The 144,179-nt window shown below is 44.1% G+C and overlaps 2 long non-coding RNA genes across 2 annotated transcripts; one reads left to right on the top strand and one right to left on the bottom strand.

Moving 5' to 3' along the window:
- The first annotated feature begins 76,202 nt into the window (after positions 1-76,202).
- Positions 76,203-114,029, top strand: LOC309630644. The gene is made up of 3 exons (XR_014245860.1): positions 76,203-98,737; positions 102,592-111,989; positions 112,213-114,029. It is a non-coding gene; the product is annotated as an uncharacterized lncRNA (long non-coding RNA).
- Positions 114,030-136,590: 22,561 nt separating this feature from the next.
- On the bottom strand, positions 136,591-138,222 carry LOC309630521. Its single transcript, XR_014245732.1, has 2 exons — positions 137,992-138,222; positions 136,591-137,086 (listed from the first exon to the last, which is right to left on the bottom strand). It is a non-coding gene; the product is annotated as an uncharacterized lncRNA (long non-coding RNA).
- Between the last annotated feature and the right edge of the window lie 5,957 nt (positions 138,223-144,179).

Genomic DNA, 144,179 nt, shown 5'->3' with positions numbered 1-144,179 from the left:
TCCAGTTTCATTTGGGAAGGTTATTGGTTTTAAAACATAGCATTTTCCATTCCAACACATAGCTGCTCTGTCTAAAAACAAAATTCTTTTTCAGCTTAATGTTTAGTTTTATTTATTTGTCTCCTCATATTTATTATTAAAGATATTCTAAGCTATTCTATTCGCAGGTGCTATTATAAATGGGATTTTTTTAAATTGTATTTTTTAGTTGTTTCTAAACAGAAAAGTGACTTTGGTGTACTTATAGTGAGTTTGATTATTTTATTAACTTCTCCTATTACTTCTTCAACTATTAGGTGGGTCTCTTGGGATTCTAGGTATACGGCTAGAAGAAACTGAGGCTGGAGAGCTGGAGTACCCCCGGTGCCGGGCACACAGCATTCCGTCTACATGAAGTTCAAATGCATGCAAAGCCAGTGGATAGTGGCAGAGGTCAGGACAGAGGCTGACTCTGGGAAGAAGGGAAGGGGCTGGTAGGGGGGAGGCATCAGGGAGGTCTCTGCAGTTCTGGTGTTGTTCTAGGTCACGTGGGGGTGCTCAGTGTGTAAAAGGTCATTGAACTGTCCACTTGCAGACTTTTATAGATGGATGTCTGTAGTGGGGTGAATGGTGTCCCCCTAAAACATTTGTCTGATTCCTAACCTCAGAGAGCTGTGAATGTGACCTTATTTGGAAAATGGGTCTTTGCTGATGTAGTTAAGTTAAAGATCTTGAGGTGAGATCATTCTGGATTAGGGTGGGCTCCAAATCCAGTAATAAGTGCCCTTATAAAAAGAGGAAAAATGCAGACACACAGAAGACAGGCTAATGTGAAGATGCAGAGGTTAGAGTGATGTGTCCACAAGCCAAGGAACTCCAGGAATTGACAACAAACACCCAGAGCTGGAAAGAGGCAAGGAGGTCCGGGGAGCAAAATGCGCCACCCCAAAAAGTGTCTCTTTGGCAAGGGGATTATTTTAGGTTGATTATTTTTAAGAAACAGAAGACTCAAGAAGTCTTTCTTTCTTACCTTCCCCTTGGCTGCCTAAAGAATTTGGATAAAGAACCTGTTCCCAGAAGAGAACTATCACCAGAGATGCCTGCAAAGAATGTGGGCCAGGTGAGGTGGGAACCCTGGCAGGGCCTGGAGATCAGAGTCAACTCTGTGTCCATTGTCCCTGCAGGCCCAGCAAACATTTATTTACCAAACATTTGCTTTTCCATCTCCACATCGATTGCTTTCCTCTCCTTTGAAGTCCCAAACCACTACCCTCACCTCCTCTTTTGTCTTTAGCTGAAGATGGCGTTTAAGGTGAGGGCTTCGACCCAGTTTTCCGGGGTCTCTCCCATGTATACATGTTATTAAACTTTTGTTTGCTTTTCTCCTGTGAATCTGTCTCATGTCAATTTAATTCTTAAACCAGCCAGAAGAACCTAGAAGGGTAGAGGAAAATGCTCCTCCCCAGCAGAAAGATCCTCCCTTAGAGCTTTTGGAGGGAGCACGGCCCTGCCAACACCTTGGTTTCAGCCTTCCAGCCTCCGGAACTGTGAGAGAACACACATCTGGTTGTAGCAAAGAACAGAAGCCCTAGGAAGCTAACACAATGCCATACTTCAATACAAATTTTACTTAAAGAAAAACAGACAAACAAAAAGTCAACCAAAACTCGTGTTGGCAGGGGTGTGGGATCTTCTGCAGGGTGATTGGGAACTCTTTTGGAAAGCTATGACGTTACTGATCTAAATCATTAAACACATGTTTTTGTTTTACTCCATTCATAGAACTGTGACCTAAGGAGTAATTACAGGTATCCACGAGGATTTTCACTCCAACATCGATTATTCCCAGGCTTTAGGGTTCTCCTCTCCAACACCATTTTCACTTGTCAACAATTAAAATAAAATAATAAAACTCATTGCTGGTGAAGATATGGTAGCTTAGGCAATTTCTCTCCCCTGTGGGAGAACAAATATGATTGCAGGAGTGGCAGGCTACTTTAATGAGATATTAATGTGGACTCTTTCCTTCTAAATTTTTCCTTTCTCCTTCAAAGAAATTAGCCAGGCTGTAAGAGTGTCCTACTGCTACATAACAAATACCACCAACTTAGTGGCTTGAGGCAAAACCCATTCATAGCTCATGGTTCTGTAGGTCAGAAATCCAGGCAGGGCTTAGCTGGTTTCTCTGCTCAGGGTCTCACAAGACTGAAATCAGGGTGGCCACCAGCTTACTTTCATTTCTGGTGGCTCTGGGGGAAAACCCACTTGCAAACTCATTCTGGTTGGTGGCAGAGTTCAGTTTCTTGGGGTTGTAGGACTGCGGTCCCTGTTTCTTGAGGACCATCAGCCAGAGACTACTCTCAACCCCTAGAGGCCCCCCACATTCCTCCTTATGGTTCTCTTTTTGCTTCTGTCCCCACCCTGCACCCATGCCCTTGGGCATTTGTGTCCTTCTGCAGGGACACACATAGACATTCACCCAGTTACAAACACACACACACAAAGTCAGACAGACACACAAACACATAGACACTTCCATAAACATACATGCACATAGGCACACACATTCATATAAAGGGAAACTCTCTCAAACACAGACACACACACACACATAAACACACACAATGATCAAATGCACACATATGCACACAACTTTTTGGCAAAAATTCCACCCAGTGTCTGAAAAGCTTCTTTGGAGTCTTTTTTCCCTCAACAAACATCTGCTGGGCACCTATGTACAGTCAATCGTTGTGTTAAACCCTAGGGGGTGGACTGCTGGAGTACTGAGGCCTGGCTCATGGGCCCTGTGCTCAAGGACCCAGAGCAGAGGCGAGATAAATAAGCAATCAGAAGGTTGCAGCTCTGCACGATAATCGCTGCCACAGAGGTGAGCAGAGGGATGGATATCTACCCCAGCCTGTGATGGTGGCCTTCCTGGAAGAGGAGACCCAGGCTGATTCTTTAAGCAGAGCGGAAACAGTACGACGTGAAGCTGCAGCATCCCATTCACCTGGGCTGCCCTGTCTCTGCTGACTCACCTTTACATTTCTGTCTCTTGGCATTTGCTCCTGGCATCTTCAGAATCATGGGGAGCCCCTCCCATCCCCAAGGCCACACAGGCAGATCAACAGTGACATAGGCATTAACCAGCACAGGACCTGACATGTTTTGTTTTGGGGTTCCGCACGCTCAGAGCCAGAAATAATGAACTGAGGATAACTGCTAAAAGGGACCAGCGTGAGAATTTAAATCTAGGAAGGCAAGAGCTAGAGAGGACTGAGAAAGGGTAGGCGTGCTGTGACGCATAAAAGGATCTGGGTCTTGATCATCTTGTCCCTCTGCTCAGTAGGACAATTCAGCCAGTCTTTCCAGCCCGCTCCCATCAAATGTAAAATCAAACAATCACAACAATAAAAACCCTCCAGATGTCATTGCATAAATCTGCTCTCCACTCTCCCCTCTCCTGACTCTGACCCCAGTACTCATAGACATGGGAAGGATGTCCTGATGAATTAAGGTCTCCTTTTCTTCACTGGCCTCATATACCACCAGAGCAGTCACACATAGGCTAGCAGTGACTTGGAAACTTCTGGATCAGTGGTTGAACATGATCAACCACTGGATGCATGATCAAACTTGAACATGCATTAGAATCACCTGGAGGGCTTGTGAAGACAGAAGGGCTGTGCCCCATTTGCAGAGTTTCTGATTCAGTAGGTGTGGGGTGGAGCCCAAGTGAGGGGGTGATGCTGATGCTCTGGGGACCACACATTGAGAACTGTTGTAGCTACTCCTGAGGGCACAGATGACCCACCATACACAATCTCCCTGATGTCCCACATAGTTAGAACAGGCGTATGGATGGAAAAGGGATAGGGATCAACAGAATCTCTAAATGCATTAACATGATTCACTCCTCTCTATGATGTCACTTCCACAATCAATAGCATTGGGGAGTTTTTTTATTAACCACTAGAGGAGTCAGGGGACAGGAATAAGAATTCTAAACTAGATATCAGAGACCTGGTTTTAATCTGGGCTCTGCTACTTGCTTGTTGGCTGGGGTGATTTGTTACATGGCAATAGCTGACTAATACAAGTGGCTGCTATGTCAGGTCTGGGAACTCTAAGGCGAATTTAGAAAAATATCTACCTGAAAGGAATTTACAATCTAGTGGAAGAGGCAGTTACAGTAAGATGAGCTAAGTAACACGAAAGGAAGTAAAGAGATGTTGTGAGCTCAGAGGCACAGGGACCTCAATCTGCCTCGGAGGTTTTGGGGAGAAAACCTTCTCAGAAGTAACACTTGAGCCAAACAGTGGGAAGGCAGGCAGCTGAGCAGTCCTGAGCACACCCTACACTGAACACAAGGCAGGTGCTTGCAGGTAGAATGGCAAATGGATGAGATCAAACCCAAGGACTGACTCACCTATGGATGAGTTGACTTCCTAGGCTCCAGGGCCACAGAATGCCATCTTAACTCCAATCGTCAACTTACAAATGGACGTCGTGGTCGTGATTCCTCTCAAGGTGCAATTGAATCGGTCCACATCCACTGCTCTCCTGCGTGTGATGCTTGCTCATAGAGAACCCAAACTTTGACCCTGTCTGGTATCTCCTTGTCCAAATACCAGGGACTAACACCACTAGATCCGCTGGATGCTGTAAGAATAAAACAGATTTTCTCCAGAGAAAATACGTAACGTTTGATCAGTTTTTCCAGTAGTCCTTAAAAAAGTCCTCTGTATGTGTTAATTGTACGTCATTCAATCTTTGTTTGCCTATAATCATATTTGACACAAGACTAGTGACAGAAGTGCTAATGTGGAAAGCAAAACAAAGTAGAAGAGCCTGCAATTGTCTAAGTAATTGACATCTTTCTGTAATTTTACTTGAGCCCTCAAAATAGAGGATTTTAGGCAAAAGCACCAGAATCAAGCCACTGCTGCCATCTTGGGAAGCAGCCAACTGTGTCATGGACAAGTTTATTGTTTCAACACCTTCCTGGGTTGAGTTACAGCTTCTGCGGGGAAGGGCTGGGTGAAGGGTGTGGGGCAGGGTGGTTTGTGCAGATAAACCAGGACTGTGGGTGGAACCATGCGGTGGGCGGCCGAGTGGGAATCACTGATGTGCTGGCCTGTCCTTACCCCCTGGTACCTCTGCAAGTTCAGCTCCCTATCTGAAGAGCATGTTGACAGATCTCCCCAGAAAGCTGATGCTGTTTTTCAAGATTTTCCAGGAGGAGAAAGGGCATATTGCTTAATTCTATACGTCATTGACTTGAACCCTGTAACCCAGGGTGTTACCACTGGTCACAAAAATATAAGTGACTCAGGGAGTAACTGCTTTCCCTTTTTTTGAAAGTGGAGAAACCACAGCACAGACGAGCAAGGCAGCTGCCCCTGGGGCTATGTGGGACCATCTACGTCAACCTCCAAGTGGCTGAGGCAGCTCAAGCTTGCTCAGCATCCTGAGGCAGAAATGGGAGTCTTTACCACAAACGCTGACGCAGTCAATACCCCCGTGGAAGCAAGAGAGCTTTGAGGCGGAAGGGCCGTGGTCTCATCAGAGAGCTGGTTTCACAGAAGTCATGGGGTTTGTGGCATCACAGAGAAGGAGGGTGTGTTGTCCGCTAAAAAGTAAAACAGTAGGTGACATGGCTTCTACAAGTGTGCCGTCTTTCCTTTCACTGGTTCACAAATTTCATTGTAAATAACTAGAATAAAGTCATGTCTTTCCTAGGGAGTCTCAAAATGCCAGGGATCATGCGGCAGCTTCTATGTTTTGCAGAGGAAGTGGAATGTGGTTGGATTCTGGATATACATTAAAGACAAAGCAGACATCGTTTGCATACAGTATAGATGCAGGGATGAGAGAGGAAGGGCAGGCAAGGATGATGCCAAGGGCTTGGCCAGAGCAACTTCTTGTCTCCAGGTACGTGTTTGCCTCCACTGTTTCCAGCTTCCTGCACAGCTAGTAACTTTTTACCCTGGAGCCCCTTGTCTATAGGGGTTTGCCCACCTCTGTCACCGTCCTCTCTTTCTTCCTCCAAAAGCAAGGGAAAAGGTCCTTGCAACCCACGATATGAATACTTTTACATCATGAGTCGGTCCACACGCTCACACACACTCACACACACACACACCTGAAACCAAACCAAAGTGTCACAGAACAGCACTGCTTTCACTACCTGTGAAGTCCCCGAGCATTTTGTATTCTCTTCTCTTCCACTTAGTTGCATTTTTTAAATAGTGCGGCTCAAAACCCACCAAATAGATCCTCTGTCCTCTAATGGTCATGACCCACAGTTTTGAAAATCACTCTTTCAGACAACAGTGGACAAGAATAATTTTCCTACCTGAAACCAAGGAAACGGTGCTCCGCTTCCCACCCCGGACGCCTTGCCTGTCCTCGGGTGCTTGGATGGAGGCCACGGGACCAGCAGCAGATGGGTTCCTTTAGGAGAGGCTCATCTCCCGACGCTGCTGAGCTTGCCCAGAGTCGTGCAAGAGGAACCCCCAGGCCATCTCCTGGACTGTTTTCCTGCTGAGCAACCAGGACCGGCCCTTGGCCTCAGGGGTCACCCCCACCCCTCTGCAGTGGCCACCCACTCAGATGGGGCCACACCGAACACTCTTTGGGGTTAGTGCTCTGGATACCAAGTAACACACCTTGTTACCTGAGTCTCATCTTGGGGTGGCCAGATGACCAGCCCAGATGTCGGTTTTCTTACCTTTTTTGAAGAGGTCACCTCCATGGAGACACAGACAGAGGGCAACACAAATAGCCAACAGAGAAAAAGGTTTCAAAATATGACACAGGTTTCAACTGTTAAAGTTCATATTGTCTTGGGCTCAAGCCCATTGTGAGGTGGCAGCTTTAAGCTGCCACCCTCCAACTGCCCATCTTGTTCATGGGGGTCCAGCAAGACCTGGTTCTAACCCCTGTTCATCAGCACCTCCTGCCAACATCCTCAAGGACCTCTATTTAGGCTGTTTTTGTATGTCAAACCGAGTATATTTTGTAATCATTGATTTGTGTTCATTACCTGAAATCCAGCCTTTTGAATGGGCTCTTCTATTAGTTCTAATAGTTTAAAATTTGTTGAGTTTTCTAAGTACACGATCATATCACAAAGATAATTTTGTCTTCTGTGCTTTGGTTAATAAAATCTATGCCTTGTATTGTCACTAGAGCTTCTCGAGCAGTGTTGGGTAGTGGAATGTGGCAGAATTCTGTTTCAGATTTTATTGGAAATGCTTTTAGCTCTTTATCCTTAAAGCACGATATTCTCTATTTGGTAGAAGATGTAGTCTTCTAATACTCAGTTACTTGAGAGGGTTTTTTTTCCCCAGTAAGAATGATTGTTGAACTTTATTAAATGCCTCTCCAGCATCTGCTGATATTTTTCTGCTTTTATCTTTTAATTTGAAGAATGTGTTAGTAGATTTCCTACCATTATATTACCTCTGACTCCCTGGAATAAGCCTTCATTGATGTATTGAAATATTGTATATATCTATGAATTATCTGCAAGTACTTTAGGATCTTTGCAACTCAATAAAATGCTATCTTTGACAAAAGTACTAATATTAGAAAATAGGTTATTTACATAAAAAGAATAGTGTCATTTTCTCTCTTGTCTTGAAAAGTTTATGAAGTATAGGGAGACTCCTTTCCTTGAAAGTTTAAATGAATTCCCCAGTGAATTTGGGAAGGAGTCAGTACTTTAAAAATTTTTTCTATTGTTCGATTTTGTTTAAAATTTTTTTCACCGTTATATCTATTTACGTTTCTCCTTGGATTAACACTTTTCATTTAATACATTAAATTTTCATTTAATAAATTTCATTTATTGGCATATAATCGAGCCCAGTCTTCTCATGCAGTTTCATATCCACAGTTTTTTTCATTTCTGGTTTTCATGTATAATTTTTATTGATGAAATTTACTAGAGTTCTCTCCAGCCAACCCTCAGAGCACCAGCTTTGGGGTTTATTTATTAATTTTCTTTTATTCTCTTTATCTTTTTTGTCTTTAAAAAATAAATGGATGGAAACTTCCTTGTTTAAAGAACTCAGGAGTATTCTGAACAGGAAGGGGCCGCCTCCCTCCACTGCTCCCACTGCCCCATCCTGATCTGCACCCCCCTCCAAGTGCGGGAGCTGGGGGTGCCTCCCTCCCACCCTCTTCTGAGGCGTTTCTATGCACATATATGCACACATGCACGCATGGTACACCGAACATAAGTGGTTGACACCCTGGAGTTTGCTCTGATTTCCTATTTTCAGTTAACATATGTTTCAGAGATCCACTCACTTAATCAACGTTTATTAAGAGATAAATATTGTGTCCGTTTCTTTTCCAGGATCCTGGGGTACCTATCCAAACAAAGATCTTCACTCTCATGGAGTTTCCACTCAGCTCTCCTCCCAGGTTAAAAGTTATACCACCTAATTCTTTTCAATGGCAGCATAATTTGTTAACATCTACCCCTATTGATGACATCTGGATTTCCCCCAAGGTTTTTATTGTTACACCAAGGCTCCAGTGACTATCCTAGGACATACATCTTGCTGAATGGGCAAATATTTCTGAAGGTTGGTCACTCAGAAACAAATTTGTTGGAATTAACACAACATTGTAAATCAACTATACTTCAATAAATAAATAAATAAATAAATAAACATTTTAAAAAAACAAATTTGTTGAGTATAGAGTCAGTATATTGTTGATTTTGATAAAGATTCACGAACTGTTATTTAGAGGACTTTTTTTTTAATTCAAATTTCCAAATGGTTAGGGTTTATTTTTATGTTATCAATTTTTAACTTTAAGGCACTGGGGTAGAGAACTCTGCCTTCCTTTGTCAATTTGTTTATTTGTAAAAGATATGTCTAAGGTCCTTGGCTGAATGAGGTAATAACAAGATATTTGTTTTCTGAGGCATCCCTCCCAAACCCTTCAGGTGGGAGGAGCTTGCTTTCTGCATCTGCTTCTAACTTTCTGGATGCTTCCATCAGCATCTTTGGGTTGCCGGGGACCTGTCCACTGCGGGGGGAGGGGAGAGCCTTCCTTTCTCCCGATCAGCGGGGAAGGGATGATGGAGACCCCTCTTCCATTTGCATCTGTCTTGGGACAAGCAGACAACTGCATTTTCCTTTGTTTTTTTATTGTTGTTTATTTGCTTGCTTGGATTCAACAAGTCTCATCCCCCAGAACCTAGTAAATAGATTTATGTTTCTCTTTAAAACCTTTACCACATGGCATTTTCTGGTAATTTTGGAAACCATTTCACAGGTTTTCACTGGGTTGTGTTTTCTTTTGGTGGGATATAAAGCTCTCATCTATAAATGCTACAAAATGACATTTTACTGCCTATCTCCTGTGTGTCTCCATGGTCTTTTGTTATCTGTCATCGTGATCTGTTCATGACTTCTAGCATGTGTGATTCTTTCCAAAATGTATTTTGTGTTTTACTTTAAGTTCGTGGATGGTATCTTGCGTGGTACACGGAAGCTCATTAATGGCAAATATTAAGATCTCTGGGGCCTGATTCTTGAATTTAAACCCTGATCCACCACTTGCTACTGAGATCTTGATTTAGTTCAACATCTGATAAATATTTGTTGAGTGCCTACCGTGTGATGTGCATCATTGTAGGTACTGAGACTAGAGCAACAAGCAGATGGTACAAGGTACCTGCTTCATGGATCTCACGCTGGGGACATGGGATGAACTGGAAGAGGGAGTCCACAGAGAACAGCAAAGCGCTCATGCCGGTCAGAATGGCCATCATCAAAAAGTCTACAGATAAATGCTGGAGAAGGTGTGGAGAAATGGGAGCCCTCCTACACTGCTGGTGGGAAAGTAAATTGGCGCAGCCACTATGGAGAACAATACGGAGGTTCCCTAGAAAACTGAAAAGAGAGTTTCCATACGATCCAGCAATCCCACTCCTGTGCATGTATCTGGAAAAGATAAAACTCTAATTTGAAAAGATACATGCACCTCAATGTTCATAGAAGCATTATTTACAATAGCCAAGACACGGACGCAACCTAAATGTCCATTGACAGATGAATGGATAAAGAAGTTGTGGTATATATATATATATATATATATATATATATATATATACACACAATGGAATATTACTCAGCCATAAAGTCATTTGCAGCAACATTGATGGACCTAGAGATTATCATACTAAGTGAAGTAAGTCAGAAAGACAAATACCATGATATCACTTACATGTGGAATCTTAAAAAATGATACAGATGAACTTATTTACAAAACAGAAATAGACTCACAGACATAGAAAACAAACTTATGGTTACCAAAGGGGAAAGGGAGGGGAGGGATAAATGAGAAGTTTGGGATTAACAGATACACACTACTATATATAAAATAGATGACAAACAAGGGCTTACTGTATAGCACAGGGGACTATATTCAATATCTTATCAATATAATAACCTATAATGGAAAAGAATCTGAAAAAGAATATACATATATATGTGTAACTGAATCACTTCATTGTATACCTGAAGCTAACATAATATTGTAAATCAACTATACTTCAATTAAAAAAAAAAAACAACAGCAGAGTTCTAGTAGGTCAGATGGTGAGAAATTCTATAGAGAAGTAGAAAGGAGAAAATGGGGATCAGAGGTATGGGGCTGCAGTTTTTTATAGGGTGATCAGAGCGATATTTGAGCAAAGATCTGAAGGAAGTGATGTTATCAAGCCACATGAATAGCTTGGGAAGAGTGTTTCAGTCCAGGGGAACCCCAAATGTAAAGTCACTCTTATCCCAAACTCAATGGAAAACACAGAAGGAAAATCCTAAGATTAACATGACCAGATTTGCATTTATTTAAAAGATCAAATTGTTTGTTAGGTTGAGATAAATGAGGAAGATCTGAAAAACCCACTGGGAGACAATCATAGAAATTTTGATGAGAGATGAACCCAGGTGGTGACTGGGGTTGGAGAAATGTGGAACAGGTTTGAGAATGTCCCAGAAGCAGACGAAGTGTTTGATTCCATGGAGGGCAGAGCCCTGAAGAAGAGGAAGCTACAAAGTCGACCTCCTGACCTCAGGTTTCTGGTTTGAGAAGCTGAGTGATGGAGGTGCCATTGTAAAAGGACACTTGGAGAACAACCCAGAATCCCAGTGATGGCCAGTGAGCTTCTGGGTCCCAGGCCTGGGGAGGCCACTTAATTCTAATCTCATCTTGATATGACCAGGGAGATGTGATCGGGGCATCTTGGCATGTGTTCTGTCTCCCACAAAATTCAGAACTGGGGCAGGACCAATTCCGCAGGTGAGGGTTATTAGCAGTCCCAGTTACACCAAGTTGGGGGCAGCAAAGGCAAAACCCAAACAGGACAGGGACAAAGGATGGGCGAGCTTCCCAGTCTATCGCTTTACAAATAGATGCCAAATTTACTTTGTCTTAAGGCTTAATGGCAGAACTGCTGGTGACAAAATGACCAAACTCTAAAAAACAGGAGAGGGGGAAGAACGTTTTGTTGTTCACAACCAGAAGGGCCTCTAGGAGAATGCTGCTGAGAAGCAGGAAACAGGTGAGCAGAGCTCCTGGACCAGTTTGGATGCACAGGTTCGAGATGGAGCAGGGCAGAGTCAGCTGCTCTGCAGGAATGAGGGAGGATTTGAAGCTTCTGTCTTCACCGGATGGAGCGGGGAGGGAGTGAGAAGGGAAGAAGGGCCAGAAAGACGGCCAAGTGTTGGGCACGACATAAGTGGGTCCTCCAGGGACCACCGCATCCTCGGGAACATCTCTGACACTCCCCAGCTTAGAGAGAGAGAGTTCTTGAAGGAAGGGGCTGAATTTCAAGACTGGGTGACACGTATATGGAGGAGACTTGGAGGTAAGGAGGGCCTCAAGACTGCAAAAATGCTTCGGTTTGAATGCCAGTTCTGTGTGATTCTTGATCTCTTCACCCAAAACTCTGCAAAAACTCCACTTGCCGTGACGTTTTAGCAGTAGCCAAGAGGGTTAGATTTGAGACAATATCTTCACCTCTTCTAGAGGCGACCCAGCTCTGAGTGGACCACTGAGTTAGATAATGATTCCAGAGTCCTTTCCCGCCACCATCATACTCCTCACTATTTCTTGCTTTCTTCCCTTTTTTTGTCTTTTTATTTTCTTCTTCTGCCTCATTGCTTTGGTAGTAATACTCCTAATCAGTCCCTGGTAGTAAAATAGTCCCTTCTGGAACCACATACCTGCCCCTGCCCAGAACTGCAGCTAGAGCCATGACTTTAGAAATGATGTAACCTCAACCGTCCCTCTACAGACGAGGAAGCCAAGCTCAGATGAGAGATTTCTTCTTCTTCTCGTTTGTTTTTTTTTTTTTCACCATGATGTAAGCCACTAAAATAGCCTCTGCTGTTTTATCAGTTGATTCTTCTACAGTTTTTCACAGAAATATTTGATCTAAGGACATCTGCTCCTGTCTGGAACATATTTCTTTCCCTCGTGCTTGGCTTTGCACTTCCCAGAGCTGGCAGATAAGCGTCGTCTGGCAGATTCTGTGACAGGGCTCGATATTCCTGAGCAAACATCAGGGATGCTTACGGCTGGAATCTTGTCAATCTGGGCGCAAAACGTGCCAGCTGTGTTCCTTACTCACAGACTTCTTCACGACGCTGGCTCAGCTATGCTGATATTGCAAGAAATACTGTTCATCGCTGCTTTAGAAATAAAAGTGATGTCATGAGGTGACTTCTAAGGCTTTTCTCTTTGGGCGCGCTATGGCAGATTCGAAGTATTACCATGCAAGAATTCTGAGCTCCTCCTCAACAGAGTGCCACTGCTTCGTCTCCCTGCAAGTCCACTGGTCTCCCTACATCTGAGCTCACCTCTGAGAGCTTCAATGGGCAGGCCCTTCCCAGCTGAGTTGCTGGCTTAATTGTTGTCAAGGTTCCTTTTGTTAAAACAGGATTATAGCGGTGTGTTTGAGAGGTTGCATTTCTAGCACTTAGGATGCAATGAAATTGTTTTCAGTGTTTCTCTCTCCAGCGTCTGTGTTCCTGCTGCTGAAAATCTCTATGGCTGGTGTTTAAATATGGCTCCATCTGAGCCTTGTATTCATGTTTGTGTCTTGGTGGTTAGTATCATTGTTTTGATAAACAACATGTCTCTCTCTCCCTCTTTTTCTGTCTTTCTCAGAAATGTTCAATTCAAGATCGAATAACTCTATCCTTAAAACTTAATCCTAGAAGAAAATATTCAACCTCCAAAATATCCAAATGCCCCAAAACATTCCTAGAAAGTCCTTTTTTGATGACAAAAAATAATATTATCTAAATATTATTGCTTACAATTGTCTCCATGAAAGACAGCCAGATGGTGCTCCTTGTTTTATGTGGAATATACCATTTGCCACAATAAATGAGGTGCTGGTGCTTTTTTCCTGCAGATCACAACGGGCAAGACCAGTCTTTGGGTACAGGGTTATTCTAAGATGACTAATTAATGATTGAGAAGATATGGCAATATTTATGTCCATCGATAGATGAATGGATAAAGAAGATGTGGTACATATATATGATGGAATACTACTCAGCCATAAAAAAGAATGAAATAATGCCATTTGCAGCAACATGGATGAACCTAGAGATTATTATACTAAGTGAAGTAAGTCAAACAGAGAAAGACAAATACCATATGATATCACTTATAAGTGGAACCTAAAATATGACACAAATGGAGCTATCTACAAAGCAGAAATAGACTCACACATGTAGAGAACATACTTGTGGTTGCCAAGGGGGAGGGGGGTGGGGGAACATTGGACTGGGAGTTTGGGGTCAGTAGATGCAAACTATTATATACAGGGTGAATAAACAACAAGGTCCTACTGTATAGCATAGGGAACTATATTCAATGTCCTGGGATAAACCATAATGGAAAAGACTATAAAAAAGAATGTATGCATATGTATAACTGAGTCACTTTGCTGTACAGCAAAAATTAGCACAACATTGTAAATCAACTATACTTCAGTTAATAAAGAAAGAAAGAAAGAAGATATCACATTATTTTTAAAATATATTTATTTATTTTATTTATTTATTTTTGGCTGGGTTGGGTCTTCGTTGCTGCGCACAGGGTTTGTCTAGTTGCGGCGAGCGGGGGTTACTCTTCGTTGAGGTGCACTGGCTTCTTACTGCGGTGGCTTCTCTTGTTGCAGAGCACGGGCTCTAGGCACGCAGGCTTTAGTAGTTGCAGCACACAGGCTCAGTAGTTGTAGCACACGGGGCTTAGTTGCTCCGCAGCATGTGGGATCTTCCCGGACCAGGGATCGAACCCGTGTCCCCTGCATTGGCAGGCGGATTCTCAACCACTGCACCACCAGGGAAGCCCAATATCACTTTATTTGACATTAAGTACTTTAACTCTCTGTAGACCCGGAACTCCACGCCCGTCACCCATTTACCCACTCTGAGAACAGTACGGGAGGTCTCCTCTGCACAGCTGGCTGTGGTCCGTATCCGCTCCTTGCTGCTTGGGGCCTGCACACTCCAGTCTTTTCATGAACACACGGAACTGGCAGATTTTGGTCTCTTCTCTAACGACAAATAGTCTCAGAGGAGGCTGAGCGCACACTTTCCCAGGGCTGGCCCTAAATGGAGAGGGTACCTCACCTCAGAGGCTAGAAGGAGAACAGACCTTTCAAATGCACCCCAGGCAAATGGCTACCTTCACTCGACTCCCCTGCCGCCTACCTGCACTCTTCTTCGCCTCCATAGACCCACAAGCAATGTCAAATGTAGGGTTAAAAGCCAGAGGGAGGCAAAAATTTCCAGCCTTGGCTAGCATCCCCCTTCCAATATACCTGATGGATTGAGCCAGTGCTCCAAAATGGCTAAAGCAATAGAATAGTGGCCAAGGAACTGAAATAATATGAGCCTATTAAAAATGATAATTATACAGATTCTAGCAACACAGAAATGGTTTTGGTATCGCATTGACTGATAAAAAGAGAATATGGAATTCACTATGTACTGTGTTTGCTATTTAAATAAAAATGGTGCGTAATTTTGGCAATATTGTAATTTTTTATTTTCTCATGATGGGGTTTAGGATGTACTACCCCTAAACATGGCACCTTGGCATATTAAATATTTTAAGCTAAAGGGGTTTAAGAAAACAGTAGGTGCAGGAAGAACTCTGGGACCTTCCCCAGAAGCAGGTCATAGATGCTCATGGGCCAAGTGCCCTCCCTGTACCTGCAGGAAAGGAGCATACTTATCTCCAAGACTGAGGGACGCCGAGAAGATTCCAAACAAACAGGCCTTGCTATTTCTCCCACTTACCTACCCTTAGCTCACATCCTTTGTTCTGGCATTTCCACAGCTGCCCACTCTTCACTGAACCCAGCGTAGAAACACTCAGGTTGAATCGTTTCTTAGGGTCTTCATTTCTTTATGAAGGCTAGCGTGTCACGTAAAACTTACACGAAATAAATTTGTATGCTTTCTCCTATTAATCTGTCTTTGTCAGTTTAATTTTCAGATCCAGTCAGGGACCCTAAGAGGGTAAGGGAAAACTTTTTCCTCCCCTACACTTGTCTAATGTAATATTTAGGATAAAAGGGAAACTGTTTTATGACGTGTTCTGCAGAGTTCTTAATGAGAACTCTTAATGAGTTCTTACATCATCAGAGAAAATGCTTTTACCTCCTTGCCCACCTCTCGTTCCAAACGATACTAAGACTATCTCCAACATAACAATCAAGTGCAGTGTGTGGACCTTATGGGGGAATCTGACTTGAACAAACCAGCTATGAAAAGAGATTTTTGAGAAAACTGGAGACATTTGATTATGGAATGTGCATAAGATATTAAAAATTATTGTTAATTTTTAAGGGTGTGATGATGGCATGGTGATTACGCTAAAGGTCATCTGTTACAGATATATGTGTGTAAAAAACATGATTTAGAGATTTCCTTTAAAATTTTTTTTTAAATTCCTAACCTTGTCTCATGTAAAACAACATGAGACAAGATTAGGAAAATGATGATGATTGGTGAACTTGAAGCTGGTAAATGGGCCCATGGAGGTTTATTACAGTTTTCAGCTTTGGGGTATGTTTAAAACTTCCGTAATAAAAGGAAAAAAATGAGAAAAACTCCAACTGGCTATAGTTATGGAAATGAAAATAAATCAGTATCAGAATAATCTTGGGGCTTAAAGTATTGAATCAGAATAGTTCAAGATTTTGTTGACACTGAAAAATAAACCTACCAGATTCTTTTTCTTTGTTAACATTACTGTTTGTGCTGTTGATTCGTGCATTCCAATGCCAGGCACATGTTTCTAGTGTCTGTACTGGGAAACATTAGCTTTTTCTTGACTTCCTTTTTACAAATCAGTATAGGAAGATAGAGAATCTAAATGCTACTTGGTTCTAAAGGGATTCTTGATGGTATAAGAAATAATCATGGGACTTCCCTGCTGGCTCAGTGGTTAAGAATCCGCCTTCCGATGCAGGGGACACGAGTTCAAGCCCTGGTCTGGGAAGATCCCACATGCCTCGGAGCAAAGAAGCCCGTGCGCCACAACTACTGAGCCCCTGCGCCACAACTACTGAGCCCCTGCGCCACAACTACTGAAGCCTGCTCGCCTAGAGCCCATGCTCTGCAACAAGAGAAGCCACCACCATGAGAAGCCTGCGCACCGCAGCAAAGAGTAGCCCCTGCTCGCCACAACTAGAGAAAGCCCGCGCACAGCAGTGAAGACCCAACACAGCCAAAAAGTAAATAAATATAAATAAATAAATAAATTTATTTTTAAAAATCATAAGGTAAAACAGGAGAACTGAGGATTTAAAAATTCAGAGGTTACAAACTCATAGAAACCTAGGGTAGCGAGGTGGCTGCCAGGGACAGTGGCAGGTGAGGGGGATGAGTGAAGGTGATCAAAGGGTACAGACTTCCAGTTATAGGATGGGTAAGTTCTGGGGGTCTAATGTACAGCACGGTGACTATAGTTAACAATACTGTATCATGTACTTGAAAGTTGCTAGGAGAGTAGACCTTAAAAGTTCCCATTACACCTAAATATAAAAATGGTTTCTACGGGAGGTGACAGATGTGCTAACCTTACTGTGGTCATCATTTCACAATATGTCAAATCATCACGTTGCACAACTTAAAGTTACACAGTATTATATGTCAGTTATATCTTAATAAAGCTGGGAAAAAACTCAGAGATTATCCCAAATGAACAGAGAAATCTGATGTTTCCAGACAACTCTGAGAAAGTAACTTGGAGGAGGGACCCTGTATTTGTTTCTGAGTTTCCTAGTAACCAAGGCTAAGAGAAAAGAACCAGATGATACTCAATAGCTGAAAAGGAAATGAGACACATCTATCTGTGTTTGTCATGAAACTCTACTTGTGATGAAATACATCCCTAAAGATTTTGCTTGTAGATTGAGTAACATCAAAGTCAGCGTTTTCAGTTGCCTTTTGAAAACATATTGTTAATTATAAATCAGTAACTTTGGTTCTGTGGAAGGTTAAGAAAACACGCTCTAGGTATCTTGGTTTCTGAGGATCTAACTAAATATGAATAATCTAGAAGAATCAACAAGCCATGTGTCCTTAACTAGGCTCTCAGGCCAGGGCTTTGGTGAAACTGGGCAGCGGCTGGAGGGACAGGGCTGCCTTCTTTTCCAGACTCTCTCACGCCCACACTGTGACCACAGATCCTTGCACGTATCCTGGAAAAACACCAGTTCTTTTTTTTTTAAGTAATTTATTTTTTAAATTGAAGTATAGTTGATTTACGATGCTGTGTTAGTTTCTGGTGTACAGCAAAGTTATTCAGTTATGTATACATACATATATATATATATATATATATATATATATATACACACATATATTCTTTTTCAGGTTCTTTTTCCTTATAGGTTATTACAAAGTATTGAGTATAGTTCCCTGTGCAATACAGTTGACCCTTGTTATATATCTATTTTATATATAGTGGTGTGTATATGATAATCCCAAACTCCTAATTTATCCCTCCCCTCCTTTCCCCTTTGGTAACCATAAGTTTGTTTTCTATGTCTGTGGGTCTGTTTCTGTTCTGCATATAAGTTCATTTGTATCTTTGTTTTTGATTTCACATGTAAGTGATATCATACGATATTTGTCTTTCTCTGTCTGACTTACTTCACTTAGTATGATAATCGCTAGGTGCATCCATGTTGCTGCAAATGGCATTATTTCATTCTTTTTTATGGCTGAGTAGTATTCCATTGTATATACATATGTCACATCTTCTTTATCCATTCGTCTGTGGATGGACATCTAGATTGCCTCTGTGTCTTGGTTACTGTAAATAGTACTGCAATAAGCATTGAGGGAAAAACACCAGTTCTGTTTAGACATTCCCAGGTGCCCTACCAAAAAGGTTTCAGAGCCAAGTATTGAGATGTGCTGGTCTAAATAAAGTTAAATCAGTTTGCTGCAGGAACTGCTAGCCTTTAAGACACTGAGCTATATCTTGAATATCCAGTGGACATAGGGTGCATTGTTTCCCCAATAAGGTTAACCATGGCATCCTTTTCCTTCCCCTGCTCTTATTTTTTCCAAATGTGGTGTGCTTTGCTATCTCACTCTCCTGAACACATGCTTTGGGAAACGCAGGCCTGCAGTATCTGCTGAAACGAGAACCATAAGCTTTTTGGAACAAACACTGAACGCATCATGGTTCACTCTGTCACTCAGAGCCAAGCCTGCAAACTCCTAGATGAATACGGCAGCTCATAACATGTGCCTGATTACCTGATTCATCCTCTCCCATCCTCCCACTAAAAGACCCATGAAGGCACATGCAAAATTGCAAAATTGCAACTGCACCGGAAGCTAACAATATCCATGAAAGCTTCGCCCCAGTCGAGGAGGGATTTCTGCCAATGATGGTGCAAATGAGAATGAGAATGTTCATTAGCTGATGCACAATGTAGCTTCTGAAACAGCGCTCTGAGTCAGACAAGCGGGAGCCAGGCCCTTCCCACACGTTGCCTCCCAAGGTGAAGATGGTCACTTCCTTCTCCCAACCGCCAACAGTCCTGCTAATCTGTATTTTTTAGAGTGCACCCACCAGTGAGGCAACCTGAAACTCCTGGTCTTCTGGAAATACTCCTCCTCTTCCAGGCAGGAAAGGCCTTGCTGAACACCTACTGACACCAGCATTGTGGCTAATGGCCTTCCCTCCCCCTAAGGCTCCAAGAAGCCTCTGTCAGCACCAGAGCAGACAGGGAGGGGTCAGGGGTGGATGCTGGAGCTTTCTACAGCTCAGTTTCCACAGCCTGGTTCTAAATGCAGACAAAGAATGTCATTTTAGTAGATAGAAGTCAGCAAAGAGATGTCAGGTTTGGGCAGATGGTGAAGTATTTTACAATTTGGAGGTAACGTTAGTAGAATTAAAAATAGGGACATGATAAAGGTGCTATCTAACGCTATTGTCATCGTATTGCAATGTATAAATGCATCACCTCAAACTTACACAGTGTTATGTGTCAATTATCTCTCAGTTTTTAAAAAAGCCTCTGGGGCTGGGGGTGTGGATAGGATATATATCTTCCAAATTATAGTAAGAAAAAAAGGTACACCAGAGAGCAAAAGACAGAAAAGAAAGGAAATCTCAAGGATGCACAAAAAAACCCAAAAAGCATAAAAACAAGATGGCAAAAGTAAGAGCAAGCATACTTTTTGAGACAGTTAACAAAATAAAGTCTCCTTTTCAGAGACTAAGAGCCTGGATCAGAAAGAAAATTTAAATGTGTATTGTTGTTATGAGACTCACCTAAAATGAAAGGACAGATTTTTTTTAAGGTGACAAAGATATATTAGGTACACACAAATACAGTAAGGCACGATTTTCAAAAATTATATCAGACAAAATGAGATGCAGGGGCAATTGTTAAACAGGAAAGATTATTTCAGGTTGGTAAAGATATAATTATGATGAAAACTAGTGATCATGAATCTTTATGTGCCAAATAAAATAGCATTGACGTATTTAAAGAAGAAACTTAAAAATCTAAGTAGAAATTCACGAGGAAAACATTTGTAGCAGGAGATTTTAGCAAACCAAGATAAGATATCCTCTGCAAGTCAAGAAATGGATAGAAAATTTTAAGAAGCATAGAAATTTTTTTTAGTGTTTTTTAAAATTAATATTTATTGGAATATAGTTGCTTTACAATGTTGTGTTAGTTTCTACTGTACAGCAAAGTGAATCAGCTATACATATACATATATCCCCTCTTTTTTGGATTTCCTTCCCATTTAGGTCACAACAGAGCATTAAGTAGAGTTCCCTGTGCTATACAGTATGTTCTCATGAGTTGTCTATTTTATACATAGTATCAATAGTGTATATGTGTCAATTCCAATCTCCCAACTCCTCCCAAGAAGCACTGAAATTTTGGATAATAAAATAATATGGCTGATTAAGGGATAATGATTAAAAGCTATACACTCAAAACAAAAATGTAGCTTCTTTCAAACATCTATGGGCTATTTACAAAAGTGACTATTAAATAGCACATAGGAAAACCATGAATTACAAAAGTGGCTATTTTGTATGAACTAAGCAATTAGCCTAGAATTAGTAACTAAAATTTAAGAAAACACAAAAAAATAATTAGAAAACTTTAAACACATTTCTGAACAACTCTGATTAGGAAGAAGTGTTTAATTCCTTGCAAGTGCCAAGATTGGCAAATTTTTCTTAGTTATTTCAATGCTCTGAGATCATTCATTAACATCTACAAGGTGGGTCGCTACGTTCATGTAAATCACATTTTCAGAGACTCTGAAATGGCACTGGGAAATGCAGAAATTATAACTTAAGTGCAAAAACAGACTACAGAGGACTTCCCTGATGGTCCAGTGGTTAAGACTCTACGTTTCCAATGCAGGGGGCTCCGGTTTGATCCCTGGTTGGGGAACTAAGATCCTGCATGCTGCATGGTGCAGCCAAAAAAACAAAACAAAAACAACAACAAAAAAAACCCCTACAGAACAACATGCAGCATATGCTCCTATTTTTTAGTTAAAAATTAAAAGAAACAAAAGACATGAACCAATTGACAGGAACCGTGAGGCGAAATTATTGGTGATTTAAATTTGCTTCTTTCTATTTTGTGTGTTTCTCAAAATTTTGGCAACAAATATATAGTTATACAGTAAATAATAAACAATTTTTCAAGAAAAAAGTTTAAAATTGCAATTAAGTCCAGGATGTGCTGCCTCTGATCTGGATTCTAGGTGCCCAGTGGTTTGGCCCGGGAAGTGACTGCCCCCATTGTTCAAATCACAGCCTGCCCAGGTGTGACCTGCTCAGGTGTGACCTGCCCAGGTGTGACCTGCTCAGGTGTGACCTGCTCAACTCTCATCTCAAGGGACCACCTTCTGCTCATTTGTTACGGTTTACTTCATCAGTCTGTGACATCGAAGACTCCTCCTAACGTAGCAAGTCAGACAGAATTAATGTTTCTCTTCTTCCAAAACTGTATCTGGACTGAGATCAAATTAACGCATGAAGGTTCACGAAAAATAGCCCTCTCATTGGAATACCCCTTGGGTGAAGTTTTGAAGCGAGGATGTGAGTGTCCTCCTGCTGGACTCGCCGCTGTCATAACTGGTCACTGACACGGTGCACCGGTGTCCCCATCCTCTCCAGACTCTAGTCTAAGAAAGCAGTTCTCTGCCTCTTCTTTGGAGAACCTGCCTTCTCTCTCTGCCCTCCCTCCACCCACAAACATGCAAAGAACAAGGGGCTTCTCTAAATGAGGTGGGAAGGGGACCTGTGCAGGTGTGGGGCACAGGTGTGGGGAATGAGCATGATGCTGGAAAAATAGCAGCATATGCTCCATTCACCACTTCGCTCGGGTACTAAGCGGGGGAGAGGGGAGCCTGGATGGAGGAGGAGGCTGAGTTCTAAGAGTATTTGAAACTCAAAGACCAATGTGTCTGAAACGAAGAGTGCAAAGCAAGATGGGGCTGGGGCCACGTGTGGACCTCACGGTATGGGGGTTTGCAGATCTTGTGGAAGATCTGGTGCTTTGTCTTAAGAGCAATGAGAACCATTGAAACATTGGAAGCAGAGGGTGATATGATCAGACTTAGAAAATATCAACGTAGCTGCAGTAGGAATAATAAAATGTAGAGCAGCTAGACTGCAAACGTAGTGACCATCAGGGAGACCAGACAGGGTGGCAAAGGTGGAAAGAAGGGAAAGTAAATGGGCAGATTTAGGAGATAAAAATAACCCAGTGGTTCTCAACCTGGGACGATTTAGACCCTCAAGGGACATTTGGCCAATTCTGGAGACCCTTTTTGTTGTCACAACTGGGAAGGGAGGCACCTAGTGGGTAGAGGCCAAGGATGTAACTCGACATCCTACCTGCACAGCATTACCACTCCACAAAGAGTGATGCGGGCCAAAATGTCAGTAGTGCTGCAGCGGAGAAACCCTGGATGAACAGAACCTAGGAGGGATATGATGCAAGACAGTCCCGTTTCCGGGCCCATGCAAAGGACGGATGGTCCCCGAGCTGGTCCCCGAGCAAGGAGACCTGGGTTGCAGGGAAGGCAGCGAGGGCGTGAGTGTCCTCCTGCTGGACCCGCCGCTGTCATAACTGGTCACTGACACGGTGCACCGGTGTCCCCATCCTCCTCCAGACTCTGGTCTAAGAAAGCAGTTCTCTGCCTCTTTGGGCCCAGGCCAGCACGAGGAAGGGTCTGATACATCCCTATGGAGTGTGTGACTGTCAGCATGTTTACCTGTGTCTGCAGGGATCCGCGGAAAACCGGCAACGTGTTCACACTGGGGAGGGAGAAGGCTCTGAAGGCCAGGACTGTCTAAAGACTTACCTTTTCTACACTGTTCAGTTTTTCCCCCCTTTCCCTCTACGCTGTTCAGTTTTGAGGGACTTTTTAGAACATGCTTTTATTCCTTTTTCAAACATATAAATCAAAATATCAAATAAACAAAGTAAAGGCATCATATTCTGGCTCCAAGCCTATCACTAAAATTTGGGGCAACTCAAATCGGTCTCTGGTGCAAGGGCTTAGGAAACTGGCAAGGATCTCCGTGTGAACCAAGGCCACGTGTGTGGAGCTGGTTACCTGATAAACTCACATTTAGGGCCTCAGTCAGACAGATCTGGGGGAATAATGGTGGAACTGGAAGATGCTGATCATTGACATTTTAATAAAAGCACTGAGGTCATCGTTGTGGAGAAAAGAGGCAGAACTCCTTACACTGGACTTTCTTGCACAGGTTTTATGGTTTGGTGCTATGTGTATCATAAAGAACATTCTGGAACAAAGGGGTTTTTGAGACCCTCAAAGGGCTAAACTGGGCTTGGGGTCCACCCCATGGCCAGGAAGACCTGGGGGCTCCAGGAGCTCCTGTGGGGAGGCCAGCCGGGCTGTTTGCACGATGCGTTAACAGCCCTCCAGAAAGATCAGGCATGTCCACTTAATCCACAGCCTGGAGGGGAAGGGTTACTTTGAACATGGTCTGCCCCATAGCCCCCTCCTAAGGAAGGATGAGTGAGGGTGCAGGGAGGTGTTGCGCCTGCATCTCTGTAGGGGGGCAGGGAAGCAGTGTGTTGAGGTCTTGATGAGCCTAGCACAGAGGTGGGTCCCCCCTGTCTGCAGCACTCCATTTCCCACCCACCTCTCACCTGGATGACTCATCCCCAATGCTCACATCTCAGGCTCTCTGCTGGGGAACCTTGAACCCCCAAAGCTGCGGTGGACACTCCTCTGCTTGATTCTATCAAAGCACTGAGGACGCCACAGTGGAAATGCCCCTGGGTCCTGTGAGGCCCTGGAAGGTGGGGTTGTGCTTAGTGATGGGCACATCCCCGGAGCTCCACACAGGCAGGGCCTGTACTACGGAGTGACCCAGTGACCTGGAAGCACAGAGCCCTGCCTGCAGCTCATCTGGTGTCCATGAGTGATGGAGGGCTTTGCCTCCCGGATCCTCGGGCAGCCCCGGGCACTTGGCGCTGGTACTGGCAGCCTCCGCCCAGGCGTGGCAAGGAGCACCGGCAGACAGCAGTCTCCACCTACAGCAGCTTCCAGACTCTGTGGCCCCGGTGACAGCTCACTGCTTAGGACCTGGCAGGGAGGCGAGCTCCCAGTACGGCTGGTCACAGCAGCTGAGAGAGCCCTGTGGTGCTCTGGAAAGAGCTGGGAGGGGAGACTTCTAGAATGTGGGAATGAAGTTCCCAGAACAGTGAGTGTCAGCAGAGCCCTAGGAAAACTGTTTATGACCGCTATCTTGACCCTGGTGCTCCCCTTGGTCATGTGGCCAGGAAAACAGGGATCACACCCAAATCACGCATTAGTCATGTGTCTAGGAAATAATCCCTCCACAAGATAAACTGCACGCTGCCTGCAACACTGGGATGTTTCCTACGTCTCAGCAAGAAGTTCAGTGTCAAGGAATAAAAGGCATGTATTCATTCACTGATGATCAGTCATCTTTCTTTGATTTCAAACCTTGGACAAGTTCTTTGTTTTGTTTTGTGTTTGTGTTTTTTTGCTTTGTCATTTTATCTCACACTGCCGGTTTGTGGCAGATTCAGAAGTCAGTATTCAAGAGGAAGCCGGAACGACGGCCTCAGACCCACTGTGGATCAGGACAGCGGTGGCCAGCGCTGTGTCCTCCCCAGCAACCTGCAGGCTTTTTGCGGGCTTCATCAATTCTCTATGCACCTGTAATTACACTAGGACCCCTATCTGGTGTGCTTGTAGCTTCAGGGTCTGTTCATCCAAACTCCACCCATCTGTTCCGGAAGCCGGAAGCCGCATGAGTGGAGACCCACGGCCAGAGATTTATGGGGGAGTCTCCTGGGGTCAGTGCCGCGGAAGGGAGGGGAGGGCAGCCGGAGGGGCAGCGGGAGAAGCTGGGCTGCGAGTCCCAGGGACGCCTCAGCGGACCCCACGGGGAGGACTGAAGAGCAGTCTTCGGTCCCCAAGTCCAGTGCACCAGCAAGTCTTGTTGGCTCTAACTTCAAAAACGACCTTTAATTTCAAAAGGTCTTTTTTAAAATTAATTTTTATTGGAGTATAGTTGTTTTACAATGTTGTGTTAGTTTCTGCTCTACAGCAAAGTGAATCAGCTATACGTATATGTATATCCCCCTCTTTTTTAGATTTCCTTCCCATTTAGGTCACCACAGAGCATTGCGTAGAGTTCCCTGGGCTACACAGTAGGTTCTCGTTAGTTATCTATTTTATACGTAGTATCAGTAGTGTATATATGTCAATTCCAATTCATCCCGCCCCCCTTCCCCCCTTGGTATCCATACATTTGTTCTCTACGTTTCTGCTTTTAAGTGCCGACTACTTTAAAACGTACACTCATTTTGTCTTTGGTCACCCACTGAAACAGGCATTATTGTCTCCACTTTCCAGGATGCAGTTTCTAGGACTCTGATGGGTCCAGGTCTGTCCCACGTTCCCAGGGGAGAGTAACCAACAGAGCCTGGACGTGGCCTGGGGTCTCTGAAGTCACAGCCGCATCCTCTTTCCATTACGCCGCTCAAGAGGCATGACATCAGAGTGGGACAGATCCTGCATTCGGCCCCCACACGACAAAGTGAGGGAGCTCGTCTTTAGATCTGGGTTCTTCTACTCCAGGGAATACCCCTCCCCATGTGACATTCACCCAAGACACTCAGGACCTCCTGCTCCCTCTCCTCTTCTTCACCACGACAGCAAGATGCACCCTCCATCCACCAAGCACTGAAAATAGGTTATTCCTTGTTGTATGGGGTGAGCATCCTGGGCTGGGAATGGCAGGTTTCCAGCCCCGGCTCTGTGTTTCTGCATCAGTGGCCTCCGTGTTCTGCTTGTTCATGTCCTGCTATGCAAGAGCAACATGGGGTTGAGGGAGGAATTTGCCCTCGGCTGCTTTGGCTAAGATAAGAAGCTCCCTGCTGGGTTCCAAGCTCATTCACTTATTCATCAGTTTAATGAAAAATTAGGGAGATCATACTGTGTGCCAGACACAGTGAGTCTATGTGATGTCTTCAAGGAACGTCAGCCTAAATGGTGAGAAGGAAGAAAATACTATTAGAGAGCAGCGTCCCCCATGAAGGTTTATGTGCCGTGAACCCTGGGGTGTTAACAGAGCCCCCGGAGGGGGAGGGTCCACAATGAGTCTTGAAGGACAAATTGGAGGCATCCAGGTAGATGGGGGAGGAACAAGGTGTTCCAGACAACAGGAGTGACCTGCTGTCCAAAGAGGTGCTCCTTGGGAAAAATATGGGCATCACGACAGTTCCTGGTTAACACCTTTTGGGGTACATTGCCTGCTTTGGACATTTCCTTCAGGGTGAAGTTGCTTCTGATGTAACACTCCTGGCCTCTCAGGACTTCCGGTGGAGGCTGAGGGATTTATCTGATTGGCGAGTTGGGAGAGGAATTGATAAGACAGCTTTAGGCAATCGCTCCCCACCTCAGCAGCCAAGCCACCGCCTGAAGCTCACCTTTTCTATGAAGCACAGAGCTCAGGTCTCCCAGGACCACCTCCCCTAAGGGCGCACGGGCTGCCCATGCCTCCTGGGATGGTGTGCCCTGTCTGTGTCTTCTGGGGGTCAGTGGCAGGAAGCCCGTTGTGGTTGCACACCCGGGCCCTGCTCTCTGTAATCAGCTGTATCACTGCCAGAGCTGTTGCTTGGTCGGTCCTCATGTGTTCCTCCTTGGTCTCTCTCAGGTGTTCCTACCTCAGCGTATGATTTGCTGGGCTCCCCACCCCCAAACACACCATCAGACATTCCCCTATCCTAAGGCTGCTCAAGATGCTGGCCCCCGTTGCCCCCCAGCACTCGTTGTGAACCCCCCTTACTGTGGGGCACCTATTGGAAAACTCTCTTTGTCCTATGCCCTCATCTTCCAGGTGAGGGGTTGAGGTATTGTGACTTGCTTAAGGACACACACCCCAAGGGCTCAAGGTCATACAGCAGGACCTGCATCTTGGGCGTGCCACCCATGCGGTTACCCAGTGTGCTTAGAAGGACCCTGTGCTTAGTTTTAATGATCTGCTGTTGCCATCTTGAAATTCTTAGTAATTTTTGAACAAGAGGCCCCGCATTTTCTCTGCCCTGGACCCTACAAATTACATAGGTGGTCCTGAAGGCAGAACCAGGGTTAGAACTCGGGCCCCCTGAGTAAGCCTGGTGCCTTTCCCATCACTCTGCCCTGAGAGCTGAGCGCTGGTGAAGCTGAACCAACACATTTCCCTGCTATGATACTGAAAGCTAAAGGCTGAGGCCTCAGCAGTTTCTTCCTCAGCCCAAAATCCCCAGTGAATGAAATCCCAGATTTCCTGGTTGCTGTAGCATTCCATCCCAAGCAAGAGAACTCTTACTTTTTCTTCCTGTAAAAATTACCTTTTGGGACACTGGATTGCTGACCTCCCTGGGGCTACAGGCAGCTTGTCTCAGAGTCACCAAAGGTCCAATTGGCATCAAGGCCAGGAGACGAAAAAGGTCAGGAGAGCTCAGAAAGGTTTAAGAAAAATGTATCAGGCAAAGAGAACCTATAAACACAAAAAGCACTGCTGAAACTGGGAGACGTTCAAGACAGAAAAGTGAGCCCAAAACCTCTCCACCAGCATTTTCTATGTCTGTCTCATGAAAACAACGGCACATGTCTCGTTTTTAAAAAAATTATTTATTTATTTATGACTGTGTTGGGTCTTCGTTTCTGTGTGAGGGCTTTCTCTAGTTGTGGCAAGCGGGGGCCACTCTTCATCGCGGTGCGCGGGCTTCTCACTGTCGCGGCCTCTCTTGTTGCGGAGCACAGGCTCCAGACACGCAGGCTCAGCAATTGTGGCTCACGGGCCCAGTTGCTCCGTGGCATGTGGGATCTTCCCAGACCAGGGCTCGAACCCGTGTCCCCTGCGTTGGCAGGCAGATTCTCAACCACTGCGCCACCAGGGAAGCCCCTCTTTTTAAGGCTACATCAATGAAGAGAAGCAGTGTGTTTCTTTCCATGCCAATGATGGTGCTTCTTATCTGCAGCAGTTCATCTGCAGCCCAGTAGAAAGAAAACGGAGTCTTAAGTAGATTAGAATTTGCCACAAAGGGCAGTTTTCTTGACAGCCTGGTCTGCACAAATTCCCGGTATCCACAAGATGCCCTTTTTCCATAATACCTTGGACTATAAGCGTATTCTTGTTGAATTATTAAACTGTGAGTGAATCGTGTGTCTTACCACAGTGGAACCCCCTCACGCCATCAGCCAGGACCCCCTAAGCTCCCAGAGTAACTCAGAGCAGGAAAAGGTAAGTTGGTTCACAGAGATCCAGACATTTTTGTGGCACTGTTCACACCATGGGGTCCAGAGTGGGATTCTGGTCCAAGAAGCAAGATTATCATCCACATTTTCGAAACCACACTTTTATAATACCTGCCTCTCCATTGACACTCAATGAGTTTAACCATTTGAGGACTAAATCATGTGAGAAAAATTAACAGTTAAAAAAACCTAGGACCACTAGTTTTGGAAGAAAACTTCCAGAAACAAATGTTAAGGTTCTTAAGTAATTCAAGTCTAGGTGGCCCTTTAAAAGATACCACTTTTACACATCAAGAGAGCTGCATTCTCAACAGGACAACACAAAGTTCTATAGGCGAAAGGGATGGGAACATCACCCAGGTCTTCTATTCGTGTGGGCATCAGAAGGAGAACGTCTGGAAAGTCAGTTACTCGGTGGCTTGGCCAATTAACTATTTCCCCTTGAGGAGGTAGTGCTAGATCCTTTGTTAAGACTCAAAAGAAAATGAAAAATGATGCCTGATGTCTACCTAGTCCTTTCCAAGTCTCTTTCAATATTAGAATATTCTATTGCAATTATGCTGGATTAATATCAGACGGCTATCTGGTCAGCTACTGAATCCTGCTATGATGTTTTATTCCCAGTGAAGTGCTCTATTTTCTGAAGACTTGGGGGTTTCCAAAGCAGCCTATTGATGTGCAATTTGCTGTCTTTCCTCCTGAATTACCAGGAAGCTGGGCCCACGTGAGGGGCTGCCAGAGCTTCCTGACTCCCCCTTAAGAAATGAGTCCCTGTCTCCTGGTCTGTCCTGCGGACCCCCCAAGCTTGTTCTCTATCTCAGGGTCTGTGTGAGTATCTCAGTGGTGTCTGTCACATACTGCACCCATGACATCTGTCTGCTGATGAGGTGGCACTTGGATAAAGAAAGGGCAGGAAGACAGAGCGATGCTTCCCACAGTCTGTCCTGGGGCACGTGTGCGGTGACAATGACTTGCTCTGCCCCTCCTCGGGTAGAATCACCAGCACTGCATCCCGTGCCTGTTGTTAAGCGCGATGTTTCCTGGGAGCCGCTTTGTGGTGGGTGAGAAGGGCAGAGCCCTGACCCTGGCTTTCAGCAGCACCGACAGCAGCTTGGAAACCCGAGAACTAAGCGGGACAGGAATCACAGTATTTGGAGGCAGGCACCGGGCTGCATCTCAGCATCTGCTGTAGAGACAAGGAAACAAGCCGAGAGGAGAAAAGCAAGCTGGGCGAGACTGCACAGCCCAGATGTGCCATCTGCAGTCTGACACCAGCGCCGGAGGCTCCCTCACTGTCCATAACTCTGGTCCCCAAGTTGTTCTCCCCTGCCGGGAGGTAGCACTTTCAGTCACGAGAATGCTTGCTTCACTGGCTTCCTGAGTCAAGGCTTCTGACGCCACAAACCCAGCGACTGAAGACCGGAGGAGCTTGCACAGCCTTCTCCAAATGGATGGCAGGTCGGTTGCCCCCATTTCTTCAAGGGGAAGAAAGGTGGGGCCCTTTGAAGGAGACACGGGGGAAAATGTCACTGATGGACAAGGGAGGAGTTGGGGGAGGGCAGATTCCCAAGATGAGAAGCTTCTTCTCCAGCAACGCTTCCGAGGCTGTGGTGAAAGCACAGTGAGCTGGAGCCTTACCAGGGGTGGTCCCTGCAGCAGGACAGCCAGAGTGACAACCTAGGCAGGGTCGCCAAAGCCCTGATCTGCTCCCCAGATGTTCAGGTCAGAACTTCAGTCACTCAGGGATTCTGAATTGGTCCTCCCTTGGGGAAATAATAGCACTGGCTAAGCTCAGAGCAGTGTGTGTGTGTGTGTGTGTGTGTGTGTGTGTGTGTGAGAAACACATATGCACGTTGAAAGCTAGTAACAAAACAAACACCTGTGCATCTACCATCATGATAAAAAGTAAAGCATTAGCTCTCCTACAGGGCTGCCTGGTGCCTCTTGCCAGTAACAGGCCCTTGCTTTTCTTTAGAGTTTTACCACCTATGTATATATTCCTGAGCAATGTATTGTTTAGTTTAGAAAAATGGGGTAATAAGCACAAATTTAGTGCTTATGATATAAAGAAAAGATGGTGCCAGGCTCACAGGAGAATAAACTGAACCATCTCTGGGGCATCGCCTGGCTTCCACTTTCCTGAGAGTTTATAGGAGCCCCTTCTGGGGGCACCAGAAGCAAGATCTTGAATGAGTTCTGGGAGCCACAGGGACTCCATAGTTAGGGCATCAGGCAGATGGGAGGGGCGGGCTATGGACCACAGCAGAAACGTGGTCAGGGAGCTGGTCAGGACTTTCTGCTTCTAAGCACGCTGGCTCACCTCCGGCTGTCAAGGAGGCCAAGTCCAAACACTTCTGTAGAGTAAAACAAGGGTTCTCACGTGGACAGGGACCAGGGTATTGAGGGAAGAGAAGAAACCTCATCACCACACAGAAGACGAGCCCAGGTGGGCCAGGCTGACCCAGGGGTTCTGTCCTCAAGTAAAAGACAGACAATCCATCAGTGACTTGAGGACACTGACCTTACCTGGTGGGTCTCCAGAGTCAGAGGCTTCCACTCTGATAGTACTGTCCTCTGTCAGCATACACGGGCTGTCCTGGGTTCACCCCCAGCTGCAGAGGTACCTGGAGCTGCCTGTTCCCATGCCTTGTGGAGTCAGATTGGATCTCAGCTTTTTCCCGAAAGTGGAGAGTTAACTTTTTAAGCTCTGCAGGAATCACTGCATCCGTCTGCTTTCAGTTCTCCCGAAGTTGTTGCTGTCATGCTGTCATCTCCTCTCCTGCTCACCTGGGGCTCTGTCTCTGCCTTCCTCCCCCCTCTAATTCCTCCCCAATCTTTAATTGATTTGGCAAAATGCAACAGGGTGTTGTTTGGAGAGAACAAAACTAGACTCTGATAGTCGATCTGCCATCCCAGCCTGGAGCCTATTTGATTATTCTTTTTGACCGTGGTTCCTTATTCAGGTGGTCAGTAGCCCTCTTGGCCAGAGGTCTTCAGCCTGGGGACCACATACACCCCGAAGTGAGAAGAGTTTCCCATGGGGACGAGGCACAAGGAATTGAAGGACTCATTTTGAGAGTCTCAGTGTCCTAAACGATGATGAAGGTCGTGGGATTCCCCTCTCCCACTCCCCTTTCTACATATTTCAGAAAGGAACTGTCTCTTACCCACCTACAGGGCTCCTCACAAAATGACATTTCAATGTTGGTGAAGGTCTTGAAAACGTGAATGTCTCTAATGACTGGATAAAAATCCTTTCACGCACCAGGTGGTAGTTTCTATGTTTGCTTTCCAGAGAATCATCAGTTGACGATCATTAAAATTACCCTTTTTCTTGATGAAAAAGCACTACATGTTTTTGGCACATAACTCAGAAAATTCAAAGAATTGAGTGACACTGATTGATAAAAAAATAAATTAAAAAAAAAACCTCTGCGTGCAAGAGCAAAATTCTCAGTGCTGATAGTTATAAAAATGAAAAAATAGAAATAGTTTCATAGTGAATTCCAACTCATTCTACAGGAGAATACTCATACTCAGACACAGGAACTAATTGAAAATTGAAGTAGCGGCATCCATCTCATGAAGAGATAAATTTCCGATAATATTTCCCCTTTATGTTTAATATTTGTCCATCAAAATGTGGAATCTATTTGTATTTTGATCAGTTCTTTGCTGCTAATAATTGTAATGATAATGTGATCCAGAGGAGCTTTTTAGCACCTAGATGCATAGGGACATGGGATATTAAAAATATATTTCAGTTCCTGCTCATGGGCACATTTGTATTTGATCCAGAGACGTATAATCAATAGAATACTTTCAAGCATAAAATATTTTACATCAGATGAAATTCTATGGGAATGGAAATATGAGTTCAAAGAGAAAGGGAGGGATGCAAACTTTTCAACTGCTGAAGAAGAGCTTTTGTTGCTGGTTGTGTTTTAATGGATGATAGTATATATTAATTCACTCTGATATTTAGATTCAATTGGATAATTTAAAAGAGTGATGTTACTATTTTATTTTAGAATGTCAGTACTTAAAATCCACTGGATATTTCCTCTGTCACAACTCTTTGACCTTATAGGAAAAAGATTAATAACGTAAAAATGTGCAAGGGGTCATCAGTTTACAAAATTCACTTGTTGCTGCTAGTAGCACTAGACTGGGAGTTTGGTCAGGGGGCAGTGGCTGAGAAGTCCATAACAGCCAAACTTGGGCCTATCCATTGATGTATTGGGCATTGAGTCCATCTAAACTCTCTATAGCTCAAATGTGTCTATAGAAGCGCTGAACCTTGGGATGCATCACTAATCACCACTATCTTGACAGGCCCGGGTGACCACTTGATTTCCAAGACAACTGAGACACAAAGTCGAGATATTTTGCAAGAATCTCAGGGCTATCACCATTGTCCTTGCATCAGGATTGCTGCTCTCTGGGTTTTGACTGTTTTTATAGCAGGTCTGATGGATATCGGGGCAGTGAGAGCCTTTATTTTCAGAAACTGTCTCATCTAGTGGGTGAGTTTTATCCTTCTTTTCCATTTCCATTTACTGTGGTCAATACCTCCCCATCTCTCCTCTTTATTCCCTCTTCCCAAGGGTACTGTATTAGTGTCCTAGGGCTGCTGCAACAAAGTATCCAAAATTGGATGGCTTAAATAAGAGACATTTATTGTCTCATAGTTCTGGAGTCTAGAAGTCTGAAATCAAGGTGTCATCAGGGGCATGTTGTCTCTGAAGTATCTGGGGAGGATCCTTCCTTGCCTCTTTCTAGCTTTTCACAGTTGCAGACAATACTTGGTATTCCTTAGTTTTCAGCTGCATAATTCGGATCACTGTCTGTTGTCACGTGGGTTTCTCCATGTGTGCATTCACATCGTCTTCCCTCTGTGTATGTCTGTCTCGGTGTCTCTTCTTATAGGAACACCAGTCATATAGGATTAGGGCCCATCTTAATGACCTCATCTCAACTTGATTACATCTACAAAGACCCTGTTTCCAAATAAAGTCACATTCACAGGTCCCGGGGGTTAGGACTTCAGCATGTATTTCCGGGGATACACAATTCAAACCATTTCAAGTACCAAGGATATGTTTTTAAAAATTCCTTCAATTATCTAAGTTTCCACCTTAGGAAATTAAAAAAAGAACAAATTAAATCCAAAGTAAGCCAACAAAAATACACACAAAAAAAGTAGAGCAGAAATCAATGAAATTGAAAACAACAAATCAATAGAGAAATTAATGAAACCAAAAGCTGGTTCTTTGAAAAAAATCAATAAAATTAATAAGCCAGTCTAAGTAAGAAAAAAAGAGAGGACCCAAATAATTAATTTCAGAAATGAAAGAGGGAACATCACTACAGATCCCATAACGGGACAATAAGGGTATATGATGAACAGCTCTATGCCCACAAATTTGATAACTGGGTGAAGTGGACGAATTCCTTGAAAGACACAGTCTGCCAAAACTCCCACAAGATATAGGCTTGATTAGGCCTGTGTCTATTAAAGAAATTGAGCCAATAATTAATAACCTTCCAAAACAGAAAGAACCAGGCCCAGAGGGGTTCACTGGTGAATTCTACCAAACATTTAAGGAAGAAATTATAGCAATTTTCTATAATCTCTTCTAGAAGATTGAATCAGAGGGAATACCTCTTAACTCATTCTGTGAGACTAGCATGACCCTAATAACAAAATCAGACAAAGACATTATAAGAAAACTACACCAATATCTCTCATGAACATACGTGCTAAAATCCTCCACAAAATGTTAGCAGATCACATCCAAAAATATATAAAAAGACTTATATACCACAACCAAGTGAGGGATTTATCCCAGGTATGAATACTGGTTCAACATTCAAAAATGAATTAGGGCTTCCCTGGTGGCGCAGTGGTTGGGAGTCTGCCTGCCAGCGCAGGGGACGCAGGTTCGAGCCCTGGTCTGGGAGGATCCCACATGCCGCGGAGCAACTGGGCCCGTGAGCCACAACTACTGAGCCTGCGCATCTGGAGCCTGTGCTCCGCAACAAGAGAGGCCGCGATAGTGAGAGGCCCGCGCACCGCGATGAAGAGTGGCCCACGCTTGCCACAACTAGAGAAAGCCCTCACACAGAAACGAAGACCCAACACAGCCATAAATAAAATAAATAAATAAAATTTAAAAAAAAATGAATTAATGTAGTCCATCACATCAACGGGCTAAAGAAGAAAAATCACATGACCGTATCAATGGATACAGAAAAAGCATTTGACAAAATCTAGCACTCATTTATGATAAGAACTCTCAGCAAGCTGGAAATAGAAGGGAACTTTCTCAACTGGATAAAGACATCTACAAAAAAATGTGCAGATAACATTGTACCTAATAGTGAGAAACTAGAAGGTTTCCCACTAAGATCCAGGAAGAAGGCAAGGATATATCCTCTCACCACTGCCTTTCAACATCATAGTGAATCACTCTGCTGTACACTAACACAACATTGTAAATCAACTATACTTCAATAAAAAAGATGTGATATCTATCTGTCTATGTATCTGTCTATCTACACACAAGGGACTACTATTCAGCCATAAAAAATAATGAAATCTTCCCATTTGGAACAACATGGATGGCGTTAGTGAGGGCATTATGCTAAGTGAAATAAGTCAGACAGAGAAGGACAAATACCAATGCCGTATGATCTCACTTATATGTGGAATTTAAAGAAACAACAACAAACCAAGCTCATAGATACAGAGAACAGATTGGTGGTTGCCAGAGGTGGGGGTGGGAGTGAGAGAGGTGGGTAAGGGGGGTCAGGGAGTACAAACTTCCAGTTATAAAATAGTTAGGTCTTAGGGATGTGGTTTACTGCATGATGACTGTAGTTGATTATACTGTGTTGCATGTTTGAGAGTCGCTAACAGAGTGGACCTTGAAAAGTCTCCATCGTAAGAAAAAAAATCTGTAACTGTGTGTGGTGATGGGTGTTAGCTGGACTTACCGTGGTGATCATTTCACAATATACATCTGTATACAGATATAGGCTCATTGCCCTGTGCACCTGAAACTAATTTAATGTTGTATGTGAATTATAGCTCAATAAAAAAATAAATACTAGCTTAAAAGAAAAAGAATAACCCAATTAAAAATGGGTAAAAGACCTGAACAGACAGCTACCACACCAAGGAAGATATATGAATAGGAAATAAGCATATAAAGAGATGTTTCACACCATATGTCACCAGGGAAGTGCAAATTAAAACAATAATGACGTACCACTACACTATAGACCTATTAGAATGGCCAAAGTCCAGAACACTGACAACATCAAATGCTGGTAAGGATGCGGAGCAACAGGAACTCTCATTCATTGCTGACAGAAATGCAAAATGGTACTGTCTCTTTGGAAGACAGTTTGGTGGTTGCCTATAAAACTAAACGTACTCTTATCATGCGATCCAGTAATTGTGTTCCCTGGTATTTACCCCAAGGAGGTGAAACTGTGTTCACACAAAAACCTGCACACAGATGTTTATAGCAGCTTATTCATAATTGCCAAAACTTGGAAGCAACCAAGCTATCCTTTAGTAGGTGAACAGATAAACTGTGGTACATCCAAGCATGGAGTACTATCTGGCACTAAAAAGAATATTATTCAGAGCTGTCAAGCCATGAAAGACAGGGAGGAAACTTAAATGCATGTTACTAAGTGAAAGAAATCAAACGTGAAAAGGCTACATACTGTGTGAGTGCAACTCTACGACATTTTGGAAAAAGCAAACTATGGAGACAGTAAGAAGATCAGTGATTGTTAGAGGTTGGGGGCAGGGAGGGATGAATAGGGAAAGCACAGAGGATTTTTATGACAGTGAACCCTATGGTAATGGTGGATACCTGTCCCTATAAGTTTGTCTAAACCCATAGAATGTGCAATACCGAGAAGAAACTCTAATGTAAACTATGGACTTTGGGTGATAACGATGTGTCAGTGTAGGTTCACCAATTGTAATAAATGTACCGCTCTGTGGGGGGATGTTGATAATGGCGGAGGCTGTACGTGTATGGGGGGCAGGGGGTGTGTGGAAACTCTCTGTACTTTCTGCTCAATATTGCTGTGAACTTAAAACTGCTCTAAAAAATAAAATCTATTTAAAAGGGGAAAAAACTTTTGCTTTTCACTTTGAAGCATATATTACCAGTATTGATTTGGCATTAGAGAAACATGGATTTTGGAGTCTCTATCTGCCCTGATCTGGGGAAGTTGATCTCTCTGAGTCAGTTTTACCTCTAAAGTAGCTTTAATATATCATACTAAATTCTAGGGTTATTCTGAGTTCTACAAGAGTTAGTGTGCATAAGTGATATCTATAGAGAGAAAATCTTCTAGGAGACAGGTGTTACCAAACTTGACTCCCTTCTTTGTCCTGGAACTCAAAATCCAATCCCCTTTTTAAATTGTTTGGTGTGTTTCTATCTTGATGTACCTTGGGTGAATAAATTGTTATCCAGCATAATCCTTGGCTCATGATACAATATCATTGATCCATGATCTCTTTCAGTTAGTTTATTTGCATGTACATCCTAAATGAACACACATGAACTCACCCCCAACCCAAAGCTAGATCCTTATTTGTAAATTACAATGAGCAGTGAGTTCCACCTATAGCCCACCTCCCCCAAAGCCCACACACCATCCAGAACTTCAAACAATAGGAGAAGTGTTACATTCCACCAGCAAAGACAAAATATACATCAACCCAAGCTAAGCCATCCTAGTGCAGCCACACCGGCCACCAGAGCCCCAGATGACATTTCTCTTCTTGTACATCTGACATGTGACCTTCTGACTACAACCAGCAAAACCAGTTGTGTAATGAAAATCCAATGGAAAGTGAAAATGCAGGGCCTCTTTTTCAAAAGTTGTTACGTGTTTCTAGATGGTGACAGCAGAACACTAAACCAAAGGCAAAGCCTGCTTGGGGACCTGTGGGACTGCACTGGTCACACACCTGTGAAGCTGGCCGTGACAGCCACAGCCAGAGGACTGCGTGCTTCTGTGCTAGTCAGGAGACACAACCATCTTCGTTCCCTGCCGGGAAAGTCTTTTAAAGTCCTATAATATAGTTTCTGCACCACTGGGAGCTGCCATTCAATGAACTGAATAAATGAATTGCCTGAGCCAATGGCTGATATGGGAATATAATGTAATTTAATTTCTTCTCCAAACACCAAATGAAGGGAAGAACGGTAAAGTCAGCCTTTACAGGCACTTGAGGCCGCATTTATAATTGGGCCAAGTCTAGGTCTTGGAAAAAGCATAAAAAAAGAATGATGCTTTAAAATGCATCAAAGACACAGGAAGAATGGTTGGCCTGAAACACCCATCATGCTTAGGGGAGCTGCCAACAATTATGATCGCGAGTCAAGAAATAATAGGAGGTATAGAGCAGCATCGCTCCAGTTGTGCTCTGAGGACTTTTTTGCACCGGAATGATCCAGGCCAAGTGTTTAAAACATCTCTGGGCTCCCTCCAAAACTGCTGGCTCAGAACCATTATGCACAGAACCTTGGAATCTGAATTTTTAAAAAGCCTTCTAGGAGATTCTTGCACGCAACAATGTTTACAACTCCCTGGCATAAAGGAACTGTGTCTCTGACCTCATATTTCCTGAAGACTATTTCTCCCCAGTCTGTTAAAAATGTTATTTAGTAAGGCAAAAATGAGGATGCATATGCCCCAGTAGGCATTTAGAAGAGGAAATGTTGGATTGTGTTTGGGGAGAGGAGCACTGAGGGAGCTGGATATATGCTGAATCAATCTTCTGGAGTATCTCTTAGCTTCCCCAAATCTTTTCCCTGTGGCCCAGGAGCTACTTGAAATCACTCTCTACTTTATTCTGAGAGTTACAGACTAATGCTTAACACCTAATGCAGTCTTAAGACTATTGTATCAGAAGAAGGTGGCTATCCTAGTCATTTTCTAACCAGCCTAAGTTACTCATCCAACCTAGGGGTTTGCGTGAACCAGATAATTTCTAAGATCCATATCTAGTATCCTAATGTGGTAGAAGCCACGTGGACCAGACCTCAGGAGACCTGCGCTCAGTCCAAGCTCCAGCTCAATTAGTTCTTGGATTTTAAGTAAGTTCCTTAACTTTCCTGAGCTTTGAAAATTTGATATAGGCATAATAAACTTACCACCAAGAGGTTTTCTGAGAATTAAATGAGAAAATGGCATTGAAAACACTTTGAAACATTTATACCAACAAAATATCAGGCATGGTTCCATATCTGTGAGTATAAACAATGCTACAATGAACACCTCTGTTGCAACTTGGGTACACTCTGATTATCCCAAGAAGAGGTATTATTTACTGGATAAAAAGCATTATTCCAAGAAGTGGAATTTGGGTGTCAATAGATATGAATATTTTTAAGGCCTTTGATGCATATTTGCCAAATCATCCTCTGCAGAAGTTATTCAAACTTACCTCCAACTTAGCATGGTGTATAAGTATTATTTCCTACCACTCCAGTCAAAACTGGGTATTATCTTTTATGTTTGTAAATTTGATCTTGTTTAATATTTCTTAAGCCTCTAGTGATGTTGACATTTAAACAATGTTTATAACACATTTGCATCTCCTCTTTTGTTGCATATATTCTCTTAGTGGGAGAACACACAGGGTCAGGAGTATATTAAGATCTCAAAAAATGCCCCACTGCTGTTATTTCCTTTGTCTACTTGTCTATTGGCATTACCAATATTTTTCCAAGTTTGTTACTTCACTCATCATTCTTTGTGGCATTTCTTGACACACAAAAAACGTTTTACATTTTATGGTGGTCAAAACATTTTAAGCGTGAGATATGAGACAGCTAATATTTATAATATTATAAATACATTCTTTATCACATTTACAGCATGAATTGTCCTTCACTTCCCTCCCGTCCCCTCACACACTTTTCAAAACTATACTTTGGAACAGTTTATATTGCATAGATATTGTAGGTTTTTCCAATTTTAAAATAATAGTCACAGGTTGAACCTCCTGGTTTTAGATTTTTTTTTTTTTTTTTTTTTAAATAATTAGGAAGTGAAGAGTTTGGGGTATTTACTACTTTTGTTTATTTTTAATACAGTTTTATAGCTACTTTATTTATTTATTTATTTATTTTTCGCTGTGTTGGGTCTTCGGTTCGTGTGAGGGCTTTCTCCAGTTACGGCAAGTGGGGGCCACTCTTCATCGCGGTGCGGGGACCGCTCCTCATCGCGGTGCGCGGGCCTCTCACTATCGCGGCCCCTCCCGTTGCGGGGCACAGGCTCCAGACGCGCAGGCTCAGTAGCTGTGGCTCACGGGCCCAGCCGCTCCGCGGCATGTGGGATCCTCCCAGACCAGGGCTCGAACCCGTGTCCCCTGCATTAGCAGGCAGACTCTCAACCACTGCGCCACCAGGGAAGCCCCTGGCTTTAGATTCTTATTTGGAGATAATTTAAACAAGTTTCCCATAGATATTACTTTAGGAATTGTTTTTTCTTGTCGACTTCATTTTAATAAACACTGTTTTCCATTTTGTAGAGATTTTCAAATTTAAGGAAATATTTTAATTTTTAACTTCCCTTTCATGTTATCGCCACATTTTTCTTAATTTTATATGATTATGTTTTCTGTCACCTTTTCATTATCTTTTCAAGCTGTATATCTATTTTCATTCCTTCAAAAGTATTTACTGTTGGCCTACTAAATTCTAGGCAACGTTTTACATGTTGAGGATCCCAGGGTCAACAAAAATGGGCAGGATTCCTACCCTCACGACACAAACATAGTCTAGTGTCATCTACTTTGTTAATTACTTCTCAAAGAAGGATTTATTTCTCAAAACTTTCCTTTAATTTAGTAATATGTGTATTCGCTTCATTATTTCCTTTTTACTATTCTCATATTAGTTTTCCTGAATTTTGTTCTAACATCCTTTCCTGAATGTTTAGTGTCTTCTTAGCTAATCATAATAGAATTTAAGGCTATAAATTTGATCCTGACTGTAACATTAGTTCTAACCTGTAGGTTTAATTTGCAACATTCTAATTTTTTAAAAAAATTATATATTTAACGTTTTCTGATTCTAGAAGTATTGACCTTTAAATTTGTAAACCCTTGCATTGCATTTGTTCCTAAAAAGTTTCTCCTACCTGCAGATTAAGAAAGTAGAAGTTTTTAATTTTAATTTTTAAAAACTCTTTAACTTGTCACTTTAATTATGTTTTAGACTACATTAGGTAAGGATTGAATTTCAGTTTTTAAATTTTTAAGTTGCTAACCGTGTTCTCAGCACTATTTATTAAATAATTCTTCTTTTACCACTAATTTGTGATGTCACTGTTTTCACGTTAGGTTCTTATATATCTTCTGTCTGTAACTAAGCAGTCTCCTTTATTTAGATGTGTTTATATTTTAATTATCCTAAGTTTATAATATGTTTTAAGGGCTTTATTATTACTCATCTTTAAAAGAAATTATTAGCTCTTCCACCTATTTATTTTTTCAGATTATCTTTAGAATCACCTTGTCAATATATTAAAAAAAAATTGGAAAGTTATTGGCCTTTCATTGAACCTACAGTCAATTTGGGGTAAAAATGTTATATTTACAACACTGAAGAGATTTTCCATCTAGGAACATGACAAGTTTCTCCAAGTCTCTTAAGTTATTTATCTTTAGATGTCTTTAATAGTTTTCTTTTTTTCCTTGAATGGGTTCTTACATTTTTTTGCTAAGTTTATTCCTGGATATATATTATACATATTTGTACACATAAACATAACATACAAGGTTGTCTATACATACAGTTCCAGGACCTCTGTGCGGATACCCAAATCTGAGGATGCTCAAGTGCCTTATGTAAAATGGCGTAGTATTTACATATTACCTGTGCACACCCTCAGGAATAATTTAAATGACCTCTAGATTACTTATAATACCTAATACAATGTGAATGCTATGTAAATAGTCATAAATACAATGTAAATACTATGTAAATCATCAGTGTATGGCAAATCGAAGTTTTGCTTTTTAGAACATTCTAGAATTTTTTTTTTTTTTTTGATCTGCAGTTGGTTGAATCCATACATACATACAGTGAATTTTTCTCCTACTAGGTATTGCCATTAATAAGGAGGTTTGCATTTATTTGGTTACATCTCTCAAGCTATTGAGTTTTTCTTTTTAATATAGGCTTTATTTTTAGAGCAGTATTAGGTTCACAGCAATATTGAGCAGAAAGTCGAGAGAGAGGTCTTATATACACCCTGCCCCGACACATGCACAGCCTCCCCTATTATCAATAACCCCCACCAGTGTGGTATATTTGTTACAAATGAACCTACACTGACCCAGTATTACCACCCAAAGTCCATAGTTTACGTTAGAGGTCATTCCTGGTGTTGTCCATTCTACAGGTTTGGACAAATTTCTAGTGACATGTATCCACCATTATAGTATCACATAGAATCATTTCCCTGCACTAAAAACCCTCTGTGCTCCTTCTATTCTTCCTTCCCTCTCCCCACCATCTCTGACAATCACTGATATTTTTACTGTCTCCATACTTTTGACTTTCCAGAATGTCACGTAGTTGTAATCATATTGTATGGAGTCTTCTCAGATTGGCTTCTTTCTCTTAGTGATGTGCATTTACAATTCCTCCATGTCTTTTCATGTCTTGCTAGCTCATATCTTTTTAGTGCTGAGGAATATTCTATTGTCTGGATGTACCACAGCTTATTTATTCATTTACCTACTGAAGAACCTCTTGGTTGCTTCCAAGTTTTGGCAATTATGAATAATGTTAATGTAAACATCCACGTGCAGGCTTTTGCATGGACATAACTTTTCGACTCCTTTGGATAAATACCAAATAGTGGGATTGCTGGATTATATGGTGAGAATATGTTTAGTTTTGTAAAAAATTGTCAGACTGTCTTCCAAAGTGGCTGTACCATTTTTCATTTCTACCAGCAGTGAATGAGAGTTCCTATTGCTCTACGTCCTCGCCAGCATTTGGTGTTATCAATGTTCTGGAGTTTGGCCATTCTAACAGGTGTGTAGTGGTATCTCATTGTTGTTTTAATTTGCATTTCCCTGTTGACATATGATGTGGACCATCTTTCTATATGCTTATTTGCTACCTGTATATCTTTTTTGGTGAGGTGTTTGTTAAGGTCTTTAGCCCATTTTTAAATCAAGTTGTTTTCTTATTGTTGAGTTTTAAGAGTTATTTGTGTATTTTGGATAACAGTCAATTATCATATATGCCTTTCTGAGTTCTATTTTTTAGTTATAATTCTAGTTTTAGTTGGTCATTTTGGGATTTCTGGGTAGACAATTATGTAGTACCTTGACAATAGGCATTTTCTCTCTTTTTAAAGCTATTTCTCTCACATGTCTTATTGCATTGGCTACAGTTTGCAGAATAATGTTAAAGAGGAGTGGTGATGATGAGCATTCTGTCCTGGTCATATCTCATATGGATCTTCCTGGAGCATTTCAGTTTAAAATATGATTCTAATTATTGCTTTGAGATTTATATTACGTGTTCTTTAAAGAAAGTAGTCTTTCTCCCTTACAGTAAAATATTATTTCTTATTTAAGGCACACCAGTTGTTGAAGTCCCACTATGTACTGACATTATAGTACAAAGGAAGGAACGGAGGTGCAGCAAAATGAAGTTACTGGCCTATTTCAAGCCAGAACTAATACTCTCGTTTCCTGGCAAAATGAGGTCTACACTTTTCTCTTCTTCTCTAAATTTAAATTAACCTTGCAGTAATTCTGCCTTCATTAAAGCTGTCTTCTCTCAATTTTATCTGGACTAAATTTGCAAAATTTAGTAATGCTCTAATGATCCCTATTTATCACATTTCATTGACCAAGATTCTGAGTTTTCCAAATCATTGCCTATAAAGAGGAAAGAAAAATGGACAAGAAGAAGAAAAAAGGAAAGTACAAGCTGGTCTTGTTTGTGCGCGTTCTCATCTCCCTTCTCTGGCCTTCCTGGAACCCCTCAGGCTCCTGCTCTTGCGGGTAAAGTGGTGCAGTTTGTGCTCTTCTGAGGAGGGACTGCCTTGCTCTCTGGGGTCCAATCGCTGCTGGTGTTACCATGTCTGTCTGATTTGCTGAAGCTCAGTACAGTAGAATTTGAACGTTACAGAAGGTCACTGTGTTTATTTTCTCTCTCAGTGAGACTTGCCATTTATTAAAAGGGGGTCTTTTTTTTCTTATGGTAGTATAACTTCTTTTTGTAATGTGTACACTACAAATACGGCTGGGTTGGTTTTCATTTTGATTCTTGAGGACACACAATAGCAATTTTATTTCTACATGATGTGCTCTCTGGAGAGGCAATTATTTTGTGAGTGGTACGTATGGATTTTTTAATGTTTAGTGTTTTATTTAGTGCACTAGCTGCTTGCAGGGCTTTGGAGAGCCATCTCTCTTCCTGCTGTACCCATGGCGGCATTTGTGTGCTTTCCCATGTTCACACTTCTATGTGGGCTGTGGGTTGTGAGAGCTAGAAGGGACCCTTGGAGCCGTGTGGTCCAGCATTTCCCAGAACCAGTCCAGGGAACACTAATTTTGAAAGATGATCTTTGCCGGAAGGGTCTAGTGGTCAAACCCACAGATCTGCAATGAACAAAGGGAAGTCTTGCAATAAAAAAAAAAAAACCATATTTCACTTATTTTAACCCAAAGTCTTCCAAACATTTTATCTTATAGCTCTTTCCTTGCCTAACAACAGTATCAGGTCTGCAAAACACTATGAAAAGCACATTGCCCCCCTCCCCACTTCTCACAGAAGAGTCTCACGGCTTCCTTGGTTAAGTGGTGAATTGAACATTATATAGAAGCCTCAGGTTGATCGTTTGAAGTTATTTATAATTGTGACTACGTTTATGGTGCCACCTCTGTGTAAATATGACCTCATAATATCTACGGAGACATATCTCTTTCCTTTGTGTGAGTTCAGCCCATCTCTGCTTTTGTTGTTTTCATGAACATTTCCAGTTATTCTTGCATCTTTGAACTCGTGTTGCCTGTGGACATCTGTACTGTGTGCATCCTACCTGACTCCTCAGGTCAGGTCCGGGGCCGGTCAGAGGCTGATCTTACCCAGGCTGCTCTGTGAGGCGTGTTTCCATCTGGGGGAGGGTTAAACAGTACCCAGCAATCCTGCGGCCAGAGTCCTGAGTAGACCGATTCCGTTCCCAAGGCCCAACACCCCAGGCCAGTCCATCTGCCAAAGTGCTTGGAGCTATTTTTCCAGGAAGGACGAAAAGGTTCAGCTCCTCTTTTATCCTCCTTGCTTCAATCTCCCTTTAACCAGGGCACGCAGGCCCCAGAGACCTCAGGGGGTTAGGAGTCCAGAGCAAAGTCATTGTCGCACATAAAAAGCTAACAGCTGCCTGTGGCCAGGTGACAGTGGTGGCCCAGAACCCTGAATGTCTCTGATTGTATCAAGTGAGCCTTATCCTCTGCCCCAGCCTCCCAGGATACTCAGGTTAAAATGCAGATTCTTACAAGTGTACAGAATGAGCAGTTCCCCTTGAGATGGGTCTTACGAATCAACTTTTTTTTAAAGAAACCCATCCAGGTGATTGCTTTGTCCTAGAAGGTGTGATATGGTTTATTTCCAGAGGTACGAATGAACCATCTTTTTCTTTACCAAGGCTTTGAATTCGAGCATCACCGTTAAGTATAACACCGATTATTTTCTTCCCTCCTCTCTCCTTTCACTGTTTCTGAAAAAGCATCACTGCCCACTCACCAACTCCACCCTCCCTTCATCTGTTTAGGACTCTGCTAACCTCCTCTTCTGTTCCCAAGAAAGACCCTCCAGCTTGAAAATGGTGGGAGCAAACAAAACAAAGAAACAATAAAGAGCCTCTTGAAGCTGCTTAAAATAAACTATAATAAAGGGACGCTTCCTTTACCCTTAATGTCTCCCCTGTAGCCTCCAGACAGCCCCAAACAGCAACTGCAAAACAAAGAAACAGCAGGCTCTTCTCCCGGGCCTCTGAAAAAGTCTGCCAACCAGAGGTATGGTCTTGCCTGCCACTGGCTGTGTTCACAGGGTAGACTGGTTCCCCAGGCTCTGCTGTGCTGATGCAGTTGGACACCAGGCAATGCACTCATCAGTTATTCAGAGGGCCGTATGAACACCAGAGCAAGTAAACATAACATCGAATTCAATGCTGGCTTCCTAAGAGAAAAAGTAGAAAGGATCATTTCATCCATTCATGAGTTAGAAATACAAAAATATCCCCCCAAAACAAAGAGAACTTCTTTCTGTGTAAACTTGTTAGTAAGATGGCTGAGAGAGGATTTGGGCTCCTGGCGTCTTTCTAAAAGAGTATAAGCATTATCTTACTTATAAACACATAGAAATAAGCACTTGTTGAGCACCTACTCTATGTCATATGCATAATGTTTGTGCAACACATGTACGGTAGTTTACGTTTATTAACACTTATTATGTGACGGGCACTGTATAAAACAGTTTACTCTTTTATCTCACTTAACCCTTACAACAACCAGAGGAGGAACGAGTGTAAAAGAATTTTTTTTTTTACAAAACAGAAATAGAGTCACAGATGTAGAAAACAAACATAGTTACTGGGGAGAACACGGGGGTGGGGGGCAGGGATAAACTGGGAAGCTGGGATGGACGGACACACACTACCATATATAAAGTAGGTGACTAATGAGGACCTGCTGTACAGCACAGGGAACTCTTCTCAGTACTCTGTAATGACCTGTATGGGAAAAGAAGCTTAAAAAGAGTGGATATATGTATATGTAGAACTGATTCCCTTTGCTGTACAGCAGAAACTAACACAACATTGTAAATCAACTAGACTCCAATAAAAAACTTTTTTTCAAAAAGCATACCCATTTTACAGTTGCGAAAGCTGAGGCTTACGGTGTTTTGAGGTCACAGATTTATAAGCTTCTGAACTGGAAATAAAAACCAAACCTAAGTCAAGGCTCCATTTTTCAAAATCCCCTTTATTATAAACTATTTATTATAACTTTCCTAACTAGTACCTGTTTTCGTAACCAAGATATTCTGTGGCCCAGGAAAGGGGAAGCAGGCCAGAAGAAACCAGATCCTGGAGGTTCCCTACCTCCAGGACAGAGCTGGGGCTTCTGTCCACCCGTCACAGCAGCTCCCGCCCACGGACCAGGACCTTAGAGAAGAACCCAGGAAGTCACTTCTAGGAGAACAAGCAGGCGCCCTGGGCCCTTGAAAGTGAAGTTGGATTGACTATTCTATATACTCCATCTCAGCTTTTTAATTTTTCCTTTTCATTGGAAGGATCCCCAGTAACAATTACTTTCCAATTTAAGTGCTACCACGTGTAGCTGAACAGTGCCAATGCAGGTCCTGTATCAGAAACATCCTAAATCTGGTTGCATGGAGATCACCCAACGCCTCTGGGAAGACAGAAGCTTTGAGGAATTTGCTATTATTCTAAAAGGGCAGAGCGATGATAAACCTTAGCATCTGAACACGAGTAGCCTGCTCTGCAGTGAGAAAAGCAAGCAGCGGACGACAGAGTTTTGATTAAGGATCCCCGTCTGTGTTTACGGAAGGAAGTGCGGATAGAAATAGACGAGTCTTGATGAGCATAGAGTTTCTTCCCCCATCCCCTTTCAAAAGCCCGCCCCCAAAACCTCTTTTCTTTCAGAGCAGCTTTAAACAAAAATAATTGCTTTAATCCTTATGCAAAGAATTGTTTTCTCATCCCAGTACACACCAGCCATCCCACCAGCGTGTCAATTTCTGCCCCTTGGCACCACCCCCCTCCCTTGGATCCACCAGGTGCAAAAGACACCAAGCTACCCAAGCCCCTGGGCTTGGTTTATTTGTTTGAGGGGGAGGTCTGCTTTACTGCTCTCCCCCCTGCTGACCATCCTAAATCACACTGCCTTTTCTAACCTGTGGGATTGGGAACTTCAAAGGGCCGGGTCAGAGCCCTGCTTAGCATATGTGAAACCCAGCAACCCAGAAACTTGAAAGGGAACGTCATCAGCTCCCTTGAGAAATTGCCATTAATGTCGTGGCCTCTGGTCCTGCCAGGAAAGCACGGGGACACGTGCGCTGTTCCTCTTCATTTCTGCTCAGGTTCTAGCAAACACTGGAAACAGCGCTAACGAGCTCTACAGTCCATAGCATCTGGAAAAGTCTGCAATGAATGTTGAATTTTGTCCTTGGAGTCAACCGATAGTTAAGGAAGGAACCTGGTCCCAAGCGGTGGGAGGCAACTCAGGAAAGACCACCACGGAAAATAATCAGTCTGAACTCTTGCAGAATTGCGGGTGAAAATTATATTTCTTTTATCGTCTAGGAAACACATCAGAAAACGTCAGCAGGTTTAAATATGCAGTCCTGGGTGAGAAGTCATTTCATGGACAAATGCTCAGGTTTTCTGAGCGATGGAAAACTTTGTTTTAAGCTCTGTCTCAACCTGGAAGGGGCTTTTCCTTTCCCAAGAAAGATGCAGCCCCCCTCCGGACCCCCTACCCACCCCACGCCCTAAGGAGGCCAAGATGAGAGCTCCAGGCTTGCAGAGCAGAAACCCAGGCAGCCTCTGAGCAGCGCTCACTGGGTGGAGGAGACCGGCTTCCCTAGCACGGTTGGTGAGACTCTGTTGCTGAAAAGCTGGTGTCTGGGCAATGGCAGATCAGGATGGAGCACGGAGAGAAAGCCCAGCCATCAGTGATAAGGCCTGTATCTTGAGAAGGTCCAGACCACTCCCTCCCGCCGGCCTCATGGGGTGCAGGTAACTGAGGAACGCTGGTGTTTATGTTTCGAGTAAATTGATGCAAATTCTTGTCTTTCTGTGAAGATGATCCATCAAGGGCTAGAAGGCGCTTTGACTGCTTTAGGGCAGTAGGACCCTGTCTCAAGGAGTGTGGCAGGACGGAGAATGCAGGGAAGGAGAGAACAAGCATGGAACCTTCCAGGCTCCAGCTCACCTCCCCAGCCCTGGAAGGGGCCAGGGCCCCTACTGGAGAGAGGAGTGAAACTAGGATTCACAGCGTTCCCAGAGCTGAACCCAAGGAGCATTTACACAACAGTTTAGGACATCCACTCAGGACTTCGTTAACTTCTCGCGTTAACCCTCACTTCTAGGTGCAATTTTTTTCTTTCAGTTTTATCGAGGTGTAATTGACTGTACAGCACTGTATAAGGTATACAGCCTAATGCTTTTTAAAATTTTGTATTGGAGTATAGCTGATTTACAATGTTGTGTTAGTCCCTGCTATACAACAAAGTGAATCAGTTATGCACATACATATATCCACTCTTTTTTAGATTCTTTTCCCATATAGGTCATTATAGAGTACTGAGGAGAGTTCCCTGTGCTATACAGCAGGCCTTATTAGTTATCTCTTTTATATATAGTACTGTGTATATGTCAGTCCCAATCTCCCAATTTATCCCTGCCCCCACCCCCTGCTTTACCCCCAGTAGCCATAAGTTTGTTTTCTACATCTGTGACTCCATTTCTGTTTTGTAAATAAGCTCATTTGTACCACTTTATGACTTACATTATGAAGTGATCACCGTAATAGTTTCAGTGAACATCCATCATCTGATATAGATCTAACATGAAAGAAATAGAGGGCTTCGCTGATGGCGCAGTGGTTAAGAATCCGCCTGCCAATGCAGGGGACACGGGTTCGAGCCTTCGTCCGGGAAGATCCCACATGTGTGGAGCAACTAAGCCTGTGTGCCACAACTACTGAGCCTGCGCTCCAGAGCCCGTGCTCCACAGCAAGAGAAGCCACCTCAATGAGAAGCCCGCGCACCGCAACGAAGAGTAGCCTGCACTCACCAAAAGCCCGCACGCCGCAATGAAGACCCAACGCAGCCACAAATAAATAAACAAAAAATAAGTAAATTTATTAAAAAAAAGAAATAAAGAGATATTTTTCCTTTGTGATGAGAACTCTTAGGACCTACTCTCAAGACAACTTTCCTATGTAACACATAGCAGTGTTAATTATCTTTACCATGTTGTACGTTACATCCCTGGTACTTATTTATCTTATAACTGGGAGTCTGTACCTTTTGACCACCTCATCCAGTTCCCCCTCCCCCCAAATCCTGCCTCTGGTGGCCACAGATCTCATCTCTTTTTCTATGACTTTGTTTTGAAATATAATTGACCTACAACACTATGTACACAACATAGGAATTTGGTATTTCTATACATTTTAAGATGATCGCCATAATAAGTCTAGTTGTCATGTGTCACCATACAAAGATATTACATAACTACTGACTATATTCCCCACACTGTACATTTTATCCCCGTGACTCACTTATTTTGTTGCTAAAAGTTTGTACCTCTTAATCTCCCTCACTTATTTCTCTCCTCCTCCAACTCCCCTTCTTTCTGGCAACCACCTATTTGTTCTCTGTATCTATGACTCTGTTTCTGTTTGGTTATGTTTGTTCATTTGCTTAGTTTTTTAGATTCCACACATAAGAGAAATCATACAGTATTTGTCTTTCTCTAACTTATTTCACTATGTCGCTCTAGGCCCATACATGCTGTTGCAAATGTCAGGATTCCATTCTTTTTTACAGCTGAAAAATATTCCATTGTATATATTGTATACACCACATCTTCTTTAACCATTCATCTATTGATGGGCACTTTGGTTGCGTCCATATCTTGGCCATTGTAAATAGTGCTGCAATGAACATAGGAGGGCATATATCTTTTCTAGTTCACGTTTTCGTTTTCTTCAGATAAATACCCAGGAGTGGAATTGCTATATCATATGGTAGCTCTATTTTTAATTTTTGGAGGAATCTCCTTACTGTTTTCCATAATGGCTGCACCAATTTACATTCCCACCAACAGTACTCTAGGGTTCCCTTTTCTCCACATCCTTGCCAACAGTAATTTGTTGTCTTTTTGTAGCGATTCTGACAGATGTGAGGTGATATCTCACTGTGGTTTTGAATTGCATATCCCTGGTGATTAGTGATGTTGAGCATCTTTTCATGGGCCTGTTGGCCTATATGTCTTCTTTAGAAAAATGTCTATTCAGGTCCTATGTCCATTTTTTAATTGAGAATTTTAAGTATACAATTTTATTTTCTAAGAGGCACTTACTTTTTCATTAAGTCCTTTTAAAAAACCCTGTAAAGTATCCCCTTAAACAGTTCCAGTCATGAATTTTTATTATTGTTATTCTAGCATGGGACTAAACTGTTTTATTTAGTATTATAAAATACAGGAACGTACAAATCAGAAAAAGAATGTCTCTGAATTTCATCCTTCTGAGATAACCACCATTAATCACTGGTAGTCCTCATTCCAAAAAATTTTCTATGCCTATGAAATCTTCTCTGTTTGTGAAAATAATCTAGGCAAAGTACTTTAGAACTGGTTTTAGGTAAGTAAAACAAGACACATATTTTAAAACATACACACACACAGTACTGCAGACTGGACCACAGCACATATTCTAAACCGCAATTTGTCTTCTTGTTAACAACTTCATAGTATCTCATTGATAATTGATTTAACTAACCTTTAGGTTTTTTCAAATTTTTTGCAATTAAAAATAATAATGCAATGAGGACTTCCCTGGTGACACAGTGGTTAAGAATCCGCCTGCCAACACAGGGGACACAGGTTCGAGCCCTGGCCTGTGAAGATCCCACATGCTGTGGAGCAACTAAGCCCGTGCGCCACAACTACTAAGCCCGCGCTCTAGAGTCCACATGCTGCAACTACTGAGCCTGCGTGCAGCCACGAAGACCCAATGCAGACAAAAATAAATAAATTTAAAAAATAAAAAATAAAAATAATGATGCAATGAGATTTCTCCAACCAGTACCTTTGCATATTTATGCTATTATTTCTATAGGATAAATTCCAAAGAGTAGGATTTCTGGACCAGAGAATATGGGCATCTTTCAATTTTGATTTCTTTGAATTTTTTACTTCCCTGTTGCCTTCCAATGTGCCACTAGCGCAATGTACATATCCAACTCCCTGATAGTTTTTACTTCTCATACCTCTGCTACCCTAAGCATTAGCATTCTTTTTTAGTCCTTATCAATTATGGGGGGAAAATACACTAAATATTCACAGTGATTATCACAGGGGCAGTCATACTTCTGTTTGTTTTCTACACAATTTTCTTTAGTTTCCAGATTTTGTACCATGATTGTAAGCAATCTTATAACTTATTAAAATAAAGGTGGAGTGCTAAATAGCTTTCGTGGTTGAGAGAAATTACCTCTAAGTAGAGATTAGAAAAGGTTTAGTGAGGATTGCAATGCAGGAAAATGTCTGGCTCCTAATGGATGGGTAGAATTTCTGCCTGGGCAGGAAAGTTGGAGAGAACTGCTGAGACCCAGGGAAAGAGGTGGAGGTGTTGAGGAACAATGGGGAGCAAGGATTTCTGTCCAAGGAAGACTCTGGTGGGGCTGGGGTTTAGGAAGAAGACTCTAGCAGCAGGCTGTAGGAGAAACGGAGCCTGGAGAGACCAGCCCTCAGACAATTTCCCAAGTCCGGGTAGGAGGTAATGAAGGTGTAAACTCAACTACTGGAAGGGGCTGGAGAGGGAAGCATCGCACTTCACTGTGGGCAGGAGTGTCAGCTCTTCCAGGGCCACCCTCTCCCTCACATAAGCAAAGGAAGCTGCAGTTGCCCTTCACAGAAGCAGCTCCAGGTGAAATGGAGCAGGACCCTACGGTCCCCCGCCTGCCATGTCCTCCGCCTGCCTTTTGTCTGTAGAAACACTTTAGTCGAAGAATAAATTTAATCAGAGAAATGAGGAAATGCAGAAGCAAAGGAAAGCAGTCGAACAGGACAAAATGTAATAGTTTAGTCATTAAGCAAAGTCAAGGACCTTTAGTTCTTCCTCAAGGGCTATAGATAATATTCTGAGCCACTTCCTTTGAGCTGTTCTGTAGATACTGAAACCCACACCAGGTGGAAGAAGTTAACTGCATGATGACTAGACCGTAGCCATGACATAAGCCGCCACAATTCCGAGAACTGGCCTCAAAGAAATGAGAACAAACCAACCCTGGAACTGAAGACTAACTGTACTTAAAACAATCAAGATGACGCTGATCAGGTCACTGCATGGCCAATTTCAAGATGACGGTCAGATCTGACTGTGCTGCTCTGCACGTAGCCCCCTCCCTCCCCCTTACATACCCCCAAAACTTCCCTTTAAAAGCTCTTGCCCCCGATTGTCAAGGGGAGTTGGCCTTTGTTTTCTTGTCATTTGTTTGTTTTTAATCAATTTATTTATGTATTTATTTTTGGCTGCATTGGGTCCTCGTTGCTGCACGCGGGCTTTCTCTAGTTGCAGTGAGAGGGGCTACTCTTCATTGCGGTGCGTGGGCTTCTCATTGCGGTGGCTTCTCTTGTTGTGGAGCACGGGCTCTAGGCACATGGGCTTCAGTAGTTGTGGCTCACGGGCTCGGTAGTTGTGGCACACAGGCTTAGTTGCTCCGAGGCATGTGGGATCTTCCCAGACCAGGGCTTGAACCCGTGTCCCCTGCGTTGGCAGGCGGATTCTCAACCATTGCACCACCAGGGAAGTTTGGGAGTTGTGAGTCCATCCCCTCCCCCAGTTGCCCGCCTCTGAAATCAAACAAACTTTCCTCTCCACCAACCTTGCCTCTCCAGTACTGGCTTTAGAGCAGCGAGCAGCCGGATCCCACTTTCAGTAACACAGGGACATAAGCAGGTTTTTCTAGCTCAGCTATTTGTGAAAAATAAATCTGAGTTTGGGAAGCCTGGAAGCATTGTGCAATTTCTCATTCGAGAGAGGTCATGGTCAGGCTTCCAAAAAGAGGGTAATTTCAACTACAATGAGTGCCTTTTCCCTCGGGAAAATTGCATTTCTCCAAAACATCAGAAAAATGCATGTGTTTTACCAGTTTCAGTTTTAGATCAATGTTTCCCAAGGCGGAAAAGAAATGACAGTTTAGGGGAAAACAAAACAGGAGCCGTTGAAACTCTTGCCACTGGCTCCTCTTTCAATCACCAGAACGGAGTGTCCAGGAGACAGCACAGTTCTTATTTCTCCTTCATTTCTTTGTTCTAAATGCGTTCTTACCATCCACCTGTTCATCCCTCGAAGGAGCCATAGAAAATAGTCCCATAAAATGCTCTGTCAGAGATTAAGTAACCAGGTTATGGGGATGGCATCTTAAAGGTAAGTCTTTGGCAAAAAACTAGATAAATAAAAATAACCCCCAGGGCTTCCCTGGTGGTGCAGTGGTTGAGAATCTGCCTGCCAACGCAGGGGACACGGGTTCGAGCCCTGGTCTGGGAAGATCCCACATGCCGCGGAGCAACTAGGCCCGTGAGCCACAACTACTGAGCCTACACGTCTGGAGCCTGTGCTCCGCAACAAGAGAGGCCGCGATAGTGAGAGGCCCGCGCACCGCGATAAAGAGTGGCCCCCGCTCGCCGCAACTAGAGAACGCCCTCGCACAGAAACGAAGATCCAACACAGCCAAAAATAAAAATAAATAAATAAATTTAAAAAAATAAAATAACCCGCAAATTAGTCCCTTATAACCACAAAGTTTTGTTTCTTGCATGAGTTACATGTTGGCAGGGGGTTGGCTGGCTCTAGGCTCTGGCTGTGTTACCCCTTGTCTACAACCAGATCTGAGGGGCCAGCTGATCTGGGGACCAAGGTCTTCTCATGGTGAAGGGAAAGAGCAAGAAAGCATTAAAACAAAACGAAACAAAACAAAACCTGACAATGGATCTGAAAGCATCAGCTGGGGACAAGCAGGCTGTGCCACTTTTGCTCGCATTTCACTGGCCAAAGCAAGCCCCGCCTCAAGCCCACCAGTGGGATGGAAAGTGGACATCACCCAGCCAAGGTAGCACAGCCACAAGCCAACGGGGCCTCCATATAAGCTCGTAGGGGAAGAGGAGCACCAGTGCAGGCTGCCACGTGGCAGCGGTCGAGGGGCTGGCATTAGAACCCACCTCTCGGGCTCTGATGTTCTAGCTCTTTCTACTGTTCTGCTCTTCCTCTCAGTACCCTTCATGGGGCTCACTGATGGGGCTCTGATCCCAGACCTGTGCCTTAGATTCCTAGCCTTTGGTTGGGATGCTGTTCCGTGTTGTAAAGGACCACTTAGGACCACCAAATTTCCTCCCACAAACCATGACCTCTGCGCTGTGCCTCAAAGGCTACAATTACCCACAGGCGTAAAAAGGTGACTCAAGTCCAGTTCAAGCTCAGCTTTCTTTCTGGATACATGAATTTGGGTTGTTGACTTTCATCCCTCCTCAGGACCCACGACCAGTCTAGTCTCTCCTACCGTGGTCCTCACGCTTCCCAGCTTCTTCCAACTTTCCATCACCCCACTGTGAGGTCCCAACATACTGTGCAGCCAACTAGCAAAGACAGGAAAGAAAAGAGGGCAGGTCTCTGCCACTAAGCGTGTCTGCCTCCCCAGAGTCCCCCATAAAGGAGCATGTGCTGCAGGAGGGACCGCCCTCCTCATCCCTGGGGGACCTGCAGAGGTGAGAGCTTGTTTCCAATTCTGCCCCATCTGGGCTGGCACTTTTTCCATGTCGAATGAGCAAGAGTCAGTTTTATGAGCTGCAACAGTGAGGTCTGTGCAAACAAGTTTTCTAAGTAATGATAATTTGCCCAAGAACAAACAGTGCTTTGCAATTGGCAAAATCAGTCAAGTTCGCAGAAGACGATGTGGATGAGTAAAAGTCTGGGCTGGCTGTCAAGGGACCTGGAAGTTTAACTCTTTGACCCAACAATCGAGAGGTACCAAAACAAACAAACCAAACCAGGATGACTTAAAACAGGAAAGGCAATTTACACAACCCAGAATCTAAAAGAGGAAAAGCAGCCACAACCTCATTATTTTGACTATTATTATCTTAACCATTTTCTCCAGTTTTTCTTTTCATCTGCATATAGAATCTAAATGCTAGTTTGCATAAACTTTGGTATCTAGGTTTTAAAAATTAACATCAATAAATGTTCTTCATAATGGTTGCTTTTGATGGCTGGATAATTTTCTATTACTGAGTGCGTTGTTTGCATTTTCTGTAGTATGACTTAAAACAAGAAAGGCAATTTAGACAACCCAGAATCTAAAAGAGGAAAAGCAGCCACAACCTCATTATTTTGACTATTATTATCTTAACCATTTTCTCCAGTTTTTCTTTTCATCTGCATATAGAATCTAAATGCTAGTTTGCATAAACTTTGGTATCTAGGTTTTAAAAATTAACATCAATAAATGTTCTTCATAATGGTTGCTTTTGATGGCTGGATAATTTTCTATTACTGAGTGCATTGTTTGCATTTTCTGTAGTTTCCTTAGACAACCTGCTTAATGCTGAGCAGTGAGGTGATTTTTATTTTATATGTTGGCAATCATAGAGAACACTTTTGTGAACATATTTATACATTCCTATTTGTGCATTGTTAAAAGAGAAACTGAGGCATACAGTCAGTCCCCTACATACGAAAGGGTTCCGTTCCAAGAGCGCGTTCGTAAACCCAGTTTGTTCGTTAAGTCCAACAGATTTAGCCTAGGTACCCAGCTAACACAATCAGCTATATAGTACTGTACTGTAATAGGTTTATAATACTTTTCACACAAATAATACATAAAAAACAAACACAAAAAATAAAGAAAACAGTTTTAATCTTACAGTACAGTACCTTGAAAGTTCAGTAGTACAGTACAGTAGCTGGCATACAAGGGCTGGCATCAAGTGAACAGGCAAGAAGAGTTACTGACTGGAGGAGGGAGAGGAGGTGGGAGATGGTAGAGGTGAAGGATCGTCAGCAATAAGAGATGGGGGGCAAGCTTTAATTTCACTCACGCCTGACGTTGATGACACAGGTTCTGGTTCCTTGCTGGATTCCATTCTATCTACCCTCTTGAAAAAATGATCCGGTGATGACTGGGTAGTAGCTCTTTTTTGCTCATCATAGACGACACGGTAGCACTGGATTGCATTCTGAACGGCTGCTGCAACCTTCGTGTACCGTTCTATGTTCTACGTTCTACGTGCCTCAAAAACTAACAGTGCCTCCGCAAATAAAGAAAACCGCTTGCTTCCCGACATACTGGGTTTGAAATAAAGACACTGTACTACTGTACTCTATACAGTACTGTACAGTAAAGTACACAAAAGCACAACCACTTGTAGAGGATGCACACATGTGACAGTGTACACCAGATATGTGAACTAACTTAACGTGATTGGACATGCGAACGCACGTTCGCATCTCTGAAAGTTCACAACTTGAAGGTTCGTATGTAGGGAACTTATTGTATTAAAAATTGTAAGAGTTTATCTGAGTAAAAATTGATGTGCGTGGGGCAGCCCCCAACTGGAAGTGGTTGAGAATACTCCATCCCCAGAACCCAGGGAGAAACTTCTATAGAGAAAAAGGCAGAAACAAAATAAGGCAATTGTTTATTGTCTATGGCTTAAAGCTTAGCTGGCTGTTTGTGATTGGTCGTCATTAATGTTTGGATTTTGTAACCTTGGGGCATTTACAGGCTCAGATATTGTTTGCATACATAGGGGCCCTGGCATCAGAACCACAGCAGTCTAACGGCTTCCTTGTTTAATTAACTTAACAGCATCACTAAGAGCTGGTGGCTGTCTGATTTTTTAGGCACAGAAGCTGGATTCCCAAGAGTAGGGACAGAAAAGGGTACCGAATATCTACAAGAAGCCTAAGAAAAATGATGCTAATTTTTTTATATGTTTTGGCAACTGTAGGAAAGGTTCACTTCAAGAGCTCATGACAGCCTACGTGGGGCATGTTATAAGAATAAAACTTGGATGAAAGTGTCTTCCTATCCTTTGTATGCAAGCTTATTTGGGGGATAAACAGATCCTCCCTAAAAGCACTCCTGGAAGAAATTCTCCCTGGGGTATCGATAGGGTTCTCCCCTGAAGAACTTGTTACATTTTATTTAATGAACATCATGAATCCTGCAAACTCCTAGCGCTCACATCTTGGCTTCGCACATTTAAGGTTCACCTCTAGCAAGTATTTGGGATCCTTTGTTACACAATTCTCTGCTAATCTCATCTTTGCCTTCATTTCCAGTATGCTGTTGCTATTTAAGATTATGTTTAAAGATTTTTTAACAATGTGCAAAAAAAAAAAAGGGCAGAACACAAAAATGAACACTATACAAAATAGCATTTTTAAAAAACCAGAAAGAAATGTGTCTGAGGTTAAAAGTGAGTGGGGAAGCAGGATTATGTATAACATTTTCCAAGTTAGCTTTTGTAAGGTTTTTGTCTTGAACAGTCTACGTTTTCAATAAAGAATGTGCATGAATTTTATAAAGCGAATGGGAAAACCCATCAGCTTTGGACACCAAAAAAGAAATGCAAGTGAAGATCCCTTCTGCACCATTTAATGGCATCAGGAAATTGGAAACAGAAGCACCGAGAGCTTGCACGAGTTACTAATTTACTGATTCCCGCCATGCATCAGACTTTTAACTCTTTTGTCCACAAAGCATTAGCACTTCTCGATGTTGTTAATGCAGCCACATTAAACATTTATACAATGTCTATATTCACAGCGACTGTTTGTTTTCGCTTTTCACTTCAGGAGCTGATGCGGGCGGTCCACGCCCCTCACGTGATGTTCTCACGGGTGCTGAGGCAAGAAAGCCTGCTTTTGGGGGGAGGGGAAGGGTGCCAAAAGCTGATGAGAGCTTCCAGGCAGAAAAGCCTGCCCATTTAGTTTTTTTCCTTTCCTTTTCTGTCCTCTCTGCCTTTGCAGGGCATTTCCTGGGTATCAGGCTCTTTTCTCATTTTGATGGATGCTAATACTGCATCGTGAAAATGCAGTTTCCCTGGGCTTACTTACAAAGATGCTTGGATATTGTGATGGCAATGTTTCCAATTAGCGCAACACTTTTCACCCGATATTGTCAATACTTTTAGAATGGTTAATTCATGGAAAATGAATTCAAAAGATTTCAGAAACCACTTCCCCCAAAACAGTTGTACATTGAAAAACCATCCAGTTCTGAGCTTCTGAATCCACCCTTCATGAAAAATAGCTCCATGAAATTTAGCTGACCTTCTTACGCCTCCGTTTTAGGATTGCCAGATAAAATAGAGGATGTCCAGCTAAATTTGAACTCCAGATAAACACAATTGTTTTTAGTATAAGTATGTCCCAAATATTGCATCCTGATTTCCCCACCAGATGAAGCAATCGTTCACCTCCAGTTAGAACAGTCTCCGGAAAGGAAGCTCGGTCAGTGCCTTATTGCTGTAGTGGTTGGTGTAGATGAGAAGAGATTTGGCAATTTGGACAAATAGCCCATTAGATGTTTCTTCGTAAAAGACAGGATGATTTTCACTCTTTTGAGGCTGTCTGGGAGCCCACAGAGAGACGGCTACCGTGTATCCCATGGCTCATCTTTATCCCCTGGCTTGTTCCCATCTCCAACACGGCAAAGGGGCCTGAAGCAGGGCCTGGTAGCTGAGCAGGAGAAGGACTAAGGAGGAAGAGGGAGAGAGAGACGAGGAAAGAGCCGAGACGGTGGGCTCATGATCCCGTCCCTAAATCTGACTGGTACCTTAAGTGAACGCACAAAATGCTTGGTGTGATGGATATCTCACCTAATGGGAGCGGCTGTTTCCTCAATGTTTCTGAGGGATGGAAGAGAAGCAGCTCACAGAGACTCACGGGCACTTAGGCAGCAGAGATGAAGGGGGAGCCCCTGGGAACTGCAGGAATGGTGGAAACCTAGAAGGTCCTCTGACATCCGGGGTACAGTTTTAGAGTAGAAGGAGCTCTTGCATTTAGTATCCAGTTGCCTCGATTCAACTCCCGCATCTACAACCTACCAGCTGTGTGATCTTAGACAAATAACCTCTCTGTGCCTCAAATCCCACATCTTTAGACAGAGAATGTTCACACCTGCATCTAGGGGTTTGTTGATGAAAATAATCAATAAACAATCTATAATAAGAATAGAAAAGAGTTTTATCTGAGTCAAACTGAGAACTACAGCCCAGAAGACAGCCTCTCAGGTAACTCTGAGGAACTGCTCCAGAGAAGCATGGATTTCAGCACAGTTTTATGTCTTGTCAGAACAGAGAGCATTAAGTAAGTCAGGGATGCGTTCCTTCAGGGTTTCCGTGAGTCAGCATGGCCTTGGCACCTAGGAAGGGAGTCTTATCATGGAAACAGAATCAGCATTGGCGTCCCAGGAAGGGAGGCATTTAATCTTTATTTTTATTTATTTTTTTAACATCTTTATTGGAGTATAATTGCTTTACAATGGTGTGTTAGTTCCTGCTTTATAACAAAGTCAATCAGCTATACGTATACATATATCCCTTAATCTTTATTTTTAACACGGACATTCTTCACTCCGGTCAGTGTGCCCTTTTCTTTAATAATTAAAGCAGATGTACAATGTATGTTTAATGGGTCACAGACAGGTTGCTGTAGTCAGCACACGATTCAAGTTAACTCGTGTATAAGCCAGAATGACTTCCCCAGACCTCAGTATGTGAACACTTCTTTTTCTTACTTATTTATTTATTTATTTATTTATATTTGGCCGCACCGTGTGGCTTGCGGGATCTTAGTTCCCCGACGTGGCCCTCAGCAATGAAAGGGTGGAGTCCCAACCACTGGACTGCCAGGGAATTCCCTGTGAACATTTCTTTTATCAGGCTCTTTGAGAGTTAAATGAGACACAGAAATGATACATCCGGTACAAAGTAGGTGTTTCCAAAAGCGTGTTCTCCTTTTCTCTCATTTCCACTACTTCTAGGAGGTGAATATGCAAGAAACAAGTTCATAGACTCAAACAACGAATGACACCCACACTCTGCAGTGAGCCGCCCCTTCTGGCTTCTTCACCACATTCAGTTTACAGACAAGAGCGGAGAGGAGGGCAAGGTGACGTCACAAGAGTAGGTTTAGACACACAGGCAAATGATGCCGTTTTCTGTGCAGCAAAACTCCCTCTACACACACACGCGCGTGCACAATGCACACACACGCGCCTGATTCATCCAACTTCCAGCCAACTTTAAAAAAAGAAAAAACAATAATTCAGTTGTTTGAAGTTATTCATAGCAAACCTTTTCTCTATTTCTGGCATAACTGAATAATCCAACTACTTAATAAAGACAGACTTGGTATTTCTGGCTTCCTCAAAACTGTAGGTGAGGAAAGGTTCCCTTTTATCCTTTGAGGTTATGATTGCTCTGAGAACTAAACTGACGTAAGACAGATGAACAGGAGAAAATAAATGACTTTAAATATGTATGTAAACATGGGAATTCACAAAAATATGAGATTCCAGGCGATTGTCAGATGACTGAGGCTGAGACACCATCCTGAGCTGAGGAAAGAGAGAGGGTTGAGACTTGGGGGTCGGGGTGCTGGAAAGGAGCCCAGTTAGGGGGTAGGTGAGGGGAGGAAATGGATGTAAATACTGATAAGGTGCTTATAACAGGCTCAGGTGAAGGAGTTCTCTCTGGAAGTAGATCTCTTCCAGGTATGCTTACTAATGGAAATGTCCTTCTAAATGTAAATTTTCTGTACAAAAGGGGAGATTTATACTTTATTTTAGGGAGTTAGGGGGAGGTAAAGAGCTTTTCCTGTGTCTGCTGACTCTCCCACTGCCTTTAACCCCAAATAATCCATATGCCAAAGTGGTATATTTGGAGGTGGCACATTCTGAACCCTTTGAGATCCTTCAAAACAAAACAACACAAAGCGTATAACTTTACCAAACTTTACCCAGAAATAGCAGCAGGCTGGCAATAATGACTTTCTCAAGATGACCCGTTGAGCTCACCGCCTCATCGGATCTGCACTGTGGCAGATCCCGCAGGGAGACCCAAGAACAGGGCTTCAGTCTACACTGAGGGCGTCAGGACAGCTGGAGAGACTGGGAGAAAATGCTATTCGACAAGTTTAAACCCGAATGTTGCAAAGCCAGAGCATCTCTGACCTCTGGTCCTGGTTGAGGTGGTGCTTTGAGAACAGACCTGACAAGGAAGACCAGAGCAGCTGCCTATCTCAGCACCAATGGGCAATGTCCAGTGGGAGGCGCCTGCGTTGCCAGATGCCGAGAGATGGGGAGAGCTTGGCGGACCTCAGGATGCGTGCACACAGCAAAGCCCCCACTCTACCGAGATGAGACCAGGGCGAGGCGGTGGGCACCGTGGGCCGGGCAGCTTGAACCCCTCCCCCAGGAACTGGGAACCTGTAGGAGCACATTGTCATCCCCAGAAGGAAGGAGGAGCGGTGGGTGGATCTCAGGTCTGGCGTAACTGGGTGATCTGGGCAGCTGGACAGAACATCTTGATTCTAAGAGCAACGTTCCAGGCTTGCTGCATATAGGGGTGACCCACTGGCAGATTCCACCCAGAAATTAGGAACACAGGCGACTCTTTGTGTTCTCAGTGGCTCCAGTCAGAAACAACTGCCCACTTGGCTCATTTAAACAAGTAACAAATGCTAATTGTCTCCACAATTAGCCAAGGACTGTTTCAGCTACTTGTGCCTACCAGCTCGGAATTATGAAGTGGGACCGCTAAGAACAAGAGTGAAAATTCAGCCTACATAGGTAGTCCATCCGTTCATTCTTCATTCCCTTCCTTCACGTGGGGAGTGTGGGCTTCAGGGTAAGAAGAAATTGGGAGGTTGGACAAGGTGACCCCCATGCTGTTTTCTAACTTCCATGTACTGTGATTGGTGGTGAATGCAAATGCACAGAATCCTAGGGGATCTGTGGTCTGTTTCCAATCTTTATTATCAGGCAGTGCCCTGGAAGGGGAGAGGGGAGGGGAGGGGAGAGAAAGAGAGGGGAGAGGAGGAGGGGAGAAGCACACCCTACACAATACAACGTTCGCCACAGTTCTGGAAGTCTCCCAAGGCCCTGCCTGGCTTCTCTGAGGGGTGGATGAGACCCCAGGGAAGTTACCCAGCCTTGCAGGGTAAGGCTCTGCCCTCGAAGCCTCCAGCAGAGGGAAGAAGGGGCGGGGGTGTTAGCCTGGGGGGCAGCGAGGGGCTGGTTCACGCTTTCCTTCTGAAATTGCTCACATGAGGAACTGGCCCCCTGTCTGAGCATCCGCCTACTTACCTTTATTCTTCCGCGTTTGTGTCTAGCTTTATTCTTTGTTCTCCCCAGATTTTCTGAGGACCCCATGCAGCTTTTGCTCAGAGAGGGCAATGTGTTTCCTCCACTAGGGACAGCAGGTGGACCAAGCCCTCTGTCTTTTGGAGCAATGTTAATAAAAATAAGTATGAGGCAAGAAATAATAAAACTTTAAAGGAGTTTGGGATTAACATATACACACTACTGTATATAAGATAGATTATCAACAAGGACCTACTGTATAGCACAGGGAACTCTACTTAATGTTCTGTAATAACTTATATGGGAAAAGAATCTGAAAAAATGGATATGTGTATATGTATAACGAAATCACTTTGCTGTACACCTGAAACTAACACAACATTGTAAATCAACTATACTCCAATATAAAATAAAAATTAATATAAAAGAAAAAGAAAGAAAATAGGACAGAAAGAAAGGAAGGAAAAGAGGGAGGGAGACTGATGGCTGAAGGGTCCTGCTCCATGAAAAGTTTTCCTGCAGGCAAACTTTGTTTTTCTGCATTGCAGATTTCCTACATTCCAACAGATCTGATTGACAAATTTATTCTGATATCCCAGTGACTGATGAAAGTTGAAATATTCATCAGCCCCGAGGTATTTATATTATAAAAATGGATACTTGAAAACTTTCCTGATTATCCTCCCCAAAGAAATTCACAGCAGCCAGCGGGCATTTTAGACAATCCAGGGCTTGTTAGTGTCTCCACGTCAGTAACACGTGAACAATACGAGTATTGAATTTGTGCATATGTATTATTGTTGAGTTTTATGTTTCATGTCATCTTTATATTCAGGAAATATATTGAGCGAAATGCATAATTAAGCATGGCTTAGCTTTTTAAACATCTTATAACTTTTTGTGGGCAAATTTTTGCCACTCACATTTGTTTGAAGAATCCAGCTTCCTCTGTAATTGTTTAAATTTTTTCAGACCTCTGTTGGCAACTGAGATACCCATTAGGGTTATTGAGAGATACCTTCCCCTCACATCAGTGAATTCTTGAACAACACTTGAACTCTGGAGAGGATGGGTGGTCTGAGTGTTGGGGTGCTGGGGAAGGGGGGGTGGTTTCCACTCTGAAAAGAAATGGCAGCAGACGCAAAGGCAAGGAGGAGGGAAGGTCAGTGGTGTGTCAGGAAATGCATGTCATCTGGGGGTTCAGAACACACATTTTTGAATGTGTGTGTGTTGCAGTTGCTAACACTGTCAATTCCACACGTGCAGAAACCATAACCTCTACTAGGTTTTAATCTTAGCAATGCCCAACAGCACAGACATTGTCAACAGTGATTAACAGCGCTCAGGCTGACCCTCGCTGGAAGAACCCCTCGTGGGACTCTGCCTGGAATAGCAGCCCTCCCAGGCCACCAGCAAGGGTGACAAATGTGACTGGCTTTTTTGGCTTCTCTTCTGGGGCAGAAGAGAAACTTCTAGGGTGAGTTGTGATAAGGTAGGGTGAGCATGTACTTTTTTGTAGTATCTTTTCCAGCACACCAGAAATTTGACAACATTCCACTCTAATTCCACCCAGGAGGTCAGCACAGCTGACCTAAGTCACAGCTCCTTAGAACTTGTGAAGGCGAGAAGTCACGCTAACTTTCTTGGGAGGAATTTCTAAGATCAAAGGCCAAAAAGCTTCCAACCAGTGGCATGTTCTGGAGCACCTGTCTTTTTTTTTCTGAATGCAGCCCCTCTCCTGGTTCAGGGCAGAGCCCCATCTGCTGTGATCTACCTGGGACCTGATAAAGAACAGGTCTTGGCAGAGAACGCAGTCAAGGGCAGACTAGTTCCTTATTTTAACAGTAATACGGAGAAGTAAGTCCTCTTATCTGATGTACTCAGGGGAGTAGCTGATAGGGAAACAAAGTGTGTTAAGGAATCACAGGTACAGAATATTTTACTTTAACTTAAAAGATATATAAATATAATTTCTTGGCTACTCTTTGAGAACCAAATTCTGTTCTTTGAATGAGATGTCTTTATTGGGGTTCTGCATCATTTTTCTTGCAAAACCACATATCTATTGCCTTATGTAAAATTTTCAGAGGTGATTTCTCATGGAGCAAAAACTTCAGAATACTTAGAAAGCACGATGACCGTCGAATCCTAGGTTTGTACAATCGCCAATCCATCCCCCAATCTTTCACTCTTCTCTTGGTCACACTTTTTCAAAAACATTTTTAAAAGAGACTCATTCTTATCCAGTCTTTCTAGAACATTCATCTGAGTTTTCATTGAAGCCATAGCTCTTTCCTTAGGCATTCATATTTCATAGATTCATGTAGTATTTACTTAAATTACATAATTATAACAATGAATGCACCTGGCATAAAGAAGCTTGAGGGGTTTATCAGAGAGCAGCCCATTGGCTTCAGGCTTCAGGCTACTTTGAGTCTGTTTTGCAGAAGGCATGAGAATGTTGGTTAATACTGCAAAGGTGGTTCAGAGAAGGCTGTTGGAGAGAGCAGAGCATCTGCTGTAGAATATACAGTCCAGTATAAGACTCTCCAGCGCCCTACCTCCTGTATATGTAGAATATCTAAACTTCCCCAGTGCTTACCAGGCTGCAGGTGGACACATGGGTACCATAGCATCAGTACTTATTCATCACTGGCTGTGGGCAGTACTGGCCGAACTAAGCCCTCGACCTCTGCCCTCAGTGTCCCCTAGTTATTGCTGGGGCTCCCATGGGCTGTCTTAAAACATTTAGGACTATTCCCACTTCCCATTTTCCATGTTCTCTGTCAGAGCAACCAAAATATTTAGATCTTTGAGGTGCTGTGTTAGAACACATCTCATTCTGTACACATCTATTTTGAGGTTCAGCTGGACCCCTTATTGATCTGTATTTCTGACAGACTCAGCCAGGAGGCCGGGAGGAAAGGGATTGGGCTGCAGAGTCCAGTGAAGCTGAGCTCTGAGCTGAGCTGAGCTTGTGATGACTCTGAATCCTTTAAGGCCGAACTGGGGTGCCGGCAGAGGGTCTGAGGACAAGAATGAGATTTGCAGGAGGGGGTATGAAAATCAGCTCTGGTGTCTGTTTGGGGGCTTGCTTCTCACATCACTGAATGGGATACTGGACCACTCTGGATGTCCTCCCTCAGAATGACTCACACTTTGCTTTTCTTACTGAGCAGACTTCTCGGGAATGTCGTCAGTCTAGTCCAGCACATCCTCCAATCAAGAGGGTCAGGACCCCGATTCTCATGACTTCCTGCAAGATCCCACTTCTGGGGAAAGCCTTCCTCCTCTCCAGGGACTGAGTGTGGTTGCCACGATGCATACTATCTCCAGCCACGCCTCTGCTCCCTAACATTATTCAATGCGCATTTGTGGGATGTGGCCACATGCCAGGCACTGTCCTAAGCACTGGACAAGACAGACACTGGGAGCCAAGTATTGCTGGCACAAGAAAGGTGATCCACCCAGGTTACCATAAGAGGGGGACCTGGGGTGTATTTTAAAGATTTACTTGCTGGAATCCAGGCAGCTCTAGGGAGGAGCAATTTACCATATCATGCAACTCAAGAGGGCGTCCTTTCTGCTTTGTCCATGTGACTTTCCCCCTCCCCCAGCTCTGCCAGTTCAAGTCTTTTAAAGAGTAGATGCCAAGATTGAATTAGATGTACAGGTTAGTTTGCTAGGGTTCCATAATGAAGTAGCATATATACTGGCTAGTTTAAACAACAGACATTTACTGTCTCACAGTTCCAGGGGCCAGAAGTCCTAAATCTAGCTGCTGGCAAGGTTGATTCCTTCTGAGGGTTGTGAGGGAGAATTTATTTCAGGCTTCTCTCCTGCATTCTTCCAGCCTCAGGAGTTCCTTGGCTTGTAGATGATGTTTTCCCTGTGTCTTCACATCATCTTCCCTCTGTACTTGTCTGTCTCCATGTCCAAATTTATTCCGTTTTGTAAGGATACTATTCATATTGGATACAAATGGATATCAATCGGATAGCCACCCTAATGGCTTCATCTTAAACTGGTCATCTGCAAATACCCCATTTCCAAATAAGAGTTCTCCAACAGTATGGAGGTTCCTTAGAAAACTAAAAATAGAGCTATCTTATGACCCAGCAATCCCACTCCGAGGCATATATGGGTAGAAAACCATAATTCGAAGAGTTGCATGCACCCCAATGTTCATTGCAGCACTATTTACAATAGCCAGGACATGGAAGCAACCTAAATGTCCATCAACAGAGGAATGGATAAAGAAGATGTGGCACATATATACAATGGAATATTTCTCAGCCATAAAAAGGAAAGAAATAGTGCCATTTGCAGAGATGTGGATGGATCTAGAGATTGTCCTACAGAGTGAAGTAAGTCAGAAAGAGAAAAACAAATATCATTTAATATCGTTTATATGTGGAATCTAGAAAAAAGGGATAGATGAACTTATTTGCAAAGCAGAAATAGAGTTGCAGATGTAGAGAACAAACTTATGTTTACCAACGTGGGGAGGGGGGTGGGACGAATTGAGAGATTGGGATTGACATACATACACTACTATGTATAAAATAGGTAACTCACGAGAACCTGCTGTATAGCACAGGGAACTCTACTCAGTGCTCTGTGGTGACCTAAATGGGAAGGAAATCTAAAAAAGAGAGGATATATATATATGTATAACTGATTCACTTTGCTGTACAGCAGAAACTAATACAACATTGTAAAGCAACTATACTCCAATAAAAACCAAAACAAAACAAGAGTTCTCCAGAGACACAGAATGTGTATATATACATATATATGTGTGTGTATATATATATTAAAAATATGTGTGCATCATCAAAAAATCTACAAACAATAAATGCTGGAGAAGGTGTGGAGAAAAGGGAACCCTCTTGCACTGTTGGTGGGAATGTAAATTGATACAGCCACTATGGAGAACAGTATGGAGGTTCCTTAAAAAACTAAAAATAGAACTAAAATATGACCCAGCAATCCCACTACTGGGCATATACCCTGAGAAAACCATAATTCAAAAAGAGTCATGTACCAAAATGTTCATTGCAGCTCTATTTACAATAGCCAGGACATGGAAGCAACTTAAGTGTCCATCAACAGATGAATGGATAAAGAAGATGTGGCACATATATACAATGGAATATTACTCAGCCATAAAAAGAAACGAAATTGAGTTATTTGTAGTGGGGTGGATGGACCTAGAGTCTGTCATACAGAGTGAAGTAAGTCAGAAAGAGAAAAACAAATACCGTATGCTAACATATATATACGGAATCTAAAAAAAAAAAAAAAATGGTCATGAAGAACCTAGGGGCAAGATGGGAATAAAGACACAGACCTACTAGAGAATGGACTTGAGGATATGGGGAGGGAGAAGGGTAAGCTGTGACAAAGTGAGAGAGTGGCATGGAAATATATACACTACCAAATGTAAAATAGATAGCTAGTGGGAAGCAGCAACATAGCACAGGGAGATCAGCTCGGTGCTTTGTGACCACCTAGAGGGGTGGGATAGGGAGGGTGGGAGGGAGGGAGACGCAAGAGGGATGAGATATGGGGACATATGTATATGTATAACTGATTCACTTTGTTATAAAGCAGAAACTAACACACCATTGTAAAGCAATTATACTCCAATAAAGATGTGTTTTAAAAATAAATGTGTGTAAAGAGATTTATTATAAGGAGTTGGCTCAGCTGATTATAGAGGCTGAGATGTCCCAAGATCCACAGTCAGCAAGCTGGAGACCCAGGAAAGCCGATGGTGTAGTTTCATTTCAAATGTCAGCAAAAAGCTTGAGATCCAGAAAGAGCCAACATTTCAATTCAAGTTAGGAAAGAACCAAGGTCCCAGCTCAAGGTGTTACTGAACCAAACTTGGGTCCTCTCACCTGCATGCAGTAAAGCCAATCCACTGACACCAGGTTGTGGTGAAGGAAAGTGAAGCATTTATTCCAGGGTGGCAAGCGAGGAGAATGGGCAGCTAGTGCTTAAACTATATCCAATATCCTGGGATAAACCATAATGGACAAGAATATTAAAAAGAATGTATATATGTGAATAACAGAGTCACTTTGCTCTACAGCAGAAATTGTGTATAACTGAGTCACTTTGCTCTATAGCAGAAATTAACACAACATTGTACATCAACTATGTTTTAAAAAAAAAAAAAAAAAAAAAGACCCAAACTCTCCAATGGCTTTCAAGGAAAGATTTTTATATTTATTTATTTATTTGGTTGCGCTGGGTCTTAGTTGCGGCAGGCAAGCTCCTTAGTTGCAGCACGCAGACTCCTTAGTTGTAGCATGCAAACTCTTAGTTGTGGCATGCATGTGGGATCTAGTTCCCTGACCAGGGAACCCCTACATTGGGAGCGTGGAATCTTAACCACTGCACCGCCAGGGAAGTCCCAGGGAAAGATTTTTAAAGAGAAGGTGAGGGAGGGGGTGTTGGAGGGTGTGTGATCATCTCGTGGACATTCTTCTGATTGGTTGGTGGTGAGGTCATCGGGAGTCAACATCATCAACCTTCTGGTTCCAACCTGTCTGGGGTCTACCTGCTGGTGGGCAGCATGCAATTAACTTCTCCCACCTGGCGTGGGTTTCAGTATCTTCCAAACAGCTCAAAGAATGCGACTCAGAATATTATCTATAGCCCTTGAGGAGGAACTAAAGGTCCTTGATTTTGTTTAATGCCTAAACTATTATTATTTTGTCCTGCTTGACTGCTTTCCTTTCTTTCTGCATTTTCTCACTTCTCTGATTAAATGTTCTCTTTGGTACTCGGGGAAGGCCTAGGAGGTTTAAGTTTTTCTACAGACAAGAGGCAGGTAGAGGACATGGAAGGGAGCGTCCCAGGAAGGTTCCATGGGGTCCTGCTCAATTACAAAGGTCATCGGGCAGGAGAAATTCCCACTTATTTGCAGGAGAGTTGACTTTTTTATTCTATTCAGGCCTCCAATTGACTGGATGAGGCCCACTCACAGTAGGGAAGGCAATCTGCCTTACTCAGTCTATGGATTCAAATTTAGTCTCATCCAGAAACACCTTCACAGACACACTCAGAATAATGTTTGACCAAATATCTAGGCACCTGTGGCCCAGACAAGTTGATACATAAAATTAACCATCATAGATTTCAACACCATTTGGGGGAACACAGTTCAATCCATAACAATATGCAAGAGGCTGAGAAAATGCCAGGGGAGGGTAAGGAAGAGGGGACAGGAGAAGACAGGGAGAACCTTCAGACCTCTGAGCAGGGCAGACATCTGTGGAAGGAGAGAGGGAAGGAAGGAAGGGAGGAGGATTGCACAGGAAGAACCTCGGATGCAGTGCAGCTCTGAGAAAACACACCAGACAGGCTGTGGGGAGCCCCAGAGCAAAATTGTCTGTTAGAGGATGCCCACCCAGGGCAGGAATGGCTGGCTCTATTGGCCCGTGGTGCTCGGTCAGTGACCTCAGCATGATGTGAGGGTGTAGTCACTGGAGACTGTCTGCAGCTACAGCCGTTCAGTGGGTTCTCTTTAAGGGAGGTAACCTGGGCTGTCAGTACCTTCCAGGCTCATGAATACCAGGCCCTCCCTGATCACTCCTCCCACTTCAGAGAAATTCTCTGACTTGCGGGAAGCAGCCTTCCTGAAGATGCTTCAGAGCTGCCATGTATCCTACATGTGGGAAGATTGCTTCAGAAGGATAAAGAACTTGGGCTCTGGAGTCAGACTGCCCGGCTCCTAATCCTGACCCCACCACTTAAGAGCTTTGTGACCTTGAACAGGTTACTAGATTTCACCATCGTTCAAAGGATCACGCTAATTGGACTTACCTCAGAGGCTTGTTGAATTAAATAAAGGAATAGATGCAAGGCATGTGGGATGTGTATGGCACAACCTAAGTGCTCCCTGATGTGAGTACCATTCATATCTTTTAAAAACTTTTTATTCAATTCATTTAAAATGAAAAACAAACCAGTTCACCCATTTCTCCCACCCCCAACCCCCTGCTTCTTGCACCCATCAGTCTGTTCTCTGTATCTATGAGCTTGTTTTCTTTTCTGATTTTTTTTGTTGTTGTTACATATATAAATCATACAGTATTTGTCTTTTTCTGACTGATTTATTTCACTTAGCATAATATCCTTAAGGTCCATCCATGTTGTCACTAATGGTGAGATTTCCTTCTTTTTCTATGGCTGGATAGTATTCCCAGATTTCTTTATCCATTCATCTATGGATGGGCACTTGGGTTGTTTCCATATCTTGGCTATTGTAAATAATACTGCAGTGAACATGGGGGCTGCCTGTATCTTTTTGAGTTAGTGTTTTCGTTTTCCTCATATAAATACCCAGAAGTGGAATTGCTGGATCATATGGTATTTCTATTTTTTAATTTTTTGTGGTTGCACCAATTTACATTCCCACCAACAGTGCATGAGGGTTCCCTTTTCTCCACATCCTCGCCAGCCAGACCTTGCTATTTGTTGTCTTTTTGATAACAGCCCTTCTAACAAGTGTGAGGTGGTATCTCATTGTGGTTTTGATTTGCATTTTCCTGATGATTAGTGATGTTGAGCATCTTTCCATGTACGTATTGGCCATCTACATGCCTTCTTCGGGAAAATGTCTATTCAGATCTTCTTCTCATTTTTTTTTTTTTTTATAGAGAGAATGTTTTGCTTATCTCTTTTTTTAAATTTTATTTATTTATTTATTTATGGCTGTGTTGGGTCTTCGTTTCTGTGCGAGGGCTTTCTCCAGTTGCGGCAAGTGGGGACCACTCTTCATCGCAGCGCGCAGGCCTCCCACCATTGCGGCCTCCCTCGTTGCGGAGCACAGGCTCCAGACGCGCAGGCTCAGTAATTGTGGCCCACGGGCCCAGCCGCTCCGCGGCATGTGGGATCCTCCGGGACCAGGGCTCGAACCCGTGTCCCCTGCACCGGCAGGCGGACTCCCAACCACTGCGCCACCAGGGAAGCCCCTTCTTCTCATTTTTAAATCAGATTGTTTTTGCTATTGAATTGTAGGAGTTCTTTATATATTTTGGATATTAGCCCCTTATCAGATACATGATTTACAATTATTTTCTCCCATTCAGTAGGCTGCTTTTCATTTTGTTGATGGCTTCCTTTGCTGTGCAGAAGCTTTTTAGTTTGTTGTGGTCCCACTTATTTATTTTTGCTTTTGGAGTCAGATTCAAAAAAATCATCGCCAAGATCAATGTCAAGGAGCTTATTCCCCTATTTTCTTTTAGGAGTTTTATGGTTTCAGGACTTACGTTCAAGTCTTTAACCCATTTTGAGTTAATTTTTGTGTATGGTGTAAGACAGTGGTCCAATTTCACTCTTTTGCATGTGGCTGTCCAGTTTTCCCATCATTTATTGAAGAGATTGTCCTTCCCCCAGTGTATGTTCTTGGTTCCTTTGTCATCACATGGAACTGCTCCTCCATCGGCACTGTGGTGAGACAGTTTCACAAGGGAGGCATTGTCTGTGTGCTGATAGTATCCCTTTGCTTTCCTAGATGCTGCCAAAGGATTTTGTTGACTATGGTTGGTCATCAATCTCAACGGTACCAGATCCCAGTTATTTAAAGCAAGTGTGTGGCTCCCCTATTCCTAAACCAGTCCTGCCCCCATGACAGATGCAAGATGCTTCCCCAGAAGGCAGTGGAAACATGCCCAGGGACAGGACCCTCCAGGTCAGCTGGCCCATCTGACACAACATCAAGACAGAGATTGCCTTTAATGCGCTTCCCCAGCTATCCATTAACTAATGATGAAACCGAAACAAACTCAAACAAAAAATCTCAAACTCATAACAGCCTGAAAACTAACAGTAATGATTAACCAGTTGGTAGAGCATGGAGGGTGGAGTATTAGTTTTCACTCACTATCCCAAGTACAAAAACTGAACTCATCAGTGGCTTGTATGCAAGAGTACAACACCGTTATACTCTGCAATCCACGTTTTCATGATCTACTAAAGGTTAAAAGAGGAAAAACCTGAGTTATACAAATATCAGAGAAAAGTATCAGAGAGGGAGAATCTGCTATCTGGATTGGAAGAGTCATCTATGAACTGGAATTACTCACAAAAGAAAAAGTCCTATGACTGTTTTGAATTTTAAAAATAGAATGAAAGGCCAAAAACAAAACAAAATCCTGAGAAAAATGCTCACTACAAATAAATGGGGATAAAAGATTAATATTCTTCATCTCTATCAAGTACTTATAGAAAAGCATGTTAATCACGGCATTATTTAGAACTGTAAAGGTGTGGAAATAATCTAAATGTCCAATGATAAGGAAATGTTAATAACTTTTTCTACATGCATAAAATGGTATGTTGGAATATAAAGGCATGTTTATTAAGAACTTTTAATGATTTGTTAAAACGCTCATAAAATAATGGTAAATAGAAAAGGGGAAATGTATTTATAATGCATGCTTAGGTGTGTGTGTGTACACACCTGTGCATGTGTGTGTAGTGGTATGTTGCATGCATGTGCGTGGGTGTGCATGCAAATATGCATGCACTTCTGAGCCCATGTGTGTGTGTGTGTGTGCACCTGTGTGTGTGCATGTGTATCTCACCAAAGCAAAACCTCAAGAAAACTTACCAGAATAACTGGAGCAGTTACCCCTGAGTGATGAGGTTATAGAGTATTTTCTTTCTTTAATTTTCTATGATAAGCATGTACTATTGTTATAATCAAGAAAAAAAACAATAAAAAGATGTTCATACTGGAAGATAAAAAAACTACAGTTCTCAGAGATACATGGGCAAATAATGCACAAAGGAGACATTCAAGAGATAATGAAATATTGAAAATGTTCCCCAAATAAAGAAGTGTAAATTAATGCAACTTGGCATGCACGTTTCCTGCACTGCATTAGTGACTGTATTCATAAAAGGACCTCTAAAGCTGGAGTGAGTGCATTGAAAGTCAATCTCATTACCGCGGGTGGGAGAACAGAACATTTGCAAAATAATTCAGCAACATGGGTCAAGAGTCTTAAACTTATTCACATTCTCTTGCACAGGGGAACCCACCTAAAGAAATAATCTGAATTTCAGATACAGATCAATGCACCAAAATGTAAATCACATCATTATTTATAGTAGCAGAAAACTAGGAGTGAAATAAATGCCGGATAATTTCCAAAATAATAAAATGTTTGTGAAAAAAATGAAGTATATTCAACTGATAAATACCATTCAGCCATAAAAATTATAAGTTCAATTGCAGAGGTATAGGGTGCTCTTGTATGCATTAAGTTGAATGATGTTCATTTCTGTTTCGTCAGTTAAATATTGGTAAGTTCGGACAGGTCCATCCTCATAAAGTGTGATTCTCAATGGTTTGTAATATGCATAGAAGAAAGGAAATGCACATGAATATTAACAGTGCTCATCCCTGAGCTGTCTCTGTGTTGATATCATCGTGATTTTTATCCTCTCTTCTGAGGATTTTTAGTATAACCTAAAAGCTTCTATAATAAACTGTATAATTTTGTACTTTGGAGGAGAAAAAAAGACTAACATTACCCATCTTGCCCCCCAGAAAAATTCTGTTCCTAAAAGAAATAAGAACTGATTTTAAAACTTTTCCTTGTGAATTTTTCAGATATGCAGAAAAATAGAGCAACCTGTAAATCTCGGTTTAACAAGTGTTGACATTTTGCCATTAAAAAAAAAAAATCTTTTCTTTATGATGAAGTATTTCAAAGTCAGATGTCATGATAGTTTTCACCCAAATACTTTAGCATGCATCTTGAAAGGATGCAGAAAATTTCCTTCACTTCTGCTATCTTACCTAATAAAATAATAACATTTGTACATTTAAAATCTCAAATAATTATCTCACCTCCTTTCTGTAATTTCTGGCGTGTTTAACCATCACCACATGATATAATTGAAGTTCCTTTTTGCGTCTCTTTAATTCTGGAGGCACCTGGTAAAAGCGAGATGGAAGACAGGAGGGAATTTTTTCTGGCATTGTTCATGGGCGCTGGCTCTTCGATTCTATCTCAGCAGTAGGCAGTCCACAAAACACTGAGTTTGAAGGTCACAGCTCTGTGGTGGTTTCAAGTTGGAACCCAGGCCTCCAGCTGCTCGGTACTCGGGTGCTTCAGCATCTGCATATAAATAAATTCATTTCAAACGTTGTGCTCTTTGGACCAAGGGCAGGGAACCAGTGTAGATGGCATACAATGTGTGGTAGAGGCGAGATTTGGGGTCACATGCTGACACCTTGACAGTTGGGCACAGTTTCTTTCATGGAATAAATACACCCAGTGTTTATTAGGAGCAGAAGTAAATTAGTGATACCCTAGCCTCTCACATGGCTTAACAATGGCATGGGAGACATGGGCAGGAGGAAGTTAGGTCAGGGCGCCCACTGACTACAAAAGCCTTTTATACTACCCAGCTGACCGTGGGAGTGGGCAGAAGTACTCTCCAGTCTGTCTTCTTTCTCTTTCTGCTGCCCCTTCCAATAGTCTATGAAAGGTTTAACCTTTCCAGTAGGGAATTATCTGTCAGATAAAAGATACTTGGCTACGACTAGGCTGGAACCACTGAGTGGACCCCTTCCTCCCCCATATGTGCTCCCCAGACTCTTAAAAAATGAAGAACTGGACCCACTGTGCCTGGTGCCCAAGGGGGGCAGCCTACAAGCCATCATAGATTGTCCAAGGGTTAGGACCATCCGGTCTTCACTAGGGTTGGCACCATCCTCTGGCTTACTTTTAATTGTGGCGGACTTCCCCTAGACTGGCCAGTCCCTAAATAGACTCGTTATGGCCATTGGAGGGCTGATTCCTGGAGTCAGGGTGGGGCACTTCCTCCATCGGACACAATAAGTTTTGCACGTTTGGGATGTGGAGGGAAGCAAGCCTAGCTCATAGGATGGGGAAGCAGCTCTCTTGGCCCCAGGGGAGAGGAAGCAGTTTTTATGACCCACTGGGGAGACAGCGGTCACATGGGCATCTCTCACACCATCAAAGGAGATCTAATCAGGCAGCAGGAGGATCAGGAAGCCTCTGGACTCCATGCCAGGCACGTGGTGGTGTTTGGGATTCCAAGCTGGCCCCCAGCCAGGGTCACTGGAGCAGCCTCATTGTGGAGAGATGGGCTAGCCAGAACCATGGAGTGCCAGGCCTGTGCAAGCTGGCTGTGAGAACAGAGTGTCTGGTTCCCACTGGAGTTTCAAAGGGGCTGAGACACAATTCTGGCTATAAGGCCAGTCCAAAATGCCAGGGCAGGAGAAGGCCAAGGGTGGTACCCAGTCTCACCCCAAGCACACCAGGGCTGGGTCATGGCCACCAGACCACTCTAAGCCTGACAGGCTGAGGTGGTGGGGCGCAACTCTGTCCCCTGTCCTGATTGCAATGAGAGCAGCTGTTGGGCAGGGCTAAGCCTGCCATTTCCAGAACATCTGAGTGGCCACAGCTGTGCAGGCACGAGACCCTTTGCATCATTAGTCACTGCAAACACCCAAGGCTGATGCCCCCCAGGGTGCTTGCCCCATACCTGCTCCCACCACCCCCATCCTAACAGCTCTGCCACCTGTAATAAGACAGTCATTGATCCCTTCAGAACAGTGACATAATTAAATCCAGACTGCCTAGGTTCAAGGTCTAACTCTACCACATACTGTCTGTGTATAAACTTTAAAAAGTTACTGTATCAGCTATCTATGGCTGTGTAACAACTATCTCCTTATTAAAAAATCCAAATAATACAGAAGAGTTGTTCAGAAGTAACTGGAAATACTATGTAATGCTCACTCACACAACACTGATTTGCCAAAACGTTTCTTATCTCTGAAATATTTGCCTTTAATCACATGAGCCCACATATAACTAACCATCACCATGCATTTTTTTCCATGCTCAGTAGGCCACTAGGGAAAGCCAGCACCACTCTGCCCGGAGCACCAGCTCACCACTTGGCTGAACCCATTCCACAACTCACTGGGTTTATGGTCTTTTGTTACACCAGCAATAGGAAAGGAAAACCTTCTCTGTCGGCCAGAGTCAGCCAAGGGACCAGGTTGGGATTGGGGTGAATACAGTGACTTACAGTGTTTAATTTTCTTCATTATTATTCATTGGCCAACACAAGTTTAGTTTTTACTATATGAGATATGGTTTAATTACTTAAACCTCTATCAGGCTGGTCTATTAGCATTCCCTAGGTGTATAATAAATAAGGAAAATATGCAAATATGTAAGTACATAAAGTAAATATGCATAAATCTGTCCATCAGTAGTCACATTAGAGGAATGTTGCTTGGGAGAGCAGTGTTTGCCCGAAAGAATGACTCTTCAGTGGTGGGATTTAAGCCATACGTCACTGTGAAGAAAAGACATTCTAAGATAAAAGCCTTCCTAGTGGCTCCAAAATAATCTCCACTGGCTGAACCGTTGCATGAGAAAACCCTGCACTGAGTCAGTCTTTAAGGTGGGAGCCACAGGCAGCAGGACACAAAACCCTGGCTGTCTCTGATCAGATTCATTTAGTAAGTGGATGATGGGGCAGGGAGGGAGTGGCCAGAGCTTAGCCATCCCAGAGTGTCCCTGCTCCTTTTACTGTCAATAGGCTCCGCCATGTTGAAGGCTCCTGGAGCAGAGACCCCAGCTTCCCCACCTCTCCGTCCTCCTTGAGACACAGCGTCATGCTCAAGGCAGCCTGCAGGACATGCCAGAGGAGTTCATTTGTTCAATGCGTGAAGTTCCAAGCAAGTGGGATTGGTGCAGACCTTCTCTGAATCTGGTTCTGTAAGCACACAGGTCTGCTGTTGACATCCTAACAACTCAGAGGGGATTTTCCAGTGTTCCCCGGAATCTACATCTTACCACGTGTGAGTATCTCCCAGTGAAGTTGGAGTGAACTTATTTTTCTAAATAAATGACAAAGGCTCTGGTGCTGTTTCTCACGTTAAAGGTGGGTCTGGGAAATGCAGTTTGTAGTCCAAAGAATCACAATATCCCAGAATTTAATGGTTTAAAGGAAGAGAGACGTAATACTTGAAACCCAAACATTCCCAAGACATATGAGGCTCACTGGTTCACCACTCATTTTCAGACTTTTCTGCTATCTCCTTGGCTGTTCCTTTTTGGAATCCGTGGCAAATCTGCCTCAGCTCACCCTAAAGTGTGATTTGCCCAGAGTTTTGCCTCCCACTTGTCCTTTCATGCTGGGGGCCCATATGTATCCCATTATTGGGATACAGAGTGACTCCAGCCCTGGAGAAGCTGCTCAACAGATTCTCTGGCTCAACAGCTGGCAGAGCCCAAGCCAACAGCCCTCCCCCCAGGCCAGGAGGCCAACTCTCTAATCACAGCTTGGCCTCACCATCAAAGGGTCTGGAAAGACCCATTTTGCATCCTTCAAAGTCCAAACCTTGAGTATAATTAATAGGTGCTTTCCCTGTGGAAAAGGGTTGGAAATACTGCTTTGTGTAGTCACGGCCAGGAACAGGCGGAGGTGTGGTTTCCTCTGTCTCAGAGATGCAAGGACTCTGGCATGTGGTCCAGACACCAGGCTTCTGCCAAAGGCCACCAGCCCACAGACCAGCACCAGTACGTCATGTTCAGCACCACTTCCCCTGCAAAGCGCCCGCTCCCATGTCATTGCACAAGGGCTACGGCAAACTTGGGGACAAGGCAATGACCGTCCAAAGGCCTGACCATCCGAAGGCAAAATGTGATGTCGGTGCTCGGGGAGCTTGTCACGCAGTACCTGGGGTGTGGCTGAGATGGTACACTGGCTGTCGGAGCGGTTCTGGGAGCACGTCCGCTGGCAGCCAGGGGAGAGGTGAGGGGAGAATATGAACCTGAAAACCGTGGAGACACCTAAGAAGCAAGCAGGCCTGAGGAAGGCACAGGTGCAGCAGCAGGTAACGCAAGCTCTGGTGGACGCAGACCGCCTGGGTTCAAAACCCACCATGCCCCAGGGGTGGGACTTCAGGGGAGTGTGGTGAGAACCTGGTGGGGTCTCAGGCTTCTCCTGTTCCCCAGGATGGGGGTCATCAGAATAGCCCCTGTCACGGGGTTGACCTGGGGGTAAATGAAAACGAGTGTCAAAAGCCCCACGTAGCCAGAGCGGGCACCCAGCAAACGCTCAGGAATGCAAGCTGACGTGAATCCCAGTTCCATTTGCATACAGCCAGACCAAGGATGCCATGTGCTTTCAATCCTCAAAGCCCGTGTTTTCCAAGTGATCTCAGAATTACTGGTGTGCTGGTTAAATGCAGACTCAGGGAAAAGGAGGGAGAGTCTCTCAAGCTCTGTCCTGGGTCTGGGAACTGCCGCTGGATGACCACCAGGCTTGTTTTAGTCCCTCCGCGTTTACGTGGCCTCAGGGGAAAGAGCAAGTTGTAGGCGGGGCTAGATGCCACAAGGTGGAGTAAATGAGGGCCTCTGCTTCCCCAGCAGGCAACTCCACCAAAGAGATCGGATTCACCAGCACTGGCTCGTAAACTATCTCAGGATCTCTCCTTAGACAGTCACTCTCCCGTGGGGGTAGTTACTGGAAGTTACTCTGGGGATGCAGAGTAAAGTAGGGGTTAGGAATCCAGGCTGTGAAGTCGGCAAGGCTGGGTTCAAATTCCAGGTCTTCTAGTAACGGCTGTGTGGCCTTAGGTTGGCTCTAACCGTCTTCCTCATCCTCATCTATAAAACTGTGGGAGGGGTGGTAATAAAAATGAAGTCCTTTGATTTGGGGATCATGAAATGAGATTGTGTCCAGTGCCTCGTGTATTAAGAGAGCACGCTTAAACCTTGCCTTTGTCTCTGTGGGTAGAGTTAGGAGAAACTGGCTACAAGAGTCTGGATGATGTCATTTCTTAGAAGTAGCTCACGAAGAGCATCTTCTCAGTGGAAAGAGCAGGATCCAACCCACATCCTCAGCCTTTTGATGTTCTTAGAGTTTAAGATCAACATAGGCAATCTGTTTGCTGAGTGATAAATGCCAGTGCTTGAATGTGATTTCAGTCATAGATGCTGCAAACCAAGGAGATCATTAGAGGTGAAACCGTCCGTGGGATTCTCATGAGGATATGGGGAACTCTGTGACTGGAGATTTCCCGCCGTCATTATTATGTTTGATAAATGGCCACTTGGAAAGTGTGTTAAAATGTTGGCATGTTTTTGCAGGCAAAACAATTCCAACCAGAAAGCAGGTGCTTGGAGATTATTCTATTACTCTGAAATACACCTCAGTGATTGATTTCATAATGATGGAATTGAAATTTATGATGTTAAGATCAAAATAACATATGGGGACTACATCAAGAATGGCCTCCTTATCCTGCCATAGTTAATAACTTCCCATTTTGTGCTTAACGTTCACTGTTTCCTTCTAAGATTTGAGATACACATGGAACTCCCAATTCAGCTTTCAAAAAAAAAAAAGCTATTTCAACTGGAAACAAAATCCAGTTGAATGCACACGCATTTGTTGAGAAATCAGTATAGAAATAGATGTTTGTCCACGTTACCAATATGACACAGAATCTAATATGCCCTTTTGAAAGAGTTACTACGGAGTAGAGGTAGTAAAATAATTCCAGAGTTTCCACGTGGACGTCAATCAAGTCACATTCACTCATAGCAGAGGACCTGCCCCACTGACAGCCTCTCTCTACCTGAGCTGAACATCTGTGGGTGATGAGGGCAGAGCAGGGCACAGAGAGTACTGTCCAGGGAGCGCAGGGGCAGAAGAAGCAGTGGAGCGAGTTTCCTCCCCTCCCAAAGGGGTCTTTTAAAATCATTCCCAGGGAATGCTTCTTTCACTCCCCTGCGTCAGTCACCCAGCGACAGTCCGTGGAAATGAGTAAGAAGTGCACGACCTGGTCTCTCTCTCTGTCTCTGTCTCTGTCTCTGTCTCTGTCTCTTTCTCCATCTCCTTCACTACACAGTGTTTCTCTGAACTTTCAGATCCCTAAACTTGCCCAGCTTCTCCCAGCTTTAGGAGCCTGTGATGGTTAATTTTATGTGTCAGTTTGACTGGGCTAAGGGATGCCCAGGTAGCTGGTAAAATATGATTTCTGGGTGTGTCTGTGAGGGTGTTTCCAGAAGAGATTAACACTTGAATCTGTAGACTGAGTAAAGAAGATTGCGCTCAACGATGTGTGTGGTGGGAGGTGGTGGCTGGGGGGGCACCATCCAATCCTTCGAGGGCCTGACTCCAAAAAAAAGTGGAGGAAGGGTGAATTCACTCACTCTCTGAGCTGAGATATCCATCTTCTCTTGCCCTCGGATACTGGCACTCCTGGTTCTCAGACCTTCACACCCAGGCTGAATTCTACCACCTGCTTTCCTGGTTCTCTCCTATCTATCCATCTATCTATCTATCTATCTATCTATCATCTATCAATAATCTATCTCTCCATCTATCCCTCTATCATCTATCAATAATCTATCTCTCCATCTATCCCTCTATCATCTATCAATAATCTATCCCTCTATCTATCATCTATCAATAATCTATCCCTCTATCAATAATCTATCTCTCCATCTATCCATCTATCTATTTATCAATAATCTATCCCTCTATCCATCTATAAATCTATCCCTCTATCTATCAATAATCTATCCCTCTATCTATCTATCTATCATCTATCTATCTCATCTGTCTCCCATTGGTTCTGTTTCTCTGGAGAGCCCTGACTAATACAGAGTCTTTGCATTTCTTCTCCCCAAGCCTCTGCCAGCATTTCCCAATACAGTGGATCTTTTCTGGGACGCTGCCCAAGATCTTGGCAAGTCCCCAAATGTACAAATGACTTCATATCCTTTCGGGCTCCTGCGTGCGAGAGGCCCTGCGTGAAGGGAAGGGCTGGGTTGTGATGAGGTGGCATCGTGGGTGGTCGGCTCGGCATGGAGACCCTTCCCCCAGGGCATCCACGCTGTTCCTTCTTTTCATTCTAGCCTTGATGGCATGTCATCTCGGAGAGGCCTTGCAGCTGAAGTAGCCCTGCTCCCCCTGAGCGCCCCATCACCCTGTCTGCTGTCTCATCACTTGTCTCTCCGCTTCTCTGACTGTCTGAAGCCGCCTCCTGGGGCTGTCGTGTGTATGTGGTGGATGGGGGCAGCTGGCTCAGGAGCCGCTGTCTGAGGGCACCGCTGCCTGAGGGCACCGCTGCCTCCTTGCCACGTGACTTTGGACAGTCAGCTTAACCTCTCTCCGTTTCAGTTTCCTCACACGCAAAATGGGAGTGAGAACAGAAGTATCTAATTTATGGGGTGATTGTGGTTAAGTAGAATAAGACACGAGCTGCACCAGATGATGAACATTCAAGAAACACCAGCTGCTACAGCTCTGGGCTGTGGAGTTCAAGAGATAGACCTCTTTCTCTCCCCATCTCACACTAGAGTACACACATTTCTCTTTCTTCTCTGGTCAGTTCCTTCTCTTTGCGAAGCAATGTGGGGATGTTAGAAAGAGGGTAACTTGGATCTAATCTCTCCAGTCTACTAATGGGTAACTTAATCCTTTCTAAACCTCAGTGTTCACACTGTACAGGGGGAATAATAGTCCTTCCCTCCTAGTTGTTGTCGGGATAGAATGAAGTAACACACGTTTTATGAATGCCTACCAATGGCTTTAACTACTTCTTATATTAAAAGACACATTAAATCTGACAATATCAGATTTATATTTGGTGGATTCGTGAAGTGGTGCTATCAATTCACTTATTTAAAAAGTAAATCTGCACTTTTTAAGTGAAACCAGATATTATATGTCATTTCTGTAAAGCTCTTAAAAATGTTGGGAATCCCACTTATATCTCCATAAATGTCTAGTTACATTTTCATCATCCTCTACATCTGAAATGGTTTTGTATTTAATTTCACTGGAATATGTTTTTAAAATTGCATAATTACTAGTGGTGAAACTGCTTTCTTTACTACATTATTTTCATTGAAATGGTCTATTATTTGAGGTTATATTAGATAAACTTCTGTGGACCTAACAATTATTATAACACAGTTTTGATTGAAAAAGAGCCTTCTGATTCCCAGATAAATCAATTAGCAAACAAACCTTCAGAATACCGCCCTTCTGAAGACTTGCCTGTACGGAATACAAATGATATTTATTTTCTGAGGTCCTGTCAACCTTTTTAGTCAACTGGCTGGTTTGAAGTGATTTCTCATGAGAAGATGACCAGCGATCATCCCTGTGGCCGTTGTGGTAGATTCCAGAAGATGCCAGCAGGATGGCCACACTGCCCTCAGCCCTGGGAGTCCTTCAACTGTACGTCTTTGTCCTTTAGGGGAACTTCTGTGAGACTCAAGGACTTAGCAATTGATGGGGGCAGGAACTTCTCCTGATATTCACACTGAATGTTTAAACAGCAACAGAGACAAGGAAAAATTAAGAGCTTGACAGGAAATAGGGGAATCCCTACACAAAAGAAGGAAATTTGGACACAATATGAAATGAATGGAGTTCCACGGAGAGGAAACAGGGAGCTATGCTGTGTTGATATACAGCCTAGAAAAGAAACAGATCTGCATTTGCCCCCAACAGTACAAGTATGTGCAGCCCCCAGCCAGCTGAGGGGGACAATGGGGACTGTCACGCCTCCAGGGAGATCAGACAGTGGAATGACCTGTAAACATGGTCAGTCCAAACAATGTGCTGATGGGCAAGGAGGGGGGATGCCCCGCAGGTCCAAACTGAGAGCTGTCAAGTGCAGGCTCCACCAGGGCCACCTTCATGACCTGAATGTGTGACTTGTGTCACAGCAGCCATTGGTGTTGGAGCGAGAATGACCGCAGAGCTAAGAAGTGGTCAAGCCAGGAGTGAGTTCCAGGATTCCACAAACGCCTATTTAGCACAGAGCTTGGAAGGAACAGATCAGATACAATAAATAGTGCTTCGAGCCCTTGATCAATGCCAGCATAATTACGATGCAGACTTCTGGCTATACGTGCATTGCATTCATTAATTTGCAGAAGGTCTGGGGCAGGCGGGAGAATCAATGAGGCACAGCTCTAAGACCTGACTGCCTAGCCGAAAACCACGGTCACTACCTGTGTGACAAGTGATGGAGGGGACGCCACGCACACGGGGACACCTAGAAGGGAGAGAGTGAACATTTAGAGAAGGGAGGGGGGTTTAACCTGGGAAATGAACTACAAGTTTTCGGGTGGAGACAGTAGGAGAAATAGCATATATGAACACTTATTTTATGACAAAGGTGACACACAAGAGCAGTGAGAAAGGGGTGGTCTTTACAATAAATTATTCCAGGATAGTTGGATATTTATATAAAACATATTAAGATAGGACATAGGGAATTCCCTGGCGGTCCAGTGGTTCGGACTCCGAACTCTCACTGCCGAGGGCCTGGGTTCAATCTCTGGTCAGGGAACTAAGATCCCACAAGCCATGTGGCACGGCCAAAAAAAAAAAAAAAAAAAAAGATGGGACATAATCCAAGGCATAAACTTGGATTATCTGGATCAAAGGGAATTTATGGTCACTCTACCTACAAGTAACTACCTACAACTTCACTTTTAGGCATATACCCCAAAGAAAGGCTTGCACATACATTACAAGAGATGGACGTGAGCATGCCAAAACAGCTTAATTCACGATAGCCATCAAAAGGAAATAATGCAGATGTCCATCAGCCACATAGTGGATGAATAAATTGCGTGAATAAATTCACCCAGTGGGAGACTGCAAACACTGTCTCAATTGTAGAAGTTCTATAATAAGTATTGCCATCCCGTAACATTAAGTTCTCCAACTTCGTTCTTCTTCCAGATTGTCTTAGTTATTCTTGGTCCTTCGATTTCCACACACGTTTTAGAATGACCTTGCCAGTTTCCAAGAAAGGTGAGTGAAAGAACACAGAAAAGCATCCTGTGTAGCTCCACTTACATGAAGCTCCCCCAAACAGGCAGAACTAAACTACTGAGGTCAGAGATGAAAGTCTGGAGAAACAACTCTAAGGAAAGGCAAGGATTGCCTTAAAAGTCAGAAGAGCAGTGAGTTATCTCCAGAGAAGCAGGAGACACTGGTACATGCCTGAGCTTCGGGTGGTCATCTTTTTCCTAACGTCAGTGGTAGCTACAAGAGGGCTCACTTTGTGATAATTCACTGAGCTGTACATTTTTATTCTGTGTCTTTTCCTCTAAATGTGTTTCCTTTAACAATAATGCTTTTAATCTGTCCACAGAAAATTTTAAAGTTCTGTCCCACAAGAGGAACTATAATAAAGGGATGGTATAAATGGTAAAACAGGGGAAGATATTTGTAAAACAAATAACTGACAAATGATTACTGTGCGGAATAAAAAACGAACTATAAATCCATTAGAAACATATATACGTACATAGCCGTGTATGTATGTGTATATATGGATGAATATACATGTCTATACATATATGTGCATGCATACATACATATACATATACATACATACATATATATATATATATACACACACACACATACACATACATATAAATTAGACAAGATCATAGCCAGGCATCACAGATGGAGAAAACACAGCTGGTAAATAAAATGCACAGTATTATTAAAGTGTTAGAGAACTACAAATTATAACTACAGTGAGATATCAATTTATACTCCCTGGTTTGGCAAAATTAAGAAGTCTGATAACAGAGGAAAGCCTTGTTGCTTGGAGAAATGGCTGATCCAGGTACAGGGCAGGTAGCTGAGCCTGGAACATCTTGTCATGACCAAAAGCCAGGAGGTTATTACAGATTAGAGTCGAGTCTCAGAACTCAGCCACCAACTTGAAGAGGTTCCTACCATCCGTGCTTTGATGGACACCGTGATGCAATAAATTAACACCCATCAAACATACTTCAATCCATGAATTCCTGCTGAGGCTCCAAAAGCCAATGGATCCTCATTCGAGGATGTATGGAATATTACATAATAATTTTTCAGTATATAAATATATATGGGTAGATGAACCATAGAAGGCAGAGTGTAGAAAAATGCCCTGGGGAGTGGAGAATTGTGTCTTGTAAGGGGGAAGGAGCTGGCTTTTGAGCTGCTTTCTAAAGAATGGGGTAAAATTCCCCATGAGGGTTGGAAGGGAGGCACGGGCCCTGCACAGAACATTCAAGTGTCAGAGGCAGGAAAGGGAACCGGGAACCTGAGTTGGGCCCAGCAGAGTCTGGTTTTCTTGGGTGCGCTGGACATGCAGGGAATTTTAAAAGAAGCAGCAGAAGCTAGAGCATCAGGAGCCCTGAAGGACAGTGTGAGGAGGCAGGTTTGAATGCAGCCCTCAAAATCCTTCCTGCCCTTGACCCGGGGCAGTGACCGGGAGGGGACCAAAGCCTGAGCTTTTCCTCGTGGGGTCCTCACCAATGGTGCCGGTGGGCACACGGGGACTGTTGTCGTCTCCCACCCACTCAGCCTCAACACCCTCTCCCCTGCCTCAGTTTACCTCCCTCGGAAAGAAAAGCCTGATCTTTGATTTATCCCCACGGGAGACACCCGGGGCAAATGAATCTTCTGAAAGGCCACTCAATTACTTTTAGATTTCAAGATGACCAGTTAAACCATTTTTAGTGGGAAACTGAGGAAGTCAGACAGAGCAGGCCGGGGGTCCTGCTCAGCCACCAGCTGGGTCGCCAGCTCTGTACCCTGGGCAGGCACCTCCACTTCTAAGAGTCAGGGTCCACTGCTGTGAAAATCTGAGCAAGTGCACGTGCTGCACCCAGGAATGTGGCGCTCAGGAAAGGCGCTGTGTAACAGGCGTCCGCGCAACCCTGGGGCTGGCCAGTTGCTCAGACAGGATCTGGCCCTTGTTCTCTTTTAAGTTCCCAGATATCCATCATGTTTATCATCTGCTTTCAAGGTTCCGCTGGCAGCGATGTCTCCTTCTGACCCGCAGGTCAGGGCTCAGAGGTGAATACATTCTTCACTGTTTCTCTGCATAGTTGGCATTCTTTCTCTGAAGCCCTGCTCTGAAGGAATATAATCACTACTGCCGGAGACAACCCCAGGAGAGGCTCAACACAACGTGATTTTTAAAATATTTGACTCTGTATCACTTGGTCGCTGTGGCTGGTGGATAAAGGCAAGGATTCAACACATATGTTCTTAGACGTGTTCTAAACATTCACTTTTTACTCTCTGATTAAGACTGATCATCTTTTTCACAGTTGGTTCAAATCTTATTATCTGTGTGGTTTGTGTGTAGTTCCGACTCCGGTAAGAAATAAGATTCTAATTTAAGAAGAGATAGGAACCTAATGTGTAAGAAATCCACATATTGCAAATCATGGTTAAAACTATTTTCTCAAAACATCAAAATGCCTTCTAAAAATGATCGTGCATCACCTACAATAAACATGTGTGATTCAATCACGCAGTAGAATAAAAACAAAGAGATCATCATTTCCCCTCTTATTTTTTTAAATTAGTTTTTATTGGAGTGCAGTTGCTTTACAATGTTGTGTCAGTTTCTGCTGTACAGCAAAGTGAATCAGTTTTACGTATACATATATCCCCTCTTTTTAAGATTTCCTTCCCATTTAGGTCACCACAGAGCACTGAGTAGAGTTCCCCGTGCAATAGAGTAGGTTCTCATGAGTTATCTGCTTTATACATAATAGTGTATATATGTCAATCCCAATCTCCCAGGTCATCCCACCCTCCCCCCGCCCCTCTTATTGAAATGACTTTCCAGTTAGCCTAAAAACATCCAGCAAGTGTCCAATGTGTGCTGAAGCTCTCACTAGGATCACCAGCTTAGCGAGCCATTTTTCTCAAAGACTTGGTGTTGTATTTCAAACACGTTTCACTGTCCACTGCCTGCCCCTGAATCAGGTTTTCAAACTGAAGCTCTGGGACCAAAATGAAAACACAAATAATTTTGTTGTAATTTATTGGTCCAGCAAAGTAGCTGATTTAAACATCACACTTACTTCTCAGGGAAACCTGGGCTCTTTGGAATTCCCAGGCAGTTATTGCTTGATGAGCCGCATTTTCATGGTGTGAGAGGGTTTGCCTCTTTAAGAGCAATTAGAGATTAGAAAATTTGATAGGTTTATTCCTAGGTATTTTATTTTTTTGATGCGATGGCAAATGGGATTGTTTCCTTAATTTCTCTTTCCGATATATTTCATTGTTAGTGTATAGAAATGCAACAGATTTCTGAGTATTAATTTTGTATCCTGCAACTTTACTGAATCCACTGATAAGCTCTAGTAGTTTTCTGGTGGTGTCTTTAGGATTTTCTATGTATAATATCATGTGATCTGCAAACAGTGACAGTTTTACTTCTTCCTTTCCCGTATGGATTCCTTTCATTTCTTTTTCTTCTCTGATTGCTGTGACTAGGACTTCCAGAACTATGTTGAATAAGAGAGGTGAGAGTGGGCTTTCTTGTCTAGTTCTTGATCTTAGAGGAAATACTTTCAGCTTTTCACCATGTAAAATAAGACATAAGGATATATTGTACAATGAGGGAATGTAGTCTATATTCTATAATAACTATAAATGGAGTATAACCTTTAAACATTGTGAATCACTATATTGTACACCTGTAATTTATACAATACTGTACAGAAACTATGCTTCAATTAAAAAAAAAAAGAAATTAGAAAATTTGAGCCATGTTGACTCAAATTTTCCTAAGCTGTAATAGAAAAGTTCCTGTCTTTCTTCAATGAATGTGCTGGATATAACTGAATGATTCTCCAAGTGTTTTAGCAAAATGATTGCCCAGCTATGTGATCTTGGGCCTGTTTTCCTTCAGAGGCTTGCACTAACTAATCCCTAAGGCATTTACAGATCTAAGATGCAGAAATTCTCTGAGGTTCTTCAGTGTGACTGATGATCAAGACACCACAGGAGCTTTCGAAAAAGACAGATTTCTGGACCTGATGACAACCTACTGAATTTGGTTCTCTGGGTGGAGGGCCCGGGAACTGTGTCCACAGGATGTTCCCAGGTACTGCTGAAGACAGAGGTTTGGATACCGATCATTCTGTCCCAGACCACCTGACCACTAAATCCTGAACTGTTTTGATGCTAAATGGATGGATGGACATAAACAAGGCCGAGAGGAAATCTGTTAAACCCAGACAATATGCAATTTTTTCTCTCTGCAGACAGAAAGGGCTCCGTCTGGAGGAGGAGATGTCTGAAGCCCTCTGTTGATTCATTTTCCTTGTGATGATTCCTGAACAAAGCCGACAGGAGATTTTTCCATTGTCACTGCTTTTTTGGGGGGTGAGGGGAGTAGATAGATTCAACGCCTAGTATTTTCACAATAAGAAGGAAAGGCAGAGAGGAAAGAGTCCCATATGAAAATAATAGCTCTAAAAGCTTCTGTTCTCTAAGGTGGGGGAAGGAGGTGGGGAGAGGTGAGGCACATTCCAGGAAACTGTAGGAAGGAAACAAGTTCATGAAAATCTGATGGGAAGGGATCTTATCCTGGAAGGGAGGTGCACCCCAAACCCTAGATCCTGGCCATAGAAGTCACTGGGTGTGAGCTCTGCCTAAATGGCTGGTTTCCTGTCATGTAGCTAGATTTAGATCTTATGCCAAGGGCAAGGGTGACTTCCTATACACATCTTCTGGCATCATGTGCAGATATGAACAATTTGGAGAGAGAAATGGGAGACTGGGCCTCTGTAGGTGACCTTGAACCATAGGGAGCTACTCCAGTTTGTCCACAGGCAGCCAGAGGCACACCAAACGCCACTGGTAAAAAAGCCTATGAATAAAAGTAGATGGAGAATGATGTAACCTGAGCCTTTGACAGGGTCTTCTGCCTCAGAGAACTGGTGCCAGCAAATAAGACAGATGGGAAATGACCAGCATCATCTATGGATTAATTAGTCCTGTACATTGGACCCCGGTCAAATGGAACACTGCCAACATGTCACAACAAAATTATGCTAATGCAATAAAGGGTTTAAACAGTCCACCAAGCACACTAACATGGATATGAATGGCCAGCTTGTTCTACCCTTGTCCACTTATCCCTGGAATGATTTAATTTAGAATCAGAATCAAAGAAAAAAGAAACTCAGTCAAAGAATCACAAAGCTCAGCCCTTGCAAGGAGGATAAATTCAAAGTCTCGATATAATTGGTTTTTTGGCAACCGATTGAAACATTGTACAGGCAACCAAGCTGTCTTCTGTTGGTGAAACCCTTTCAGGTGTGCAAGAACTCAAATAACAAATCTCCAGCTTATCTTCTGAGTGAATGATCAAAGAGGATGCAAAAAAAAAAAAAAAAGAAATTGGCAAAGATGTAGTTTAAGACTGATAATGTGCATTGATACAAAATAGACATCTATAATTGTTTTACCTTGATTACAAAATGTAATAAAAAAAAGTCTTTGGCATAGATTGTCTGTATTATTAAAAGATAAATCTCAAAACAAGCAAATAAGACAAATAAAAATAATTTTACAAAGCAGTGTATGATCTCAGATCACAGTAGTGGGGTAGGTGTGCCCATTTCTTATATTCCATAAAGAACAATCAAATTGTTATTTTCTTCATGACCTAGAAAAGTGAAAATGTATGGGTTCAAGAGTGGCTTTGAAAGGTTTTTTTCCTTCTGATAGAATTGAAAATGTCATACGGATTTGCCTACATCACTGTAGAGGGTAATGGCAAAGAAAATCCAGTCTCTATAGTAATGGTGGAGAAATAGCTTTTAAAACTTAGAGGAACAGACCAAACGGTGCTATATGGGAAACACCCAATAACACTAAGTCCTGACATTTTGTAAATCAGAAGTGTTATAATTAAGAACTTTTCTAAATCAGAGTAGATCTATGCTTGCCTTATGATAAGATCTCTGCCTGACAGGCTTTAGTGAAACTGCCCACAAACCTCATCCATCTGACCCACCCTAGAGCCTACAGGAAACAACAGGCACCACTTTTTCTTTGTCTCTTGGGTACATCCTTTAATGAAGAAAGAGGCGAGGGCTGCTGAATGCAGCACACGTTATGAACATTTCTGTAAGCGATGAAACAATATTCATGGTTACCAAATCATTCATCAATTTCACTATTACTTTTTGGGGCGTTCTCTTAAGACACTGCTCCATTTAAACAAGCACCTTTTTGCCCTAAGACAGCCAATAAATAAGCTGTCTTATTTATTGAGAACTAAAATGAAGTGATGTAACAGAGTGTTGCTCTAGCTGGGTGGAGGAGGAGAAATTCTGTGCAAGTCGCATCTAGCCAAATTCTAAAGAACAGGTGTGAGCCAGGTAAAGATGCAGGGAAGAGCATTCCAGGCAGAGGGAAGAACTAACGCCAAGGTCCCAGGGAGGGAAAGAGCTTGCCGTGGAGGAAGAGCCTTGGAAGGCCAGAGAGAATACAGCTTTGAGCGTGACTACGGAGGAAAAGAAGATGAGCTCAGAGAAGCAGGCAAAGACAGGTCGGGTCAGGGTTTTGTAAGCTGCCTGGGAGTTTGGGTTTTGTTCGTGCTATGTAGCTACATCAGAAAGGATTAAGCAGGGGACTGCCGTGGTCTAATTCTAATGTTTTTAGAACTTGATAAAATTAGGAGACCATATTTTAAGGGACAGTGGGAGGAAATAATAGAACCAAAGAGGCCAGGTAAGAAGCCAATTCCATAGGCCAGGTGTGACGGACTGAGCCTCAGACCAGGATGGCAGTAATGAAGATAGAAGTAGAGGAATTTGGGTATGTTTTAAAGGCAAAGACAGTAGAGCTTCCTGATGGACAGGGTATGGGGAGTGAGAAAAGAGAGGTGATCAAATATACAGGGGAAGGAGAGGTTTGGTGGGGTGGGGGTCAGGATCTGGGTTTTGGCCATATTGAGTTTGAGATGGTCCTTGGGCATCTGCGGGAGATGTCAAGTATGCGGTCAGACACGTGGGTCTGGGGTTATGGGGAGATATCAGAGCTGGAGGTAAGATATCTGGAAGCCATTGATCTCTGAATGCATTTCAAAGCCTGGTACCAGACCAGAACGAAGAGAGAAGGTAAGTAGGTCCAGAACAGAACTAGATCAGGAGAGCATTCTGAGAGTGAGTGGAGGAGGTGAGACCCAGCCTGGAGACCAAGGAGGAACAGCCGGTGAGGGAAGGGGGGGACCAGGAGAGCCCGCTGAGAAAGAAGCCCAGACAAGGAAGCTTTTCAAGAAGTGAAGTGGTCCGCCAGTCGTGGGGCATGGAGGGGTCAAACTGATGATGAAATTAAATTTACAACATCACAGCTCATTTGAATAAAGTAAAAATCTGTGAAGTCTATTCTTTGAAATTTAATCATAACATGAAGTTGATATCCATCCACTTAGTCTTCGAAAGAACATAAGTATACTTGTTTCCTTTATTCCTTTTACCTGCTGAGTGGGGATTTGGAAATACAGAAAAAGCACTCCAAATTTTAAAAAAAAATTTTCTTTTAAAAGTTCACTTTATCTGTCAAGTCAGGTAATATGGGCTTATGTTTCTCTTCAATTCTCATATGCTTAAATATGAAATTTCCACAGTTGACAGAACACACTGGGCTGGGAGTCAGAATCTGCCTTTAACTGTAGATTTGTTACTTGTGGAGCCTAGACTCACACTCAGATGTCTGGGCTGTAAATTATTCCCCCTATGACAGCAGCCTGTTGAGAGGAATTAGTTTGTACCACTCACTCCAGAGGTTCTAAATGTATACCAAGGGGTGTGGGCAACCCTGACCCTTTCCTAAAATCGAATGGAAGACGGGAGGTCAGGATAGCTGTCCATAACTCCCATGCAGTGTCCCAGCGGGAAATGGGAGTAGTTACGTTTGTTGTCTAAGCAGTTATGTCAGATCCTTCTAATGAAGAATGAAATACAATTACTCCACTAGAATGAAAATAATTACTACCCAGCATGAACTGTGAATTTTGCCAGGCCTCTTAAAATATTCTTATCTATGCAATTCTTGTCTTAACTGCTGGGTTCTCTTATATCACTGCTCTTTGGCCATTTTCTTCTCATAGTGGTCTTGTCTTTTTTTTTTTAATCCTGATTGAGTCTGTACACTTTTATAAAAATGTTTTACTTTTGTGTAGAAAAGAATACAAGATATAGTTTTAAAAACTAGGAAAAAAAAAAAAGTTCACTTTAAAAAGTTGGACAGGCCAAATTGTTTTCTTTCCATAATTAACAAACACACACACACACCCTTTAAACAGATGTTATAATTACTCATATGTTTATAAAGTACTTCATATCTTGATAAAATCTACATGTTGTGATTTATCTACATGCGAGTTTGTAAAGGGTATTATAAAAAACCTGAGTAGACCCATGCGAACTTGTCCCCATGTCCCACATGTGAACATCACCCCTCCGTTAAAATGGCAAGTGAACAGCTGGGGGGCTGCTCTTGGGTTGGCCACCAGAGTGACCCCGACAGACCACCGTCCCTCCACCGGCCCTGTGTTGTGAGCTAAGCAAAGCCCCAGGTGAGGGCCAGAGCTTATGGTCTTGCTGGGAGTTTTTTCTTACCAACCTGACCTGCTTTAGCTTCTAGACAACTGGTAAGCTCAGCAGGAGAATTTCTCAGGTTTCCACAGCAAGCAGAAGATCATTCGGGATATTAAAGTCAAATGTAGAATAAAGCTAGCAGTGCCGACATCCCTCATGGACTGACAAAGCTGTTGATCTTTGTCTCTGTCTGCCTTATTTCCCATCCACTGTCACCTGCCCAGCAACATCGACATAAAAATGAATCACGCTGGCTGAATATTTGAGTTCGTTTATGTATGTCAGCTATACCAAAATGACAAAATTGTTTCTTCATAAATGAAATAGTAAAATGAGAAGGAGAGAAATGACATCATTAAGAGTAAGGATTACGGAAATGAAGACAATTATAAGTCAACTTGGGGCATTTTTCTTCTGTAGAAAATGTTAATGTCTTTTGCAAGTGTTAGAAAATATATTGATATTTGCAATGGTTACAGCATTTCACAAAGTAATTACACTCCTAGCTATATAAAAATCACTCTCAGGGGCTTTGCTATGGCTGTGTGTCCACGACCTCAAGAAAGGAGACTTGGGGCCAAACAAGAAGCCAGTCCAGTTGGTGGGGGCCCTTTATTGGCACATTTCATTACACATCGAAAAACGTGTATCCAGAATTTCATCAAGCAGAGCTAACAGTGACCATTATAAAGTTACTATAGATAAAACAACTTTACATACAAGAAGGCCCATCATAATGCCATTTATAATGGCAAAAACAAAACAATAAAATAGGGGAATGGCTAAATAAATTATAACCTAGCTGTGTATTGGAATAGTACACAGACAGATGATTTGTAAACTCTTTTAGGTTATGGAAAAACATTCATTATACAATAAGTACATTTTTTTAAAAAAAAGCAAGAAAACAACTGAATAAAAAGATGGCAGGAAATATACCAATAGGTCAAGTGTTATTTCAAAATAGAGAGACTACAGATAATGTTTTTTCTTTATCCTTTTCTGTATTTTCTAAAGTTTCAATAATGAACATACTGTATTTTATAAGGTAAATCAGATTATCATCCTAGGATGGCTTCTTGTTGCAGGTGAAAAAACATTCACTATGGAGAACAGTATGGAGGGTCCTTAAAAAACTAAAAATAGAACTACCATATGACCCAGCAATCTGGGCATATACCTGGAGAAAACCATAATTCCAAAAGATACATGCACCCCAATGTTCACAGCAGCTCTATTTACAATAGCCAGGACGTGGAAGCAACCTAAATGTCTATCAGCAGAGGAATGGATAAAGAAGATGCAGTACATATATACAATGGAATATTACTCAGCCATAAAAAAGAATGAAATAATGCCATTTGCAGCAACATGGATGGACCTAGAGATTGTGATACTGAGTGAAGTAAGTCAGACACAGAAAGGCAAATATCATATGATATCTCTTATATGTAGAATCTAAAAAAAAGGGTACAAATGAACTTACTTACAAAACAGAAGTAGAGTCACGGATGTAGAAAACAAACTTATAGTTACCAGGGGATAAGGGGGGGAAAGGATAAATTGGGATTGGTACTGACATATACACACTACTATATGTAAAATAGATAACTAATAAGAACCTACTGTATAGCACAGGGAACTCTACTCAATACTCTGTAATGGCCTGTATGGGAAAAGAATCTTAAAAAAAAAAAAAAGGAGTGGATATATGTATATGTATAACTGATTCACTTTTCTGTACACCTGAAACTAACACATTATAAATCAACTATACTCCAATAAAATTTTTTTAAAGATAAACATCTTGAGCTCCAAAAGGTGAGGCACAATGCCCCGCCCCGTCTGGTTTTTTTTCCTTCCCCTCTGGCCACACGGGCCTCTGTTCAGTTTCTCCAGTGAGGAAGGTCTGTCCAGCAAAGAGGCCACACACCTGCTGTCCTCTCTGCTTGGACCAATGTCCCTGAACCTTCCCCGACTCCTGCTCCCAACATTTTTGGCTGGCTGGAAATAAGAATGAAACAGTTTCTCTTCTCAAGGAATCCCGTCGGTCTAGCTGGTTTTCACACATTGGAATGCATATGAATTACTCAGAATGATGGTTTAAAAAGCAGATCTGGTCATGCCCCTCTTACCCTTAAACTCCTTCCAGAAACTCTCCTGGCATCTTATCTGGTAGACAGCAAGTGTTCAATACATATCTTTTGGATTAATGACATGTATGAAAAGTAAAATAATAAACATATATTTTAATTACATTTTTAAATTTTAAGATAGTTTTAGGTTTACAGATAAAGAAGCACAGAGAAGTCCCATATACTCCACACACAGTCTCCCCTATTATTAACATCTTATGTAACTGTGACTTATTTATCACAATGAATGAAGCAGTATTGATACATTACTATTAAATAAAGACCGTACCTTATTCATGTTTCCTTAGTTTACCTAATATCCTTTTTTTTTGTCCCAGGATCCCACACTGCATTCTGAAATCAAGACTTCTTAGGCTCCTCTTGGCTGTGACAGTGTCCCAGCCTTTTCTAACTCCTTGTGCCTTGTTTTTGATGACCTTGACAATGTTGAGTACTGGTCGGGCATTTTATAGAATGTCCTCCAATTGGTCTGTCTGATGTTATTCTCATGGTTAACTAGGGTTAAATGCAATTCAAAGAAGGAAAATGTCCTTAGATAGGGTACTAGTTAGAATTCTGCAGAGAAACAGAATCAGTAGAATGTGTGTGTGTGGATATATAGTTGGATTCATTTTAAGGAACTGGCTGATGTGATAGTGGGGACAGCAAGTCTGATATCTGCAGGGTGGGCTGGCAGGCTGGAGACTCAAGGAAGAGTGGAGATTGCAGCTGGAGTCTGGTGGGCTGCAGACTCCAGACTTCCTTCTCCCTTGGGGCGACCCCAAGGCCCCCAAGGCCTTCAACTGACTGGGTGAGGCTCACTCACATTATGGAGGGTCATCTGCTGATTTAAATGCTAACCTCATCTAAATAAATACCTTCATGGCAACATCAGGACTAGCGTTTGATCAAGCATCTGGGCACAAGAGCCGAACCAAGTTGACACAGAAAGTTAACAGATAGAAATGCTCAATCACATCTGATGGGGTCCCCAGAAACTTGGCTCCCAAACCAGGAAGCATGAGTCGTGGGCTGAAGGAAGGTCCAGCAGTAGCAGCAGCTACCCAGTTGCTAACCTCTGAACTCCATGCCTATGGGCCTCCAGTTAAATTGCTCTTTACTAATTGCAAACCAAACATGACTTTAGCCTGCTTGCCATGCAGAGGCTGCAAGGAGATCATTTTTAGAGGGTGTTTTTTTTTCCCCTTGGGAAAAGGTCAGACCCTGAGTTGACGGGAAAATAACTTCAGAACATGTAGACTCTTTAGCTGAAGGAGATACATGAGAAGAAAGGGTTCAGGGTGAAGTTGAAGAGTCCCCCAGGACTGTCCTGTAAGTGGTCTGTGAATTCACAGGAAGCAACCCCTCCACGATTCTTGACTGTTTCCTGAGTGGTCCCTCGAGCTTCTCTCCCTTTGGGGATGCTGAGTAGTGGTCATTGACCAGCTTTGCATTAACAGTGAACATACGAGCTTTCAAATGGCTTTCACAAGCTCAGTTTCACTCTACTTTCTACATGATCACCCTACGAATACTCACACTCAAGTGGTCCTGAATAAGGAAGGCTTAACCCTGGAACAAATATTCTGTCTGATTGCAAATAGGAGGAAACCCCATCTTGAAATGGCTTAAGCAGTAAGGACCTTAATTGTCTCTCATTAAATGAAGTCCAGAGACAGAGTGGGCCAGAAGGTTCCAGCAGTACGAGTCTCCCGGTCCCAGCAGCCTATGCAACATCCTGACAAGAAAGTTCTGCCCAACGTGGACGCGACGACACTGGATGATGACCCACGAAACCACTCAGCTCTTCCTCAGGACAAATTCCAACTTGAGACCTTTCGACCTATTCTGTCATTTTTGCCCAAGAGCGGAAAAACCACAGGAGGAGACCTGTGAGCAGAAGGGATGAGGTGAGGAAATCAGACAACACTGAGCAGGAGGGGGGACACGCAGAAGGGCAGATAGGAGAGAGCCGAGCAACCAACACAGAAGTGCACTCGGGTAGCAAGCAGGAGATGTGGACTCGTGTGGCTTGCGTTTCATGAGAGCAAGATTGCAAGAGTCAATTTTAAGCCTCTATGTCAATCAGTATATATGAGGCGTAACCGATTTCAGCTGGGTGCATGCTCGCTATGGAAGCATTTACACTCGTTTCCTTTTTCTCTCTACCTCTAGACACCTTTATGGTAAACAAGTTGAATACCATTAACTATGGCAACCTATCCTTTGCTGTCTCTGTTCCTTGAAATCAGAAAGAGACCAGAAATTAGAAATCAGAATCAGCCCAGCAAACACATCAGCACGTGCTCTTGATACGAACAGGAACATGCCAACCGCTTACACTGGGATTTGGGGACTGGATGAATAAGTCAATGATATATTTCCCCAAACTTCAGCTGGTCGTGCTTTTCACGTGATCATTACTCATAACGTATAAGGGCCAAGTAGGTTGGGAAGGAAATATTTTTGTCATCTATGCCTATGACACTCAGGTATGCTTCCTCAAGCTTCAGCAGAGCATGGCTTTCATGTGATCATGGCCAAGGCCACAAAGACTCATGAACGTTGACTTGACAGCCACATAGAGATCGTATATGTGAATTGTATGTGTTTGAGCTCTTGCTCAATCTTTGTGAATCTGAGTTTAGGAATTCTGTAACATGTAATTCTAAGCATGTCACTGATTGTGAATTTACCGTGATGTGTAAAAATATTTTTAAGACTTATAATTGTTTCTGTTTGTTCATTTAAAGAGTTTTATGCATATTTGAGTATATATTTACTTATTCAAAATTCAAAAGTTCCAAGAAGTAAAAGAATGGCTGAACAGTGGCAAAAATTTTAGAAACCATAGGGAAAAAGCCAGCAAATCATCAGGGAAGAACGCAAGTAGATTGCAGAGGTAAAAATGAAGTTTTATGATGGTGAAGTTTGCAGAGATTCCCAAGGAGAGTAAAGAGCTATTGGAATGGGCAGAGCAGTGACCCTGAGACTCATCAAAGAGTAGGGTTAGCAGCTCTGATCAATGGGGATAGATGCTCCCAGCGGTACGTGCTGCAGTGTAGAGCGTGATACTGGGACAAGAGGTCAACATGTCAAGTCATTACAATATTATTGTGGTCAGCAGAACAATGTTCCCCCAAAGATGTCCATGTTCTAATCCTGGGAACCTGTGACTATGTTATATTCCTTGGTAAAGGGGAATTAAAGTTGCAGATGGAATTAAGTTTGTTAATCAGTTGATGTTAAAATAGGGAGATTACCTTGGATTCTCCAGGTGTGCCCACTATAATCATAAACGTGATTAAACATGCTTATCATGTTTAATCTTAAACATGGAAGAGGGAGACAGAGAGAAAGAGTAATGAAATAGGAGAAGGCACCAACATGTTCTTGCTGGCTTTAAAGGAGGAGGAAGCAGCCTATAGAAGCTGGAAAAGAGGAGGGAACAGAGTCTCCCCTGGAGCCTCCAGAAAGGATGGCAGCCCTATGACACCTTGATTTTAGCCCCCTGAGACCCAAGACACACTTCTGGCCTTCAGACCTATAAGGTAATAAACTTGTGTTGTTTCTAGCCACCCCACTGGTGGTAATTTGTTACAGCAGTGGTAGAAAACCAGTACAATTATACCAATTGTTTTGAAGATGGTTTGTTTTGCCAGATAGAGCTAATCCTTATTTTCAGACTATAAAGGGGATTCTTGTGAATAGTTTTAGAATCTCCTTCCCTTAAGACCTTGAATCTAAAAGAAAACTCTTTTTGGGAAGTGGTTTAATTGAGGACTGAGACATGAATATTTTTGGGAGCTTTGAATGTCTTTTCTAGGACAGGAATCTGCTGATTCCCCCCCTCATTCTTTACACTTTGGAATCAATATGATTAGAGGGTCATGCCTTGACCCCTTGGAGGAGGCAAGTCTCCCTGTTAGATATTTCAATCATATGCTGTACTTTGCCGGAGTTGTGTTCATGACTGTCTCGCCCTGGAGTATTAGCTCCTTCATGACAAGGAGCACATTTGTCACATTGTTAAATATTTGTCAAACAAATATTTCCAGCATCATTAATTCAACATTCTAACCAGTAGAAAGATCAAATATGGGAAGGAGGGAGGTTGGGTGGAAGGAATAAGAATGATATTTTTATTTTTTAAAGGGCCAAAAGTTTGGATAAAGCAAGTTCAGATCTTCTCTACATTGCTGTGTTTCACGTCTATAGAAATGGACTTCTGTGCCCAACTCAGTGAAAACACTCCGTGGCACAGATTGGGATCACTTACTTTCAGATCACGTTCCCACACACGTTAATAATTGCTCCATATTAACTACAGCATTTGTTTAAAGTTGAATCAAATATAATTCTCTATTTATACAAGTGGAGTTTGATTAAGGAGTGAAACCCATGTACATATACTTAGCATTGCACCTCTGCTTACACCACTTAAAATAACAAAAAGAAAGTATCGTCCTAGCAGAAACGTTTTAAGACATGCGTTTCAAGTCTATGTAAAATGAGACCCCTCAAAATCAGGAAGTGGAACCCAGTCTTGATGTGGACACGAGCAACATAAGCTACCAAACCTGGTAAAATTAACAAATTAACTGACGTGAATTTCAGAGTCCAGGTCCTAGAAGTGCTTGGAGCTGACCTCCCCACCTTCCCTGGTCAGTGCACTGGTGCTCTGGGATGCTGGGGCCACAGGCCCTGTTGTAATGGGTAGACGGAATTCCCTCTTGCAGGGAAGTGGGCCACTGGGATGATGGAGTGGTGGGTGGTGGAAGGGACTCTGGTCACACTTGGCCCAAATCTCACTGGTGAGGTGGGTGGAGCGGCAGGAGATTCCAGGGGAGATTCGGGCAAGAACAGCTGAGTGCAGCCTGTAGAGGGTTCCTGGGCAGTGGGAGCTTCCAGATGGGAGGGGGGGGGGGTTTGGGGAACTCAAGACCTTGGTTCTATGTCCGGGGCACAGCCCAGGAGAGGTGTGTGTGTGTGTGTGTGTGTGTGTGTGTGTGTGTGTGTGTGTGTGTGTGGGGGGGGCAGTTGACCAGCTGCCTACCAAGGACTGAAGCTTCCCTTTAAATCAAGGGCCCAGTTTAGTCCCCAGGATCCATCCCCTTAGGCTCTGACTCCCTGGGGTTGAGTTTCCAGAGCTCTGCTCTTCCTCAGGAACCTTCCCAGGTGTTCCCCAGGCCTTTAGCATTTCCACCTCAAGGAAAATGCAGCTTAGATGACCTGCTTTTTTGCCAGGGAAGGAGAAGACCACACTGTGTCATCGTCTGTTGGTTCTGTTGACATCGGGCAGGAAAGCTCGTTTCAAAAGGAGTTTGTGTCTCACTGAGTGACATGAAAGTGAGGACATGGAAGAAATAGACCCAGGGCGGGATCAAGATACTGAGGGCCAGGTGAACACGAGTGCCCTCTCCCCAGGCTTCACAGCCTCTCGTGGCCCACACGTTTTCTGCATGTACCTCCTGACTTCTCACCTTTCGGGAATATAGCAGCCCACCTACTCAGAGAACCCACTTCCTTAGGAAGCGCTGGGAGGGCTCGTACCCCAACTGGCAGAGCCAGTGGGGGGGTGTTGGGCAGAGAAGGAGAGAAACACACCCACCCAGCTCTGAGGATTCTTTTAATCAGTCAGAAACCAGCCCTTTGAGGTGGCCTTAAGGCTGCTGAAAAAATGAAAAGGATAACGATTTAGAAGATAAAGTGATACGTTATTAATGAATGGCAAATCTTTCTTCCCCCCAGAAGGTCCTCCTTGTCTATTTAAAAAGTCACACAAGTAAACTGAGAAAGGAAGCACTTTGTTTTCCTGTGCAGTCAGAGCTCCAGATGCCCCAACCCCCGACCCTGGCCGAGGATGCTGAGTTCCCTCTTCTGTCACGGCTGTGGTGACAGAGTTCAGGGCACAATGTCGCCTTGGAAATAGGAGACTCTCTTCTAATCTCTAAGAGATGGGGATACAGAATCCAGGGAAGGACTCTCAACCCAGAAACCACCTGCCATTTGGGGCCCTGTGGCTAATGAAGTGTAAGCCCCTCAAGGAGAATTCGGTTTCTCCTTCCATGTCTCTAGGAAGCAGTGGCCTTGTGGTTACCCGAGGCTGATTTCGCAAGAGAAGGCAGAGAAAAAGCTTTCCAGGCTGGCTTCCCTCCCACTCAGGGGAAATCCAGTTCAGCGAACTCTCCTCCCTAAACAGTGGAAATATTGATAAACCCAGGAGTGATCACCTTCTCCCTCTATCACAGAGCAGGAATGATTCTTTTTTTTTCATCTTTTTTTTAAATTGATTTATAGTTGCTGTACAGTATTATATAAGTTACAGGTATGCAAAACAGTGATTCACAATTTTTAAAGGTAATACTCCATTTATAGTTATTGTAAAATATTGGCTGTATTCCCCGTGTTGTGCAATAGATCCTTGTCGCTTATTTGTTACCTTATAGTTTGTACCTCCTACTTCCCTACCCCTATCTTGCCCCTCCACCTATCTTGCCCCTCCCCCCTTCCCTCTCCCCACTGGTAACCAGTAATTTTTTCTCTGTATCTGTGTGTCTGCTTCTTTTTTGTTATATTCACTAGTTTGTCGTATTTTTTAGATTCCACCTATATGTGAGATCATACAGCATTTGTCTTTCTCTGTCTGACTTGTTTCGCTCAGCATAATGCCCTCTAGGTCCACCCACATTGCTGCAAATGGCAAAATTTTGTTCTTTTTTGTGGCCGAGTAATGGGACTGATTCTTGATTGCCGTGAGCATAGATATTGAACAAACACCACAAGAACCAAGATGATTATGGAGTACCTTTCAATAATTTAAGACTTGATGTTTTAAAAGGTGGCCGAGCTGGTTCAATGGGAGCAGATGGCAGCAATCACCCCCGCTCTCTCCAGGACTGTCTGGCTTGTGCTGGGGCCCCTGCTAACAGCCGGCAGGGTCTGGGCCGCCCCCTCCCCTTCTAGGCTGCCATTTCCTCTCCCCAGCAGGCAGCCAGCCCCCTGAACGACCCTCTCTCATCAAGCTGCTTCTTTATCTTTGAGGCACACAAATCACCCACGAACCTCATGAAGATGCAGGTTCTGGTGCCCCAGAGGGTGGAGCCTGCTGTTTCTAACACTCCCGGGGGGGCTGACGGTGGGACCACACCGAATGGTAAGGTTTTGGAGCATCCTCAAGGCCAGCCCCTCCAGCTCAATCAGGATGCAGTCGACACCCCCTCCCCACATTTCCAAATGCTTCTTCAGCGTCTGCAGCTTTCCTCCTCCTCCCTCAACCCACCTTCCTCCTCATCTCTTTTCTCTCCCCCTCCCCCCAACCCCTCTATTCCCCAGTCGACCCACTTGTTCTATATCTTTAGGAGTCTCCTTCACTCACACCACCTCCTTTTTGTTTCTTCACAAGCTTTAATTAAGATAACCAATCTCTGCTAAGTAGATCAGCTCAAAACAATTCCATCAACACTTTTGAGAGGAAGAAAGAAACACACTTCTCTGAGGAACCTGGGAAATGTCGAGAATCATCCAACCCACAGCTCTTCCAGGTCTTTCCTGGAGGCCTTCATCCGCCTCAGCTCTGCCAGCAGTTGGCAACTTTTACCACCCCTGGGCAATGTCACACCGTGTTGTACCCCAGAGACATAGCGCCAATCCCCCCAAAGCCCCACACATCTGCTGGAACCACCATTACATCATATTCCAGCCCATTTCTTGGCATATGTGTTTTACATACATGAGCTCTTACTGCAGTTCACATTTCATTTCTTGGCGTTTTTACTTAAGTTTTTAACTGTCATTAAAGATTCCTGAAAAAAAAAAAATCCCAATGTTTAGTAGCAGTTCCATTATGTGCATTTACTTAATTGCTTCCCTGCTGTCAGACATGTGGAATCCAACTTAGCATCGATTCTGTGGAAATTTTGAAAACACAGACACACACAGACACACACACATACACACACCTCCCAAATGGTATTTCTTCCTTTCAATCACCCTTCACATACAGAAGTCAAAAGAGATCCAGACCATATTAGGAAAGCTACAGATACTGAAGGGCAACCGGAAACAGAACAAGGAATTTAGAAGGAGTGGATTTTACAACAGAATAATAACAGTCAAGATTTTTTGGAGCACTTAGAGCGAAGCACCATGTTGTGTAGAGTGTGAAGTGTTTTATGGAGATGGTCCCAGGACTTTATAAATGCTGACTCTCCTCACTGCTGAAGAGGAGATACACAACAGGAAAGTAAGTCGTCTGTGGTCACGAGCCCTCAGAGGTGAGGCCAGAATCACCCCAAAGGCTCAGCTCCTGGGACTGTCTTCTGAACCATTCTGCACTGCTGGACACACCATCCTATTCTCCATGACGTAGAAAATGCTAAGATTTTACAGCACCCTCTTCTGCAACAGCTAAACTGTTGCTGTGAAAAACAAATACTGGCCTCCAGGGAATCAAGGGATATGCTGAGTTGCCCTGAGATTAGCCATGAAGAGCCTCTCGCCACCTCATGTTATTCGTTTGTCCACCCACCCATCCACTCAGCAGATTTCACAGCACTCACCCCCGATGCCAGGGATTCAGAGAAAACCAGTCGACCAAGCCGGTAAGTAAATTATTTCCCGGAGAATTTCCCATGTCTGCGATGGAGCGACTTTCTCAGGGGAGACAACGCAGAGCTTGAGTATTAATCAGTACACTTCAAGCTGTGCCGTACAGCTCAAAAGAAGATGAGCTTCTTACAAGCTGCCGATACAGAAACCAGCAAGAACCTTCCAATAAGGCAGCCACATTCCTGCGGCCACAGATGCCACTGTCCGGGACTGTTGACTTCTTGCTCCCTGGCCCCAAGGCCCCCCACACTCTTGAAGGCAACGAGCCGGAAAGAGCGGGCCAGGCACGAAATTGAGGCACAGATGTAGAGAACAAACGTATGGACACGAAGGGGGGAAAGCAGCGGGGGTGGGTGGACGGAGCAGTGGTGTGATGAACTGGGAGATTGAGATTGACATGTATACACTGATGTGTATAAAATGTATAACTAATAAGAACTTGCTGTATAAAAAAATAAATTAAATAAAATTCAAAAATTAAAAAAAAAAAAGAGTGGGCCAGGGTCTGTTCAGAAATTACTTTTAGGTAGCTGTGCCTTTAGAGGCCAAGCTATTGGAGATGGGGGGGACAGAAAAAGGATGGAAGAAATGTCATTCATTCTTATCAAACCCCTGCATCCTGACCCCATTTGCCCAAGTGCTCCCTGGATAAATCCATCTGGTTGACCTGCCTTGGGCTCCTCAGAACAAAAATGCAACCCTTTCCTCCCCCACGTCGTGGGACCTCCCTTCTGTAGCCCCAACTTGTAGAGAAAGTTTTCACCCACGAGCTGGAGTTACCCCTGCTTCCCCCTCTCCCTTTATCCTCCAAGTCACCAGGTTACAGGCTCACGCTGGTTTGGGGGTCTAAGGAACGCAGGGTCCATCACTCCATCCTCTGGGAACCCGCCAGGCCTGGCTGCCCCCTGCTCCCTCCCTGGGTTTCCCAGGGATACCTGAGGGGGTGGGTGGCCTCATTCATGCCAGAGGAGACCTCACCAGCCTTGACGCTGGTAAGCAGCGCTGGTCCATGTGCAAAGGCAAAGCCTTGGTTTTCCTCTGGGAGGTGCTTTGAGTAGCCTGACCAGCTTGGGTTCTGGATCCAGGGAGGCCCGAATATAGTCCTGGTTCTGCCCTTTATGATGGTGGGATCTTGGGGACCTGATTCAGCCTCTTTGAGCCTCCGGTGTCTCCTATGTAAACTAGAGGTACAGATGCCCACTTCCCTGGGTTCAGTGGTGAATTCTGTAAAGGACTTAGCATGATGTCTAGGAAGTACTTGGTACATAATATTTGTGGTATTAGTATAATTATTATTATTATTTCTCAATAGGCTGCCAGACCTCCCTGCCCGGGGCCCTTTCTTGGTTCCTCTTGATCTTCCCTATTTTATTTCAGCAGCTGCAAGAGGGAAGTGAGCTGCTCTTCACCCCCTCAGTGGATGAAAGGGGAGGGCAGGGCACTGTGTTCGGGCATCCCCTGTTCCATTTGGTCTTCTGAATGCTCCCTGGGGATGTTATGGGAAGAGCCTCTCACCTGCTCCACCCTCCACCCTCCACCCTCCTCCCAGGGGGGATTTTTGTTTTGTTTTGTTTTTTGTTTTCTTTTTCATATTCTTTTCCATTATGGTTTATCACAGGATATTGAATATAGTTTCCTGTGCTCTATAACAGGACCTTGTTGTTTATCCATTCTATATATAATAATTTGCATCTGCTAATCCCAAACTCCTGATCCAACCCTCCACCACCCCCCTTCCCCTTGGCAACCACAAGTCTGTTCTCTATGTCTGTGAGTCTGTTTCTATTTTGTAGATAGGTTCATTTGTGCCATCTTTTAGATTCCACATATAAGTGATATCATATGGCATTTGTCTTTCTCTTCCTGACTTACTTCACTTAGTATGATCATCTCTAGGTCCATCCACGTTGCTGTAGATGGCATTATTTCATTCTTTTTTATGGCTGAGTAGTATTCCATTGTTTATATATACCATATCTTCTTTATCCATTCATCTGTTGATGGGCATTTAGGTTGTTTCCATGTCTTGGCTATTGTAAATAGTGCTGCTATGAACATAGGGCATGAATGTATCTTTTTGAATTATAGTTTTGTCTGGATATATGCCCAGGAATGGGATTGCTGGATCATATGGCAACTCTATTTTTAGTATTTTGAGGAACCTCCATACTGTTCTCCATAGGGGAATTTTTTAAAGCACAGCTTGGGTCCTTTTTCTCACACTGAAGAGTCCCCAGTGGTCCCCCACTGCCTTTAGGGTGAGTTTTCATTGTTTAACGTGGTGACATGCTGGCCGCTACCCAACACCACTTTCTACCTCACCAGTGAAGTTAATCTTTCTCACCGGCACAGCCGCAGTTAGAGTTTCTATGTTTTCCTAGATTAAACCATAGAATTCAGACAACAGAGTTGTATACCTTGAAACTACTCAGGAGAACATGGGGCTGTGGTCAAGATGCCCACCTTTATGTGAATAAACATCTGTGACACTATCATGCCACAGTTGTGTGCTACATCTGTGAATCCCAAAAAATTGTTTATCTATTAGGCCTGTGGGGTGACTGGCATATGATACATATTCTAAAAATATGAATGGGTGAATTAAGGAGGGTACAAATACAACTGTAGTGATGGATATTAAAAGATCTACCACCCTTATTGCACTGATTATTTCTACCTCAGCTTGATTTTTCAAGCACTCTTTGATTTTGTTTTATTTTTGTTTACCTGCCTATGCCCATCCAGAGAGATAAAGGGATTACATCTTCTGCCATTGTTCCAGAACTTTCCTGGTGGTGGCCGGTTGTATTTTACAAAAATGGCCTTTGCATCATTTCTGGTCCCATATACTCTTCCAAGACCTTGTGCAGAGGTAAAGTCTATTTCCCCATCCTTTGAACCCAGGGGGCTTGTGACTATTTCAACCAATAGAGGATGACGAGAGTCATGCTATGTGACTTCTGAGCCCAGGTCACGAGAAGGTGCAGCTTCTACCTGTCTGTCTTGGGATGCTCCTCCTTGGAACCCAGATGCCATGCTGTGAGGAAACTCACACTGGCCCTGGGGAGAGACTACAAGGAGAAGGCCATGTAGAGAGGAACTGAGGCCTTCACCCAACAGCCAGCATGAACCACCATGAGTGAATGAGTCCTCAGGTGATTCCAGCCCTCAGACTTTGAGCTTTCCAGCTGAGACCCCAAATATCATGGAATAGAGCCAAACCATCTCTGCTCTAATCTGTCCAGTTGCTGACCCACAGAATTCATGAGCACAGTAAGTTATTGCTTTTTATCACTAAGTTTTGGAATAATTTGTTTTACAGGCATACAACTAGAACACTGGCCTGTTGTCAAGATGCAAAGAAACAGTGAATCTGAAAATAAAATGTGCTACCTAATACCAGTGTTCCTTTCTCTCTTTATACTAATAAATCATGTTTCTTGATATGAACAATAATTGCTTCATTCTGCATTATTCCTCTCTTCTGCTGTCACTAATGTGCCACCTTAAAACTCATTTTTCACATTATTTAATTTTGAAATGAGTGAACACACAAATGAAACCCTATGACAGCAACGGTTTTTGAGCTGTGACCCACATCCGAGCACCACACATTCATTTCACTGAAAACAAGCTACCCTTCCAGAATGCCTTTGCTTCTAATTCATAAAGCTACCACCCTGCCTATTGCAATCATTGAAAAAATATTTAAGTTGACTTTTTAAACAAACAGGCAATTAGTGGACTAATCTTTGGCAAATCTAATCAATAAAAAAAGTAAAATTAGAAATGTGAAAGATGTATAATAAGAGATTAAAACTTACTTTAAGGATGTGGCATTGCAACTTTTACACTTTTAATGAAATGAAGAATTTTTTTTTCTAAAGATGTTAACAGAATTGCTCAAGATAAAGTAGAAAACCTCAATAGACTGTAATCATTTAGAAATGCAAAAGGTTAAAAAAAGAATTATTGCCCCCAAATTATTGCCCAGAGAACTCCTGGCCTCAAGAGTTCTCTCAGTGTGGGACTTCTCTGGTGGCGCAGTGGTTAAGAATCCACCTGCCAATGCAGGGGACACTGGTTCGAGCCCTGGTCCGGGAAGATCCCACATGCCACAGAGCAACGAACTCCGTGTGCCACAACTACTGAGCCTGCACTCTAGAGCCTGCAAGCCACAACTACTGAGCCCATGTGCCACAACCACTGAAGCCCATGAACCTAGAGCCCGTGTTCCGCAACAAGAGAAGCCACAGCAACGAGAAACCCACGCATCGCAACGAAGAGTAGCCCTCGCTCACCGCAACTAGAGAAAGCCTGCGCGCAGCAATGAAGACCCAACCCAGCCAAAAATAAATAAATAAATTTATTTTTTTAAAAAAAAGAGTTCTCTCAGTATATTTCTTAAGCTTTCAAAGAAAGTGTCCAGCTATATAAACCCAGCCAGAACAAAGATAATACTAAAAGTTAGCTTTAATTTATTGGATGAAACTTGTTTAATATCAGACCCAAACTTGATAAAGCTAGAATAAGAAAGCAAACTATGATATATACGCTTTTTCATGTATGACTTTAAAAAATTGCTAGCAAATGTATTAAATAACATACTTTAAAAGATAACATTAAAATCAAATTAAATTATATTAGAGGAGCAAGAATAATTTAATATTAGGAAGCGAGTATATTTATATCATATGTATCATACTAACTTTAATATAATAACTAAAATCATATGTATAAATACTAGAAAAAGCATCCTTTTTTTTTTTCTCTCTCCCATCATCATTATTTAAAATTGTCCTGGGCAATTCCCTGGCGGTTCAGTGGTTAAGGCTCCGAGTTTCACTGTCAGGGGCCCGGGTTCGATCCCTAGTTGGGGAACTAAGATCCCCCAAGCCTCGTGGAATGGCCAAAAAAAAAATTGTCCCGGAAGCTTTATAAGTACAAAAAACAAAATCCCAATGATTAATAACTATTGGAATTAAAAATGCAAAATAATCATTTCTTGCAAATATATAACACTGTGCCCAGGAAACTTTATAGAATCAACTGAAAGCCTTTTAGAATTAATGGACTAATAAAGACATGACCAATGCAATATAAACGTGCGAAACGCAGTAGCTTTGCATACCAGCAAAACCAATTAGAAGACAGAATGAGTATGGAGAAAGAATACCATTCTCAATAGCACCATGTATATAGATATATAAGCTTAGAATAAAATTAATAAGATACATGTTGCAGAAATTTTAAAAAATGGAAATAGAAATTGTAATGAGACACCAAAAATACAACTTGAATAAATGGGCCAACATGTCACATTTCTGATGGAATGCCAACTATCATAAAGAAATAAATTCTTACAAGTTACTTTATGGGTCTGTCCAACACAATCCAAATGAAGTTTCAATGCAATATTGTTATTTGATAAAATCAGTATAGTTTATCTTGAAAAAATAATTGGTACCAATAGCTCCTTTAGAACAAAGTAAGGAATGCCACTAAACTCTGAAAGTAATAAAAAAAGAAAGAAAATCATCATGTTTCTCACACAAGAAAAGTCAGATCAACAGAACTAAAGAAGTAAACCTGAAATAGGCCAAGTACATGTAAGAACTTATTAAAAGAAAAGAGCCATTGCAAATCAATGGGTAAAGACTAGAGTATTCTATAAATAGGGTGTGGAAATTGACAATTTGGGGGGAAAATTAGATCCTCACTTCATATCACAGAAAAAATAAATCCTAAATGCATTTTTAAAAGACAAAAACCACACAAAACTAGACAAAACATTCTAGCTTAAATTTAAAAATCAATATTATCAATATTTGATTAAATATCTACAGTAAAAATTTTCTCTGTATCAGAAAACGAAATTGAGGAAATATCAGTAACAAACATGAAAGACAAGGGGTTAATATCCCTAATTAATAAAGAATCAATATTGGCTGCATGAGAACAGTGCAATATACTAAATCAATGGGCAAACAGCACTGACAGCTACGTTGACAAGGCTTCTTGGAATCAGAAACTGCTGATGTGAATGTGAACCGGCCCACTTTTCTGGAAAGAAATCTAACAGTTGGTATCAAAAGCATTGAACAAAGTCATACCTTTTAATCCAGTAATTCCATTCTGTAAATGTATCCTAAGGAAAGCTGAAACAAGGACTGAAAGTTGTGCACCCAAGTTTCTGATCTCTGTGTTATTTATAATGTAGAAACATGGCAACCAAACTAACTAGCCTTCCAGGGGAATATTTAAGACAAGCCTGATACTAGAGGGAAGATTTTTTAAAAGCCATTGAAATTTTTGTTTGAAGAATTTTTGTAAAATGTGAAAATGCTCATGCTATAATTTTAAGTAAAACAAGATACAAAACTTTGCATTGATGAGATTTCAAGTACAAACAAATGCATGGGAACGTGTGGAAATGCCCTGATATGCCTACACGTGCTGGCCCCTGAAACAACGGTGGGAATGTGTGCATTTTTTCCTTCTCCTTTATATTTCTCTCTACTTTCAAATTTTTTGAAGCTAAGTATGTGCTTTTAGGCTGATAGAAACTTGAACATGCTTGTCGGGAGTGAGCAAGCCTCCGTTGGTGGGAAGAGGTTGAAAAATAGGTAAGAAGGGGGAGCAATGATGGAGGTATGCCCGGTAGGACAGAAGAAATGGGACCAAAGGTTCCCGTGGAGGTGCTGGTCATGCCACCTGCAGGAGGAAGTGTGTGTCTTCCCCAGAGAACGAAGGAAAAGAGAAGAGGCATGTAGGTGGCATTTTATGTCAGCGGCAAGAAGTTGAAGGAATTCATGCTTCTCTCTAGGTTTGCTCTAAGATTCTTGGTAACCTTCAAAGATGGTGTGGGGCTGTGGAAGGGCTAGAAGGCTTAAGGCTATAATCTGGAATCAAATAAACTGGTGATGGGAGAGGATGCAAAATGAGGCCAAGCCCATTGTGGATCTGTGTGAAATGGAGACCACAATTCATACTGCGAACCATCAGCACAGTGGTGTGATTTCCAGGGAACCCCAAATGGCATTGGGGGTACACAGAGCCATTCTGTGGACTGCTCCTGGGTCCACACTCCGCTGCCTAGTAGTTAAGGCTCCTGAGCTCTGCTGGGGCTGCAGGTTCTAGTGTTGCTGTGTCTCATGCACCTTTGCATCTCTCCCAGGCTCTGAGCCAGCAGATCAAAAGAAGCATTAAATAAAGGGGACATCTGAAATGCAGGCATCGTTCTGGTTAAAGGTGATGAATTAGGCCTGTATGTTCAATTCCATTGCCTTTGCATCTCATGGAAATAACCAAAGAAATATTAGGGTTAAAAAAAAAATCATCCTGGAACGCAAATAACTATGCCAGCCTTATGCCACGAACTTCGTGGTCATTCTGTGTACCACTCAGTAACTCGTGGATACCACATGTAATTTTCCCTGCAAATGTTCTTTTTCATGATACAACGTGAAGATCAGGTTTTGTTGCGGTTTCTTTAAGCACCAGGCCTGGGCATCTATTGGAAGAACCCAAATTGCCCAATGAAATGAAATGAAATGACACGCCTGGCTCACTAAGGATTTCCTTTGTTAACTTGAAGGGGAGTCTGTGGGCTGCTTTTCTGGGATGGGCTGGGGGAATGGCTGCTCTTCTGTGCCTTGGCATATCAATGGCCAAGGCGCTTGGAAGATTCACCTCCCAGATTTCTGAACTGCTGTAATCTCTGTTCCCTGAAGGCCCATTTCCCCTTCCTGACCCACTCCCCTCTCAGCTCCCCACCCTCTGATACACACCCAGAGTGCAAAAATCCACTTCCTCTGCCCAACTGTGCTTTCCGGGTCTCTCCAGGCTTTACTCCTTAGTCTTAAAAAAAGTCCTTTTTGGGTCACTATAAATGTGCCTGTTTTTGGTGAAATGTCTTACTAATGGCTCTAGCGTGTATCGTGAAAACCCATGTCGTGCTTCCAGAATATAAAAACATGAACGATCCAATGGAATCATCTCAGTCGGAATTGGGCAGCAGTGCCCAGAGGCTATTTTTAAACTCTGCGTTCTGGTGCTTGGGGAGCTGCCCGTCTCCTGGGATTCCTGCTGGATTGCCTAAATTGCCGGTGCTGTAGGATGTCTGTGTGCTCAGGTTTGGGGTCCGTGGAGCCATGAGGCTGAAGTCGAGGTGCTTGCCCAGGAAGGAGGCTGGTGAGCAAGGATGGGGGTGGCGTGGGTATGGTGGTACCCAGCTGGGTGCTGAGCCCCTGGGGGATGCTGCCGGAGCTGTGGGCTGTGGGAGCAGCGAGGGACGGCCAGGCTGCGAGATCGGCTCCCCACAGGCAGTGAGGCTGGAGAAAACGGGTTTTCCTGGAACATCACGGCAGAACACCCCTGTCACCCCTAACCAATCTCTTGTCTTTTCTCTGTATAGGGGAGCCCTGGATGTTGGTTCAAGCCATGGTACTCACTTTGGGCTGCCTCTCAAAACCCCTGAGGCGCATCTGGTGAGTGAGGGGCCCCATGTCCCTCAGTAGGGAAGCCGCCCATAATAGGTCCCTTCCTCCCTCTCCCTGCCTTGACCTGCTTGGTTTCTCTTCACAGCACTTGTCACTGTCTGATATTCTAACACACATTTGTTTCTTTGATTCTGACCTGTCTCCTCTTGTCAGAATCTGAGTTCCTCAAGGCCAAGGATTTGTTTTTGTTCACCACTAGAGTCACCCTGGCATGTAGTAGGTGCTCAATAAATATTTGTGGTGGAAAAAAGGGAGGAATGGCGGGGGGCGGGGGAGAGTTTCTGCTTTCTCCCGAGAGCAGCTAAAAGACCGTTGCTGTGTCTTCTCCGGTGGGGACCATCACGCTGAGGCCAGCTGCCTCCCTCTGAGACGCCAGCCTTGCTCATGAGCTTTGTTTGCTCTCTGCTCCCCCGGATGATTCCCTGGTTGAGGTCTCCTCTGAACAGTGGGACTAAGAACATCCAGCCGAGGGCAAACGACCACAGATGGTGCAAGCAAAGCAGCTTAGCAGCCCTAGAGCCGCCTTCTCTGGATGAGTGGGGAGAGCCCTCCCTGTCAATGTAGGTCCTTTTAAATTCGCAGGGTATGTCTGCTCTGACAGGCCCAGGAAAGGCCCCCAGACATGCAGCTGTGTCGCTGCCACAGCTCCAGGCTCTCCTCCTGTGTCAGACCCTGCTGTCCTGGGGTCCTGGGCTCTGAGGACAGAGCCTCTCTGGTCTGGACCACTTGCTCCGCCCCTCAGGACCTTCCCTCCCTCCTTGCACAGGGTTGGGTGGGGGTGTGTGTTCTCTGAATGTGTGTTGGCTCTTTGTGTGTTGAAGAAGCTGAGACAAGAGACCCCTGTCCCCGTGCAGAAACCTTTGCGCTCACCTTCCTAACTGACTGCATGTCCAGTGGGTGTCTCACGCTCCATCCCTTCAAACCCAAGTGTCCAAATCCCAGTGACTACCCCTTTGGGGGTCTCTTTAGAACAAGGAGAATTTTCTCCCATTCCTGGCATCCCTCCACCTTTTGAGAATCGAAGCTTCCAAGCCAGATTCCTGCAGCTCGAATGGAACTTGCTCTATTAATGTGTGTGCGTGTCCACACCAAGCGGGCACCTGCATTTCTGGGACAGTTGCCATCTGGAAACGTGTGACTTCCTCATTGTGCGCCTATTTCTGGACTCAGAGGGGAATTGGCTCAGAAGCAGGCATCCTCTCCCACGTCCTCCAGCTGCCCAGCAGACCTGATTCAGATGCCCCGCTCCTGCCCAGCTGGCTGACTTGGCCACTGGGAGTCCAGCAGGCATGGGGCTCACCCCAACTTCCTGCACAGCGGCATCAGTGGCTCAGACACTCGGGCCAGGCACAGAGAGGATGTCCTGGAAGTCAGCCTTGTGCCTCTGCCCTCCTCCGTGTGTCCTTTGTCTTGGGCTGGCTCCTCTTCTGGCAGCTCAGTGGCTGCAGCGGGTCCAGAGCTTCCACTCGTCACCACAACACCCGGCGTGGAAGAGTCACCTGGGAGCCCTCAGGGACCACAAGGGAGGCTGGGATATGTATCCCAGCGGCCAAGGCCACCATCACTCGTGTCTCCGTGACTCCCACCCAGCCTCAAGCCCCTCCCTGGGCAGCGGGTGTGGGAGTGCAGAGGTGGTCCTGGAGATGGAGACGGGAAGCCCTTCACCGTGTGCACTCGGGGAAGACTTGCCTCTTACATCACTTTTTTTTTTTTTTTTACTGTGTATAGAAAAGTAAAACTTAAAACAACCCCGTGAGGAAGAAGAAGCTCTAAATTGAGATCTGACCAGGTGTTACCTCCTAGGGCTAGTTTAGAAACAGGAGAAAAATGGACTAGGGGGCTGCCCTGGAGACACCGGCACTTGCTTAGAGGTGGAACCAGGACGCAGAAAGCTGGGGGCAGGGCAGGAGGGGGTTGAAATAAAGCTGGGGGGAGAAAGTCCACCTCAAGCGCTGATGTGGGAAATGTGAGCTTGTTTCATACATAAAACACACATGGGGAAGCATAACATTTCTAACAATAAATATTTAAAAACCAGAAAATTTCAATTCCGTTCAGAATCTTGTTTTTGTATGATACAATATTTCCACAGAAGGTACTGGTCTGGAGTGATTTGTTTTAAAAAACATCAAATTCTGTTAAGTTTTATACATTGGCTTTGGGAGTAATTGTAAAAATGGTGCTATGTTTTGAATAATTCAAGATCTAAACACAAAGAAAATTTCATAAAATTAGAGAAAATAGGAGACTATGAAAGGGGAGACCTTATTACTCTTGATAGGAAATGACTGGGTAGCAATAGGCAAATGTGCAATTATATATATAATTATATATATATATATAAAGGTACCAATAATATATATTATGTTATATGTATTATGGTATATATATTATGGTATATTATGAAATATTATGGTATATAATATATTTGGCATATATAATAGCTATATATCATGAATATATATATAATGGGTATATATAATCATGGATTATATATAATGGATATATATCATGGTATATATATATTATGGTATACATTATAATATATATATTATGGTATATATATTATGGTACATATATTATGGGGTGTGTGTGTGTGTGTGTGTGTATATATATATATATATATATATATATATATATATATATATATACAGTATACATATTATGGTGTATGTATATGGTAAAACACAGCCCAGTATGCCATCAGTTAGTAAGGTAAGCACTCAGTAGAGAAAAGCCATAAATACTGATACATAAATATGTATATATAAAGATATCCTAAACCTAATAGACCTAACAAAACAAAAAATGACAAACTGGAAAAATATATTTAGCACATATACCAGACAAAAAGTTAATATGACTACAGAGAGATCTCACAAATCGATAAGAAAAAGACTTACTCAAATAGAAACCTGGTCAAGGGAAAAACAGTTGACTCTTTCCTTAATATGATGATTGTTTAAGAAAAGGGCATCCCATCCTTTTGAAAAGATCGGCTTCATGGAAACACTTCAGACCCTTGTTGGGTCCCTCGCAGAGCAGGGACCGTGAATGATGCAAGACTCTTGGACGCTGTCAGAGACTGGGCAGCGGGGACCTGGGCTGAGCTCCCTGCTCTGCTAGGAGTCGTAGCAGTAGACACGCAGGGATCAGGTGTCTACTGGGAGAGCGTGGCCGCACAGAAAGCAAGTGTATGTCCTGGAACGTAATATAAGGAAACGGAAATCTGTTCTTGCTCCCCTGCCTATGGCAATAACTATCTCTTTCCCCTGTTCTCCTCCTTTTTGGAGCCTCACCTCTGCGCCTGTACCGTGGTTCTGTGCCCACCTCAGGCTCACTCTGTGGAACTACCCTCATCAGCATTCTCTCCGCCATCAGCCAGCACTGGAGAGATGTGTGTGGTGGTCCACATGATCCAAGGAGTAAATGGTGGCTGGGCAGAGTGTGTGGGACGCCCACGAGACCAGCATGTGTTTCCCGCATGATTGAATGGCCAGGGAACTGTGGCCATAGTCACCAGGGAGTCTCAGTGACCGTGTGACACAGTGGGGCCAGTAAGACCACCCCAAGGTTGTGGATGGTACCTGTCTACTGACACTGGTGGACAGCCATTGCTCGGTTGACTGACCAGATAAATGCCAGTACCGTTAAGCCCACAGACATGTTCGGCTTAATTTCCGGTGGAACTGGCCCTGACATTACAACCTAGAGAATCATGATTTTCTCCCATGCACTTTCTCAGGCAGTGCCACAGCCATCCTCCAGCTTGCACAAGCCAGAGACTCAGAATTCATTCTTGACACCACCCTGCCCCTCATGCCTCAGAGGTAAGAGGACCACATCATTTGTTGTTCAAACCAAGTCACTTTGGGGATAAAGGGAGGAACCATTCAAGATTATGATGAATGAACAGCCATAAACCAGGGCTGTCCCAGTGAATCGAAACGTACATCTGCCCAACTCAGAGCCAACCCACCACCTGCTTCTGTGAACTCGTAAATATCGCTCAAATCTCCCCCCTTCCTCCACCAACACCACCCTGGCCCCAGTTACCATCTTCTCTTCCCTAGGCTGAGGTCCACCCACATGCATACTGGTTTCCAGCCAAGTGATCATTTCAGATGATCACACAGTCCCTGCTGTGATGGAAAAGGTTACCTGATTACTGAATATACATGTAACACTTTGTGATTAAAAATTCCCCTTATCTAGAGCTCCAATTTGGTTTCCACTGATAATACTTGCTCTCCTGTGCCTACAGTGTTTGGGTTTCCACTGAGTTCCAGCGTGAATTTGATATTTGTATGGCAGTCCCCCCGCCACTCCACCCCCTGCCAAATTCGCTATTTAGTCCCATAGCTTTGGGGGATTATTTGAATCCAACAGCTCCTATTTTGTGTTTCATTCTTTGAAAAACAAATTCTAGATCCCACTGAAAATTTTATTTCTCTTCCAGATATTTTTTTAAGGGGAGAGCTAGCAAGAAACAGGGGAGCTGTGAATTACCAAAATTGTTCCATTTTTATTTTAAAATTGTTACACAGAAATAGTAGTGTTTCAACAGATCGAAACCAACATCACTATTACTTAACGAACTTTAATGATAAAAGACATTGTTACCAGAAATCTGCATAACATCTAAAAGAAATAACAACAGTGTTATAGCTTGCAAGCGTATGTTTTGATAATAGCAACATTTTACAGAGCAGATTGGACACATGCACCTGTGGTTAAAGTCCAGACACGTGTTCTTAAACACCAAACACATTCACAACACTTAGGCTGGGAGGTGGGGGATGGAATTCAGCAAAAATACCTACCTAAGTAATGCATGGTTAGGACTCCCAGGTAAAAGGTGCTGTTGTCAAAACAGTTTCAGGATAACTTAAACGTTTTCGAGAGGAAAGGTTTGGGGCAATATTTCTTAACATACTGTCCTCAACTTAGCTACGGAGAGAAACCACACATTCACAGGGGTGTTGCCCCTCATGAGGGCCAAAAGCTTTTCCCACCCAAAGCATTGTGCAGTGACTCCGTGCCTCTGGATGCAGCTCTAGGGAGGAGCCTCAAAGCAGCCAAAGGTGGGGCGAGTAACTCCAGGCCCCTGGTCCTCTCTTACTGTTGTCTGTCTCCTGCCCAGAGGTAGTGGCCATTTGTACATGTGGGTCCCACCAAATCAATCCAATGAATATTTGAAGCTTCATCATCGAGAAAAATAAAACAATAACAACAAGCACAAAACAAATCTCACGGATGACAGTTGTAGCAAGCTGAGTTACGGCCCCTAGAGACATCAGGTCCTGGTCCCTGTGAGCTATGAATGTGACTTTATTTGGGAAAAGGGTCTTTTCAATGAGATTAAGTGAAGGATTTGCAGATGGGTTATGCATGGTCCAGGTGGGCCTTAAGCATAATCACAAAGACCCTCATGAAAGAGGGACAGAGGGAGACTTTACTCACATAGACGAGGAGGAGGCCTTGCGAGGCAGCGGCAGCGATTGGACTGATGTGGCCACAAGCCAAGCAATGCCGGCAGCCACTGCCGGAAGCCGAAGGGGTTAAGGAACGGATTCTACCCTAGTAGCCTTGGGAGGGAGCACGGCGCTGCCGGCACTCTGATTTCAGCCCAGTGAAATGGATTTTGGACTTTTGAACTCCAGAATGTGAGAGAATAAATTCCTGTTGTTTTAAGCCACCAAATTTGCGGTCGTTTGTTACAGAAGCCACAGGAAAGAAATACAACTGACTGTCTCAGGCAGGCTTCTTGGGTCTCAAGCAAAGGACATTCCTGTTGGCTATAAAGAAAGCAACTCACGGGACGTTTACCAGAGCTCCGAGAATCAGGGATATTAAGAAGGCAGATCTAGGCATCTGGACAAGAGTCCCAGTGATGTAGTGTTACAAGTGTAGAGTGGAATGATAAAGCTACAGCAATGGGTTTTCTCCTTATCAGACAGGCCCTGGGTAGCAGGCACTGTGCAATCTTTACCCACCTTTCAATCCTCACAAAAGCCTGGGACAGCCTGGATGAGCCACTCATCTAAGGCAACTTAGTTAGTGGCTAGGACTCTAATTCTTACTGCATGAGATATTTTTCCATTGCATCAACCTAGCTCCTTTTAGAAGTGCAAATAAAACCTGTTTAACACTGACCTTTGAGACACAGAGATCAGTGAGCCAAGATTTCATGGAATTTCTTAAAGCCCAGGTCTCCATATTAAGACGTCCGCAAACCATGGAAGATGGCTCTAAGCTTAGCAACTTTCAGCATTGCAGGAGTCATTCATTCAATGTCTCATGACTTTTGCCTCTTTGCAGTGTCAGGGCTCCGAGAGCATCCTTGAGAATGTTAGGGCAGCACCTCTGTTATCCAGCTCCACCTATAATTCAATCCTTTACCTGCACGTGCTTTCCGTTTTCTCCATCTCCCCCTTCCATCAACAAACATAAAATACGTTGTTCTAGAAAAGCCAACTACTACATGAAAGGCTGATTTTGAAGGTTTGTATTCTGATGTATCAGCTTCGAGCTGATTTCATCACCATTAGAACTTACAGCGAGGCCCCCTAGCTAACATTCCTGGTCCCTCCCCCTTGCGAATCAGCAGCCCAGGGTGTCTGAATCACCCCACCAATGGTTCATGCCACTTCGCCACTGCAAACTAAACAAATTCTTTCCACGTTAGCCAGAGGGTTAAAAAAAGAAGTCGTGCTCCAGAGGAGAGAGAGATCATTTTGAAATGAGCACTAGAAAGAAAATAAAAAGGAAACAAGACCTCAGTAGACCGTGTGCTGATGGACCTGACCGACTTCCTTCCTTTCTGACTTCTCATGTGGCAGCCTCCCCATCGGGGCTTTCCACGGAAAGCTGTGGGTCCAGGCCAGGGGGCAGGAGGGGCAGAACTCACCCACTGGCATACGGCCAAGGACAGAAGTTCCCTGTAACAAAGCTCTAAGTTCTGTACTAAAATGCCCCGTGCCGGGGTGCAGCTGGGGGAGTGCTTCCCCCATCTTCCTTCCTAAGGAGCACGCCCACCTCTCACCCCTTCTTCCTCATATTTAAGCTACTGTTTCCTGAGGCTTCCAGTGTGCATTACGTCGTAGCTGCAGAGCCAGAGCCAGACGCATTGGTGACCCACAAAGGCTACGATCCGACGCTGTTCAGATGGAGTTTCAAGAATGAGGACGAGATGGGCCCTGCCTGGGGGGAGGGGGAGGAGGAGAGTGGCTTAGAGTCTCTAACTGCTGTCTCGAGGGGTTCCTCTCTCCACCCAAATTTGTGTGCCCTCTCAGCAAAAAGAAAGCCTTACACAGCAGAACCTGTCCTCCTGGGAAGGCGACGTAGGAACGGTCAGCCCCATGTCCTTGGGCGGAGAGGGTCTTCTGGGTGGTTTGATGGTGGTCCTATCTCTGAGCCGCCTTCAGGTTGTCTCTCTCTTCACACCCCAAGGTTCAGCTTGTCCCTCCCTGCCCCAGCTTGCTCTGTCCTCCTCCTTCCCCTCCATCCTCCTCCTCTTCTTCTTCCCCCCTCCCCACCCCTCCTCCTCCTCTTCTTCCCACAGAGAATGCACAGAGGTCAGCTTTCTCTTCCCTCCTGGTCTCCGAGGCCCTTGCTCAATGCTCAGCCCTGCACTGCAAACGTGTCACACAACAACTTGCTTCACATTCTCCTCTGGATTTGTCTCTGAGCCACAGGCAATGCCTATTAAATGCCCCGTGGAATTTAGTGGAAACCTTTTCTTGTCAAGGTGACATTGCAGTGATGAAAACAGCAATTAGAAGTTTGGGAAAATTCCATCGTGGAGTAGAAGAATTATGATTTACTGGACTAAATAGTGTCCCCCCCCCCAAAAAAATACCGATGTACTTGGGACCTCTGAATGTGAACTTATTTGGAAATAGGGTATCTTTGCAGATGTAATTAGTTAAGAAGAGGTCATCCTGAATTTAGGGTGGGCCCTAAATTTAATGACTGGTATGTTTATAAGAAGGTCAAGTAAAGACACAGAGATACACAGAGAGGGAAGGCATGCGGCAACAGAGATGGAGGTTGAAGTGATGCTCGTACAGCTACCAGAAGCCAGGAGAGGCCTGGAATAGATTCTTCCTCAGAGCCTCTGGAAGGAACCAAGCCTTGGTTTTGGACTAGTGGCCTCCAGATCTATGAGAGAATAATTTCTGTTGTTTTAAGACACTAGCTTGTGGTACTTTGTTACGGCAGCCCTGAGAAACGAATACACTGGCTAATCAGATGCTTGGGCTCTATCCCACAGAAGGATGGATTTCTCACTTTACCTCACATCAAAACAAAGCCCACAACCACGGAAAGGGTCCACCGCAATGACTCTCATTCCCAGGCATCAAGAAAGCAAGGCTGAAGGCAGTATCCTTGACCCAAATCGGACGTCTAAGGAATCTTCCAGGCCGAAATAAGAAACTGCAAGCATTTTCATGACAGGCATTACAGGGTAGTGGAGATCTTTTTTCCCTTCATTCAACCATTCAGTGGTTGAAAATTCCTTTGCAGCAGAAACTTAAATGGTAGCTTGAATGTTTAATTTTTCCACCTACTGAGTTGAAGAGTAATAGAAAACCATACAGGAAACAGCAGTAGGATTGCTCCTTCAGGGGAGCTGCTACCTGCCCCCTCCTTCCCAGATCCCTAGTCATGTCTCAGAAATGTCTTCCAGCTGGCTACCAGGAGAAGAAGTGTGGGGACATGGCGAGTTTACCTACAACTAACTAGGTTTTTAGTCAGCTCATTTCTTGCAAATCAGACGTGTGTGTGTGTGTGTGTGCACGCACGCGCGTGTAGTTCTTTCCATTGCTAGACCAGAGGGTGGGATTTCAGTGGGGTTGAAATACTTCCTTTCAAGAACCTGATGAGCTTCTCTGGAATGCCAGCCTCCGGAAGCTTCTCTGCTCAGTGACTGTTAATCCTCTATTGAGAGCTGATAATGAGGTTTTGCTTTTTTTTTTTTTTTCCTTTAGATGGGTAACAGGAACATGATTTTTTTTCTTTTCTTTTCTTTCTTTCTTTCTTTTTTTTTGTTTTTTGGCCTGCAGTGTCTATGCAAGTTATTTCTTGGCCCATTAAAACGTATCACTGCTTAGAACGTTGGTTTTCACATTTCACAAGATGATTAACAATTGACTTTTCTTTGTTAAAAAAGGGGAAGCTTCTCCCTTCAGACAATGAGTGTGTCCTGAAGATAAGCCCAACTCAAAGTTCCACACGCTTCTTTCTTTTCTCTCACGTGTTTGCTTTTTCAGCCTAAGTTTCCAAAGCAAACTCTGCAGATGCTGCTGAATCGATTGCATGTTACTGTACCAGCTAAAGCAAATAACAGCGATTGCTTTTGTTTTAATCATGACGGCCTCAGATGGGAGGATGGGCTCAGAATGCTGAACTGACCTCTTTTTTTTTTTTTCTTCCAAAACATCTTTTAAAAACTCCTTCGAGGCAAGTAGGGGTAAACATTTGCACTCTCAACTCACGCAGGAAATAAATGCAGTAGAAGAGAATTAGTGGAGAGGGGGGTGAGGGGGAGAAGCCTCTGGAATCCTTTTTGTGCTTCATCAAAAGGTCACAAAGCCCTCTGTGTTCTTTCCCTCCTGAGGGTCTAAACCTGAATGTCTTTAGATGAGTCATCGCTCTGCCCTGTCCACTCACCGCATGTGGCCACTGGGCACCTGAAATGTGGCTGCTGGGAATGGGGATTGTTCTCTAAATAGGAGGTGGATGCTAGGTTTCAAAGATATAGCACCCGAAAAAGCAATTAAAATATGTCATGAATAACTATAGTTTTGAATGGGACACCACCTGAGGCACGATGTATTTGCCCTTGCTTTTCTGTGGATTATCTAACTTGCATACTCCTTGAAAACATATCTCCTCAAATCCAACAAGGAATGCAACTTCTATGAGATTCCTGAAATAAAAGGGGTAGGGGTCAAGCACTTCTGGGAAAAGCTGCAGCGGAGTCTACTTGGGAACTTGAAAAGAGGTGAGCAAATAAAAGGCTCCCACGGTCCTGCAATGAAGAAACGCTCCTAATTTTGTCAAGATGGCATTTCAGAAATGCGTGCCCACGCGACCCCTACCCCATCCTTTTTAAACGTTGGCTTAATACCAATTAATATGCCGAGTAACCACTCTTCAGCAAACCCAGCTGGGTGGGTGTGTAAGGACTTGAATGGCTGCTCTGAGCCGAAGAGCCCTCAATGGAAAAATGAGGCAAAGCTTGGGACCCGCAGTCCAAAGGCAAGCACTCCGTTTAATGGATGGGTTATAATAAGAGCATGTTGGGGCCTTTTCCTCTTGCAAACATGTGCCTGTATCCGGAGGGCCCGGCAGCAGGGACCGACAGTCCAGTGCTGTCCAAACTTACCTGGGCAGCCCCAGGAGTAGTTCTGACGCCCTGCCTTGAAAGCCGCTTAAAATCAATGAACGAGGCACTTTTAACAACAAAGAATGAAGAGGAAATGTTGAGTTTTGTGTTAACAGGGTCATTTTGTTGGGTCAATATCTTTCTCAACAACAACCAGTAGATCGCGTAAGTAGAGATAAACATCTCCATGTCTCGGAATGAGTCTTTAGCCCAAATCTCCGTGGGCTTGAATGACAGCACTTGAAGGATGGGGCTGTTTCGATCTTAAATGCAGAGGGAGGGAGGATGGACACCAAGGCAGCTAAGAAGGATGGGTGGAGATGGATGAGCCCAGTCAAGCCAGGTTAGGATGAAGGATTTATAAGCCACGGGGTGGGTGCTCTGCAGGCATTTCCAATATCTCCAGAGACGACCTCATGGCCTGGTTTTCTTCTTTTCAGTTCTGGGCTAAGAAGGAGGTGGGTCTGGGGGAAAAGTAAATGCAGTGTTGGGTGGAGGAATGGAAAAGCATTCCAGAAGTTGCAATTCTTTCTTTATATCCTGATGTTTGCTTGTATTTTGGGGGAAAAAAAAAAAACAGTAAAAACCCTTAGTTTTGGTTTTATATTTGGTAAGTGTTAAAATTTTCAAACGTTTGCTAATTGTTAAAATAGGAAGGACAAAAATTACATTTCAGAGGATTTATATTTTTATGTTTCTAATATATACATATTTTTTAAAAATTCTCTAGTTGACTTTTTACTTCACCAAGGTCTGAAAAGAATTGAAAGTTAAAAGATCACAGTGCTGTCAGATCATTACCCCTACTTCTCTCTGACACATATGAAGACATTCGAGCTGGATGTTCCTTCTTATCTGATTTATGATGCTAATTGGCTCCGGGGCAACATCTCACAAACGCTGCGGTATAGAAAGTCCCTGGAGGGATTCTTGGTCTCCTAATTACAAAGACTCTTTCTGGGGTGTGAAGAAAACAGGGAATGCATTTTTCGCCCTCCAAGTTGAACTGCCTCATATGTTTTTCAGCTTTCCCACAATATTGTGGGCTGGCTCACTTACCTTGGTGGTCTTCTCATCTGCCAACACGTTCACATCATCTAAGACCTGGGCACCATACAGCCTTCCCACTTACAGCCTTCCTTTCCTCAACGAGTCTCCCCAGTCAGCAGTCCTGTGGGTGACCCAGCAACACACCGTATCCTGACCCTTCCTTTGTTAGCCTCCGTGTCATTTCTGCCACTCACATTCACGGTCAAAGCAGGGAACTGGTGATGGGCTGAACCGCACTAACTCCAATGCCTTGCTCACTCCCCATAGATGATACCAACCATGGGGCATGAGGGGTCAATGGTGCTGTCAACAGCGAGATGGCAGAGCCCTGGTTGTCCCTGTATTGAGTTAACCTCCTAAGAGCTTACAGGGAAGATGGGGTTGAAATCCTTGAACTGGTTCAGGATATCGTCTTGAAATACATGGTGTTCTGGTAACTTCCTGGAGAGCAGGGTCCCTGATTTTCCTTGTGCCTAACTGAGCCCCCTGCATGGGTTTGTGTATATCGAGTGTCTAGGTCATTGCTGGGACTAGACCAGGAGCCCAGAAGGAAGTCTTTGGCTACTTCTTGCTGGGTTCTGTTTATGTTCCCAGGTAAACAGAGGTGGGAGCAGAGCGGGGGTGGGTACCAAGGACTAAGCAGACTGTTCAGTGGTGTCGTTTTCTGCTGTGTTTCTCAGCTGCCTGGGGACAAAGGTGTCTGTTTCAAAGGGACAGATTGGGAAATTTAACTAGAGGGTTTAAAATTAAAACAACAACAACAACAGAAAACGAGGATGTACACGCCTTAAGAAAACTAGTTCCTCAAATTCACAACAAGATTATTTGAATCAGGATGAGGATGAATTCCACTGTGGTTGTCAGAATTTGCCTGAGAACTGAAGCAGCCCCCCAGCTGGATGTCAAACATTGAATTACAGGTTGAAGCTTGTTGCGTGATTATACATATCAATAGAATCCAGGCATATAGTCCCTAACATTCCTAAGGGGTATTGTAATTGCCTATAATGGATCAATTGCTCTTATTTTCCTAGAGGGATTTTTCTACGCTTCCAACCAGGTCTGCTCCATCACCTGGAATCAGAATGTTTTCTCCTTCTGGCAAAGTTGGTTGCAAAGCCTTCCTATTTTTTTTTCTTTAGAATCAATGTTAACAGTTGCTTATTTCAATTCCTAAGTCAGCAAATACATACGTGTGTGTGTGTGTGTCTGGGTGTATACACAGCTTTATTGATGTATAATTTGCATATCATAAAATAATTGATATTTTACATATACACAAGTATACAATTTAACGGTATTTAGAAAGTGTATGGAATTATACAGACATCCTCACAACTCAGTTTTAGAACATTTCCATTGCTCAAAAAAAAAATTCCGTTTACCTTTTTTCAGTCACTTTCCATTCTTGCCTCCACCACCAGGCAACCACTAAACTGCTTTCTGTCCCTATAGATTTGTCTTTTCCAGACATTTCATATAAATGGAATAATACAATCTGTAGTTTTCTGTGTCTTCTTCTTTCACTCAGCGTAATGTTTTTGAGGTTCATCCAACTTGTAGCATATATCGTTCCTTTTTATTGCTGAGTAGTATTCCATTGTACGGATGTACTACATTTCATTTTTAAAAAGTATATTTTGGGACTTCCCTGGTGGTGCAGTGGTTAAGAATCCGCCTGCCAATGCAGGGGACACAGGTTCGATCCCCGGTCCGGGAAAATCCCACATGCCGCGGAGCAACTAAGCCCGTGCGCCGCAACTACTGAGCCTGCGTGCCACAACTACTGAAGCCCACGTGCCTGGAGCCCATGCTCCACAACAAGAGAAGCCACCGCATTAAGAAGCCCGCGCACTGCAATGAAGAGTATCCCCTGCTCGCTGCAATTAGAGAAAGCCCGCGCGCAGCAACGAAGACCCAACGCAGCCAAAAATAAATAAATAAATAAATAAATTTTTTAAAGTATATTTTGTATAGAAACTGTTTGACTCAGTGATAAATGTGTTAGGAGTCCAGAGAAAATTCAAGATATGGTGCTTACTCTGAAGGTCCTTAAAATTCAACTGGAGAGGCAAAATTAAGACATATGCAACAATAAAAAATAATTGTAACTATGTGTGGTGATGGAAGTTAACTAGACTTATTGTAGTGATCACGTCACAATATTTACAAACACTAAATCATTATGTTGTACACCTGAAACTAATATACAGTTGAACCACACAGGTTTGAGCTACATGGGTTCACTTATATGCAGATTTTTTTCAATAGTAAATACTACAGACTACATGTTCTGAGGTTGGTTGAATCCATAGGTGTGGAACAGTGGAGACAGAAGAACCGTGTATATGGAGGGCCAGCTATAAGCTGTATGCGGATTTTCAACCATGCGGAGGGTCAGTGTATGATATGCAATCATTTCAATATTGGAACCATGTTTTTATGAATCCACTAAGCTAAGGGAAGGACCTAGGCTCATCCAGAGACTATAATTAGACATCACACGTGAAAACCAGGACCTTTTCTGCATGGCTGACACTGAATCCTACTTCGACAGTGGGCTAACGTGCAGCGGAACTCGTTTTCTTGGTTTTAGTAGCCCAGAGACGGGGCTTCTGGAACTGGCTCTTTGGCAGCGTCAGCTAGTGTGAAACGCCCCCAGCTACAAACAGCTAAAAATTTTAGATAAAATAAGACAACGTTCATTTAAAATACATAATTAAGTTAACAAGAAAGAGAGACCCTCAGATGTTAAAAACAAAAAAGGACTTTTAGCTGCAGTCACGAGGCGTGGGAGTAGGGGGTTATCTGACCCAGAAATTTACCCTACAGCGAGACACTCTGTCAACACCATATGAAGACGGGAGATGAGGTTTCGGGTAATGAATTAGAACTGAGAACAGTGCATAAAACTGAGATTCCTGGAACTCAGTCCCGGTAATGAAGAGGCCATAAAAACAAACTCCACCCACCAACATGGCTCTGTCCAAGGCTTCAGAAAGGAAAAAAAGATACATCTGAATTTATATTATTTTTGTAGTACAACAATCCCTGAGTTAAGCTTCTAACATATAAATTGGTGCTGCATTGGTAATACTCCTGTAGTGATTCAAGTCCTTGAGATAACAGAATTATCTGAATAGACAAAAAAATTTAGTACATTCAAAGCTATAAAAAAAAAAAAGCACTTTTAAAGAAGAAATAAAAATGTTAGGAAGAATAATGCATGATGAAAACAGAACAAGCTGATTGATAAAAACAAACAAACAAACAAACAAATAAAAACATGAGAGAGAGTTTGAGTTAAGGGTAGAATAAAGAATAAATTCGGTTAAGCTCTCTATCCTTAATTTATGGCTACATCTTCCTTTGGTCTTTTAGTTTCATAAAAGCTTTCATTTAAAAAATTGTTCAGGGGGGCTTTCCTGGTGGCGCAGTAGTTAAGAATCTGCCTGCCAATGCAGGGGACACGGGTTCGAGCCCTGGTCTGGGAAGATCCCACATGCCGCGGAGCAACTGGACCCGTGAGCCACAACTACTGAGCCTGCGCGTCTGGAGCCTGTGCTCCGCAACAAGAGAGGCCGCGATAGTTAGAGGCCTGCGCACCGCGATGAAGAGTGGCCCCCGCTCACTCCAACTAGAGAAAGCCCTCGCACAGAAACGAAGACCCAACACAGCCAAATAAATAAATAAATAAATTTATTTTAAAAAAAAAATTGTTCAAATGTTCAACATTGTACCTGGTTGAATAATGACCCTCAAAATTCATGTTTACCTAGACCCTCAGAATGTGGCCTTATTTGGAAATAGGGTCTTCACAAATTTAATCAGCTAAGGTGGGCTCGGATGGATGAGAGTGGACCCTCATCCAATGACTGGCGTCCTCATAAGAAGACCTTGTTAAGCCAGAAAGATATAAAGACAGAGAGATACAGGGAATAAGGCCATGTGATGACAGGGGCAGAGACGGGAGTGATGGGGCTGTAAGCCAAGGAATGCCAAAGGATTGCCCACAACCACCAGATGCTAGGAAGATGCCAGGAAAGATTCTTCTCCAGAAGGTTCAGAGGGAACACAGCCCTGCTGACACCTTTATTTCAGAGTTCTTGCTTCCAGGATGGCAGGGGAACACATTTCTGTCGTTCTAAGCCACGCAGTTTGTGGGACTTTGTTACGATAGCCCTAGGAACCTAATACAAACATATATTCAATAAGAATTTAAAGGAAGAAATAGAGAGGTTCAAGGGAAGGCAATATTTGCAGAGCTTATGACTAAGAATTTTCCAGTTTAGATGAAAGATAAGAATCCTCAAATTTCACACTGCCAAATTTAGCAAAAAAAAAACAACCCCACAAGATTCCTGTTTACATTTGAATTCTAGACAAGGAATAAGTAATTTCTTTTAGTAGAGGTATGTCCCATGCAATATTGGATTGTATATCCTAAAATTAAAATTCGACTGGGTTTCCTGTATTTTATCTGGCAACTCTACTCAAATTGGAAATTCACAGAACATCCTGAACAGGATAAATAAAAATAAATGTCTGCCTAAATGCAGCACAGTGAAACTGCTGAGCACCAATAACGAAGAAAAATTTTTAAAGCCGCCATAAAGTCAGAACAATGGGTAACAGCAGATTTCTCTGCAGCTAAAATAGAAGCCCCAAAATAATGGAATTAGACATTCCAAGGGCTAAGGAAGAACTCTCAGCTTAATAAATTTAGATGAAGTATCATTCAAGAGTGAGGACAAAATAAAGATGTTTATGACAAAGGGAGAGTATTTTCCATCCACAGATCTTCATTTGAAGGATTATTCATCGATGTACCGAGAAGTAATGGTGAGGAGAGGATTTTTGAGCAAACGGTTGCATTTACATATTGAGGTGGACGGCCATTAGGACATTCCACCCCCCTTGATCTCAGCTTCTTGATATTCATATCCACGTACAATATTCTTCCTTTGAGTATGGGGAATCATTTGTTATGTGGCAATAAATAACCAATACAAGTATTATCTGGAAATAACAATAGCAATGACTAATTGTGGAGCAACAGAAATAAGATTTCACTAAAAACCTATATAAGGACTTCCCTGGGGGTCCAGTGATTAGGATCCCACGCTGCAACTGCAGGGAACATGGGTTCAATCCCTGGTCGGGGAACTAAGATTCCACATGCAGCATGATGCAGCCAAAAACAAAAAAAGCATAAACTTATTTAACAATAACAAGAGAGATAGATTGGGAGTTTGGGATTGACACGTACACACTGTTATATTTAAAATAAAATGCCTTTCATCAGAAAAAACAACAACAACAACAAGAAAGAAACTAACAAGTGACTAGAGTTAATGTGTTCTAAGGTCCTTGTCTCATTCATGAGGGTCATGATATTGATTTATGTAACAATTTGTTAATCAAGAACGTTTATTTAAACTTTAAGCAAAAGCAGTGAAAGAATAAAAATATGAGTGCCAAATCAGTGGGGAGGGGGAGAAAGGAAATAAAGAAAACCATCCTTTCAAGGGAAGGCAAAAAAAGAGGGGAAGATAGAATAAAAAAAAAAAGGGCGCAGTAAATCAAAAGTGCAAATAAGCTGTTAGAAATTAATACAAATAAATCAGTAGTCACAAGTAATGTGAACAAAGATATCTCAATACTTAAAAATCCTATTAGCTCAGAGTTAGAGAAAATAAATTCTAGAGAGCGTGTTGTTCTGTCCTTCACAGCATACAGAGGAACTTCTAAAATACAAACTGTTTATGGACTATATCGTATTGAGCACAGAGTACGCTGGCAAACATTGGATCTGACATAATTCAGTTTACTTCAGCCCATTCCAAGCTCGGAAGTTAGTGGAGAATGAATTGTATATAAAGCCAAGAACTGGCTCCAGTATTTTCTAGCCTTGTAACCTTGGGCAAGCATCTCATGTTCTCACTGGTAAAACTGAGGGCAACTCTTGTGTGAACCACTCCACTCGATATTTGTGACACAGGTTGGAAAGAACATGGTAAAGTTCTATACAGAAACCTAAGTTATGCAGTCTAGACTACAATCTAGTTGTTCATTGCTAAGGGCAAAAGATTAATCTTGGATATTTTTCAGTCCCGGTTTTATCAGCAATTAAAAACCAGCCCGGCCATATCAGGTTACCCTAGAACCAGTTTTAAGTCAAATGCCTCTTTTATCTCTTTGTATCAAAAATCAGCAGAAATTTGCAGTACACGACTCCAGTTTGCTGCTCCTGGGTCGTTCATTTTCTTCATTGACTAACCCATCCACAGAGCATGCTGATACGCCGGTAGGGACGACAAGGGCCCAATTCATCCCGCACATGGACCGCTTCCCCACAGAACGGGTCCTACCACTGAGGGGCCCCAAGGCGGGGGAGGTAAGGGTCCCCGAGGCGGGGGAGGTAAGGGTCCCCTCCCTCACAAACCCTTGTTCTCCTCCTGCCAAGTCTACGAGTTTCAGGCTTCGAGAAAAATCCTCAAAGACGCTGAAAACTTGATTATCTGGTTTACCCCCAAGTGTGAGCCCCAGTACATCCTAAATTCTGTTAGACTTTCTTCCTTCCTTTTGTTGGCTAAGTTCCTCTGAGGGTTCATCCAGACGGACCTGTTCGGCAGCTTCCCTCCCACACAGCCTGAAGCAGCCTGCACCTCCACCTTTACACGCAGGTTTTATTACAAATAAATCAAATCTGCCTTCTGAATTGCATCAGTGAGCACATTTCCCACTGCCGGTTCTTGCAGCGGGACCCTTTTTGCAGCTGGATTGGCCTTTCTCGAAGGAACTGAGCGTGGAAGAATCTCAAAGAGTTCAGATACTGAGTTAGGGTAGGTATCTCAAAATTCAGATCCTATCTCACTCTTACCCAAATCTCTTTCATCTGCAAAATTGGCTAGAACTACCACCAGATACCTTATTTAAGGATTTGATGGTCCAGGAACCCTTTAGTTAAAAAGATGAAAGAAAAAATACTTAGCTATTTCAACTTCAAAAAAGTGCACTCTTAGGAGTTAGGGTTATGTTTCTGCAAAGTTTAAATACATCTTTATAAGCACACAAGTTCCAGCTATAAGTACAGTGAACTAGCCACTTACAAATATTTCCTAGAACCACTGTGTATATAAAACCACACACACACACTTTTTCTTTGCTTTCTTTTTCTTTGCTTTTTATTTTTTTAAGGAATTCCTTTATTTTTATTTATTTATTTATTTATTTTTGGCTGTGTTTGGTCTTCGTTTCTGTGCGAGGGCTTTCTCTAGTTGCAGCAAGCGGGGGCCACTCTTCATCGCGGTGCGCGGGTCTCTCACTATTGCAGCCTCTCTTGTTGCGGAGCACAGGCTCCAGACGCGCAGGCTCAGTAATTGTGGCTCACAGGCCTAGCTGCTCCGCGGCATGTGGGATCTTCCCAGACCAGGGCTCGAACCCGTGTCCCCTGCATTGGCAGGCAGATTCTCAACCACTGCGCCACCAGGGAAGCCCTTTTTCTTTGCTTTTAATCAAATTTGCAACTTGTTTAGAAATCCCAAATTCTTATCAAACTTTTAAGGAAAGTCTACTTTTTAGAAAACTTAAGACTTAAGCTTTATGTTTCTTTAAAAAGAAACCAATTTAAATTGGTTAGTTATGGGACATAATCTTTAATAGTGTTTTTAAATTTATTATAATAGAAATAGCAGAAATGTAACTCCCCCTAACTCATATATGGGTTTATACATTAGAGCTAATAGTCACAGGTCGAATTCCCTTACGGGCTCCTTTAGAACTTAGAAACCAGATTTTTCTGTTTTAGAGTTAAACCTGAAAATCAGTACTGAGGAATCAGAACAGAAACAGTCACCTTGAGGGACAAGCCAGTAAGAAGTCACTGTATCTTCAAAGAGGGATTAATACATCCGAGGACGTGTCCAGAGAACACCCTGCTTAGCTGGCTTGCTCCTTAAACACGGGAGAAATCCACTGCTGAGCCTCGCGAGTTACCAATCCACTTGGGGGCTGTGACCCTTCCTACAAATTAGTCAGCTGGCATCATGGTTTCGGCAGTTCTGGGTCCCTGAAGGGACAGAGCTCCTGAGGCTGCAGGGCTGAGGGTCAGACTCTTGAGTCTGGCGAATCTACCGGGTGGCCCAGCCTTGGCTACCAGCTGGTTTCTCCGGGAGCTTGTTGCACAGCCTGGAGCAGGAAGGCCGGCTGCAGGCAGCCCCCAAACTTCCGCCAGCGTCTTCATGGGGAGGCCATTGGCCCACAGACCTGTGATTCTACCTCCTCTTCACAGTTGATGGTTAGAACATCTGTGGCTTCAGTCCTTCACCTTGACCACTTTGGACTGTGCTACCGGCTGAATTATGTCCCCCCAAATTCATACGTAGAAGCCATAGCCCCCAGTGTGATGGTAGCTGAGATGGGGCCCTTGAGAGGTAATTAGTCTAGATGAGGTCATGAGGATGGGCTCTCATGATGGGATTAGTGCCCTTATATGAAGGGACATCAGAGAGCTTGTGGTCCCTCTCCACCATGTGAGGACACAGGGGGAAGTCAGCAGACTACAAGCTGGGAGGGGGCTCCACCCAGAACCCCACCAGGCCAGTGCCCCGATCTAGGACTTCAGCCTCCAGAACGGTGAGAACTTCTGTCGTTTAAGCCACCCGTTCTCGAGTGTTTTGTTATGGCAGTCTAAGCAGACCAGGACAGACTGTGATATCCTTAGGGCCCTAGCTGGCATAAACTTCAGCCAGATGTGTGGTCTCCCAGCAAGACCCTCACCCACGTCCCCACATATGAAAGGTCCTCCGACTGTGCCCTTAACATAGATCACGGAGCACGCTGCCTCTGCCCCGGTCAGCCCTTTCCTCCCGGTGGCCATCCAGGCGACCGCCACTGCTCCCCTCCCTAGTTTACACCTCTGAATACTTAGCCCTTCCAACTGGTCCTTCTGGTCCTATCCTTGAGACCACTGCCTGGTTCAGCCTAACCTTCCTACCCGAGAACACTGCAGAGGCATCACCCCAGGGTGGGGCATGAAGACGCTATGGACAGGTCACCTATAGCCCACTGACCCAGAGAAGATGAAAGGGAGATGTATTGCCCAAGGCTTTAAGCATGGGACAGAGTGAATAACGCCATAGAGAGAAGAGATACATGACAAGGGATAGGGACGCCAGCCAGATACAGCCATGCGTTGGTGGCTCCCTCCGGCCAGAAATTCCAACAGGACGTCCTGCAGAGAGCTTTCCAGGGTACCCAAATCTAGCAGTGCCATCCTCTGAGCTCCTTCTGCACCTCTGTCCATTGTCAGAGGATGCTCTTATGACATTGTCTTTTTCTATCTGTAGTTTCCTCTAGGATATCAGGGCCCTGGGCCTGTGCCTGGTTCATCCTCCTATCTCAGATACCAAGTGTAACACCTAGAATACAGTAGTGGGTTATTAAAATTCTATTTAATTGAATGGAATCCATTTCTAAGCATCACATCCCAGTGAGACTCTTCCACTCTTTCCTTTAGACTCTCTTCCCCACCGTTCTCCATATGACACTTTCTTCGAAACATCTCTGACCTGCCCTCCTCCTGGGAGTTGCTGAGAGAGGGAGATTCAATTCGTCTTCACTTTTCTCAGCTTCATGAAACTAGTGGCTTAAATATGCCACCCAGGGGGTTCCCTGTAAAGCTACTATTGGGCTCCTCTTCTGTGCTCTAACTTTCCTTAAGTTTCATCGTGTAGGTAAGGTGTTCTCCACTTGGATTGAATTTCTAAAGTTTACGACTCTAAAGCATCACTTTTCCGGTCCCCACATGATTAGGCTACTGCATGCTCCCATTAGCCACTGTCCTCTAGGAAAGATTCTTCTAAAGCATGATTTAAAATCTGTTCTTTGATGAGTAGTCACTGGCTTTTTCTTTCCCCTGCTCATAATTGTTTGCTGCACTCTGAATGTCTGCCAAAGGCCCAAGTGGGAGCTGTCCCACAGCACAGGAGGGTTATTATACCTTTACATGCATTTTCACCGTGCGGTCGAGGGCCAACGCTATCAGGGCGGCGACGTCTCCGCGGTGTCTATGACAGTGTACAGAACAGGCGGAAGCGAGACACCAAACTCATCCAACCAGATCCAGGCAAATTCAGCCCTCAGGTCGCCACACACATCTCTCCTCTGCCAGTGTCTGCAAAACGTTCCAGAGCCTGGCTTGAAAATGCTTCAATGTTCAAGGTGATGCTTTCAGTACAGAATTAGTCCACTCAGTGCCACAGACGTCTTCAAGATCTTCTGTGATGTAATTGATACGTCACAATATGAAAAGAAACCCGAGGCTCATCCATAAAGCACAGGGAGGGATGGGGTCCTAAGTTCTTTAAGCGGTGGTATTAGATTCCTACTGTTGCTGCAACAAATTACCTCAACTATAGCAGCTTAAAACAACACATGTCTATTATCTTGCAATTCTGTAGGTGAAAAGTCAGCACAGGTCTCACTGGGCCAGATCCCAGCTGATGGCAGGGCTGCATTCCTTTCTGGAGGCTCCAAGGGAGAGAATCTGTTTTCTTGCCTTTTCCAGCTTATAGACGCTGCCCACATTCTTTGGCTCATGGCCCCTTCCTCCATCTTCAAAGCCTGCGGTGCTGCATCACTGTGTCTGTCTTCATGGTCACATCACCCTGACCCTCCTGTCTGGCCTCCTTTTCCACTTAGAAGGACCCTTGTGATTACATTGGGCTACCAGAATAATCCGGGATAATCTCCCCATTTTAAAGTCAGTTGATTAGTAACTTTAAGTCCACCCTTTCCCACGTAAGATAACAGAGTCGAAGGCTCTGGGGATTATGGCAGGAACATCTTTGGGGGCCATTATCCTGCTAACCAGTGGTGACCTACTTATCACAAGGGTGTGGTACCATCACTGCCCAACAGCGTCGGAGCCAAGTGGCAGGCGCTGTTGTGGCGCGATGGGGAAGAAGGTATTGGATCCCGATTTGCCTTTGCACTTGCTACTTGTGTGACCTTGGGCAAGCTACTGCTCTTTGCACTCTGTGTTACTTAGGATTCCCAAGGTTGCAGGTGCAAGTATTTTATTTTGGACGTGATTCCAGGAAGCACTGTGAAGGCGGGACGTTGGTCAGGGAGGAAGGGTCAAAGGGGCAGTGCTGTGAGCAGGCTACCACGTGGGTTCAGTCTCACCTTGGACCTGGGACAGGCCATGTGGGTCATCCCACTGAGGGTAAGGAGGCCCTTGATTCCCTGCGCTGCCCCTTGGTGATGGAGGGCCGTTCCCCCTGCACTAACGCCCAGCCCTCTGTCCTGCCTTCATGGCCGAGCCTGCTCTTAGGGACGGAGGACACCTCTCATGGCTGAGAGAGACACAGGGAGCTGTCCCTGATGGGCAGGTGACTCTGGGTGGGTTGGGGGGCCCACTGGTAGCAGCTGTCACATTCTCTGAGCCTCGGTTTCCTCACCTGTAATTGGAGGATGATAACGATCTTTCTTACATCCACGTCGGCATGAGGGTTAAATAGGGCAATCCTAAGTTAATTAGCATGTGTCTGGCACCCAAGAACCTAAGTAGTGTTTATAATTCTACTGACTTCGTGGTTGTGCAGCTCAAGACAAAGCACTGCATCCTTCGTCACTCGGACTCCATTTCCTCACCTGTGACCTGAAGGAGTTTAGACATTCATGCCACCAAGACCTGTTGAGGGTTAGGAGCAGCTGAGAAGCTAAGGGGACAAGGGAATAAAGCAGACAGCATTCCTGTCCGTGTGGCCCTCGCTAGTCTGCTAGGAAGACGGCAGCCAAGTGGTCCCACAAACAACAGGAGATTGCAGCTGAGGTGCGTGCTGAGAACGAGGGTACCCGGTGTCGTCAGGGTATGTGAGTCTTGATGGTCAGGAGGATCAGGAGGGCTTCTACAAGCAGTTCAAGTTTGCCAGAGAGCTGGGCAGACAGGGGAGTCAATGAGGACACATGGAGAAGGAAGGAGAGCTCTATGGGCAGTGGCAACAGCATGTGCAAAGGCCCTGGGGCAGGAGGGAGCCGGGAATTCAAGACACTGCACCAAGGGAAGGTTGTGTGATGAGCAGAGAGCAAGGAGGGGGCGGGGAGTGGGCAAGGCTGGGCATCTCCAGGCTGTGAGGCTCAAGTTCAGTCTTTATCCCACGAGAACTGAGAAGTCACCAACACCATGAAGCTGGACCAGTGTTTTCAAAGGTCCCTTCTGGCTCCAAACTGTAGTGGGGAACACACATCTAAACATGTACCTACGGTGCACGAGAAGGGAGGTGTCTCTGGGTGTGCTTTGCTTCATTTGGTGTTTAACCTGACATCATATCATTTCTTATCTTCTCTGAAGCCCTGGGAACTATCTGCTCTCAATCAATCAATCAACTGTTTAAAAGATACAAGGAAGCAAGAAGCAGAGTCCCCTCACTTCTCACCTTTAGGTCATCATTTGATGGGCAGCAGCTCACAGGTGGGCATTCACAACATCATCACTGGTTTGGGGAGACCCTGGGCCTGGAGGGAGGGCAGTCTCAGGGTCCCTGACTGTCCTCGGACATGTGCTGCCTCACTCCTGACCCAGTGCTATGACCTGGGTGCCGCCTGCTGTGTTCTTCAGGCAGGTCCCTTGTCTTTGTCCCAGTTCAATTCAACTCAAGTCCACAGCCTTTTACTGAGTGTCTACTGTTGTAGTGACCCCCAGACCAATCACGAGGACCTAGTAATCTGTGTGTTTAACAAGCATCCAAGGAGATCCTTAGCAGGGAAGTTTTGGAAGCACTGAACTCCACACCCACATTTCCATGTTTGAGCTACATGTCTTTTTTTTTTTTTAATTAATTAATTTATTTATTTATTTTGGCTGTGTTGGGTCTTCGTCTCTGTGCGAGGGCTTTCTCCAGTTGCGGCAAGCGGGGGCCACTCTTCATCGCGGTGCGCGGGCCTCTCACTGTCGCGGCCTCGCTTGTTGCGGAGCACAGGCTCCAGACGCGCAGGCTCAGTAGTTGTGGCTCACAGGCCCAGTTGCTCCGCGGCGTGTGGGATCTTCCCAGACCAGGACTCGAACCCGTGTCCCCTGCATTGGCAGGTAGACTCCCAACCACTGCGCCACCAGGGAAGCCCCAGCTACACGTCTTTTATAAAACTCCCCTCATCCCACCTAGAGCAGGCTGGAGACCGCAGACCTCAAGCCAGGCCACAGTTGCCCGGCTGTCGCTGGCACAAGCCTGTCGCAGGAGTGAACGGGCCCTGCTCTGGGACCAGCGGTGCATCTTGGAACATAGATTCTGCAAGTTGTGCTCAAAACAGATTAGCTTTAGATTCAAGCCATTGCGGGTTGGCTGTAAAAAAGTGATGAAAGAGAATAGTTAAAACAGGTTTGTCAGGCCATAAATATTTTACTTGCTGGGCTCAGCGAGCTGCGGGCAGACACTTGCCCTAATAAGTATTGATTACATTCTGGTCTGAGATCAGGACGCATAATTGATGGTTTAGAGATTGAGGGATCCTGTGCTCCACATGAGACAGAAACGGTTCGGGTGCCAGAGGGCGAGCTCACTTTATTTTACAACCCATGGGTAAGCAGGGTTACCACAGAAGTTAGAAGCAAAAGTTCTGTGTTGATCAATTTGCCCCAAGGTGGAGAGTCTGACATAATGGGTCTCCATGACTGCACAGAGCACGGAATTTTAGAGGTGCAAGATTCCTTGAGCTACTGTAGTCTAGCTTTATCCTAAGACATGCATCATTCTCTGGTACCCCACTTACAATCATCTGTTCGTGAACACTTCCACTCTTCGGCTGTTTATCTCTGTACAGGAAGACAGAGGCTCTGAATTCAGATTAGACCCTTCAGTCCAGGGGTCTCTGTGGGTCTCCCTCTCCTTCAGAAACCATCTCACAGAGTCACTGCTGTGCCCACCTTAGTGGCCCAGCCTGTGAAAATCGTCCCATTGGCCCCTCATAGGATATAAACCCAGGAGACTTCATGACTAGCAATGAAGTCATGGGTCCAGAGGGAAATATTCCATCTTCTAGTTCTCCTTTTGGTTTGGGTTTCACAAGAATACAGTTTTGAGGAAGAAACCCGGTGGGTGCAGCGCCCACAAAGCACCACGAACGTCTGAGCCTCACCGCGCGGCCCAGCTTGGGGCTGGGAGGCGGCTCTCCATGCAGCCGCCTTGACAGGCACAGGGGATGAGATGGACCAAACCAGGCCTCCCATGTTGGGCCAGGTGCTACCTACCTGCGGCCTCTGAGGTCGTCTGGGGCCTCTCTGAAGGATAGCGCAGTTTCACCTCAGCCTCCACACGTGACCAAGGCAGGGAGAGATGGAGATGACAAGTCTGTAGTAGAGGAGGCCACTGCTCATGGCCTTTTCCTGGACACAACTCAGGACCAGCCGCCATATTCCGGAACCCAGTTCAAATGAACAGGAGATGAGTCATTTTGAAAACTGGCTCTCACAGAGATTTTCTAGTGCTCTCACAGAAAGAAAATAGATCATTTGCACCTTTTATGTACAAAATAACAACAACAACAACAATAAACACCATTTAAAAATGCTCCTTGGGCTTCTTAGAAGGACCAGCATGTGCCCAGGAGACCCTAGAAGCTTGGCACACAGCCCCGGGCGGGCAGCCTCCCCCCAGCCCTGGGCAATGGGTCTTGAGGGCAGAAACAGGGACGGTGTTCCCACCGTGGTCTGTGCGTGCATCTAAGCTTGGTGAACCATCAGAAACCAGGAGGGCCATGGTCTGCAGACAACCCCTGCGCAGACATTCAGACGGCTCTGAGGAACGAAAACATGAATTCTCATCCCGCTTGGAAGAATGTAGAGGGGTTTGGGGTTCGTCGACCTGGGGCAGGTTACTGTAGGCCCTCTCCTACCATAGCGTCTGGAGACACTTCCCTGCTGATGAGCAGATTTGGGGGAAGGGTAGTGTTATTACTTCCCAAGGAAACCTAAGCCCAGGGCCAGCTACATAATCTGCAGGACCCAGAGCAAAATGAAAATGTGAAGCTCTGGTTCAAAAGTATTAAGAATTTCGAGGCAGTGACCAAGTGGAACATTAAACCAGTGTGCGGCCTGTATTAGTTTCATATGGCTGATGTAACAAATGACCCCAAACGAAGTGGCCGAAAACATCAGAAATCGATCCTCTCACAACACTGGAGGCCAGAAGTCTGAAGTCTGAAATCAAAGTGTCAGCAGGGTTGGTCCCTTCCCCATGCTCTGAGGAAGAGTCTGGTCCATGCTTCTCTCCTGGCTTCTGGTGTTGGCTGGCGGTCCTTGGCTTTCCTTGGCTTGTGGCTGCATCACTCCAATCTCTACCTCCATCTTCACATGGCCTTGCTTTCTGTGTGTCTCTGCATCTCAAATTCCCCTCCCCTGTGTCTTATAAGGACATCAGTCATTGGATTTAAGGCCCACCTTGAATCAAGGATGGTCTCATCTCATGATCTTTAACTTAATCACCTCTGCAAAAACTCTGTTTCTATATAAGGTCACATTCTTAGGTCCTGGGGGTTAGGATATGAATCCTTGGGGACACTATTCGATCCACTGTTGGACCCTTCTAAGCACGAGGGCCGTGTGGCTACAGGGGTTATCCGCCCATGAAGCAGGGTCGGCCTCAATCCCTGGACCTAAGAGTGGTGACGGGGCTTAGGGGAGAGGTTTCCAGCCCAAGCCTTCAGTAGAATCAATTTCCACCTCACAATCCCAGCCCGAGCCCCTCCTGGCCGCTGGGGCCCGGCCGCCCTGGGCATGGCACGTGGTCACCTGGCTCTCAGTGGGTCTGATAAGCCAGGCCGGTGCAGGCTCACACGCCATCAGGGCGAGAGGCTCGCTCTCTTCCGGAGGCTGCTCTTCTCTTAGGACAGAGATCACGTGCTCGTTTGTTTTTCACATGTGGGCCCCTCTGTTATTAAGGAGCTAAGCCGCCCTGGCCCTGGGAGTCCCAGTCTTGAAAGGACCCCAAGGGTCTGCAGGGTGGGCCCCTCTCCCATCCAGACCCTCTTTGCTCTCAGTTCCCTCTGCTTCTCCCCACCCCCACCCCCCCCCCCGCATCTGGCCACCTGGACCTAACCCGAAACCGTGACTGGCCTCGTTTAACCCCTTCATCCCTGAGCCCTGGGGTAGGCCTGGCCCGCTCTACCCAGTTCCAGGGGAAGCAGTGTCAAGCTGGCCACAGACTCAGCACGACCCTCCTTCCCGAAGATTCCGGTGCTCCCCCCTGCAGCCCCCCACCTGCCAGCCGGTGTGTGTGACTGCGTGCCACAGACACCCCTGCAAATCGGCTGTCACCCAGGCTGACCCTCAGCTGGGCTGCCGTGGTCTCAACATGCCACTTGATACTGTTAAAATACTTCCATGCCAGCTGGCCAAAAGCCACTGGCCAAAGCCCCCTTTTCCCTCTGCTGTTCTGCTGCCCCCAGACCTCCCCAGGATCCAGCAAATGCACGGGTAACATCTGGCACAGCAAGGGCTCCAAAACCGTGCCCCTCGGCACAGCCGACTTCTGCTGCGCTTGGTCAATGCCTGTGGTGGGTGGACTGATGGCCCCCAAAGATGGTCACATCCTAATCCCCAGAACCTGTGAGTAGGTCACCCTCCGTGGCAGCACAGTGTCCTGGAGACGTCTGCACTACCCAGGTGGGCCCAATTTAGTCATAAACAGGCAGGTCAGAGCTCGAGAAGGAGAGGTGACGACAGAAGCAGAGGTCGGTGATTCGAGGAAGAAGCCACAAGCCGAGGCACGCAGGTGTCCTCTAGAAGCTGGAAAGGGCAGAGCACAGCCCACAGAGACGTCCACCATAGAAGGCCAACTTCCAGAGCCTCTGGAAGGAATGCAGTCCTACCGACACCTTGATCTTAGCCCAGCAAGACCGATTTGGGGACAAATGACCTCCAGAGCCCTTAGATAATGAGTTGGTGCTGTTTGAAGCCAATAAACTTGTGGTAATTTGTTACAGCAGCACTTGGAAATTAATGTAATGCCCACACCATACCGGTTGTTCAATATGTAAACATCGCCCTGGCGCTCATCCATTCATTTCCAAACAGGCTTTCCCGTGAGTGTGTTGAGCCTGTGCCTGGGAGACGGTGGCCGGCACTGGCCACAGCAGAACTGTGGGGGGTGACAGCCAAGACGTGGAGTCAAATGCACGTGGGCTCAAGTCCCTGGGCAAAAGCCACGTGACCCCTCCAAGCCTTGGGGCCTCTTCTGTCCGGTCGATGGTAATACCTGCCTGTGCCGTGTATTTTTCCAGTACCTCCCCCACTTCTTGCACCAGTGGCTCCACTTTCATTGGGTGGACACACGTCCTAGATGGGCCACCCTACTGGCCACAGGGAATGGCCCAGGACTGAGCCCCAAAGGCAAGTAGGACAATTAAGGGTCTTTCTCCAGAATTTTCTCTTGGCGGACCATTGGAGAAACCTCATGATGGAAACCAAAGTTGCTTTTTTGTTGTGTGAAGGACTTTCCACTGTAGAAGAGAAGGAAGTCAATGCGTAGAGGGAGCAGAGATGGGGTGTGTGCTGACGGTGACCCACTCTTGTTTTCTGGTCCCCAGGCCCCTGCGGATGCCCTAGTTTCTGGGGTTCTCCTCCAGTTCTCTGAGCAACCCCACATACTTCCTACCATCCCCATTTGAACTTGACCTACTTTGTCTCTCGTAATAGAGAGAACCCTGACTAATATACCACCTCCAGAGCTGCTGCCAAGATGAAACCAAATAAAAGTACAAAGCGTTTAGCGAGTTCCTGACATAATAAGGCCTCGATAAATGGTGGCTGTTATTACCACCCCAGATTTCCCTGCACCCTGAGGGAGCCGTGGCGTCGGCAGACTTCACAGGGTCCTCAGTGTCTGTTTCTCTTCTTTTGCCTCCGTGAGGCCAGGCTCTGGAGCTTGCTGGCATCCGCGCTGCCTTCGTGGCCCGTCCTGTAGCCAACCCCAAGCCATGGGCAGAAACTTCCTGCTCACACGACGGTTCTCCTTCCCCTCACCGTCCCCCGTCTTCATTCTGGCTGATCCCAGCCACGTGGCCACTGGGATAGCAGCTGATGCTTCCATGACCAAGCAAGGGGCCCTATACCTCACCTCCAACAGCTCCCCTCTGCCCTGTACCCACCACTGTGAGGGCTGGGTGAGAGAAATCATCCCCAGCACAGCAGGAGGCTCAGATGGTCAGAAATCCACAGCTGCACAGGACACAGGTATTTATTGACTAGGAGGGTGAACTGGGAGGGCCTCTGCCCAATATTCAAATAGTAGAAGAGCATCAGATTCAGTAGAGAACACATGGCCTCCCGCTCCACACGTGTGCCCCTTCTGTCAGTAATCATCACAGGGCCTCAGTGGCATCTTGTAGCCTTACATAGAATTCTGTTAGCAGAACTCACAATGATAGCACGAAGTCCATTCCTTTCCCATTTCCATGAGTAACAGAGCCAGCATCCTAAGGCGTACAGAGTATGGGTTCCCTTTGCCTCCTGCACTTCGGGGTTTAGCTACTTTGGGCAAAAAGCTTCTCAACAAAAGTCTCATGTGTTTGACAGCCCCAAGGGTCAGGGCAGCCTGCCTTGTGTTCTTCCACTCGGGGAATACATTCTCTGCCTTTCCTTCAAATATTGGTGCTCTGTATTGAGCTCCTATAAGCACAAACAGACAGACCAACAAAAGCTAAGAGGAGGTCTGCCATGTCAGCAGTGTACTGGGCAGGGCACACATCAAGACGGGTGATGCCCTGCCAGAGACTCACAGGTGGGCAGCTGCACTGGCCTTACTGAGTCGGTGTAACTTGAATGGGAGATACTTTCATAGAGTGGGTATGAGCTACCTGAAGTCCCCCCGGTTTAGGGAGCTCTGAGGTCAATCAATATTTCAATAATCCCTTTGAGAATACGTTTCCTCTCACTGCCTTCTATACAGATTGAATGGTGACCCTCCGAAAGATGTGTCCACCCAGAAGCTGTGACTGTGAACTTCTTTGGAACAAGGGTCTTTCAGATGTAATTAAGGATCTTGAGATGAGATCATCCTGATTAGGGGGGAACCCTAAATGCAATGACAAGTGTCCCGATAAGGGAAGAGAAAGGGAGAAGACACACAGAGGAGAAGGCCAGATGAAGACAGAGGCAGAGATTGGAGTGATGCACCTACAAGTCCGGGGACGCCGAGGGTGGCTGGTAGCCTCCAGAAGCTGGAAGAGAGGCATGGAGCAGATTCTCCCCAGACCTTCTGGAAGGAACCAACCTTGACAACACCTTGATTTCAGACTTCTGGCCTCCAGAACTGTGGGAGGACAAGTTCCTATTGCTTTAACCACCCCCCCAGATTGTGGCCCCTGGTTACAGCAGCCCCAGGAGCCTAATACCTCTCCCAAGACAGGTGACTGCCTGCTGACCCCCAGCACACCCTTTAACCTCAGTCTCATTTTGCAGTGCGGGTATAATTATATGCACCTGCCAGGGACACTGAAATTTTAAATAAACTTGATGTTGACCTCGGAGAGGCATTGCCCTTGATGTCAAAAGATTAGGAGGACCTGGGAGGACCTGTGGGCAGATGCACTCTGTGATGAAGAGTCAGAAAGACAAGGGGACTGAACAAGACCCCTGAGAACAAAGTCCTAAAGTCCAGAGGGAACTGTGCACGTGCAGGCTCACTGGCACCAACTTTCCAGATAACCGGCTGCTTGTCATGTGGTGTCGGTTCTTGTGGAGGGGAGGGGAGGGATGGTTCATGGCGCTCATAACCGCCAGCTTCGGTCAGTCAGCAAATCAACTCTGAAATCTCAGCGGCCTGACACGACACAGGTTTCCGTCTAGCTCACGTCACGGTTGGTACCAGCTAAGCAGCACGACTCTCCTGGAAGAAGTGACTCTGCCCTCTCTCCGGGCTGTTCCCATCTTTTGCTTCCGTTATCTCGGAATCAGAGGGGAGCAACGTCATGGAGAAGGGACGGCCTCTCCGAACTGCCCCATTTTTCCTTCAAGTCACACTGGGGAGCATCCGTGGCCGGGTCCCCCCTCAATCCAAGCACAGGAGCATGCAGGGAGCACGGAGATTCTGCCCCGGTGGGGATGGCAGGAAGCGGGAGGGGTCGTGCAGAAGGGAGCAGGCACGAGTTGTCAGCCGCTCCTGCGACGTCGCGTCACCTGCTGCCACGCTGGTATCCATGGGCTGGTCAACTATCTTAGCATTCTGGGAATTATACGGATCCTCTTGGACACCAGGAAGGTCATGGCTACTGAGGGGTGTCCTGGAAATGCAACAGATTGTACTCCAGGCTGCACGTAAGTCTCACGAATACCTGGGGCCACACTAGCAACCAGCCAGTATGGCTGTGCCCTTACCCGTACCACGTGCTGGCAGAGCCCAGGCAGTATTCACTTCATGGGGCAGATCTGTGCATTTTCTG

This window comes from Balaenoptera borealis, assembly GCF_965194805.1.
Source record: "Balaenoptera borealis genome assembly, chromosome: 6".
NCBI lineage: Eukaryota > Metazoa > Chordata > Mammalia > Artiodactyla > Balaenopteridae > Balaenoptera > Balaenoptera borealis.
Note: the sequence above shows the minus strand (reverse complement) of the source record. Positions and strands in the feature narration are given on the sequence as shown.